This window comes from Corylus avellana, chromosome ca1 (genome assembly GCF_901000735.1).
Source record: "Corylus avellana chromosome ca1, CavTom2PMs-1.0".
NCBI lineage: Eukaryota > Viridiplantae > Streptophyta > Magnoliopsida > Fagales > Betulaceae > Corylus > Corylus avellana.
In genome coordinates this window covers 42,564,217-42,691,175 of record NC_081541.1, presented here as the reverse complement: position 1 = coordinate 42,691,175, position 126,959 = coordinate 42,564,217, and the positions used below count along the sequence as shown (strand labels likewise).

At 35.2% G+C, this 126,959-nt stretch overlaps 16 protein-coding genes across 25 annotated transcripts; 9 read left to right on the top strand and 7 right to left on the bottom strand.

The window, feature by feature from the left end:
- Nucleotides 1–2,115: 2,115 nt before the first annotated feature.
- Nucleotides 2,116–2,891, bottom strand: LOC132167063 (putative invertase inhibitor). The gene has a single exon (XM_059577957.1). It carries the CDS (start codon nucleotides 2,762–2,764, stop codon nucleotides 2,231–2,233), a length of 534 nt encoding a protein of 177 aa, XP_059433940.1. The 5' UTR covers nucleotides 2,765–2,891; the 3' UTR covers nucleotides 2,116–2,230.
- Nucleotides 2,892–5,681: 2,790 nt separating this feature from the next.
- LOC132167779 (protein TRIGALACTOSYLDIACYLGLYCEROL 4, chloroplastic) lies at nucleotides 5,682–10,734 on the top strand. The gene is made up of 5 exons (XM_059578804.1): nucleotides 5,682–6,218; nucleotides 7,702–7,951; nucleotides 8,243–8,624; nucleotides 9,848–10,164; nucleotides 10,402–10,734. The coding sequence occupies exons 1-5, from the start codon at nucleotides 5,947–5,949 to the stop codon at nucleotides 10,597–10,599; spliced, it is 1,419 nt and encodes a 472-aa protein (XP_059434787.1). The 5' UTR covers nucleotides 5,682–5,946; the 3' UTR covers nucleotides 10,600–10,734.
- Nucleotides 10,735–11,711: 977 nt separating this feature from the next.
- On the bottom strand, nucleotides 11,712–14,897 carry LOC132188474 (10 kDa chaperonin 1, chloroplastic). The gene is made up of 7 exons (XM_059602937.1): nucleotides 14,756–14,897; nucleotides 14,584–14,642; nucleotides 14,341–14,391; nucleotides 13,374–13,439; nucleotides 13,220–13,267; nucleotides 12,991–13,020; nucleotides 11,712–12,016 (listed from the first exon to the last, which is right to left on the bottom strand). The coding sequence occupies exons 1-7, from the start codon at nucleotides 14,835–14,837 to the stop codon at nucleotides 11,948–11,950; spliced, it is 405 nt and encodes a 134-aa protein (XP_059458920.1). The 5' UTR covers nucleotides 14,838–14,897; the 3' UTR covers nucleotides 11,712–11,947.
- Nucleotides 14,898–18,402: 3,505 nt separating this feature from the next.
- On the top strand, nucleotides 18,403–21,940 carry LOC132167344 (uncharacterized). The gene is made up of 2 exons (XM_059578289.1): nucleotides 18,403–18,662; nucleotides 21,200–21,940. Exons 1-2 carry the CDS (start codon nucleotides 18,581–18,583, stop codon nucleotides 21,787–21,789), a joined length of 672 nt encoding a protein of 223 aa, XP_059434272.1. The 5' UTR covers nucleotides 18,403–18,580; the 3' UTR covers nucleotides 21,790–21,940.
- Nucleotides 21,941–23,642: 1,702 nt separating this feature from the next.
- Nucleotides 23,643–25,570, bottom strand: LOC132167343 (E3 ubiquitin-protein ligase ATL4). Its single transcript, XM_059578288.1, has one exon. The coding sequence runs from the start codon at nucleotides 25,374–25,376 to the stop codon at nucleotides 24,369–24,371; it is 1,008 nt and encodes a 335-aa protein (XP_059434271.1). The 5' UTR covers nucleotides 25,377–25,570; the 3' UTR covers nucleotides 23,643–24,368.
- Nucleotides 25,571–28,963: 3,393 nt separating this feature from the next.
- LOC132185501 (small ribosomal subunit protein uS17) lies at nucleotides 28,964–31,865 on the bottom strand. The gene is made up of 6 exons (XM_059599270.1): nucleotides 31,757–31,865; nucleotides 31,398–31,438; nucleotides 31,190–31,290; nucleotides 29,731–29,875; nucleotides 29,428–29,517; nucleotides 28,964–29,290 (listed from the first exon to the last, which is right to left on the bottom strand). The coding sequence occupies exons 1-6, from the start codon at nucleotides 31,766–31,768 to the stop codon at nucleotides 29,200–29,202; spliced, it is 480 nt and encodes a 159-aa protein (XP_059455253.1). The 5' UTR covers nucleotides 31,769–31,865; the 3' UTR covers nucleotides 28,964–29,199.
- A 1,517-nt stretch (nucleotides 31,866–33,382) lies between these two features.
- On the bottom strand, nucleotides 33,383–38,725 carry LOC132166253 (probable dolichyl pyrophosphate Glc1Man9GlcNAc2 alpha-1,3-glucosyltransferase). Its single transcript, XM_059577042.1, has 4 exons — nucleotides 37,352–38,725; nucleotides 35,433–35,639; nucleotides 34,794–35,031; nucleotides 33,383–33,803 (listed from the first exon to the last, which is right to left on the bottom strand). Exons 1-4 carry the CDS (start codon nucleotides 38,051–38,053, stop codon nucleotides 33,403–33,405), a joined length of 1,548 nt encoding a protein of 515 aa, XP_059433025.1. The 5' UTR covers nucleotides 38,054–38,725; the 3' UTR covers nucleotides 33,383–33,402.
- A 962-nt stretch (nucleotides 38,726–39,687) lies between these two features.
- LOC132167725 (ATP synthase subunit delta', mitochondrial-like) lies at nucleotides 39,688–44,854 on the top strand. Its single transcript, XM_059578751.1, has 2 exons — nucleotides 39,688–40,071; nucleotides 44,279–44,854. The coding sequence occupies exons 1-2, from the start codon at nucleotides 39,805–39,807 to the stop codon at nucleotides 44,621–44,623; spliced, it is 612 nt and encodes a 203-aa protein (XP_059434734.1). The 5' UTR covers nucleotides 39,688–39,804; the 3' UTR covers nucleotides 44,624–44,854.
- A 4,461-nt stretch (nucleotides 44,855–49,315) lies between these two features.
- On the top strand, nucleotides 49,316–50,402 carry LOC132162540 (FCS-Like Zinc finger 3). Its single transcript, XM_059572786.1, is given in 3 exon segments — nucleotides 49,316–49,701; nucleotides 49,904–50,009; nucleotides 50,011–50,402. Coding segments are annotated over 3 exon segments (321 nt in total). The 5' UTR covers nucleotides 49,316–49,579; the 3' UTR covers nucleotides 50,104–50,402.
- Nucleotides 50,403–52,525: 2,123 nt separating this feature from the next.
- Nucleotides 52,526–56,850, top strand: LOC132176227 (pentatricopeptide repeat-containing protein At1g12620-like). 3 transcript variants are annotated; one of them, XM_059588389.1, is made up of 3 exons: nucleotides 52,526–55,949; nucleotides 56,030–56,097; nucleotides 56,308–56,850. In XM_059588389.1, the coding sequence occupies exon 1, from the start codon at nucleotides 52,644–52,646 to the stop codon at nucleotides 55,275–55,277; it is 2,634 nt and encodes an 877-aa protein (XP_059444372.1). In that variant the 5' UTR covers nucleotides 52,526–52,643; the 3' UTR covers nucleotides 55,278–55,949; nucleotides 56,030–56,097; nucleotides 56,308–56,850. The 3 variants fall into 3 exon arrangements, with proteins under 3 accessions (XP_059444372.1, XP_059444358.1, XP_059444366.1); XM_059588375.1 differs by having other exon boundaries at nucleotides 56,030–56,850; XM_059588383.1 differs by having other exon boundaries at nucleotides 52,526–56,097.
- Nucleotides 56,851–57,066: 216 nt separating this feature from the next.
- Nucleotides 57,067–63,891, bottom strand: LOC132176247 (probable serine/threonine-protein kinase PBL19). Of its 4 annotated transcripts, none has more exons than XM_059588401.1 (6): nucleotides 63,605–63,891; nucleotides 63,139–63,305; nucleotides 62,023–62,451; nucleotides 59,550–59,810; nucleotides 58,222–58,344; nucleotides 57,067–57,765 (listed from the first exon to the last, which is right to left on the bottom strand). In XM_059588401.1, the coding sequence occupies exons 3-6, from the start codon at nucleotides 62,371–62,373 to the stop codon at nucleotides 57,217–57,219; spliced, it is 1,284 nt and encodes a 427-aa protein (XP_059444384.1). In that variant the 5' UTR covers nucleotides 62,374–62,451; nucleotides 63,139–63,305; nucleotides 63,605–63,891; the 3' UTR covers nucleotides 57,067–57,216. The 4 variants fall into 4 exon arrangements, with proteins under 4 accessions (XP_059444384.1, XP_059444400.1, XP_059444392.1 ...); XM_059588417.1 differs by having other exon boundaries at nucleotides 63,147–63,305; XM_059588409.1 differs by lacking the exon at nucleotides 63,139–63,305.
- An 11,484-nt stretch (nucleotides 63,892–75,375) lies between these two features.
- On the top strand, nucleotides 75,376–85,090 carry LOC132167940 (eukaryotic translation initiation factor 4G). 2 transcript variants are annotated; one of them, XM_059578988.1, is made up of 10 exons: nucleotides 75,376–75,483; nucleotides 75,602–75,822; nucleotides 76,031–76,185; nucleotides 76,415–76,564; nucleotides 76,712–76,785; nucleotides 76,913–76,969; nucleotides 77,278–78,711; nucleotides 78,810–81,982; nucleotides 84,251–84,445; nucleotides 84,533–85,090. In XM_059578988.1, exons 2-10 carry the CDS (start codon nucleotides 75,659–75,661, stop codon nucleotides 84,861–84,863), a joined length of 5,733 nt encoding a protein of 1,910 aa, XP_059434971.1. In that variant the 5' UTR covers nucleotides 75,376–75,483; nucleotides 75,602–75,658; the 3' UTR covers nucleotides 84,864–85,090. The 2 variants fall into 2 exon arrangements, with proteins under 2 accessions (XP_059434971.1, XP_059434972.1); XM_059578989.1 differs by having other exon boundaries at nucleotides 75,377–75,501.
- Nucleotides 85,091–86,330: 1,240 nt separating this feature from the next.
- LOC132177718 (uncharacterized) lies at nucleotides 86,331–93,522 on the top strand. The gene is made up of 6 exons (XM_059590159.1): nucleotides 86,331–86,489; nucleotides 88,220–88,328; nucleotides 91,126–91,470; nucleotides 92,632–92,760; nucleotides 92,858–93,167; nucleotides 93,265–93,522. Exons 2-6 carry the CDS (start codon nucleotides 88,275–88,277, stop codon nucleotides 93,369–93,371), a joined length of 945 nt encoding a protein of 314 aa, XP_059446142.1. The 5' UTR covers nucleotides 86,331–86,489; nucleotides 88,220–88,274; the 3' UTR covers nucleotides 93,372–93,522.
- A 13,181-nt stretch (nucleotides 93,523–106,703) lies between these two features.
- Nucleotides 106,704–112,326, bottom strand: LOC132177711 (metacaspase-1-like). Its single transcript, XM_059590148.1, has 5 exons — nucleotides 111,766–112,326; nucleotides 108,215–108,545; nucleotides 107,544–107,664; nucleotides 107,175–107,387; nucleotides 106,704–106,998 (listed from the first exon to the last, which is right to left on the bottom strand). The coding sequence occupies exons 1-5, from the start codon at nucleotides 112,133–112,135 to the stop codon at nucleotides 106,939–106,941; spliced, it is 1,095 nt and encodes a 364-aa protein (XP_059446131.1). The 5' UTR covers nucleotides 112,136–112,326; the 3' UTR covers nucleotides 106,704–106,938.
- A 3,165-nt stretch (nucleotides 112,327–115,491) lies between these two features.
- LOC132183867 (large ribosomal subunit protein eL43z) lies at nucleotides 115,492–117,848 on the top strand. 2 transcript variants are annotated; one of them, XM_059597338.1, is made up of 5 exons: nucleotides 115,492–115,594; nucleotides 116,678–116,717; nucleotides 117,245–117,333; nucleotides 117,427–117,509; nucleotides 117,604–117,848. In XM_059597338.1, the coding sequence occupies exons 1-5, from the start codon at nucleotides 115,592–115,594 to the stop codon at nucleotides 117,665–117,667; spliced, it is 279 nt and encodes a 92-aa protein (XP_059453321.1). In that variant the 5' UTR covers nucleotides 115,492–115,591; the 3' UTR covers nucleotides 117,668–117,848. The 2 variants fall into 2 exon arrangements, with proteins under 2 accessions (XP_059453321.1, XP_059453313.1); XM_059597330.1 differs by lacking the exon at nucleotides 115,492–115,594 and having other exon boundaries at nucleotides 116,672–116,717.
- A 2,104-nt stretch (nucleotides 117,849–119,952) lies between these two features.
- LOC132185427 (uncharacterized) lies at nucleotides 119,953–124,701 on the top strand. Of its 3 annotated transcripts, none has more exons than XM_059600221.1 (4): nucleotides 119,953–120,082; nucleotides 120,219–121,223; nucleotides 122,068–124,062; nucleotides 124,193–124,701. In XM_059600221.1, the coding sequence occupies exons 1-4, from the start codon at nucleotides 120,070–120,072 to the stop codon at nucleotides 124,336–124,338; spliced, it is 3,159 nt and encodes a 1,052-aa protein (XP_059456204.1). In that variant the 5' UTR covers nucleotides 119,953–120,069; the 3' UTR covers nucleotides 124,339–124,701. The 3 variants fall into 3 exon arrangements, with proteins under 3 accessions (XP_059456204.1, XP_059455495.1, XP_059456955.1); XM_059599512.1 differs by having other exon boundaries at nucleotides 120,219–121,232; XM_059600972.1 differs by having other exon boundaries at nucleotides 120,196–121,232.
- The last annotated feature ends 2,258 nt before the right edge of the window (nucleotides 124,702–126,959 follow it).

The following is a 126,959-nucleotide window of genomic DNA, read 5'->3' as shown; positions in this document are numbered from 1 at the left end:
ATTCATTTCTTGGGCACTACATTTCTTTCGTTATCCCATCTTAATCACTGTTGTGAAGTCCACAGACAGTCAATTATTTTGTTATTGAATATGACTTTCTCCCAATTTTTTTTTTTTTAATTTTTTTTTTATTTATTTTTTATGGCATTCATTCGTTATCCCATCTTAATCTTAAGCTGTGCAGTACATTGGCTTTCAATTATTTTGATCTCGAATAAGACTTTTCCCCACTTTTGTTTTGGTCTATGTTAGTAAGGATTGTTAAGTCTATTTATTAGCAATCTTTCTGAGGATGGGTCTCCCCTTTGTATTTTGTCTTCATGTAATTTTTCTAGCGGAGAAACTTTACAAAACCCTCGTGCAACTTCCACTCGTTTTGACATTTTCCCTTAAAGTTTAAAAACTCTCAGTTAAAGATATCGAATTTTTAATTTTTTTCAATTATCCCCTTCCGTTAGGCTTTTCCATTAAATCTGATCAAAATTTCAAAAATACCCAATTTTTTTTATTAAAAAAATATACCTTTAATTGAGAGTTTTTGAACTTCAAAATACTGAAGATTCAAAAAATAAAAAAAGACAATTATATATATCGGTTACATATCTATTTATGTATTTTGATAGTGCTTTCGTATTACCAGTAAATTAGTTACTGTTTGCTCTTTCCTTATGCTTCACCATAGTCATCATGGAAATATTATGTTTTTCTTCACCTGCTTATATACAATTAAGCACTTTTTGTCTTCTAACAAAACAAAGCAAGAATAATTAAGTTCTTACGTCATCTTGTCATTATCTTGTCCTTAAATATTGCATCAATGAAAACGAAAGACTTCTTACAAAAATAAAAAATAAAAAAATAAAATAATCTTGGCACCACCATTTCTATTAAGAATATGATTTTTTTTAGTTCAAATGAATTAGATAATATTCAGTTAATTATGGTGGAAGGGTATTTTTGTCGTATCATTTTTTAAAATGACAAAAACATATATTCACTATAACTAATTGTATATTACCCAATTTAAATAAAATTGAGGAGGATCATAATTCTTTCCGTTAGGTTGAGCCATTTCAATAGCATAGACACAGTGTCTTCATCCTAGCCATTGGATTTGGATAAAGCACAAGGCCAAATCAATCATATTAGGTGCGATTGACTTGTCCTCTCACATTAGGCTGTTCATTAGCAGTAAGGCTGTTGCTAGTGATATTACAATTGCTAGGCATGAAAAGGACACGTGTGAAAATGATACTATAACTTTTATTATAAAGTTAGTGGAAACTTCATAAAATTCTCTTAAATTCTATTTGTTTTGATACTACTCCTACAAAGTTTAAATAACTCTCAATTAAGGCTTAAAAAAAAACGCCTCAATCTTTACAATTTTTTATATTTATTCTTTGTAATAAAAAGTTATGGGTATTTTAGAAATTTTGACAATATTTGATAGAATTGGGTAATTAAAAAAAATTCAAAGTTCAAAACCCTTAATTCAGAATTTTTGAACTTTTTCGAACGGTACTTTCAAAACAAGTGGAAGTTTATGGGGGTTTTTGTAAATTTTTCTCATAAAGTTATTTACAAATTGATATGACAATCTTCTTAATTTATCAATTATTTCACTAATTATAAATTATTAAATTAATTTTTAAATCAATTTATAATAAAAATTGTAGCACCCAAACAGTTCCCTTAGGAATAATATTAGGTGAATTTGGAGACAAAGAAACATGAACCTACTTTTTCTTTACTTGCATGACAGAAAAATGTGCTAATGGAACTTACTTTTTCTCTTTAAGGCATGAGGAGAAAAGGGGTTGGAAAGGGGGGGAGGGATCTAGAAGCTTATATTTTAATTACAAGATAAATATTTCATATAATTACAAGATTAATTAGAAGACACTCTTTCTTGAAGTTAGCTTCAAAACAAAACATTATACTTTCTTTCTTTCTTTCTTTTTTAATTTGATGAATAAGCTTTATTAAAAGAAGAATAAAAACACATGGAAGGGCTATACCAAAGCAATAAGTCCCCACCAGCCTTCAAAGGGAGGGAGAACAACTTGGCCATGGCCTACAACATAGAGTGGCAGCCTTAAAATAACCTCCTAATTAAGCATAAGAAAAATCACTTATATAATTTATATTATCAGAACAAACCTGACAACAAAAGAAAATTAATTAAAATCAACATGAAACAATATTTATGTGATCTACTAAAAGAATATCAACCTAGCATATTGATAATCGAAAGCGCGATAGCAGAGAGCTGAAAGGTGTCGTTATTACTCTTTGTTAACGGCGAAACGATGCCGTCCTGTTCACTGAATCCGTCCTCGCAAGTTGTGGCAGCGTCGATGACAGAACTCACAGCGATGTTGGCATCTTGATAGCGCCTACCCTTGTAAGCTTTCAAGGCCTTTTTCAGAGAAGGAATGGCGTCTGAATAAAGTTCAAAGCAGTCATTTAAGCACCCTTTAACAAAAGGGTCTAAATTTTTCTTCTCCAAGAGCTTCTTGATGCGGTGCCTCGTCGCTGTAACGTTCTGCTTCGTTAACCTGATCGAGATAGTGCCGAGATGGCGGAGATTGGCGCAGCCGCTCTTCGGAACCGCTTGGAGGGAGGTTACGCAGAAGTTGTAGCTGAGGTTCGGATCCTTCTGAGCGCACATCTTGCAGGTTTCATGGATGAGATTGTGGCCGTTGATGGCGTGGAAGAAGAAGAAGAAGAAGAAGAAAAAAGAGGTGCAAAGAGGCCTCATTATCTTGTTGTGGGGTATTTTCTTGGCCTTATTACTTAGGAGAATGAAGGATTTATAATTGTGGAGGTATGGGTAGTTGATGGCAGTTTGGATAAAGCTTTCAAAAGATGTGGGAAAGAAGTGACTTTGTGCTTCCACAAACTGCTTGAAATTTTGTATAAATATCATCGAGCGTAATCTAGTAGATCCAAATATCCAATGAGGAAGACGTTTACGACACATATAAACATGGGTCCCATGTATGGAAGAACCAAACATATCATCATGAATATGGTTCACGTTAATTGTTTTTTCTGGAATGAGTTTTTGGAAGCGGAAAACACAAGGGTTTGTTTGTGTATGGTAAGTTTTAAGAAAGGGTTTTGGAGATTTACCCATTTTAAACGAGGCTTTAAAAAGAAATTGAAAATCAACCTTTATATATCAAAATTTGTGAGAAGTTTTTCTCGGAGAAATTTTTTTCGACTTAATCTATAAAAGTGACATTTGTTCTCTGAACATGTAAAAAATACATGTTTTTTTTAATAACAGGGACAAAATTATAATTAATTTTATTAAAAACTCATGTACATCTCATATGTTATTAAAAAAAATGGACATATGTGACTTTTATAGACTATGTTGAAAAAAATTCCTCCAATCTAGTTTGGAGGAAAACTCTATCTTGGAGAGAGTTTTTCTCCAAACTGGGTTGAAGAAACTTCCTCCAACACAATCTATAAAAATGACTAGTGTCATTTGATCCTATGAGATGCACATATTTTTTTAATAGCATGGACAAAATTGAAATAAATAATATTAAAAACGCATATGCATCTCACATATTATTAAAAAAAGTGACATATATTATTTTTATAGACTGAGTTGAAGGAAAACTCTGTCCTATTTTAAGAGTCCTACTATTTAATAAACTGTTATAAAACTGTGATGATGTGACAGTGAAAATGATACTATGAAAATGATATAAACCTTGAATATAATTCACCCTTAAAAACCCGCTTGTAAAGAGGGAATAGGAGAGGAGCCCGTTAATGTTAAAAGACAGGCAAAATTATCTTAACATCAAAATTGAGACAATTTTGCTCCTCATATTATTTGCACTAACGGGCTACTCTAAATTCATATAAAATTGAGATGATCATTCTCTTGTAAAAAGAGGGCATCAAAAAACTTATATACACATAATTAAAATTGTATTTAAAGTATAGAGAACAATTATCGTATAACTGAAAGTATTCCTTTTTCTTTTTGGGATTACGAATTGTTCTGCACGAAACTATCCATTTCTTTTAGAGTAATATCTTCATCTCTCTATCGACAACAATCAACATACATCACACAATTGAACTAGTGTGTCCTATGTTTTTCTTTTTTTGTTTTTTTTTGGACAGCTTAGATTCGGACTTGAAAAGCATATTTGGAAGAGGACAAAGTTTTTTATTTATTTTATTTTTTTCCCTAAGCTGGTCGGATGAATTTTCTTTTAACTCAGGTCTATTCAACTGATATGAAATCAAAATACATGCCAGTATTTCGAGAAATGATTTTTTTTTTTTTTTTTCTCCCATTGATCATCTTCCCTCCAACAATTGTTAATTCACCATTAAATTTGTAAGACCTAGATGAATTTGATGAGGGTAGGAGGAGGACCAACAACATGTCTCGAGTATTTCTCACATGCATTTTTTTTAAACTCAACCTATTAAACTGACATAATAGTAGTCCTTGTTATCCTATAATACTGATGTGGTAATCCCAATTAACTTTTGAATCAGTCATTTTTTTATTAAAATAAAAAATAAAAAAAAAGCAAAAGTCAAAACAAAACATTGGTTGGAACTACCGCATTAACATTACATAATTGTGGGATAAACAAGTGGTTTCTAGTGTGTGTGTCTATATATATTCTAATTGAAAAGGAAAGAGGATATAAGAAGGATCTTTCCCATTCTTGATCCTAATGGAAGAAAGAATGGGAGATCATCCTATAGGAATGCAACAAACACTAGGTGGGTATAGCGGCCCATTTTGCTAAAGCATGTGCACGATAATTGGCACACCTAAAAATTTTTAAAGCATTTCAGCTTTAAAAGGAAGAGAGCTGAAGTCTCAAATCAGAAACAATACGAGCAAATTGTCAAGTAGCAAAAAGATGAAGCTGATTCACAGCTAAAATAACTAAGAGAGCATCCCCTTTAAGCATAAAAATCCTAAAACCGAAAGAAACTACTAGTCGGGAGGCAAGGAGGGCAACAGAAGCTTCTCCTTAAAGAATATCGGGGGAGAAAAGCTTTTGTGTAAAATAATAACCTTCCAAGAAGGGTAACTAATCATAGTTGCTGCCACAGCAAAATTTCCACAGATAGCTACATCAAAATTCCCTTTAACACTTCCTGGCTGAAGAGGAGACCCAAAGAGAGGGACGGGTTGAAACCTGCCAAGCCGAGATATGGTACTCATTAGTACGTAATCTAGTATTACTCTTTGAAATTGTGTCTAATAGAATGAGGATGCTACGTACCATATAATCATGTCACAAATAAGCACCAAGAGTTTGAGATATGGAGACTACTCAAAAGTTTAATAGGCTGGGTTTGAATGCGATATAATGATAGACAATTTTTTATATGACCCGTAAATCCCAACACGAACCCAATACAAAAGTAGAGGGTTAGGGTTGAGGTGTTTAACCCGTTTAATTAAATGTGTTAAGTTAAAGTTAACATATATAATCTTATATACATATCTCGACACAACTCAAATCTAACACGCAAATACGAATTGCGACCTCATCTCGAAACACAAAAGCCCATTTAAGTCTTATTTACGTTAGACTATTTTGTTGCAATAACATCAATTAAACAAAACCCCCCATAGAATCATCTTCTTCCCATTCCCCAAAATACCACCAAAGCAAAATGCCAAATCTTATAAACCCCTAAAACAAAAAGGCCACCAAGAAAGGCATAATTGATGATAACCCTAAAAAATGCAACAGATACAAAGGAAACAACCCAAAAACCCCAGCCAAAAACCTCACCAAAAACCCAAAACAACAAAGATAAAGGAAACAACACAAATCGTTTCAAAAAATGCAACACAGATAAGGAAACCCACTAAACACCAAAAGCCTCGCAACTCAAACAACCAAGCCAAACAGTAGAGCGAGAGAGATAGTCCAAATGGCGAACCTAAGGACGGCAATGGACTCAACATTCTGGGACCTGAACGTGTCCTCGCCGCGGACCCTGGAGGGCGCGGCCCGGACCGTTCCAGGCGAGCCGTTTCCGCTGGACGGGGCTCGAGCCAGCCGAGCCCTCCGGATTCAGCAGCTCTCGCTGCTGGGAAATGGGTTTCCTCTGGGGATTATTCCCTCCTATGGCCCCGCTGCTCACAAGGAGTTGGGCTCGTTTTCTCTCCAGACTCTCTTGCTCAAACACGCAACTTCTAGGTGGTAAGTGGTGTGATGAACCTCTTGTCTCTTGGGTTTTGTTTGGTTTCTGGGAAAATGTGGGGAATGAGAAAAGGTATTAAAGTTTTAATTTTTAGTTGAGTGGGTTCTTTTTTTCTTCCATTTATTATGATTTTTGAGAAAGAAAAGAGTGAAGAGATAAGAAGTGGAAAAGTTCTATTATTTTCGGCTGTTTACTCAGTAAAAACATTATCACTCTGCTTTCTTTGGAATTTGTTTTGATATTTTGGCTTAACTTGGCTTAGTTGAATTGGTTGTTTTAGGGGGAAAGAAAACATAATTCTCACAATGTTTTGAAATTGGATGAATAAGAAGTTTCATTCAACCAAACTGAAAAAGTACATGAAAGCTGTTGGAATTTGTTTTGATATTTTGGCTTAACTTGGCTTAGTTGAATTGGTTGTTTTAGGGGGAAAGAAAACATAATTCTCACAATGTTTTGACATTGGATGAATAAGAAGTTTCATTCAACCAAACTGAAAAAGTACATGAAAGCTGCTTCAGCTGTACAAATCACAAGCAGCTTAATGTGTGCAAATCATAAACATTGGACCAGAAATTCCATAAATCGCATAATACAGATGGTCCTGACTTTCCAACCTGCTTCATCATAAACTGCATAAAATCTCTCCAGTATAGCCGCTGTTTGCTTTAATATCCCTTGTTGTAAGTTTGGTTTTAGAAGCTAACCATCTAATAAAATGTATACTTAGGGATATTTTTTTCTTTTTCATACCAATGAAGTTTCATAGATTGACAATGGGCAATTGAGATGAAATTACCTCCTAATTCGTAGTGCAATTATGCTTCCCTGTAATCAAAGGACTCCAAATAACTGCATCATCTTGTCTTATCTGCACTTCATGGAGTTTGCTTTGAATCAACACTAAATCTTACAACCTTTCTGGAGGTAGAATCAGTTGCCATTCTAATTTTTTAACAAGAGTCTATTTGGATTCCAATCTCCCCTTATAATTAAATTCCGCAATAGTGTTACTTTTGTTTCCATTAAAATTGAAAAATATTTTCACCAATGACTGCTTTCAATTGATCCTTATCATTATGTTCACTGCAATTAATCGTCTTAGTTACAGTATATTGATGTTTGAAACGTATTTGAAAATTCAAAACGATCGAATTATCTCATGATCTTGTCTTGACCTTTTCCACTTTTTCAATTCATTGTTCTTTGCTCATAATTTCTTATGTTCACCTTGACACATTTTGTCTGCATTGTTTTTTAGAATTTATTTGTCAATGATGTAAGTTTTTGGAAATTGACATCCTCATTCCTTGATCATTTCTCCAAACCAAGAGATGCATCATGAGTTAGAAATGACGATCTGAACTTGTTAAAAAAATTATTATCTATCAATTTTGTCAACTAAGGATATCTCTCCGCTCCTTGAATTCCTACATTTATTGTATTACTAATAGGCACCTTACATAATAAATGTCTGCACAGGTGGCTTGGATTAATTGGGCAGTTCCGTCCAAAGAAATTAATTTCTTCTATTAAAGCTGAATTTTCTGATATTGATGATTTGGAGTTCCCGGGATTCAAGGATGTGGCAAAGCATTTCATTGACAAAGCACTCTATTCGTTTGGATTATGTTCACAGCTTTCCTTGACCCCTTCATCATCCTTATTGTTGAGCACAGAAGGACATGGTGAGAAAAATGGACGCCGGCACAAAATGATGCTCTTTCAAAAGGCACGAATAGCAGCCATCTTTTTATATTTATTTCTTAAATTTTATAAAATATCATACAGAATCGCTCAGTTTTCTCTTTCAGTATAATAGTCTAAGTTATTCCTCTACCTTGCTTCTAGTAGTCTGTGTCTTCTTTCTAAAATAGGTTTCCCTAATCAGGGATATATATATTAATATATACAGGAGCTATTGAGTATTTGGACATTGTATGGCCTCTGTATAGCAACCTGCTTTAAACATTCTTAAAAAACTTGTAACCATTTTTTCTAAACCTTTAATGTACATTTGCAGCTCCCTCTTCATGATCTTACCTTGGAGGCGGCATGGCCTGAGTTGTTCATTGACCATAAAGGACGATATTGGGATGTGCCTGAGTCCATATCATTAGATCTGTCATCACTTGTTTCTAAATCTGGATTGCGTTACCGCGTTGGTTTACACAAAAATAGTGGCCATCCCAAGGCACTTAATGCCACAGATGGTGAGGCACCTTTATCTCTAATGCCTGGATTATGTGCAAAGGCTGCATTTTCATATGAGAAGAGCCGGGACTTTTGGAGAGAGGAGGAGAAAGAGGAAGATGTCACAGTAGAGACAGACAAGGGTTCATTTTGGCGACCTTCATATGATGTGCGCCTCAGAGAGCCACATTCAGCTATATCTGGAATTATTGGTATGTTCTGCCCTAAGATGTTTCTATTTTTCGGGTAGCGATAAGTTTATAACTGGTTTTACTTGTTTTGCGATATAAAATGAGGTGCAACCTTTTATCTTTATGATGCTTTTGATTACCAAATATACACTCCAGTATCTTTTTTCTATTTATTTTTTTATCTAAGAAAGTAGCTTGGTAAACATTATAAATGGGAAAGAATTACTACATGTTATTGATAATGGAATTGTCATAAACAGAAGATAGAATGCACTATTCAATGATATGGTGAGAACTGTAAAAAATGTTTGGTTACTTAGTTAATCCAAGTAGATACATGTGCTTGTGTATTTGTTGCTTAAGATACAACTAATTTAATGCATGCAATTTGAAACGTGTAATCATTTACCACAGTCAAGTGGTCTCCAACCCCGCATGCACGGATTTCAATGTTTCTGAAATGCTATTGGGCATGATTAAACTATTTTGTCAATTCAATGTTGGAGATTATGAATTACTAGTCAGATCAGGAAAACTATCTTAGAAAAGAAACAAAAGTAACCACTTTCTTACCCATCAATCAATTTCTAAACACTGGGCTACCATTAGCCAAGAATTTATCTTGAATTAAGATCTTTTGGCTCAAATATTTCCTGGCTTTGCCAACCATGCCATCTTTTCACCCATATTTGATCAAAATACTTGGAGTTTCATGCTTTTGTATTAGATTTGGTAACTAAGGGACTATGGGTGATTGATATAAACGCATAGTCATTTAGATTGTCTGTGTTGTTGTCTAACTTAATTCCACATAACTCAAAATCACACAAAACATTTTACTTAAAGAAAGCCAGTTTCCCATTAATTAACTTTTATAGCACTACCCCATTGATTAAAAAGGAAAAAGAGAAAACTTTGCCCCTTTGCTTAGGTTTTTATTTTTATTCTTGCCCCTAACTGTCTAATAGGGACTTAAGTAAATATAATACTGATTGGATAATCATGGCCTCATGATATGGCTTAAAATCTGAATGAACAATTATATAATTAGACCCTTTTTTTTTTTTTAATTAAGCACGGTGCAGAATACGACAGAATCAAAAGTAAACAATAAAGTGCACGTAATTAATAGCAAGTATTAAACCATGGTGCTCAGATTACCATTTTTTTTTCTTTTATTGTTAGTAGAGAAGCTTTCTATGTAAACTTTTACTTGTTTTCTATCTACTATTAACACAACTTAGGTGGCGCCTGTGCGGCCTGGTTTGGGGGCAGAGAAAGCTCAGTGGTTGCTGCATCAAGGGGAGATGATGACATTTCTATAAATGCTAAGAAGAGAAGTCCATTGAGCGCAGATTTATTTGGTTCGGTTTGCTATACTTTCCAGCATGGAAATTTCAGAAATCTATATGGTGACCTGACCAGGGTAGATGCTCGCTTGGATATTTGTTCAGCATCAGCTTTTGCTTCAAGGGTTCTCAATGGCTTGAAGAGGTCTTCCGTTGATAGCGTAGAAAATCCGGCCTCTTCCCCGAGGCTCAATTTGATCTTTCAACAGCAGGTATCCCAACAATCCCAAATCCCAATATTTCCAATCCCACCCCTAATTGGTTAAACACACAACATCCGGATACCTTTGGCAAATTATTACTAACACATATGATTCATGGTAAAACATTGAAGCCAATTCTATCATTCTCAATAAGTAGCTCAGCTTGAAGCCAGTTTTCTATGCTAATTTTTGGTTGAACAGATTGAAGTCAATCAGACAATTCTCATTGAGACTATGTTTTTGCAGGTTTACGGGCCAATCGTCTATCGAGTAGATTCTAGGGTTTTGCTGGATTATTCATCTGGGAGGCGTGGCCCACATGTAGAGGATTTCATATGCAGCTTAAGTTACTCATTGAGGCTTCTAAATTCGGGAAAAGTTGTTGCTTGGTATTCTCCAAAGAGGAAAGAGGGGATGATTGAGTTGCGCCTATTTGAGTTTTAACTTGTATTTTTTTTCTTTGCTTAATGGCTCTGGCTGCTTGGCCTGAGAAACTAACATTTTCAGCCGGAAATTGACTGCAGAATTCTCAAGGAGATTTTCTTCCATCTATTTAATATTGCCTCTGCTTGTAGTGTCTCTGCATGCTTCTGCCCGTGCACGACAAACCAAAGCTTCCTTAAGGACACATTTTTTCTAAATCGGTTTTGAGAAAATTTTCTCCAATTTATTTCAATAAGCAACAACTGTCATTCAACATCTTTGAATTTCTCTCAAAAATTAATGTTTAGGTTCCAAAGTTAGTAGAATTGACTCTTTTATATATATATATATATATATATATATATATATATACTTGAAGTAAGTTGAAGAAAATTTCATTCAAATTGATTTGGAGGAAATTTTTTTCCTTTCCATGATTATGCATAACCACAAGTTTACGACTCTCACATGCACCTTTAATATTCATTTATCCTTCAACATCACTCACCCATAAATGCAAATTGTATTGGGAAGTAGAATTTTTAAGGTCAAATAAAGCTATTTAGAAGGAAAAAATAAGGGTAAAGTCCACTTAACCTCCTCAAACTACCACCTCAATAACAATCTACTCTCCAAACTATCAATTGCGACAATGCGATAATTTACTTCTCAAACTATTAAAACAATAACAATGTATCCCCAATTTTAAAAAAGTGACAAAATTACCCTTACTAAAATAAAAATAAAAATACTAAAAATTAATTTTTTTTCAAAATTTTAAGAGTATTTTTGTCTTATTAAAAATTATATAGGGGTAATTTCATCATTTTGCTAGCATTGAGGAGTACATTATCATTGTTTTGGTAATTTGGGGAATAAATTATCATAATTAATAGTTTTGGAAATAAATTGTCATTGACATGATAGTTTGTAGGAGTTAAGTTGACTTTACCCCAAAAAGAACTTCAATTTTAACATTTTTTTTTTTTTTTCAAAAGTAGGTTTTGATCAATTTTAGAATAAAAAAGTCCGAAAAAATATTTTTAAACTTTTTTTTACCAAATATTCCTTTTTTTTTTTTTTAATGGTCTAGCATAGCATTCTAAGTATTAAAAGCAACACAATCTCAAACATGCTTTAAAAGTTTGCTTCCAATCATGATCGTCTTTCATAGCACAATTATTTTCCCACTGCAAGGTAGAATTCTCATAAGAAGGCCAAATTTTGATTTCCACCCTGCATAAATTACAGTAGTACGAAATTCAACATGCCGGATAATTCTCTACTACAGGGTGTCAAAGAGATTGATATGCAAGAAGAAAGCATCAAACTTGAAAGAAAGTGCACAGGAGAGAAATCTTAGAGATTGCTACTCAACCACAGCCAACAAGTCACTTGATCTACAAAAGCAATGCTTAGCATCCGTTCCCAAATCCACCTGAAATAGCACCAAAGATTTTTTTTTTTTTAATTTATGATGATAACACTAATTTTTTGATTGGTAAATAACCACACATCCCATGATAATGCTAAAGGTGACAAAAACTTCAACAACAACAACAACAATAAAGGAAAACGGACTATTGGTATATGTAGGCAAGTTTGCCTATGCCTACACATGACACCATTAATAGATAAGCTGCAGATAACTGGACATCAATGTTGGCGAATATTCACGACATGGCTTATTACATAGTTATCTGACCAAAAAACACTACTGTGACTAAATGATCATGAGCAGTCAAAATTGGACAGGTTATCCAAATATCAAAGCCAAAGGATTAAGAGATGCTGTGATAGTTGATACCCAAATTTACTCTAAATCATGGAGATAAAGGCAAACAGATGATTTCGCCAGAAGGTAGCAAAAAGCAACCGCAGCATGTCATTTGTATTAGATTCTCAAAATAATTTCAGGCTAGACCAAAAGGCTTCCTGCATTGTTATTAAGAATATTTACTGTCTGACAAAATATGATCTAAAAAACTCTAATAATCACAACCCTTTTCCCCTAATCCTTAAAATCCATATAATTGGTAATCTCAGTCTTTAAGCTCCAAGTAGGGTAGAAGTAATAAAGTGCTTAAAACAAGGATTAAGAAATGTCATCAGTAAATGTCATGACAACTCATTGCAAAGCACCATGTTATACAGCAGAATCAGCACAATACGACTAGTCTCTACAACATCAATACTCTCCACATTTCGCCATCCTCAAAATGAGTAGGCAAGTAAGCCTAAAATTATTTGACAGCACAACACACTTCGAATTGAAAATCAATGACAATTATAAGGACTCCAGTTTTTGTTCAGAGCACGATCATAAGAAATAGTACAGTTGATGACAATTGTTTCCCATGTATATCATTTGCAAAGGGACATATGATAACTTCACATTAAAATAATACTAACCTCATAGGCATTTATATCTGAGAAAAGAACCTGCAACAAAATAAGCATCACCCCATTTAGATAATAAGGCAACCAACCAACCAAACATTTCTTAGAAATTATATAATTAAGCATCGGAAAAAGTTCATTCATCAGAAAGTTTAGGGCGCCAGAAGCATTAATGTTGTTTCTGGCAACAGCTGCTCGCTGCATAATCATTACCAAAACTGAACACGTTTTGATTGCTTACCTTCTTTCCAGCCTCCACTTCCCCAACCTCAGCACCAACAGAGAGAATCTGAAACATATATTATATTGCACGTCAAAACATCTAGAGAAACAACTTATTTTAAAAACAGAAAGAACAGTTTTCACAAGACAGCATGGGTTGGCATTTTGCTTACCTCTCCCATAAGATACCGCTCAAATTTAACAGCTGATTTGGGCAATAAAACTCCACCAGATGATTTCTGTAGCATAAGACATTTCATCCATCAACATGACAGCTTACAACAGATCATACATGAGTTGCTTATTTATACAATGCAGTACTCTTGGCAACCATTACTTACAAAGCCTATATGACAACCAATCAACTCACAACCCTGTACAAGTATTATGGTCACTATGTGAAATTTGTTTATTTTTTTCGTATACCCTAGTAAAATAAATATCATGGACTGAATGATCAAAACCCAAAAATTTGTTGTTTTTCCATTCCTCCCTTTCTCTACCGAAATAATACCAGCTCATACTGGGCTAATGGCCAAGAGATCATGTCCACATCAAATTTTTCAAAAGATGCTCTACATATCATATATTGGAATTTATCCATACATGCAAACCTAGCCAAGTCCATAATAGAGAGTTCAGTTTCACTGGGGAAATTAGATAGGAAATCAACCCATGCACCTCCATCCATAAAAGGATGACTTAAAGAGGTTGTTGCACACTACTTTTAAGTTAAATCAATCAGTTTCAAGTATAAACACTTGGGGGCCCATTTCAAGAAGCTTCTGTCAGCACCAAAAGTAAAATTTCTGTGCACTTACAACACACAGGAAAGTTCTTCAGTGCCAAAAGAGGCTGCCAAAATTACTAGAACTATCTATTAAATCCCACATTGCCCTAAATTACTGATTTTACCATCATATATTTTTCGATACAAAACAAGTATGGGACTTTTCAATAGTATTGTGGACATTAGGTGATGGATTTTTAGTAGTCTTGTCTCTTCTGTTTCTCATATAGAGGTGTTATCTTTGTGATGCTTTAGTTCTTTTTCCATATTAGTATCAAAGTCTCTCTTCTTGTGTTGAATCTGTACAATTATAATAAAACTTTTGCAGCGATAATCTCAACAGAAATCACCTCGGGCAGCTGCTCAAGACGAATTAGAACTCTATCAGCCTGTGGAACCACCTGCAACACAAGGTTACCACCACTAAGTATCAAATTAAAAACCCATATAATTTTTATGCAGCAATATACAAAACCCAGATAATTTATGACACAAATATACTAACTTTGAATTCAGCACAGAATATATATAAGCCTATTTGTGTATAAAAATTAAGCAAAAATAAATAAATAAATAAAATGAAAATAATAAACCTTGGTGGGCTCCCATTTCTTGGAAATTGCGTTGACTCTCAGAGAGCTTCTCTGCAGACCTGTTCATGACCCAGATGGAAAAACATTCAAAATGAATTCTAGAAAGGAAAATTCCCAAGAAAAATGGGAAAAAAAAAAAGGAAGTGAAATTTAAACGGATTTAACGTGGTACCTAGTAGTCTCTGGTTAGAGAGAGAGGGGCTGTTGGTTTTGTACACAAAGGGTTTTGGTACAGTGACGAAAGTGGAAGCCATGGATGATGGATAAGAAACGCAGAGAGAAATGGAGGCACGCAGGTCTGAAGTGTTGGTTTGGATACATGGGAGGGCGCAAGCGCAAATACTAAACCTTTAACTACGCACGTGTAGGCTCAACGTGCACGTGACAGTAAACTAATTGCTGGGTTAATTTTTAAAAAAACATTTTTGTATTATCACATAATAAATTAAATACAATAAGATTCGGAAACATTTGAACCATCAAAATATATTAGAACTATTATCCCAGTCGTCAAGAAGTAACTCAATCGGCTGGAACCACGCCTAATGAAGCGGAGGTCACTAGTTTGAATCTTATCCCCCTCTTATTTTTTTGTTATCAAAAAAATAAGAGGGGGATAAGATTCGACCTAGTGACCTATGCGGACATGTCAAAGAACTATTGTCCCAATTTAAAGAATTAATTGTTTAAATTTGAAAAATGTTATAAGATCATAATTGGATTGCCTATTGGATGAAGTTCACTCTCAGTTCTCACATGGTTTGAATATAAGAATTAGTTGCAATTCACTGACTTAGTTACAGTTAATTTGGTTAGTCCATAAAGTAGATGATGGATTTGGATCAAATTCATTGGGCCTTTACAAGAAACCATTCTTAAGGGTAGTTGATCCAGGACTAGCTAGGCTTTCTGGCCCATCCCAACCGCTAGGCACATGAATCTTCCTACTACCAAGAAAAGGAGAAAAGCAATTATCACATCCGTAGGATTTTTGAAAGTCCACGGGCCACGGCAATAAATAGACTCCTCACTCTCACCGTCATTTAGACCGACGAGTATTTAGTTAGTTATATTTATGACATGTTTGAAATTGAGTTGAAGAGGTCTAAAAGTGCTTTTAACACTAAAAAAAGTTTTTTTAACACTAAAAAAGTCCGATTGAAGAAAAAAGTATATGTTTGATAAAAAAAATTAAACGCACTTTTAATGGTAAAAAAAAGCCTAAAAATGGTCAAAAAGCACTTTGGCAAAAGCTTAAAAATGAAACTTTTGCCCAAAAACTCTTTTTAACTTAAAAACTTTATTTCTCAAACGCAATCTCAAACAGGTTCTTAAAGGTATTTTTATTTTTTCACTTTTTTAGAAGACAAAAATACCCTTCTAATACAACTAATTGAATGTATTCAGTTCTTTTGAACTTAAGAGGTCCTAATTCTTGTTAACAAAGTATGTGAAGCATTAAATGCATTTCTTGCATTCCTCGTCGAAGAAGCATGTCGAGGCATTTAATGCAGCCTAACTCATGGTAAAGAAAGAGACCAAGAACATCCTCTCGTTGAGCCGGTAAGCAATCCCCGAAGGGTAAAGATATGCACGCCGCGTGCAAAAAAAATTTTTTTTAAAAAAAAAAAAAAAAAAAAAAAATTTTTGCACTGTCGTGCGTGGGCGTGCCACGCACGACGCGTGCTGCTAATCATGGTTCATCCCCGAATAGCTGTTACAAGCAATCCAATCGAGGGATGGGCATCCGTCTGATTAGATAGGTGAGTAGAGATATAAGAAGGAAGGTAAACTCAAGTCCAATTTACAACACATATCTACATAACACTAAGGGCTACTAACTTAGGCATCGAAAGTATTTCCTACACCCTGAAAACCCTATGAACTTTTCTCATCTTTGTCTTTGCAAAAATAGCACACGTAGAGCAGCTTTGCAAATTTCGACACTATTAGAAGATAAGTGTGAGATCTGCTACCAAGACATATCGACTCTCTACTTGCCCAAATCGACTGCAATTTGGTTAACAAATTGCAACTGACATGATTTGGGAGATTAAAAGTCATGAGTTCGAGTCTTATTGTAGAAGGTCACAAGATCTCTTTCTTTTCTTCTTTTTTTTTTTTTTTTTAAAATGAATGAGTAACTTTTATTAACCAACAACTAAACAATTTACAAAGAAAAGCTAAAGCTGAAAACACCTAAACAAACAAAAAACCCCCACAAGATTAAATCAATATCCCATTTATACCCCAAGCATTACAAAGAATATCATTTCCTTTAGTCTTTTTAAATCTATCTTTTGTAGCAAACCGGATCCTCACCTCCCATCTAATACGTTGAATAAGCTTTTATTCAGTGCATGGATTATTGTTATGTCTCAAAGCATTATGATTCTTTCAAATATTATATATTGTAAAATCAAAAACTAGCCGACACAAATAAGTCTTTATAGTTTTGTCCCTCCACTTCTCCAACCCAAAAGAAACCACATCTTCCCAACAAGTAGGTGGGTTAAGCACGCTACATAAACTCATAACCTGCTGCCAAATTCTGCTACTGTAACCACAAGCAAAAAATAAATGATCTCTATCCTCAATTACATGTCTACAAAAAATGCAATTCACATCCCCTTGAAACCCCCATATCAACAACTTCTTCCTAGTGGTTAAAGCATCCCTCATTGTTAACCAAGTGATAAAAGCTTGTTTAGGAATTGAAAAAGGAAACCAAACCAACGCCCACCAATCTACAACATTTTCCTTAACTTGAATGGAATCTCAAGTATTTGAGCAAGAGAACTTACCAATTTTTTAAGCATTCCACTTCGGCTTATCCTCATCACCACTATGAATCATACACAACCTACTTTGAATATTAACAAAATGATCTGAACGAGCAACAGGCCAATACCATTGACCAATAAGTCACAAGACTCATGCCTATTATCAATATCCGTCGGTTTCTCACCGTTATACCTTCAACTGAACAGTAGTTAATTTATATAATGTTGATCTTGCCCTGGTTTTATGTATACCAAGGCATGAGAAGGAGAACGAAAGCAACTAATCCTTGAACAATAATTTACTACATGCTGCAAACGATAGTCTTGATTGGAAAGAATTCTTATTCACCTGTATTTGCGCTAATCAGATATATTTAACTTTAAACCCAAGGCTAAATGAAAGAAGATATGACCTCTAAAGGTGTTTTGAGAGTTGGGATCACTTTTTTTTTTTTTTTTTTTGGGTTGACATATTGAAACTATTTGTTAAGTAAATAAATTTTACTTTTGTTTTATGCGAGAATACAAGGGTTCTCATAATTTTTTGTGGGTGCAACTATTAAAAATGTTCTTATAATTAATCCAACAAAGTTTTTTAGTGGGTGTAATAATAATAAAAAAAAGTTCATAAATTTATAATACACATACCCAATTTATATTAGTTGATATATTGTGCTTTAAAAAATGACTAATATTTTTAATTTTTTAAGTGATAATTCGATATAAAATGAGTATAATAATTGGATTTGAAGATAAATGTTGTTTTCAAACCTCGACTTAAGCAAAAGGTGTAGATCACTGTAGATGTGGTGTGGCATCCATATTTTGCCTCATCATATACCAATATCTTCCAAGAAACACGCTCGTCTTGCCCTACCCAAGTTCTGTCAAAGCTGGGCCCATTAGAGTTCTATGTTTTGAAATCCGTTCAATTTCTTAAGAAAAAGAAATCCAACAACAGTACACACAAACGGCTACCTGGGACCACCGCTTGCCCAACTTTTGTCCTCAGCCTCTGCAACACTCAATCAGTACTCAGTAGTCACTCACTTTCCTCCCTACACTTTTTTTCCTGGGAAAAAAAAATTCACCCCATTTTCCATTCCCACCAAGCAAACACCTCCTATAGAAAAAGCATACCCTTTTGTTTTCCTTTCCATTCTCTCTCAGATACCTTGTAAAGCAAAACCCACTTTAGCTCACATTTAGTGATAATGGTGAAGAAGCTCTTTTACTGTGAGTTGATAGTTCTCTGCCATCTGCTGCTAGCAGCTGCTGTGGCCGCCAAGAACCATGGTAATGTAAATCTGCAATCGCCCTGTTTCTTTGTTTGGTGTCAAAGCATTTATCTGCCTTCTACTCTGTTTTTTTCTGGCTGTTGTTTCTGTTTTTGGCAATTTTAATTGTTCATGAGGAGGTGTAGCAATTAGCATCTAACAAGTAACTCTCTGTGCCTGTGTATTATGTTACTTTTCAAGTGTAATTAAGGTACTTGAAAGAATTATTTGAAATGGTGTTGGCTAATTGGAGTAGATTTTACTCCTTTTGAGGTTTTTTGCTCTGTTTTGTTGTCAAAAAATGTGTAGGGAAAGGATGGACATTTGTACTTTTGTCTCCTAGTTTTCAGCTATCTGTGACCTGTTAGGAAGAAAGCTCCTAGAGTCAGTTGACACACACAGAGGCAACATATTGGATTGTCCGGGTTCCATAACAAGATAAGAATACTATTCTTTTTAGGGAAAGTGAGTAGGATCCTTCAGGAGTACTACAAATTAGAGAGATGTGAGGCCTCGGTTAGATGTTGCAATGGATATGGCTACTTATACTAAGAGTCGTCATGGAGATGTGTCGCCTTAGTCCCACATTGGGAAGATGATTAGTCTGTATGAAGGAGCTCATGAGTGCTAATTGCTAAGTCTCACACTGGTGCTTTACTAGGTGAGAAGGGGCTTTGTAAGCGTTTTTAGGGAGCTCCAATTGCAACTTGATTAGCCCTTTCGGACTGATGCAAATGTTGCTTGTGCTTTAAACTGCTCTAGAGAGACCACACGACGTTCGGATGTCTTGGACTCTTGCCCCTCCCCTTACATTTCTCCAATTTAGCATAGGATACCTCTTTAAATAGGCTCTGCTACCTCATTACACAGCCTGACATGACAAATAAATGGAGATTTGATCCCTATGTACTTCACCTACAACTTCTTTAAATTTGGAGCAGAGACATGGCTGTTATTTTTGTGGGGTCAGAACATTTATATGGGGATCACCATACTGTTTCCATTTACTTTAAAGATCGAACCATCCACATTTTGTATAGAAATAGACAAGCCCTCCCTTGATTCAAAGTTTATGCAGAGTTATGGGTATGATTAAGTGACCCCTTTCTGTGGTAGCAGTGTCAATGTCAATGTCACTGCAATGTTCTTCGATATCAAATCAATCGAACAAACTTCTAACACTTGTTCCACTTTTGAAAGACCTTGTGTTATATCTCCAGATCTCGATTTTTCATATATAAATGTAACTAACGTATCTCCTGCGTAAAAGATTTCTCCATAATGGCAATCAAATACAACTTCACATCTCCAACTTATTTCCAGCCATGCTTCTTATACTAATAGTCTATGACCCTCAACCTTTACCATGCTAGTATAGTAAAAAGTACTTCAATCAATCTTCAATCAATCAATCTTCAACCTTTACCATGCTTTAATTTTTTTTTTTTTCCTGTGTTCTATATTTAGTCTTCTCATGGATGTAACCCATCTTTTTCTGTGATATTTGAGGACAATTCAATGTAGTAGACTAGTAGAGCCCATTGTATATTCCTTCTGAATGCTATTATAATCCTGAAAGGAAGCCTATATAGTAGCTACTACATTGTTCACAATGCTACAATGTTATGTTGCTTTATCTTTAAATTTTATGTAGTAATAATTCAAACCTACTTGAACCATTTTCTGTTTGTTTGATGAAGGAAATTAGTCATTTGAGGAGGCAAATAATATTAAGTTTTTGGGTCAGTTGTACTTTATACAGCTTTAATCTTGGGGATTATGATTTATTGATCAATTTTGATTCATCTATTAGGAACTTTTTAAATGCTTATTGTTAGAATAGTTTCTGGTACGGTGTGAACACGTCCTCCAACCTTGAAAAACACGAAGACTGTGTTGAGCGTAATCTCCCTTCGATGCTCAAGTAAGGTTTCTGGAAAGGTGTATGTAATCTCTCAGATAATTCAGCGTGTTGTTCATACCTGGGGTTCGGCCTATAAATAGACTAATAGATTCACCCGGATTACTCCTCTTCCTTTGATCTTATCTGAGCCTTGTGGTGATTTTATCCGAGTCTCGTAGTTGGTTTGGACTGAGAGTAGCAGCCGTATGCAAACTCTAACACAATCTTTATGATATTTGGATAATCATGAAAGGGAGTTTGTAACTCAATGAGACTCAATCCCTGAGTCTTAGAAGTTGGTTTGGCCACTGTATCCGAATATAGTGATGAGATAATCCCCGGGAAATCAGGGGATTGGCAGCCCCCGGAAATATATTCCCGGGTGACCGTGTTTTGGTGATATCTTTCTTCCTTTCACTGATGACTTGGGCCAGGCCTTCATCAACTTCGGGTTATGTTAGTCAGGGCTTAACCTACAGCTCTGTTATTGGACTATGATCTTAGAGCCCACCGGGCTCTAAGATTTTCTTTCTTAGAGCCCACCGGGCTCTAAGAAAGAAGGATATTTTCCCAACACTTATATCAATTATGCATGCTTATATTCACCCAAACATTTTCTTAGCTTACATTATTACTTGCTGTTTGTCACACAGGAAATCCTGCAAGCGATCTTGTGGACATCATCAACAACAATCGAACTGCACAAAAGCTTTCACACCTAAACGACAGCCCTGGTCTTGGGTGCATGGCCTTGCAATATGTTGAATTTTGCAAGGATAACTGCACCAGCAACAACACTGTAAACTGCAAACCCTCAGAAGACGACTTCACCGAAGTTTTTGCTCCCAATTGCGGGGTGGAGCTACCGACTTTCGATATCCTAACTGGCCACATTGTTGGTTGCCAATCAAAGTATCTTGAACCATTGGTAGCCTTTTCCAATGTTCTTGTCAAAGACAAGAAATCATTATCTCTTGTGAGGAATAAATCACATACTGAAGTGGGTGTGGGCATGGTTGGGGTCCATAAAGGGCACTTCTTTTGGTGTGTTTTGTTCAGCAGTGGACAGACAAACTCTACATTTGTTCTTGAAAATCATGGCCTAGGGATCAAGCAAAAGAAAGGGTGCTACAGTGGAAGCAGTATTCCTTGCAATGGGGGGCACAAGATCAGCTCTGTGTTTTTGATTCTGAACATCATATCCATGGGCTTTTTGTTTCTTTTCCTGTTGCAACATTGGTAACAATTTGTTTTGTGACCATGAAAATCTTCATCAGACAATGCTCGGAAGTTTTGTCACATATTGATTTCATTTAAGAGTAGTAGTAGTAGAAAAATTTCATCATCCAAGCCGAAAATTCTTTCCACTTTAATCCGATTATGATTTTTTAGGTTATTGGTTTAGTGTTTCTCTGTTGAGTTTGAGTTGATGCAAAGAATAAATCTATGTTTCTTGATTGGATGACATGACCTGTTAGGTTGACCAATTGTATTCACTGCGTAATTCAAGCAAGAAATCTTGGAAATCGTCATTTGGTAAGAGAGAAGGCCAAGCCAAAGCTGGAATTATTAAACGCTTGCAAGTATAAATACATACTGAAAAATTATGTATATAGGATTTGAAGTCTAATTATTTTGGGGAAACTTCACAAAGGGTTCATGAATTATCACGCGATTTAAAAAACCTTCTCAAATTTTAAAACCTCTTAATTTTACCCTCTGAACTCTCAATTTGATGCAATTTACCTTCCTCCGTGAGTTTTTGGATGTTAAAAGTAATGAAATGATTTTTATACCCCTAAAACTTTTTAGAAGTTTTCGTTTGGGTTTAACGAAAAAAATTGACGAAATTGGGTTAATTGCATCAAATTGAAAGTTCAGATGGTGAAATTGAGAGTTTTTTAAATTTGTAAGGATCTTTTCAAAACGTGTGGTAATTCAGAAGTTCTAAGTGAAGTTATTTTAATTATTTATCTCCCAAACACCCCCACAATCACAAATGACCCGATTGGACGCCCACAAACATTTGAGCAAAAGTAGATTCTAAAATCATGTGGAATATTAACACAAAAGTTGTGTATAAATATGATATGGAGACATCATACACCAACAAAGTTACAGGAAATGTAAAAATACTCCTGTGATCAGAACATCTTTTCTCAATTCTATCATTCTTTATTCAAAGGAATTCTCACTTTTTTAAATTTTAAAGGAAGAACCGAAGGAAAGAAAGGCAGGGAGGAAAACGTTTTGGAGTGAGAGGAAGGAGAGGGGCAGTTGAAACTTAATTTTTTTTTTTTAATCTTTAAGAAGCAATTTTACTAAAAATTTGATTTTGGCCAATTATATTTTCATCTTGTGGGGTTTATAATTGCTATGAAAAACATTTGGGTTGTCTTGGTCCTAAGCACACTAGCTGGGCTTGAGCATGGGTTGTAGCTTAGGGTAGCTCCACCCCAGACAAGCCCAATTTTTCATACCTCTAAAGTTACAATTTACATATTACCCTACTATTATCATAACAATAATAACAACTATTTTATTAGGTAAAGAGAAACCCACCTCATTCAAAGCCTTTACAATGTGACAAGACAACTAACTAAACACGTTACAGTAAAATGATTAAATTCATTCACTTTAGAAAAAGCGGTAAACACGACATCAAAACAGAAATCATAAATTCAAACCATTTGTATAATTCACCGCCTACTATATCAACTTAAGCTTATTTTGAGATGAATTTATACAACACCTCATAACTTGCCTCAAAACTCATACAAATGTGAGATAAAAACTGATTCAGACAGGATGCCGTAAAGTAATTGGATTAACAAACATCAGGCGCAAAAAGGAAAGGAAACCAAGAACAAAGTTTTAAAAGTTGCCCTAACCATTAACCAATATTAGAATCTTTGAAAGCTTTAATTCCAGGAATTCACTTTCTCTTTCTCAGGAAACAACTTCAGCAAGCTAGGAATCTCAAAAGAAACAGCAAAAGAAACGATCCGTACCCATAAATTTGTTTTGTGTCAGGATAAATAATCAGCAAAAAAGGGATCAAAGTCAACAAGATCAATTGTTTTTAGATTTTAAAAAAAAAATAATAAATAAAGATTTTAAGTTATTGATAATTAAGGTTCTAGAAGTATTTCCAGGCTTACGATAGAATCTGTGAGATTCTGAGTGACCAAATCAAGTCATCAAATTGGTAAGCTCCAAACTAGCGTTACCATTTAAGTTGGTTGGTGATGTTACTGATGTACCATAAATGAGTGCAGGAAACACCGTACGCCATCAACCACCAGATCATAAAAACCCACATAAATAGCACCGAAACTCACCGTTTTACCTTTCTCTTAAGACCACTGACAAAATCAAGGACGTCACCAAAAACAGCGCCAAAAGCCAAATTCCAAAATCATTTACTCACAAAATATGGATTTAAAACAGCGCCTCATGCTAAAATCACAGTGCTAATTAATATTTTGCTAGAATTTCGAACAGCCAATCACAACCGTGGACCTTACGAAAAACAGAAACGAAGACCGTCAGATTTTCTGAAGAATAATTTCCTAATATTCTGTGACAAAAATGGCATCTTCGTAATATAATGACAAATCCCGTTCAATACTGAAGATTTTCTTATTTTCACTCAATATTTTGCTACATCCACTCCAAATTTGTATTACCTCTGTCATAACTACGGAGCGGATATAGCAAAAAAAAGAGTGGAATTAACTGTTTAAAAAATCAAAAATTGTTTTTTAGATGAATAAGCAAAAACAAATCAGAATTGTCCTAAAAAAACGTTGTATTTACGATTCATACCCCTGAGAGCCATCGGAACATCTCACTGATCTCTTCGCCGACTCGATTGGCTTCGAGGTCTATTTCTCCGGCCCCGGTGATATTGCTCCGGCGACTGCTTCCGGAGAAGAACCTTCCGGAGCTGCGAAATGACAAGGCGCGCGACGAGAGAGAGAATGAGAGCCTATCGACGTACTCCTTGAGCCAGTTCCTTCCGCCGCCTACCTCAGAAGCCAGACTCGCCTCCATCGTCTCCGGCAAAGCTCCGCTCTCCTCCTTATCTGACACGCTCCACCGGTGCGCGTGGCTCATACTGATCTCTGAGTCTTCATCCACAAGGTACTCAAACGATCCGATGGAATAGGACCTCCGCGCTTCGCCGGATTCTCCTTCGGCTCTTCTCCTGCTCACATTTCCAATCTCTAGGCGGAAACTCTCGCCGGCAGCGGCTCCGTTAGACGAAGCGAGCGAGGCCTTCATGAGGTCGGACTCCGAAGCAAAAATGGCCGATCGGCAGAGCGGACAGCTCTGATTGGATTCGAGCCAGGCATCGATGCAGTGCGCGTGGAAGGCGTGGCAGCAGAGAGGGAGAAACCGCAGCTGGTCGGTCGGCTCGAACTTGGACAAACAAACCGCACAGTCCTTTGACGATGTACTTGACGAGCGTCGAGTGATGGAGGAGAAGGTGAAGAGAGGGAGGGAATCGGCGATGGAGGTTCTAGCGATTTCGGGGGACACGCGGCGAGCGGAGAGAGGGTGAGTGTCGGCGGTAGTACTGACAGTGGCGGTGGTGGTGGTGGATGAAGAGGACGCGTGGCGGAGGCACCGGCGGTTGAGGTGGCGGAGGAGGAGGCAGAGGGAGATACAAGCAACTATGGTGATGAAGAGGATCAGTACGATGATGAGTACGCTAGGGTTAACGGATGATGAAGACGATGCATGAGGCGGCGTGGAGGAGTCGGAGGGGATGTAGGTTGTGAGATCGCTCAGGAATGGAGGCGGTGGAGACGAAGAAAACGACATGGAGATTGGAGAGGATTTTCAGAGAGAGCTGAGAGAGAAATGGCGCCGAGGAGAGTAAAAATGCGGAGGGGGTGGGGGGTCATGTGAGAGGTCACGTGAGCGTGAGGAGGTCTACGGACCGTGAGGTTATGGTCCTTATGGAGGAGGTGAGGCTGGGTCCGGGTCCGGGTGGGTGAACAGAAACTCATTGATCAGTGTGGGTGGGTTGGCTATGGGGCTGTAAAAACTACTGCTGCTGCTGTTGGTTTAGTAACTGTTTGGGATTACGTTAGATAAATATAGTTTTTAAGTTAAAAAGAGTTTTTAAACAGAAATTTAAGAGTGTGTTTTGGTAATTTTTAGGTTTTTTTAACCCTTAAAAATATTTTTAATTTTTTTTACCAAATTAATATTTTTTTTAAAACAATTTTTTTAAGTGTTAAAAATATTTTTAAGCTCTTTAAATACAAATATGCTCTTAGCCGTGCTTAGGTGGAGGTTAGTAATGGGGTGGGTGGCCACTAGCTAGCACTGGAGGGTACCTTACTCTTAGCAAGGTGACTTTCTTTCTAACTGTTTCTTTGTGTTTTTCTTTCTTTGCATGGGAAAACTGAAGAGTTTGCTGCGTGCATGTCCTTCGCAAGCATGGACTAGTGTCAATCAAACATTTTGATTAATTAAAATGGATCTCTTTTTTTTTTTTAAATGGTTTTAAAAATGTGTTTTGATTTTGGGTCCAAAAAAATGTTTTGATATGATCAAGAAGTGTTTTAAATTGTTGGTATTCTTTTTTTTTTTTTTTTTCGGAAACTTCACTTTAAACCCTAAAATTATTGCGCGTTTTGAGAAGACCCTCAAAATTTAAAAACTCTCAAATTACACTCTTAAACTTTCAATTTCAATCAATTTACCCCATCTGTCAGATTTTAAACGTTAAAGGTAATAAAATGATGTTTATACCCCTTACTATTTTATAAAATTTCAAATTTACTCTTAATTTTCTTTTTTTAAAAAAATAAAAAATTGAAGGGTAATTTGGTATTTTTAGGCATTTCCGGCTAAAACTAATGGAGGGGGTAAATTGATTGAAATTAAAAGTTTAAGGATATAAATTGAGAGTTTTTAAATTTTTTGGATATTCTCAAAACGCGCAGTAGTTATAAAGTAAAGTTTCTCCTAATTTTTATTTATTTTTTACCGTACTTAAGTCAAATTCATGAAACAATGCATGTACCTATTCACAATAATTGAAACTAGACTATAGTTAAAATTGCCATTTTATTTCGGGTCGTTAAATAATTAATTTTACCTGTAATACTTTATAATTTTTTTTTTTCCTTTTATCTTATTTTACTATAAACATTGTGTGAGGTTAAAATGAAAAAACAAAAAAACATTTGACCTAGATATGTGAAACCTATTAAAATTTGAAAGTCAAAGAAATTCGATACACTAAGAAATAGAAAGTCAACATAATTGCTTGTATGAATGATAGGAGATCTGGCAAAGCCATATAATCTCTAACATTAAATTGAGTTTTTCGATAAACCGAGCCGCTAATCTATTTGTTATTATTAGTTGACCTACTAAATTATATATTTTCAATGCTACAAAGGACACATAAGCAATATTGGAACATTAAATAAATAATGTACAATTGGATAAGAGTTAGGTGGTATACTAAATGGAGACGCAAACCAACAAGATAGGCGGTCCAATATTATTCCATAATAATATAATATAAGCATGTAACTCTCATTATCCCCCTATTAAGGGTAAAACAAAGTGGCATGACCATGTCATTATTCTCTTCCATTATGTTAATATTATTATCTTGTCGCATGATCATCATCTCTCTCTCTCTCATGCATGCATGATGCATGTGTGCCGGGGTACTTGCTTTCTTGACAATCTTGGTATGCTCCGAAGACAAAGAATCCTTTTTTGTGCCAAAAAATAGCAATGGTTGTTGAGTTTACAAGTGGTGTTCCTAATCCTCAGAGAAGAAAGAAAAGGGGAATAATTAGAAATGCTTTGAAATATAGAGCGAAAAGCGGCCCATTTAACAATTAAGTGTTCTCGAGAATTGGCACATCTTGAAACCTTTGAAACGGTCCAAAAAGAAAAAGAGAGCCGGAGGTGATTCTCTAAAGTATAAGTAAATTTGTAATCATAACCTTGAAGTTAAAAATTTTGTCGTGTCGGCATCTCAAGTTTTGGCCTCTTTTAATTTTAACAATTTATGTTAAAATGTTCAAAATGCCCTTTTAAAAAATAATAACAAAGTAAAAATTCACAAAAAGAAAACCAAAGCGTTTCTATTTTTATCCAACTTAATGCTGTTCTTATAGAGATGATCTAACAAAAGTAGTGAGAATTCCATATATAAAAAGGGCAAGGTGGCACAATATTTATTCCAAAAAAAAAAAAAAACAAGAAGAAAGCCCCCAGAAGACTTTCAAAAGGACAACTCCAATTTATGAATGTATATAAACAGTGAAAAACTTGAATGCTAAGATCAGTAGTTCAGAGAGAGAGGTGGGTGAAGGGTTTAATTGAATCAGGTGAGCTGCAGCCACTGCCCCAAACAAAGCATTAAACTTTGGGGGATTGAGAAACTGCATCAAAGGTGAGGAATGGGCCACCTGGCATGGTCATTAAAAAATGCAAGTTTCTTTCTGTTGAACATGAACATGATAAGATGGTATTCAATGCAAGTCATCCACCTCTTCCCACTTTCTTCAAACTTATAATTATTGAAAAAGCTGTAAATACACAACCCAATACCATGTAATATAATAATAACACCCCCATGATTTAAAAACAAAAATAAATAAATAAATAAAAGTAACAGCCCTTCTCTTCTCTGTCCCTCTGTCTTTGCTTCCTTTGGACTCCTGGCATGCTTTCCAAAGCTATGAATGTTGGTCTTGTTTTTGTGAATGAAAACTGAAAAGCTCTCCTTCTTCTCTTTGTTTTTTCAGTACATGTTTATTGTACTTGGGATCGAAAGATCCCCAGAGACAAGGGGTGACACAGGCACCCTTTTCTGTGTTTTTTATTTTTTTAATGTGGTTTGGTCGACTTCACTGCTAAGTCATGGTTATAAAAAGTTTACTGCAGTGTGCTCAATTAGGAAAGAGGCATGCCAAATGCCAAATGCCAATGCAATCATGGTACTAGATTTTTGAGTTTGGCTTCCTTCCACTGAAAAATCACCGAGTGTTCCGGTAAAAGAAAAATAAAGGGTAGAGATTGTTCCAGTAAGTCTTCCTTAATCATCTTATTTCCAACGTTAATTTAATAATTTTGTAGTGGAAACAAGCCAAACTCTTTTCTTTTATGCATTTACTCACTTAACCAGCAGCAAAGACTTCATCTTGTACTAATTGTTTTTTTCCCTCTCCTCAAAAACATTAAAAAAGAATTGATATTTGGATTTGGTTTTTCTAACGTTAAAAAATTACAGAAGATCTCGTTTTTTTTTTACGGCACCTAAACCAAATCCATAAAACCAAACCAATATCAAGTATCAGACGAGCATAGCAAGTATCAATTTATTGTGTTCCACATTCTAGAAACGTCAAAGGCAACTTGCTAACCAAAACAATCATTGCAAAAGAAAATATTATTATTTTTAATCCCCCTAAACATGTAATCAAGAAAATACATCTTATCCATAAAAAATCACTCAACCAAGAAGTTTCAGGAAAAGTAACATAAGATAGACTTCTAATCCATCCATCAAAAGTACTGAGAACTACCAAAGATATAGAAATCGATGGAAAAAAAAAAAAATCGAGCAAATTCCTACAAAAATTTAATCCTCTAAGGACCAAACTCTTCACAATCCCGTGAATGCCTTCTTCCCACCACCAGAAGAGCCAGCTGGAATGACTTTCAACACATTGAACCTCACTGTCTTTGACAATGGCCTGTAAAATGAATGAACATTTTAAAATATTAAGTTATAATAAGTACAGCCTGACCGGAAAAGTGTAATATTGGAACACTAGAAACCAGTGGAATCATTTTAAAGGGGGGAAGAATAGGATCAGCGGTTAATTTAAACCTGCATTGGCCGACAGTAACATGATCTCCTTCTTTCACACGGAAGCATGGAGAAATATGTGCTGGAATGTTCGAGTGCCTTTTTTCATATCTGAAAAGCAATACCAGAAGATGGATAATGTAACTTATAGAAAGAAATTGAGAATGGAAGATAGGGCCACGAATCCAATATTACGATCATGCATTAAGAAAACTTCTTTTTGCAAGCACAGATTTATCACTAGTCTGTTAGAACAGAAAACGAAGAAATGGATTTTGAAGATGAGAGACCATGGTATATATATGTAAGAAGTTATGTTCATGCCTTTGATATTTCTTGACAAAGTGAAGGTAGTTCCTTCGAACAATGATGGTCCTCATCATCTTGGCACTGTTGCAAGTGCCAGCAAGAATACGTCCTCTGATAGAAACATTGCCAGTGAACGGGCACTTCTTGTCTATATATGTTCCTGCAAACAAGCGATGCCATCGGTTGCAAAAATCATTCTTCAAATGGGAATTTGAGAAAAATCATGAATTCTTAATCAGTAGCAAATTGGCATATAAGAATATGGAAATACATGCATGTGTATCGGATGCTAATGAGAAAATTACAGAGATTTAAATATTGCAAAAAATAAAAAATAAAGTAAAAAAATAACGACTGCTTTTTTGTGCGAGCAATGGTCATGTGTGTAAATTAGCTATAATGAGACAAGTTCAGCTCAAGTTTTCAATTTATAGATTATGAGTGAAGAACAGGATGGAGCCATCAAATCTGTAAGAATCTTAGCTCACATTTGATCTCATAGAAAAATCCATTAGGCTAGGCCCATCAGTAGTTCTCCAAAATTATATTGTGCTAATGCTTAAATTAAGTCATTGATTACATATGAAGCTGCGAACTTAATTAGATATGAAGAGAACATCCAATTTGGAAGCCTAAGACTACAGGCACTACAACAACAACGAAGAACTTTAATGTCTGGAAACAAATACCTTTGCTGGTTGATTAAGTTGTTCAGTATCTTATATTGGTTTATGACACTTGTATCATTGCACACATAAGTGTTAGGGCCGGTAATTTAGACACAACCTGAAAACTCGACATGAACCCAACATGAAATCAGCAAGTTAGGGCTAAGAGATATGACATGTTTAATTAAATAGGTCAGGTTAGGATTGACCTATATTGTCTTATACCCATGCCTTGACACAACCCAAACCCGACACACGATATAAAGGTTTGCAATTTTTTATACAACCCACGAACCCAACATGAAATTAGCGAGTTAGGGTTGAAGGGTCTGACCTATTTAGTTAAATGGGTTGGATTAAAATTGACCTATATAATTTTATACTCATACCTCAACACAACTCGAACCCGATATGCAACGAATTGTCACCCTAAGTGGACTTTAAGATAGCATAACTAGTCAACCAATTAGTTTAACAGGAACAGTTTTAGGATGTGGATTTACCTCTTTTTTTTTTTGATAAGTAGGGTGTGGATGTGGATTTACATCTTAGGTTCTAAGAGTAAAAATTATGTTACCATCAACTGCTCAGAATAAACCTTAGATACCAACGAGTGTGGACTTTGGCCTATGCATGTGCAGGTGTTCATACAAGCAGATAATGGAGTTTGATCTATCTAAGAGGAAGCATTGGAAAAGGCAATCTAAAAAAATTTAATCAAGTTCTTTCACATTTGGAATTAGTTTGCCCACAAACAGAGACTTATAGAGAACAAACATAAACCAAATCTGACAAAGCAAGCAAACCTTCAATTGCCTCTCTGGGTGTCTTGAAACCCAACCCAACGCTCTTCCAAAAGCGGTTCCCACCCTTTCCAGGCCTCTTACCCTTCCCAGATTTCTTTGAGCTAAAACCAAACACATTCCCAACAAAATCAAAAACCACCTCACAAAAAATAAGACAAATAAACAAATAAATGCAAGGTAATGAAACCTAAATCCATTTTTTCAGTACCATAGAAACACCTTGGGCTGCTTCAGAAATGCCTTCTCAGTCTGCACCAGTAACACATAAAATAAGCATCAAAGCAACACTTTCACTTAAAAGCTTGGGAAATTGTAATATCTTAGCCTCAGCCTATAAATATATTCTCAGTTAGATACCAAGACTCAATATATATATATATATATTACATTTTCTAGCCAACCAAACAGTGCATAAACACCCAATATTCAGTCTATTACAACAGTACATGAATAACGCCGCAAAACCTAACATGCCATAAGAACAGCAATACACACACGGATATATATATATATATATATATATAGAGAGAGAGAGAGAGAGAGAGAGAGAGAGATTGAGATCTGAACCTGTTCAGCCATGGTTGAGAAGACTGGGAGAAAGTGCGAGGAAGAGTCGACTCCAGAAGCAGAAACCCTAAAGGAAGCCAAAGGAAGAGACAGCAGCTTGTTTAGGAGCTTTATAAGTGGTCTCTTATGTGGCACTTTAGTTGGACGGTGGCCAAATGAGTTGGGCTGTGACATGGGATTTTTTTTTTTTAATGGTTTATAGATTTTCTAGTTAATTAGGGTTCTTAAAATCTTAATTATTATATTTAATTAAATACTTTGAATTTTACATTTTTAAATATAATAAAAAAACATTTAATGAATTACAAAACTTGTAGGATTCATCTGGTACATTAGAATGATGATTACCTAAATACGTATACAACAAACTAGAATGTAATGACGATTTATATTTATTTGTTTGACAACAATACAAATTTTAACCAAAAATAAATAAAAATACTGTTACTTTAAAAAATAACTTAGTGTCCTAGTAATAATGACGCAACCAGATAACAAAATAGCTATTTTTGGGTCTATTATTGCCTACGTACAAATAAATGTGAATCATTTACTTAAAAGTAATAACTATAATATTAATATATTATAATCTGACTTAATAATATTTGTTTGTGATTGACCTACTAGGGGTTCTTGTTGATACCTTTTTTTTCTTACAAAAAAAAAAAACGTGTAGGGTTTGGACTTTGATGCCCTAATTAGTTTTATATTATATTTGAGTATGTTTAATATGGTGAAGAACACACAAAGGCAGTCATTACTGTCCCAAGTATGATCATAGTAATTTCATTTTGGACAAGGTTATTTATTTTAATTATTTTCTTCTGTAATTTCGTTGAGTAGACCAACTTCCATACTTATATGCCCAATTGCCCATGGGCTTCATGTTTCCTGAATAACGTAGGATTCGTAGCATGTCAAGTTCTAAAAAAAGTTCTTCGCTATGCAATGAACAAAGCCTTCTTGTGGGCGTTATTCCAAATAAAGAGAATCAAAACACAGTATTAGCATATATGGTCAGAATGCTATAAATTTTACCAAATTTAGTGATTAAATACAACACCATAAATGGGAATAGGATCCTCTTTGGTTCAAATAAACTGGATAATGTCCAATTAATTATAGTGGATAAATAATTTTGTCTTTTCACTTTTTAAGGAAACAAAAATATTCTTCCACTATAACTAATTGGATATTCTCCAGTTCAAATGAAGTAGAGATGATCATAATTCCTGTAAATGATAGTCAAGAATTTATGGACAAGACAGTAATTCATTGATGAACCTCCAAATAAGAAGATGATTTCCAATTATAGAACCCAAATATGCAAGACATTTGACAATATCATATTGCAAGATAATCTTCCAGTGTCATAACTGCCAATGATATGTTGACATGCCATAGACTAATGTATAGTGCTTTACTTTTGTCATTATATATATATATATATATATATATATATATATTGTGAATCAGAATGGTAATAAGTAACATGAGACCCAATAAAATGGTGGAGGAACTTGTATTTCTTCCAAATTTGAGTATGAGTTGTGTTTCCTAAATGTGACTTTATCATCATCAATCCATTCAACATGGAAAATGCACCTTTTTGAATGTCATATTACAAGCAATCCAAACACAAGAAATTATATATTGGGGGATCTTATGATCCATCTCAATTGCCAAATCCAAGAGTACATGATCCCTAATCCAGAATATATAGAAATCAACATAAGGGGTACAAAAGAAAGCTTATCACCAAAAAGTAAGGGATGCAAAAGCTGGCCCCATATCTCGACCGCCAAAAGACCTACCAAGTAACTCTTCTCAACCCCTCCTATAACAAACCCTTCTCCTCTCTTGGCAGTCGCGTTGGAACTTCTCTTCTCCAATTGATCAACTTTTTTCTTTATAGGTGCAGTTTCTTCCTTAGTGAATTGTGCAGAAAATGCAAGCCACATTATAATGGAGTGTAGCAGCAGCAAGAGGACTTTTATTGGGTATTCTTGGGCTTCAAACAGAAGAGGGAACAAGGAGTAGCAAGAAACTGCAAAATAGCATAAACACATTCCACAAATTAGCGTACACGTTTGGAACCCCGCCCCCCACGAAAAAATGCTGAAGGAAAGGAAAAAGTGAATGCAGGAAAGCTATTTAGGGAGGACAAGTATATTAATCCATGCCATACAATGTCCTAAATTATGAATAGTGCATCTATTTAATTGTTTCCAAGGTTCTAAGTTAAGTCATTCAGAAAAGCTTCACCGCATCAAAATGTGTATTATTTAGACACTCCCATCCATAAAACTTATACAATTACCTAAAAAAAGGAATTTTCAGGATTTTGCTTTGGCCTGATATAAGATTCAAAATACTGTCTTTTTCTTGCCAAATCTATTTGGTAATTAAGCTCAACTCAACAAAGCCCAAGCAAAGAACCATACCATTACTTGTTCATGATTCCCACTCAATTCCGTGCTTTAATTTGCAAGACTCAATATTTGACTGAAATTTTAGACTTTAAGTAAGGGTAATAAGAATAACAAGTGATGATTCACCAAAAAAAAAAGAATGACAAGTGATGAGAAACTATGCAGTTGGAAATTTATCCATAACAGCAAACAGTAAAGGAGTTTATGGACAAGGCAACATGGTGAGAGCAAAACATAAGTAATGTGCCCATGAAGGTAGTCTGGGGTTAAGGAGACAAAAGCCCAAAAACAGAACTCATATATGATGCTAGTTCTACCATTTTTAGTACACACAAGAATCACGCTAAGAGGTTATGATTGTTCAGAGAATTACGTAAATCCCAAGAGCGGTGCACAACCAAATTTCAAACTAAAGACAATTTCTAAAATCAGAAAGACAAAAGAGACAGCAGAAAGCAAACACTGAAATAAAACTGCAGCATCTAGCAAAATCCCAGGTCAATGCAAATGCATCTTAAAGCATAATAACCTAAACAGAAACAAAAGGACCCACAAGTAACCCCCAGTAGCTAATAAAGAGATGGCACAAGCAGGAAGAAGCTTACCTATTGATAGCAAGAAATAATGCCTTGCATTGTCCAAATTTTGCACCGCAACAGTGGCAAGGGGAATCACAAAGTGGAGAGATGCTTTCTCATGAACATGCCATCCAAATAAGAAACCACATGTGTAAGCATAGGCTACCCATCTAGTAATCATCCCTGGCCGGGGATCTCTCCAAGCCTTAATAAGACAAGGAGATAAGGCAAGCAGGACCATTGTAAAGGTTGTCAAGGGGGTGATCTGCCATTTCATTCATTCAGATATAGAAATGAAGTCTCACTGGCATTTAGAAATTAATTTAGATAAAAAGCAAAACCAAATTTCATCAACCGACCTCCATGCTGAAAGAACAAAAGGTCAAATCCTCAATCAATAATCTCTTACAAAGTAACCAGCTCACTAAATGGAGATGGTTAATAATTAATTAATGAGCTTCCCTCCTATGGCTAGCTTATATTGTCAATAAACTAGAACAAGTAACACCTGGCAGTAGAGCCAAGGAAATTTTTTTCTAAACACCAAATAACCAATGCCAATGAATTTAACCATCTTTGATCAGTTTGGTAGATTTACAGCATCAGGTTCAGTCTGATTACTTCCCAATTATGTGCATCTTAGTCAAGCTTGCCTTATAGAATTACCTGAGGTAGTATAGCGAAAGGTGAGGAATCCCCCACTAGCCCACCAGTGAATGAAGCTGCTGGTATCTGAATGGCAAACCCAAGCTTTTTAAGGAAAAAGGCAAGTCCTTTATCTAAAATAATATAAAATGTCCAAAAATTTGGAGCCCAATATGCATGGCAAAGTCCTCTGCCGAAAGGAAACATACGGTGAAGGACTTGTTGTATCTGCAAGGAAAGAATTAAATTATCAACACATATTTAAGAATAATACAAAGTAAGGAGTGATGGCTTTCAGCTGTTAGTTGTTAGGCTAATCTGCTAAAACATAAGCTTTAGGCAAATTGTTCCAAATGCCATTATCATTAATTGTCCAAAGGGCAGCATACTTGCGTTACATAGATCCCATAGTAACTCTTTCAACAAACTTCATTTGTTTCTCATAACTTGACTAGAGATGTCATAGGCTTGATGAGTTCCACATTATACGATTAAGATGTGGGTAAACGTGAGAAACTGATGCAATGTTCAACAGGAACTTAGAAGTCCATCAAGCTATCCCTTAGTGAAGACTGCCCTAAATTATGTGAGCTCATGCATTTCCTTTCATACTCCACCTTTATTTATTCTTTAACCATCTAAACTAATGATTGTTCAAATCCAATTCATATTCGCATAAATCAAGGGTAATTCAAGAAAAATATTGAAGAAAAGATGCATTCAATCCTATTGAAAACCATTTCATGTGATAAGTACATAATGTGTCAAAAATACGATGTGCAAAGTTAAAAATAAGATTGGCTCATAAAATATATATATATGATGTGGCAAGTACCCAATACTACTTTGAACTAGATGAGATTAATACGCATTAAGATCCTTGCAAGTGAAAAAAAAGAAACCCACTAAAACAGAGATATTTATTCTGAACAGTGTTCCAACTGCATCAGTTAGGTTTCTTATGTTGTGGAATAAGCCTTCCCAAACCCAATCAAACATGTTAGAATTGTATAAAACATATATCCATGTGTAATTATTAGCGCAAACAATGATTGGTTATAAACTCAAAACTTCATACGAAAATTTGTTATTTGTACACTTTAACACTATAAACAAGTGCGTTTTCTTTTGCTTGCCTACAAAAAAATAACTTTACTTGAACAATAACAAAGAGAAGCTTCAGTTAGTTTCAATCTAAAATTCAAAACATAATTAATAAATAAACAAATATAAGACAAAGAAACCTGAATTTCTGTCATAGAGGTTCAAGATCAATGTTGACTATTTGGAACAGAATACTCTAAAATATTAAAAAACCATGAAAGAGATGGAATATTTTGTTCCTCAAATTCTTCATAAACGCATTCATTACTGAATCTTGAACTTGTTCTACTTGCACCTTCAGGTTCTTAAAGCATTTTATGTGCAATGAAGATTCCTTTACATGATTTCCGTAGTTTATTTCTCTGAACTAGAACACAGTAGAATAGGAATTCAAAATGTAGTTAAGAGACAAACTATTACTTAAACTTACTTAACCACGCTGCATTTAGACCTACCTACAGTCACCTTATGGGAAATGTTTTTGTTCAAAAATCATGACTTCAGCTCTTTCCTCAAGATAATTTCTTAACTGAGAACTTCCAAGCCAACTCCTTGGATTCACATTAACAAAAGGAAAAAATAACTTATTTCTCATCTAAAAAGGAAAAAATTACCAGAATAACACAGTACATTAAACAAAATTACACACCTATACATCATTTTGCAAGGTTTCACAAATATAAACTCAAGTCCAAGGATTGAATAACTAGCCACAAGCAAGGGTTGCTATGATACAAGTTTTTCCCACAATGGCAAAGATAAGAGAATGGCACATAAGAGCAACATTACCACCTAAAACAAAAGCAGCATAAAAAAAAAAATGGGAGTTCATTCACCTGCCCATGATAGACAAACGGTGCATACGCCGCTGCAAAAACCGCTACAACCACCGCCCCCAAAACCGAAAGCCGCCTGAAGCCCCTCACAAATCCGCCCCAACAGTAATGCCGCAACAAGTACACAAAATAAACGGGCGCCGCCACCGCAAACAAGTGCTTGAAGCACAACAGAACCGCAAAAACAAACCCGCCCATCAAGTCTCTCCCTTCCTCCAAATACGAAAGCGACATCAGTAAGAGCCCCAACAGAAACCCATTGTACTGGAAATGCATATGGTCCACAATCACAAGCATCGGGGACCAAATGATCAATACCCAGATCGAAATTCGCCTCCTTGAATCCAAATCCTTGGTCAATCTATAAACCCCATATAACAAGCACAAATCAGACAAGATCACAGTGATTCTTTGGAACAAAACCACAGTGTCGGAGCTATAGTTGAGGCCCTCTTGGAGATGAACGATTTGGGTGTCGATGAGGTTGGCGAAAATGGAAAGAACGCGCTCGAAGTAGGCGAAGAAGGGAGGGTAGTCGAGGGTCCAGGGGCTGGTCTCGTCGGAGTACCATTTGGAGAGAGGGAGGGAGTGGGTGAGAGCGAGCCAGTGGCGGTGGACCTCGAAGTCTGTGCTATGGTAGGATGGGATGAGGAGGAGCTTTACGCAGGCTGCCACCCCGAAGAACCATAAAAGCTCTGACATAGATGCAGGTTTGTGAAAACCCCAGGAACTCTGCGTTTAACGAAGCCAAGTAGCCAAGTTTCATTCAAGCATCCCATCCATCAAACACCTTGAGAGCGTGCGAAAAGTTGCAGCTCCATGTATACCTTAACTTCTCAAAGCAAACTCCATTCTTTAACTACTAAAGGCCCCTCTTTTTTATTTTGCCTGCTCAATTTTAAATTTTAATGTAAACTCAGCAGATTATTTATTTTAATTTCTACTTTTTATTTATTTCTTTTTTCTTTTAACACCACAAAAATCTTCATCTATGGTCTCTCTCCATTGTTTTGGGGATGAAACCTCCGCAAAAGAACCGGCAATGTTGAAAGAGCAACCCAACAAAATCAACCAACACAACTCAAGAATACTCTAAACCGAAACCCAACCCTGAAATTTCAATACAATCAATCACCTATTCAGTCTAAATCTATAGGACGAAGGGGGATAGAGAGGGAGGAGAGAAAGGAGCGTTTGAGGAGAGAAGCACTGGATGGTGGGCGAAGGCACTGTTGGTCGTCGTCCTAGGGTGGCGTCTCCGATCTGGGTGGACGTGGCGTCGCCGGAATCCGAAGGCGTGGGGGTGGGGGAGAGAGAGCAGAGATGTGTATGATTTTGGGGAGAGAAATTTTTTTCCTTTGGAGGCCGAAGGAGATAACGTGTAGGCCTCACCAAATTCACCGCGTACCGATTTTTGACCTCCTATCGACCGATAGCCGATCAATTTCTACTGACACCGATTAACTAATAGGCGGTAGGTGAAACATTTTTTTTTTTTTTTTTTCGACAAATTTGGTTCAGTAAACTAAATAAAATTTGTTAATTTAACCGACTTTACCGACTAACTTCTCCAATAATTTTCAATTTTTTCACATACCAACTTTACCGGCCGCCTATCAGTGGTCGGGACAAAAATTTGACGAAATAAGTCCGTGAAATTTTCGACTTTACCAACATTTTGGCGAAACAAAATTTTTTTTACCGACGCCTAACCCTAATAACGTGGGTCTATGTGTGAAGAAGCTAGTGCAGATTTTGGTGAAAAGACAAAACAAATCGAAATAAAATCATTTATTCCTCACCAATTGAATGGACCGGTCAAATAATGAAGGGTAGAATTGTAATTGAACACTTCTCAAATAAAAGTTACTGCTGAGAGGGCTTTGCCACTTTTTATCTATCTTTAGCTAAAGATATCCAACAAATTGCAAGGCTAAATCGACACTACAACCATTGAGAGGGTAGTGATTTAATGGCCTAAGAAAATTCTCAAATGGTCGAAACATGTATTAGGGCATTGGTTCGAATTTTTACAATAAAGAATCATCTCATATGCCTAATTAGTATTAGTCGTCTTGAATTCTTATTAATGTCCTGATGAGGCTAGATATGATTCAATCGGACTTGAGGAAGCGCCTGCAGTTTTGACCGTTTAAGCCCCTCTTGTGTAGCTCCCAGCAAGTAGGTGATAATATGGTCACACCCAACTATAATATCCACAATTAATCTCTCTTGGCTTACCCTTTTTTCTCTAAAACAAAAAAAAATCCACACTCCACCCCCACACAAAAAAGGCCAACATCTGCAGACTGCAGCTGCCAAACAGCCCAAGCCCACAACTACAAAGCCTAACCAACCAAGCCATCCCTTTCCCCATTTCCACAAGGCACCCCATAGCACCCAAACCCCTCTCTCCGACACTGCGAGACCCGAGCGAGCCCCCCGAGCCCACCATGTTCCGCCGAGCCACCGGCCTCCTGGCCCGACCCCTTCTCTCCTCCGCCAGAGCTAGGGCTCGACCCTTCTCCACCGATCTCCCGGTGGCTCCAACCGCGGACGAGAACTTCGTGGAGGCGTGGAAGAAAGTGGTACCCAACTTGGAACCTCCCAAGACCCCCCTCTCCTTCATGCAGCCTCGCCCTCCCACTCCCTCTTCCATCCCTTCCAAGCTCACTGTCAATTTCGTGCTCCCCTATGCCTCTGAGCTATCAACCAAGGAGGTCAGTCTCGCCCGATTTTGCTTCCTGGGTTTGGTTTATTTTGATTTGAACTTTCCTGATTCTATTTCCTGGGGTTGGTTTAATTTAGCGTAAATTTATGTGGGTCGGGTTTATTTTGATGTGAATTCAAGTGAGTTTCGTTTTAATTTTGATTCTGACGTCGATAGTACGCTTTTTTTGTCAATGTGAGGGATTGTCTTTTGTGGTTTGGTTTTTTTTGTGAGATTTCAAATGGGTTTGCAATAATTTTGATTTAAAACGTTTAGTATCTCACATTTGTTTGTCTATAAGTCGCAAGCTCATTCACTTAATCTAATAAAGTGATCATTGTGGGAAATTGGGTTTCTGCTAGTTTTGACTTTGAGTTTAGATTACACATTGTGCTCTATATGAAACACGGTCAATTTCTCGCTTTTAATAAAGTGACAATGTTGAAAAATTGACATGCGCCTAGTTTGATTTTGAGGTTGGATTACCATTTCGATTCTCTTAGGGCTTATCCCGAGAGAAAATGGTAGTGGGTTGGGACTTATCCAAGCCAAAGAATGAAAGACATAAGATAAAGAAAAGAAGGTAGTAGCTTTGGTGTGAGCACCTGCATTCCTGCATGCCATAACGTTTTCTATACCTGTTTGGCATTGGGGTCATTGGGGTTCAATACTTATATAGAATTATCTGGAAATGTTTTTTGTTGGCCACCTTTAGCTGAAGAACTACATTGTTTCTCATGTATGGATTTTGGTGGTCATTGTATTATCAACCATTTGTTTTTGTTTTTTGGATGAATAACATTTGTTTTCTTCTCTCTATGAATGCTCCTTTCAGGAATCTTCTTGGTTGAGATATTTGGGATCAAAAAATACATAACTGTTAAAATCAAATCAGTTGTCCTTTATCACGATGGCAGTCTGTACGAGTCAGTAGAGTTGCCTAAGCATACAACCAATTTTGATAATTTTGAAGTCCTTAATTATAGAAACAAAATGGGCACAATATGCTGATACCATTTGGCACCATTACTTGCTGCCCCCATAACTTGGTTGGGATAGAGCTCTTGTACAATATGGTCCTGCTTACCATAGTGCTTCTATTTTGTAAAGATGCAAGCAGTATCTGATATAGGTTCAAAGGGTGTTGCATTGAAGAGAAGATTTTGAAATGATCAAGAATGTATCAGTTATTTTTCAATCAAAAGTCAGAGAGAAAACTTTCATTTAGAGACTGAAGTATGCAAATGATGTCTGAAGTGAGTTTCAAAGAATAATTTTGTTGAAAAATTATGCTGCTATAGCTGGTGACTGTCTAGGTTTAAGGTTTTAAGTTATGTTTCTTAAACTTTTTTGTTTTTTGTTCTCAAAACAAAAACATTAACAAACAACCCAATACACAAAAACTCCTATAAACACAAAAAAAACTCACCTTTAAAGTCGCATCAAAATCCGTTTCAAACCCAAAACAAAAAGCAACCCCCAAAACACATTAACAAACATCTATTGGAAAGAGGACTTTTTAATTTCTTAGACTTGGAGCAGAATCATAGCTCCAGTAAAATCTGGCAGAAGGCTAGGCTGAATGTAAAGTCATCTGTTTTTGTTTTTGTTTTTTTTAAAAAACTTCTGTATTGCTTAGACATGACAATGTTATTGGCTAGATTTCCCTTAGAACAAAAATCAAGTTCTCTTACCACTGGTTGTTGTGCTTTATCAGTCTGGATACCAAGAAAAGCCAGCTGTGAACTTCTCCCTCCAGTTACAAAGAAGTTCATTATAAATCAATACTAAAAGCGATCTCAGGCTAGCTATTTACACCAGTAATTATAGTAAACTAAAAAAGAAATGTACTATCTAGCCACACACACAAAAGAAGAGGAAATTTATCCTTGATTATCGTGTGGTTTTCATCATTTTTTTTCTTCCTATAAGTTAGAACTTGCTAGGTGTCTACACTCTAGATTATTGTCTTCTGATACTAATGTCAATGTGTTATTTTGGTATTTTGTTTGGTAAGGCTCACGAATTGTGGAATAAGCACTCCAAAGTGAATTGTGGCTTAAATTAGTAAATTAACTAAGCTTACCCTTTTTTTCGTTTATAGCACATAACACTAAAATTTATTGAAAACATGGTTTTGACCATCAGCTTAACGCATTTCGGTTTTGGTGGGTTCGATAGAAAATGAAATGAGATGAAAAGCTACCTTAGCCTCTTTGATTTGTCCAATGAATATGGATTTAATCTGCTCTCAGTTGATCTTACTGAGTTTGGGCTACAGATATTGGTTTTGGTGAGGCATCTTCTGCAAGAAGAAATCAAATTTTAGGTTCTTTTTTTTTTCTTCTATATATATATAACTTTTGAATCTGGTGAAAAGGATCTACTTTTGGTTTATGTAGATTGTACCTTGGTAAGAATCAAGGTTTAAGCCTCTGTTGGCAGTCATGATCAGGTGGCTGCCAGTCACTACAGGCAGGTGGAATTGGATGAGTGGGCATTAGATAGACGAGAAAGATTTAAGAAATTTTGTGGCAATAGATAGTTGTTGCCCACAAATCCATAGTTACCTATCATTACAAAGATTGTTTACACTTTTCTATTGTAATTCTACCATTTCTTTCTATTTTAAAAGAGAGTCCTTTATATAGTTATCAACAGGGAACCGCATATTCCTAGTATTTCCTTTAAGAAATGGTATTCAGAAAGTGGGACTGTGAGTAACTTTCTTGTGGGTTCTGTTGGATGTATTGAAATTCCTTTGTCTTCCATGCAAGTCGTGATTCTACAAATTTTCCCCATGAGACAAACATTCTGTGTGTTTTCTGCTTTCCTCTGTTGAGGGTTAAATAATCTGCAGCTAGGTGTTAAAGATATTTTGGTACAAAATTTCCTCTATTAATTTCTCTTAATAAGTAAATTGCTAAAGTATGTTGTAACTATAATGTTATACAAATCCTTGTTCGTATTAACACTATGAATCTTGGTAGAACTAGTCCTAGCATATTATTTAGGCTTAGGATTTTCACATTAATTTCTTGGGACCCCTGAATTTTATATCTCTACCTTACTTACATATAGAAAAATGTGGTCTTCCCACTCCTATTTTGCTCATCTTCCACCGTCTATAAAAGGGATGTTGATGATACTTATAGTGCAATTTACTTCCCTTGTGCCTTAATTTCAGTAGTTTTTAGCAAACCATGGAGGTGAAGAAAGAAGTTTGTTTGAAAATGTAGGTCAATGAACTCAACTCAATGAATCCTCTTCCCCCAGAAGAGTTAATTGGAGGGTGTGTCATAAGTTTCAAATCCATTGGGTGCATGTCTAACATACCAATCAGGGAAAAGAGAAGGAGAAGACGAAAAGAAAGTGTGCTTGGAAGATGTAGGATTTAATGAGGGAAGGATCATGTTATGAAAGAGTTATATTGGCATCAACCTTCCTTTTTTTTTAATTCTCCTCTCTCTTCTCTCCTCCCATACTCTTAACTATAGTCGAAAAGACCTTTGCCATTCTTGTGTAGATGCTTTGAGGAATGTTTTTTTCTATTTGTTGTATATTATACATGTATATATATCCTTTTAGTACGAGTGACCACAAAATGTTCTTTATTCATGCATGCATTTCTTAAATAGTTCACTAGGATGTTGTGTCTCCCATTGTTTGGTTCTCTTCTAATTGAAAGGAACTTGTATTGAACTTGTTTGGATTTGTAACTTGTGAAATTAAATCTATTTTAATTTTTCCGCTTGAAGCTCTTTTGGCTAAATCGCATTTGAATTATGATGCACGCCTATTGATTACACTTACTATTTTGTTCTTTGGAGAGCAAAGACTGCGTACACCTTTATCTCCTATCACATAAGTCGAGAATTTCCAACTAGCATTTTGGAATTTTACTTAGGATTCAAGTGGTTGCTTAAAAGTGAAATAAATTTGTGGGGGCTTTTAATAATGAACAGTTCAATAACCATAGCTAATGATCGGCCAGTATAATTATATTGTTCATGGTGTAGAATCATGTTAAATGCTTTGAACAGCAACATGACCCATTTCGAATGCCATTAAACTCTGACCAGAATACATGCATTTCAACATGTTTAAGTGGATGAAGTATACATTAACACTTTCGTGGAGTGCATAATACTTTTATAATGCACCTGAAGGAAGCTTTCTTTCCCCTCATTATAACTTTTCATGATTTTTGTGTACAGGTCGACATGGTCATAATACCAGCAACAACTGGTCAAATGGGTGTTCTTCCTGGACATGTAGCAACAATTGCAGAGTTGAAACCTGGTGTCCTGTCAGTTCATGAAGGGAATGACGTGGCAAAGTATTTCGTCAGCAGTGGCTTTGCTTTCATCCATGCAAACTCATATGCAGATATTATTGCCATTGAGGCCGTGCCGATTGACCGAATTGACCCGAGCCTTGTCCAGAAGGGGCTTGCAGAGTTCACTCAGAAGCTGAGCTCTGCCTCAACTGACTTGGAGAAAGCTGAAGCTCAAATTGGAGTTGATGTGCATAGTGCTCTCAACGCTGCTCTCACAGGCTAGTGTTGCTGATCTAGCCATTTTCTCACTTTTTGCTTCTTTAAGGCTGCCCAGTGACACTTTGATTTGTCTCCTGGAGCCAATGTTACTCAAAACATTTTGTTCTTGTATTTCTGTGTTGAATGTGAAATTGGTGGAAATAATCTCTGAAATATTTATTCTGGCATTCAGAAAGTTGGAGCAGAACTTCCATGGAACAAGAGATTTTACCTCTATTCTTTTGTTTTGTTCTCATTTTGTGGGCAACTCATTGATTAATTAACCTGTAGAAGTATCATCCTTATCTTTTTTCGTCCTTGCTTCTATTTTATCTCTCCTAAAGTTGATGTGGCTTATCAATAATCAATCTCAGATCAAATAGTGATTTTTAAAATTACATCAACTTTGAAGGATAAAATGATGATTATATAGCATTACTGATAAATTAAACTTCATGACACGCGATTTGCTACCACTATCCTTTCAAACTACCCTACAATTTCAATTTAAAGTGTAATTGCCATTTAATATTGTCAACTACTCAATTCAACAGTAGCTCATGTAAAATCTGATCGATTAATTCCAAATCTGTCACTTTCAGGTGGTTGTGTTTTCTTTTTTTTTCCTTCCTTTTGGCCAACCGTCCAAGTTTGAGTTCCTTGTTGCCAACAAAAACTTGAAACAATCAAGTATTAACACGTTTAAACAGGACACAACATGACATGATGCTTTCTAATTCTAAATTATGTGTTTGTTATGATTTTACACTTGTTTATGTAAATAAATAACATAAAAGAAATTTACAAGCTCACATAAGTCTCAGCTGTTACTGTCATTAGGCGTTTCATACAAGGGAGATGATAGTTATAGTTTGATTAAATATTACAAGAAAAATAATATTACTATATTCACAAAATAAAATATGAGGAGATTATTTTACAAAGGATATAGTTTTCTTTTGAGTTATAAGTCTAATAAAAATGATTTAACAGAGTATGTTGCATCTGTTCTTAGAACACGTGATTCTCATATACATTGTATCTGCTCTAGTGACAAATGTCAATTTAATAAATTAATTTATAAATTTTTTTTTTTTTTTTTGGTTGTCATTTTACACATCCAGATTAAGATATAGGGTAAAATATTTAACAATGAAATCATGATGATATGTAATATACCAGAATCCTAAAAGAATTTAAAGAAATCTTATGCACATGTCTAAATTGATTTCCTTTGATTAAATAGAGGAAAGGAAAACCACTAACTTTAAAAACCATTGACTAATTTTTAGTAAAACAATTAGGGGGCCATCTCACTAAAATAAATACCATCAACATGTAATTATAATATAAATAGAAAATTAGTAGTAAAAAAATAATATTAATATTAATATTAATTTTCCCATTGCATTATTATTAAAATAAGACCATCACAACCGGTCTACCGTGGCAAAATCTCAACTGTAGATGCCACTAACCTCGTAGGGTGTGCCAGCTCCAACAACATAGATCAAGGAATTTCGTCTCTCTTTTTTTATTATTATTATTATCAAACAGTTGCCACGTCGCACGTGCAATAATTGTGTGTGCTGCGCTGGCGCAGGCAGACAGAACGCACGTGTGGCACGCACTGAGGAAGAGACACGTTAGAAGCTGACCGGGCGACACGGGCATTGGCCGTGGGTCCGCAAGACAAGGACCTATAATGGGCCCACTGTCAAAGTAAGAGCCAGCACGACCGTGCGTCAGGTGGGTCCTACTTTGGTGGTTTCTGAGTGTTGTGGGTCCCGAACCTACTCAGCTCCAAGGTTGTTTTTGGAATTTTAGTTTGTTTTTCTTTTGTTTATATTGGGGTTGTGGGGCCTACGGATTAGTTGGACACTGAATTGGGGAAAGTAAGGGCTATGATGTGGTCCGGGGACCGGGACGTTGAGTTGTGGAGAGATCAGATGTGAGTGGGTGTAATTAATATTTTTGTTAATATCAAATTTATTATTTTTAGTAAGTGATAAATATATAATAAAAATATTTAAATGATAAATATTATGTTACTGAAAGTATTATAAATTTTAATAAGGGACAATATAAATATTTAATAATCGTCTTATTATGAAAATAAGATATAAATAATTTTAAAATATCTTAAATTTTTTAAAATATCCCAGATTATTTTTCATTTTATCTGGAATCTTCAAGAGTAATATATTATTCTCATGAAAAAGTAAAATTCAAAATTATTATATTAAACTTAACAATTGAATTATCGATTTTTATTTATTTTTTTCCCATTTTGTTGTGGGTACTATTGTGATTTTTTCTTCTTTTCATAGATATCCCGGAGGATTTGATAAAACTCATTTCCTGCCCACAATGTTTATCGTATTTCAGTTTTTGACACGTGTTTTCATGTTTATTGTTTAACAGCTTCGGTTGGGTTACCTTTCTTAAAGTAGCCGAAGATGTAATGGAAGCACATGTCTCTCCTAGATTCTCCACTCGTGTTACTTTAAAAGTATTACTTGGGACTTGCGTTTGTTTCCTCAATTTTTCTTTGTAAGATAGATAACATTAAAGGGTCGATTTGTTTAACATCTTAGACAAAGTAATATAAGTTGACACGTGTTGAAGCAGAATGAGGACGGTGAGGTCGATGATGGAACTCCTTATGCAAAACAAGTGAGAAGTCGTCAAAAAGCCCTAGGTCTCGAAGGATCGGGAGCACTCCAACATTCAAATTAATAAGGGCTCTTTTTTATAAAGTAAAGCTAAATAAAAATGGGTAAGTATATTTTTGTGAGTACTTGGTAAGGAGCCTTCCCTCCTTTTTAGATTTGTCGCTTCCATCATTACTCTCTAGAGTTTTAAGAATTCCCACCAATAGTTTGTTACCGACATGAATATCCCTTCGTGATAATATTAGGGATGTGTACTTGGTGTGAGTAGGAAGTTGAATAAGCTAGCAATGTGGGAATTGATTATAAAGTGTTGCACCTGAGTGAGGGTGTACTCAAGTCTGAAGCTGCTAGACCGGTCAATCAGTTTTTGTTTTAAATTTGTTGGTATGGGCATTTTTTAAGGGTTCTCTGAACTTCTTAACAGTCAGGCCTTAAGGGGTTTATCCACGTTTATTTAAAAATACAGTTAAACGTTTAGTAAAAACAAGGTTCAACCTTTAAAATTTTGTGTTTTTAAAAATATTTTTTATTACTTATCTCACAAAAATGTGAACTTTTTTTTTTACGTTTTCAAACTATTATTTTTTTAAAAATGCACTTTCAAATAGAATACTTTATACGATTTTGTTTAAAAATATGTGTTTGATAGTGAGATTGTGGAATCAAACAAACTCTAAGACAACTCAAAAGACCACTAGAAACGCATTGACAAGTTAATAATTATAGTTTGATTATTAAGAGTGGAGATAAAAGGTGAATACAAGAAGATTCAATGAAGTTTCCAATACATCCAAATGGGCATGACAAAGAGGCTTGCTACAATCTCTATGCTCTAGCCACATCCCACATGCTAACTAGGTTTAGGGTAAACATGCCTAGGAAAAGGAAAAGATTCCCCCTCTATTATTCTTTTCTCCTTTGAAATTAAAGAATGCTTAGTCCTTTAATCTACATTAATCTATGTAAAAGAGCCTAGAACAAACAAAGGAATCTTGTGAAAAGAAAAGGTTTTACCATCTTTCAAGAGAATCTTGTAGTTACAAAATCCCATTCATCGAACAAGGAAATGGTTGTAGGGAAAACCTTTCCTAATTCCTAGACATTGTACATAATTTTGCCGACAATCGAACTGCCGAGAGATTTAGTAATTCCAACAATAAATATAAAATAATTAATAAAAATAAATATACTTTAGTCTCCTCAACTAATATTCATTTTTTATTTTGCCCTATAAACGGACCGATGTGATACTTACATATATCAAATTATAATTTTGTTGCAATTAAGTAATTTTTTTTGTCATCCTTTCAAAAATACCCTAATTTTCTTAAAAAATAAAATAAAATATTAATTAAAAAACTAATATCAAAAATCAAAATTTCATGTAAATTCTTTCTATACTAATCGAACTTTACTTTATGTATTTTAATATTTAATCAAAAAATTTAAAGAAAATTAAGGGTACTTTGGAAGAATGACAAAAAAGTGGTTAATTGCAACAAAATGGTAGTTCTATGTACCTAAGTGTCACACTTGTTAGATCATAAGACCTTTTTTTTTTTTTTTTTTAAGTAACTGATAGTTCAAGAGAGTTAAGTATATATAACCCTAACTAATATGAGTCTATATGTCCAAACAAATTTTACGTTACAGGTTAACCCTATATGGCTATATGGCTACAATGACTTTCTTGCTATCCAAACAATAAATTTACTGAAAATCCTAATCTAAACTAGAAAGTAGTCCAGATGAAGCCAACCCAATTAATATATAGAGACCATAAAAGGAAATGCCAAAGTTCATGGATGTACAACAAATACCCAACACAAAAGGGACCAATTCTGAAAATCACTGCAGAAAAGGGAAAAAGACAAAGACAAAAAAGCTTTTTTAAAAGAGAGATGCATGTACTTGAGCCAATAGATTCAATCCCACTGGATACTAAAACCACTAGTGGGCTTCAAAAAAAAAAAAAAAAAATCCTTTGTTAATGCTCATAATTGTAGTAAGAGCTTTTTCAGGAACTCCCATGAACCACAGATTCAACCAATCAAATTATAATATCAAGAAAAATGCTTGCATTTAATTGGAGCAGCCCACAATTCCACAGTAACCCAAGAAGCACCTGATTCTGCCAAGTCAAGAGAGCCAAGTCTTTTTATATATATGCCTCCTCTGCTTCTTCACTCTCCTCCCTCCTACACATTAACGTTCAACTCATCTCTTGGAAATTAAGCCTCTTCGTCCGTCTCAGAGCTGCTCTGGAATCTTCATCCCTGTAGTTTTTTTTCTTTTTTTTTTTCATTATGAGATCAAGCATGATCCATTATGTGGGATGTGAAGATCATTTCAACGAGCCCCACTTTCTTGAATCTTGTTTTCTTTGCCGGAAACCGCTTGGAAAAAACAGTGACATCTTCATGTACAGGTGAGCTTCTATGTTTCTTGTTTGTTTGATTGTGATTTTCCTACTGTTCTTGATGAGAATCAATGGTATCAGATCCATTTAAAGATATCTATTATTATAGAAGTATGAAGATCTAGAAAATGGTAATCCTAAATATATATAGATTCGATTTTGGATGCTGAGATTACTTGGATTCTGATGGGTTTTATGGGAAATTTTGCAGAGGGAACACACCTTTCTGTAGCAAAGAGTGCAGGCAAGAACAGATAGAGATTGATGAGTCAAAGGAGAAGAAAAGCTGGAAACTTTCTTCCTTCTTCTTCATCATCTTCTTCTTCTTCCAATAGAGCCAGCAGAAAACAAGACACCAAGGATTCTACACCAAGCAAGACTGTACGGTCGGGTGCTGTTGTAGTGGCCTAGTTTCTACAAGGTGGCTGCAGAGGATTAATTAATAGTGATCTTTCCATTTTTAAACAGGAAGAAAAGAACTTTCATGTAAAAAAAAAAAAAAACAAAACAAATATGGGGGAAAAAGTGGGATGGATCTTGTAAAGGGATGAAATGAAGATGGTGGATGGTGGTGGGCATGCATGAGTGTGTGAAAAAGAAGCCCATCTGTAGAGAGTTTTGTTTTGTTCCCCTTGGTGGATGAAGAGCATCCAAGTGGGGGGTGTAGGCTGGTTTTGTGTAATGAGAGATCTTTGTTTACTTTTTCCTCTTTTCCTAATAGTTTTTGGCCAATGATGCATCAAATAGATTTTGCATGATTAATGATCTTAATCTGAAATTCTGTGTTTCTTTTTTTACTTTTTTTTCCCCCTTGATTCCCCCATTTATAGCATAAAAAATTAAGATCGGGATTGGTTGCAATTCAGATCATAGTCAAGGCAGCGCTCGGACAATTCGAGACCTATTCGAACATAAGATTTTGTTGTGGCATACGAACAATTTGAAATTTATTGTCGGAGTCTTGATTGATTTCCTTTTGTTTCTTGCTTCAATAATTAGTATTAGAGTATATGATTAGCTATCGTTGTTAATACGAATGTCTTAATTTGACACGTTTGGTTTAATTTTATCGCTTACGAAAAATTCAACTTAAAAGAAAACGACACACATGGATTATCTTTTGAGTTACTTTTATGTGAACATCATTATTCAACTCAAAAAGGGTTGGCAAGAAAGAAGAAAGAAATGGAAAAATAAATAGAGAGCAAAAAGTCTTTTTCTTTTTTTCTTTTTTTGGTTGAGTGGGGGAATAAAGGTAGGCTACTTCTTCAAGCGATGGAGCTTTGTACAATTGTACTGCATACCCACTTTTGGACGTATTGACGACGTGTCGTACTTTTCTTTCTTACAACCTCGATACGATAATCAATGATAGATAAGCAGCCGCAGTAGACCTAAAAGTCTCATTTTTCAATGCACTTGCCCACCTAACCAACGTCACTTTTGCTCTACTTTGGCTGCTTCTGCCGTTGAGAAATGATTTTCTTTTACTTTTTCTTAATTTTTAAAATTATTATTAAATTTGTGCGACTAAAATTCATCTCCACATATTCAATAATAATTTTAAAAATTAGAAGGATAAGAAAAAGACTAAAGAAAGATATATACACGTCGTAGTTGCCGTAGTAAAATTGAGGTATGTTGTACTAGGTCTGGTGGCACAACCTTGGATAATTGCCCTCATCAAAATTATAGGGGGGTTGCGTACGTTAAAAAGTGTGATTTTAAATAAAATTATAAAATGGGTGTTTGTATTTTTTAAAAATTATGATTTGAAAATGTAAAAAATTATGCGTTTTTCAATCGCAAGCAATTGGGTGAGTCTTTAAAAACACATGATTTTAATGGTCAAATTACAATTTTAAAGACTAAATCGTTGTTTTACCATGCACTTTAATTGTGTTTTTAAAAATTGTATTTTGAAATTACAAATCCAAACAGACTTTTGGAGGCCGAATATGGCCTTTAAGTAACCATTAAGGGTGATGGTTTAATGGCCTAAGAAAATTTTCAAGTGGTCAGGTACTAGGATGTGGGTTTGAATCTCCGCAATGGAGAATTTCCACATATGCCTAATTAGTATTAGCCACCTTTGATTTTCATTGATGTCCTGATGGACCTGGCTCCGGCTATGGCTTAATTAGACTTGAGGTAGCGCATGTGTTTCTCACCGTCTAGGTCCCTCCTTTTGGTTATGATAGCCATAATTGGTCTCTCAGGCCTACCATTTAAAAAAAAAAAAAAAAAAGGTTTGGGTTTGGTTGCTTATAGACTTAGGGTCTATTTAGGATTACGTTTGAAGGGTCTAAATGTGCTTTTAACACTCAAATAGCATGTTTGAAGAAAAAAAAAATTCGTTTGGTAAAAAAATTAAAAGCTATTTTAAGAGTTCAAAAAGCCTATAAAAATGGTTAAAAAATACTTTTAGCAAAAGCTTAAAAACTAAAGCTTAATTTTTCAAACTCAATCTCAAATAGGCTCTTATAGTGGTGGAAGATTGATACCAGAATTCTTTAGGGGAAGTCAAAATATGAATGAAGGGATAAGTATATAATTTTAATAAGGATTAAGTCTAATTTTAGGTTTAAAAATATAATATATTTAGCTATATATAAGTATTAAACAAAAAAAAAAAATCAAAACTAAAGGGGCTATGAAGTTTAACAAACTTACCCTTAAGCTTTTTTTTTTTTTTTTTTTTTTTTAATCTGTTTTTTAAGTCATGAAGCTCGAGTAGTTAAACACCAACCCATTTAACTGTCTGAAGAGGCCCAATTCCAGCCCATTTAACTGCCCAACTCCCTCCCAGCATTTTCAAAAAGAAAAAGAAAACTCTGCAACTCTCCCCGGCTATGCACGGTGCTACAATGCGCCGCCGAGTCCACCGCTCCCATTTCCCTGAAAAAGCATAGAAAAAAAAAACATCTGCGACCGCACTCTGGCACCTTGGGATGCCTGCTAAAATACGCCGCGTGGTGCGCTACACTCTACAGGTACATTGTCCCTCTCAAACCCTAAACCCTAAGCCCTCACTCTCTGCCCCCTTTGCTTCTTCATCTAAACCCTATAACTCTCAGAAATTTGATTTTCTCGAACAATTTTTGCCGCTTAGCACTTCGAGTTCCAGTAGTTTTAGCAGAATTAATTCAAATGAGCGGCGAAGAATCGTCGTAGGGTTGTCGAAGATGATCAAAGAGCGAAAAGGCTATGTATTGAAGGGCTTTTCGCGGAATTTTTGCCCATTTTTCTTAGTACAGATAATGAAACTGTTTGGAACCCGAGAAACCGCGTATGCGTTCTTTAAACTCGCGTTTAGGGACGGTTCCGAGGGGACCGTCCGGTCGTGTTGTGTTGCCGCGCATGTTTTAGCGGCGGAGGAGCTTCGGTTTCTCGCACAAGACGTGGTTTCGAGGGTAATTGGGAGGATTGGGGTGGGTAGGAGTGAGGAATTGGTAGAATTTATGTGGAGGGGTCACCATGAATACGAGTCTGATTTCTCGGTTCTCGACACGTTGATGCGTGGTTTTGTGAATGTGGAAATGGGGAAGGAGGCATTGGGGGTTTGGGGTAGGATGAGGAAGGTTGGACTGAGCCCAAGTTCGTCGGCGATTACGATTCTTTTCAAGTTGTTGCTTAGAGTTGGTGATTATGGTAGTGTGTGGAAGTTGTTTAGGGATATGGTTCGCATAGGGCCTCGCCCTTCTAATTGTACATTTAACATTATGATTCTTGGGTTTTGTAGAAAAGGCTTGGTTAGAATTGGGGAGAGTTTGTTACATGTTATGTGGAAATTTCAGTGTGAACCGGATGTCATTTCGTATAACATTGTGATCAAAGCATACTGCATTAGGGGATGGACATCTGATGCACTTAGGTGGGTGTATTTGATGATTGAAAGGGGTTGTAAGCCTAGTGCTATAACATTTAACACAGTGCTAAATGCCTTGTGCAAGGATGGAAATGTGGTGGAAGCCAGGAAGCTCTTTGATGGAATTCAAGATGTAGGTGTTTCTCCTAATACCATAATCTATAACACTTTGATGGATGGGTATGTTAAGGCAAGGGACATTGTTCAGGCAAACATGCTTTATGAAGAAATGAGGAAAAATAGTATACCTCTTGATGGGGTAACCTTTAATATTTTGGTCGCTGGGCATTACAAGTATGGAAGGGAAGAGGATGGTGACAGGTTATTGAGGGATATATCTCTATCGGGATTGCTTCCGGATCGTTCACTGTATGATATTTCGGTTGCAGGGCTGTGCTGGGCAGGTCGGTTGGATGAAGGCATGGAGCTTTTAGAGGATATGCTTGAAAAAGGAATAACTCCAAGTGTGGTTGCTTTTAACTCAATTATTGCAGCTTACAGCAGGGCAGGGTTAGAAGAAAAGGCCTATGAGACCTATAAAATTATGGTTGAATTTGATTTAACTCCTTCATCTTCAACATGTAGTTCTTTGCTTATGGGTTTGTCCCAGAAGGGGAGCCTACAAGAAGCCAGAGAGCTTTTGTGTAAGATGATAGAAAAGGGTTTGCCTATCAATAAAGTGGCTTACACGGTGCTTATGGATGGATATTTCAAGATAGGGGATCTGGAAGGGGCTCAAAGTCTGTGGAATGAGATGGCACAAAAAGGGGTATCTCCAGATGCTGTTGCCTTTTCAGCCTTTATAGATGGACTTTCTAAGGCAGGTCTGGTGGAGGAGGCATATGGTGCGTTTCTAGAAATGTCGAGGAAAGGGTGTGTGCCAAATAATTTTGCATATAATTCTTTGATTCATGGATTTTGTAACCAAGGGAAGGTGAATGAAGCATTGAAATTAGAGAGAGAGATGAGGCAGAAGGGACTTCTTCCAGATATATTTACCACCAATATTATCATTAGTGGGTTATGTAAACAGGGTAGAGTGAAGTCAGCGATTGATGCCTTTATAGATATGCAGCGGACTGGGTTGAGCCCGGATATTGTCACATATAACACTTTGATTGGTGGTTTCTGTAAAAATTTTGACTTGGTTAGTGCAGATGATTTTGTGAATAAAATGTATGCCAGTGGTTGGGACCCAGATATTACAACTTACAATATTCGCATTCATGGTTTCTGCTCCAGTCGAAAAATGAATCAAGCTGTGATGATGTTGAATGAGCTTGTTTCAGCGGGTATTGTTCCAAATACAGTGACATACAACACTATGATTAATGGCGTTTGTAGTGATATGCTGGATCGTGCTATGATTTTAACTGCAAAACTGCTGAAGATAGCTTTTATTCCGAATGTGGTTACAACCAATGTGTTGTTGTCTCACTTTTGCAAGCAGGGGATGCCTGAGAAGACCTTAATGTGGTGTCAGAAGTTGAGTGAGATCTCCTTTGATTTTGATGAAATTACCTATAGAATAATGGACAAAGCCTACCATAATATACAACAAGAAGATGCGGAACTTTTTAGAGGAACATCTGCAAAGAGCCTGTTTCTGGATTTCCTCATGTACATTACATATGATTATTTGCATAGAAATAATCCTCACAAAGAAACAATCCAGAATCCTCTTAAACTAATTGAAAGTGGTTTTGGTGGGCCCTGAAAGTTGGCTTAAAGATAGCAGTTCAATTCTTGTGATCATAATCTTATGCAATCATGAGTGTGGTACATGCATTCTCAAGGAACTAGGGCTTTTTTATGAATTTTGTGGTGATGAGAAGTTAGAAGCAGCGTCAATTAGGGAAAAACATTGGGTTTAGATGGTTTCAGTGGAGAGTAACTCCACTACAACTGGTTGCACTACAGGGAGAAAGGAATTGCCACTAAAGATGGGGTAAAGACAATGAAAAAGACGGTGGCTGGTGATTTACAGATGAATTGGCCCTAGATAGAGTAGAGCAATTGAAAAGAATTTATCTGACCAGCAAAAATGTTGAAGGATAACGTCTTGTTCAGTTGAGTTGTTTTGGTCTATTGAAGTACTAGCTGGTGCTTACCTTTTCCTGTTTTGGTATTGGCCTTTTGTCTGGTACTCTCTCCATTGTGCTTTTTGGCCGGTATCCCAGCCTGAATTTCTTATGGTTGAATGCAAAGGGGAGTTCACTAGTCTAGTTTGAATGGGAAGCAAGAAAGTTCAATCAACATGGAACCACAAATGAATTACAAAGTCTTAGCAGGCCCTCGGAGCTGATAAACAACAATGGGTTAAAGTGTTTTTTTTAGCAAATGGCCGACTTTACAGCAATGAACATTGCTGCTGAATTATTCCTCTTAGGTAAAATGGTGGTATATTTTTGGAACTAGCAAACAGTCAATTAACATTGCACTTACATTTCTTTGCCTGATTTACTGTAGTTGTTTTTCGGCATGGAGGGGGTTATTATGGGAAGTTTGTTGTCAAAGTGGTGCAGAGGTTTTGCGTGGTAAGTAGCTTATATGACTGATAGAACTTCAACATGACCTTTTGTCCAGCCAAAAGAAGCTGACATATTACTAACATTTTGACTTGGCAGAGTATGATACACTTTATAGTTTGTGACATTGATTTTTTTTTTCATGGTTCAAACTTCAAATTGCTTGGGAAATAAGTGTTTTGACATCCTTGTCTTCAAATGACTTTGTGTATTGAATAGGAATCTGAATATTGAACACCTTTCCCTGAAGTGCACCAGCTATAAGCTTACAAGCTTCAGATCATGATTAAACTTAAATTTTGAATTTGCAACCACCCATTTCCTTTGTGCAATGGCTTGAGAACTTCCTACTTTCTTCTTAACCCCAAGATTGAAAGTGACCATGATTTCAATTGTCGTTTACTCAATTGAAATGATAATTGGGAGGACTTATGTGGCTTCTGAATATTAAGAATTGCACTGTGGACCATCATCTCCTTCATTGCGTTGTAGCAGAGAATTATGGTCATCGGATTTATACTTATTTGGTGCACATTGGGCGATGCCTCAAGATTGTGATAGTTGGGGGGTTCCTCTGCGCATTATTTGAACAATTTGATGAAAGAGAAGCATCCTACTTTCAACGGATGCAGAGCTGAATGGAGTCTCCCGCAATACCATTTTCTTATGTTATGCTCTTTGGAAAGCATAGAGTATCATTCTTTCTTAGATTTCAATTCTCTTTCGAAATTTATTGTAATTTGTTGAGAGGATGTATTTCAATCATCTTGTGCACAAATTCTTTTTTCTTCTAATAAATTTTGTTACTTATCAGAAAAGGACAAATGTAGCACAAAGGCAATGTTCTTTCACTTTGATAATTGGATCTTCAGGCACTATTTTCATTCATATTAGTTTTTTCTTTCTTTTTACTAATTCTCGCAAAACAATTCATTAATAATGATTCAGAAAAGCATATCATATGCCGAAGAAGCTATGGAAGAAGAAAAGGAAACATAAGCCTGTCATAAAAATGTCTCAATACAAAACCTGTACAAAAAAAAAAAAAAAAAATTTCTACCTTACTAGCAGTGTCTCCCTATGACTTTGCACACCTTCATAAATGAAACATTGCAAGGCGTACAGCTATTAATTCACTACGGCCCTCTGCATGATCATAAATCTTCTTCTATTTGCACCCTCCACATTCTCACCCAGTTTTTCCAGTTGGTTCATCCGCCTTTTCCACGACTCTGCAGGCTCTATCTTTTTCGTCGTCTTATCCGAGTCAACCGTCTCGTTTTCGAAGGACTCCGGACTTCTCTCAGACGGGTTATCTTCTTCGGATGGTTGGATTATCTGCTTCAATCTCTCTACCACCTTACTCATCGTTGGCCGTTCTTTTGCGCTCTTTAGTAAACAATTCTCAGCTAACAGGGCAATTTTTCGAGCTGCACCGCTAGAATACTGGTTTTCCAGTCGAGGGTCCATCATCAAGTTGAACTTTTTACCCTCAGCAGGGTACTGTTTCACCCATTCCAAAAGCTTCTGTTCTCCCTTTGGGCGGTTTCTTTCTAATGATCTCCTGCCTGTAAGAACCTCATACAATACCACACCAAAACTCCACACATCACTCTTACTTGTCAGATGACCCGTCTCGATGTAATCTGGAGCAGCATACCCGTATGTTCCGACCACCTGATCACCAAAAATTTCCTAATGAGCACCACAACAATCTCCCATTTTTTTAGTTCAGTTGTTCCAATGGAACCTGAATTTTCTTCTAAAACCATTAGTATCTTCAAAATACATAAAAAGTTTTGTGCTTAAAACAAATCCAACATGACAAGATAGGTTTCTATAAGGTATTTTTAATTCTCTCAAACACACCTTGCTGGTCTCACACAAATTCATTCTTGAATTTTACACGATCATTTCCACTTCAATTACAGAAATTTTAATCCTTTCCTGTATTAAAAGGATATATAACATGATTTGTAGTATTATCTACTAGGTTTTTTCTCCCCTTTTTTTCCTGTTTGTCTGAGCATAGTGTGCCCTGATTAAAGAAACAATTCTATGAAGTGATTTTTTTCCTTGTTATTAGTGATGCTACCTAAAATGCTAACAAAAACAAGTGCACACAACACTTACAGCTGTTGAAACATGAGTTCTCCCATCCACTGGTCCCTCCCTAGCAAGCCCAAAGTCCGAAAGCTTTGGTTTGAAATTCTCATCCAACAAGATATTGGATGCCTTGAAATCTCGAAATATTACCTTCAGCATGAGCATAATGCATGTTAGGTTGACAATGATGAAGAGCAAAGTTGAATCTTGAACACGGCATGTTGTGAAGGTGTAATAGAAGGCATGAAGTAGAATTGATTGGGCAACAATGCTTGCCACATACCATCTTTGAATGCTCCTTCATGACTGAGCTCTTTATCAAATATTTTGAAATTTCTATTGCAATAAATGATAACATCATCAAAAGGCAGTGAGGGATGTAAAAGCTGCTAGCTTTTGCAATCGACCAGAAAAAGTAACCTGTATCAGTCATCAAGTTTTCACTCACATCCACCAAGGGTAATTATTATATAGATATGGGTTCAGAGATCTAAAAGCTAATTGGTCAAGATCTTCTCTTAGAGTATCTCCAGTAATGTTATGCATTTTAGCTAATAGAAAAGCATCATTTTCTACTTTATCTGCTACGCATCATTTTCTACTTTATCTGCTACTTTTCAATACAAACTCCAACAGAATTTCTATTACATTCTCTATATTTTCTTGAAATATTATTTTCCATTATTTATTTTTTTATTGTTTTTTTAAGCCACCAAGAGAGAACAGAGAGAAATTATTGTAGCAAAGAGAGAGAGAGCAAAGAGAGAAATGATTAAAAGAAGAATACATAAGCTATAGTGCTTGCCTAATCAAAAAGCAAAATATGCTTTTTAGATAAGGAAAAGACAAGTTGATGGACGTGATTTTCATATTAACTCAATATGGAGGTTTGAGAAAGCAAACTATAATTTAAATGTATACAATAACATTCTATTAAAAGGCATGTATTTCCAAAAACTCAAAAGGATAAGAAGCTAATAAAGGAGGTCCAATCAACCAGTAAGGGAGCACCATACTGCAAGTGTCTCTATGAAGTGATTTTCTCCTTTTAGCTAGGTGTTTCTCTTGTATACTTCTTATTGCGCTTTTCGCTTTTAATTTCGATTACTTAAAAAAAAAAAAAAAAAAAACTGCTTGATTGGAAACAGAAAAAAACATACAGTTGACAAGAATGGTAAACTAAGGTGATACTGAAACCATCAAAATGCCAAGAAGCTGCAGCACCTATAACATCAGGCTAACAGGTTGGGGAGTGCAAAGAACCAAGGTTATGTTTCAGAGGAAAAAAATTGTATCACTATAGACATTTGTATGGAATAACTAAAACAATAAGTGGAATTTTTTCAGAGCAGAACCTGAACTTCCAATCCTTCATGCAGATAAAGTAGTCCTTGAGCTGCTTCCAGTACTATCTGTAATCTCGTTTTCCAAGAAAGAGCTGGATATGCCTTGTTGAAAAGATGATCGTCTAAGCTTTTGTTCAGCATATATTCATATACAAGCAATCGCTGGATCCCTCTTTCACCATCAACAGCACAGTATCCTATGAGTTTAACGAGATTTGGGTGCTCCACAACACCAAGAAATTGAACTTCTGACACCCATTGTTTGTGGCCCTATATTGGCAAAGAGAGAATTATAGAACATTATCCATTCAGGAAATCAAAATCCTTATAATCACAGTTAAAATCAAGGAAAAATAACTGCGATTATAGAAAGAAACAAGAAGAATAAGAGAGAGGAAATAAGATCTTTCATCAAGTTCAAGCACAAACAGGCTTTTTTTGAAGTGTGTTTGCGTGCGGACAAATAGATGGTTCTTTTTTCCTTTTTCTTTTATTTTAAATTTTGAGGTATGGCGTCTTGAGAAGGAAAATTAAGGAAAAAGGCTTGCTAATCACACATCTCATTCATCTCATCACATAATTTTTCACCCTTTAGTATTGTTAAAATATTGATTAAATAATGAAATTTACTTCTTCCAATTAGTTTAAACTTTTGGGACAAGCGGTGATTTAACATGGTATGAGAGTCAAATGTCTTGAGTTTGAACCTTGACTCCATCATTCACCCCCCATTTAATTAAAGTATTCCATGTGTTGAGCCTCACCTATTAAAAGGAAGTTCGAGCCCACATGTAAGGGGAGTGTTGAAGTATTGATTAAATAATTAAATTTACTTCTTCCTATCAGCTTAAGCTTTTGTGACAAGTTATAATATAAAAAGTATAATTAGTAAGTAAACACAACAGTCTATGGTTCTAAAACCTTTTCTGCTAGCTGAATACTGTGTTTCCGAAGATGTACAAAATGATAAAATCTGAAATAATCTGCTTTACCATGTGATTAGAGCTACTTAAATACATATAGAATCCTAATTCCAAATCCTTCATTCTATACACCAATCAAATTTTGAAACCTGTATATGTACCAGTTGTCCAAAAAGAGACAATCGTTGGACTTCAGGAAACCTTCCTCTTGGAAAATAATTCAGGCTTCAGTTCAGTAGATCAAGAAGCAGCATTATTGCCTGAAAAGGAATCCTACAGGCCTTACTAGAATAGAAGCACTAACTGATAATGAGTTGTGTCTCTGACTCTCTGGGACTCAAATTGAACCAGTTTTATAAGATTTTTTTTTTCAATAAGTAATCGAAATTTCAATGTAGGGGAGTCTTAAAGTGGGAAGAAAAAGAAAGCAATAAGCCTTCTAAGTTACACAGTTGCAGGATCAATGGAGAAACATTTACAGTGGCAACAATGCTGACAAACCATTTGGACAACCAGCAAAAGAGTGGATCAGTGGTAAGGACAACAGACAAAGAGCAGCGATGGATGTTATTTAGATACGGTACGATATTGAAGTTCGTGGTCATGGAGTGCTGCTATGTATCACTTATGGAGACAAAGAAATGACATTCGGCATGGCAATCAACCAAAAACATAGGAAAGGCTGATACAGAGGATTGTCTGGGATGTGAGGTGAGAAGCCGAATTAGAGGTAACGGGAAGTTTAGGAAAAATGATTTGAATGTAGAGATTTGTAGTAAATGGGGGTATAGTAAAAGAATTTATAATGCGGAAATAATAAGACACAGAGATATGTGTAGTTCGGTCTATGACCTACATCCACAAGATCAAGCCCTAAGGCTGCATTAAGCTCTTATTTCTCTGGATAATATTTACAATATAACATGCTCCTATTTATAAGATAATCATGTTGAATACAAATAGACTTCTACTCTAGCTTGGTTAGCTGTGATATTTTTCAACTGTAAGTCAATAATAGTCTTATACTGTGACTATTATTCTTGAACTCCATGGTATACTCTAACATATAGTACATAATGTTTTGTATTGATAGGGAAGTTAGGTTGGGTTTGTTGCTCTATTTTGATAGTTTACTGTCATTGTTTTGTTAAAGTTCTCACATTGCTGAGGAAGATAGAATGTGGTTAGGTTGATTTAGTTGTTGTTGTTGTTTTGGTTTGTAAAGCTTTTATTGTTCCAGTTGGCTACTGGAGTGTCGTGTAATCCGAGGTTTTGTGGTGATACAATATTCATTCATCCAATATATATATATATATATATATATATACACATTGAAGTTCATGTTATCCACTACTGCCCTTAGGTCTATGAAAAAACAATCAAAACACATCCCTATAGAATGTGTAAAACCAAGTCAACAATATTTCAACATTATTCTATAGACCATTTGATCATTTATATTGAGCATGAACTCAACAGTCAACACTATTCTTACACACATTAAAAGAATATACCTCATCATATTGTCAAACAATATTCTTAGAAGTCCAATCTCATACCTGTAAGCCATCTTTATTGAGCTTTTTAATGGCAACCATAATTGGATCGCCATTCCCCTCAGCAGGCTTGATTGAACCTTTATACACATTCCCAAATCCACCTTCACCAATCTTAAGCAGCCTATTGAAATTATTTGTCGCCTGTCTGAGCTCTGAGTATGAGAAAACGCGCAAATTATGAGCCTTCTCCTCATACAGTTCCGGTATACTACGCGTGGAAGAGACAGACCATGAAGACTTAGTGACCCTATCAGCTCCAGAATAATCAGATTTTCCTTGCTCTTTCAACTGTGGTGCTGATCTTCGTTCCCTGCCTCTGGATTTGTCCTTAAAGTAGTAGAAACACTTCATCTTATGGAATTTAACAGCAAGTTCCTAAATTTAAATGTTAACTTTTTTTACTGCCATTGGATCAACCGTGAAAAAGGACTGCAATTGAATAGACAAATATAATCACAAAATATCAGCATCCTGGGCTAATTTAAACATCATAAGAGAGAGAGAGAGAGAGAGAACTAGAACAGGGAAATTTTTGATAAATAAATGAAAAACCAGGGAAAGTTGGGAGATTTGGTGAATAATCTAGAAAGAGGGGGGGGGGGGGGGGAGCAATGGAATCAAAGAGAGAAAATCAAATCCAAAGAGATGGCTATTCAGCAGGAAGAAATCAAAACCAAGGCAGGGAAGGGAAGCCAAGGTATAAAGGAACTGTAAAATGGAAGCAAACACGTAAATGCAAAAGGAAGACTACGAATGGTACAAAAAATGAAGCAATCAAGAAGGACAAAGAACAGCGAGATAGGCAAATTGAAGATGCCTGAGAGAAGAAGGATACCAAAACTGAGAAAACCCAGATGGGGAACCCAGTAAAACAATAAACTTTACAAAGATTACGATAGATGATGCAAATGTAAATTGAAGTTCAAGGAAGTCAAAGGGTGACCCAGATGAGAAAACATAAGCAAAATCAAGCAAGCATAAGAAACACAAGCAAAACATGATAAATAAGAGAGACAAAAAGTCCAGAAACTGCAGTATTTTTGTATGAGATGAATGAAAGAAAGAAAAAACACACTACAAATGCAAATAAAGAGAGATGGTGATCATGTAGTTTACCTATGTACCTATGGTGTCGAGGCAGAGTTCCATAGATTTCTTCTCTTGCTTTGCTTCTCTCTCTGACTCTCTCTCTCTCTCTCTCTCTCTCTCTAGACTACGAATGGTACAACAAATGAAGCAATCAAGAAGGACAAAGAACAGCCAGATAGGCAAATTGAAGTTGCCTGAGAGAAGAAGGATACCAAAACTGAGAAAACCCAGATGGGGAACCCAGTAAAACAATAAACTTTACAAAGATTACGATAGAATATGCAAATGTAAATTGAAGTTCAAGGAAGTCAAAGGGTGACCCAGATGAGAAAACATAAGCAAAATCAAGCAAGCATAAGAAACACAAGCAAAACATGATAAATAAGAGAGACAAAAAGTCCAGAAACTGCAGTATCTTTGTATAAGATGACTGAAAGAAAGAAAAAACACACTACAAATGCAAATAAAGAGAGATGGTGATCATGTAGTTTACCTATGTACCTATGGTGTCGAGGCAGAGTTCCACAGATTTCTTCTCTCGCTTTGCTTCTCTCTCTCTCTCTCTCTCTCTATCTCTATCTCTATCTCTATCTCTCTCTGAAAACTGAATTACTGCTCTCTCTGGGTTCTGTTCGGCTTGCAAATAAAGATTGGTGGAGGAACTACTGTAGAGATATTTATTCAGACCCTTTTTTATTCTGACACTTTTATCGAAGAATTCAACGAAGGAATAGAAAATCAACGCAAAAGTTTGGTTCTTTCAGCTCAACGTGCCACAATGTTTCAGAGGAAGCTCGCTCCTGTTGGAGAAGTCCTTAGAAAATTGGACTTTTTTACTATTATTTATTTATTCATTTTTTATTCCCCGAATGAGATAACTCTCTCTCTATCCCCAGGTGGGGAATGGCAAGGACATTTGCAAGTGAAGCTTGTTTGTTCAATTTCAACCAAAATTAAAAATTAAAAAGAAAAGTGACTTGTTCCATAGGAGTAAGAGTACCAAAATTCCACGCGGCATTGTAAATTTATTATTGATTTTTTCTTTTAACTGATTAATCTAAAAGTTCATCGAGTTAATAGGGAAATAATGGTGTAATATATAACTCTACTTTACGAGTAATGTAACTATTTATATGTATTTATTACACTCATTTCACACAAATTGAAGTGACATGTTTTAACTTTTAAGTAGTGTATCTCATGTTATTCACTTAAAAAAACACAAAAAGAAAATCACTTAAAATACGCTATGTTAGACAGTATAAAATAAATGTAAATAACAGCATTACTCCTTCCATATAGATAGACAATATTGTGTTTTCTACTTGCATCAATACAGATAGACATATACATGTAGGGTTCATGTTCATGTTTCTGAGTAGGCGTGAAATTAAAAATTTAGAATAATATTACTCTTTACACTAAATTTTGACGTCAACTTCAAATCAGGTTTTAAGTTGTTAACATTTTTTTTTAAAAAAAAAGGTAGTAAACATGGAAGCATATTAAAATTCGCCACATCGATCAGTGTAAACCCACCCCTGCCACCCTTTGTCTAGCACTGCTTCTAGTTCTAGGAGAAAGAAAATCTAAATTGCTCCTTACCATAAGACAAATACTTTTCTTACAAAAAGCTAAACGTTTGTGAAATTGGTTTTAAAATAAAAATATTAACAAATAATTAGAACACAAAAATTAAAAAATAATTAGAAGTACAAAAACATTTTTTTAAAAAAAAAATTGTTAAATTATAACACTTATTTAATTAAAAAAAAAAAACTTTCCAAAATAAATTAACAAATAGAACTTTCTACAAATATTTGTGGTCCAACTTCCACGTGATCTTATCTTGTGCATTTAAGGCATGAAACCTAACCTTCATTATTATATATCTATATATATTAGAATTAATGAATTAGAAACTTTGGAAAATATTAATTATTCAGAATAATAGGAAAAAAAAAACTAAAATTATGGGCGAAAGGTAAAACCAAAACAAAATAGATCTAAAAAAAGTCACTTTAGATCTATGAACTACCACGAATTTTAAGAAAATTTATTCAAATTTCAAAAACTTTCAATTTAATCATCTTAACTTTCGGTTTGATTCAATGCTCCTTTTGTCAGATTCAACTGTTAACCCTAACGGACATGACTAAAAAGATCAAATTACACTTCAATTTTAGTTTTTAATTTTAATTTTTAATTTGAAATTAAAAGTAAATTTGTAATTTTACTAAAAAAAAAAAAAAAAAAAAGTTATGGGTATAAAATGTCATTTTATCATGTTTAACATTTAAAATATAACAGAGAGTATATTACATCAAATTAAAAGTTTATGAGATAAAATTAAGAGTTTTTAATTATCATGCATCAAATTAAAATGTGTAATAATTAAAAATAAAAATATAATAAAAAAATCATAATAAAAAAAAGGATCAAGGGCATTGACTTGACCCGTGATAAAATTGGAAAGAAACAGTTGAGAAGGCAGGAAGCTTCTAAAAAGATTGAATAAGACAAAGGAGGTGTCAATGTTTGACGATTCCTTCCCATGCAAAATTGACAGAACATGGCTGGGTGGACTTTTGGCATTAACAATGAAGACAGACACACATGAAAATTGGAGTTATATATGTTACTCCTCTCAACATTAAAATCATCAACTCTTTTTACACAAAGTCAATGAAATGTTGGTATGGGACTCACCAGGTCAATTAAAATGTCGGGAAAATTTGACCTACCCTTTTTATTTTATTAAAAGGTTAGGAAATTGGTTTTGTCGGTTTTTTATTTTTCGGAGAATGTTAGGTGTTATTTTGTTATTTTTCTAGCAATTTTTTGGTCCTAAGTAGATATTATTTTCTATAAAATAAAATTAAAAAAAAAATTAAAAAAAAAAAGTGATCATTATTTCTCTCACCATTTTTGTTTACAAAATAATATACACTTGGGATTATGAGAACATAAAGAGAACACCTAGAATTTCTCTTATTTCTCTCACTCGTTTTTAGAAAATAATATCTACTTAGGATCAGAAGAACACATTCCTTTAAAGTTTATAAACTTGTAATTTAGTGTATCGAACTTTTAAGTTTTTATAATGTCACTATTCTATTAGGTGTTTTCGTTAAATCCTAATGGAAATGTGTCAAAATTACTAAAACACCCTCTCTTTTTTTAATTTTATTAATTCTCATATGCTTAAAAACACATAACACTCTTAAAAACTGAATTAAATTTTCTTTCTACGACTCAATTTCTATTTGATGGAGTCAAGTTGGTCAAGTTGTGTACCCTTTGCCACGAATTGAACACAGTCATGAGAAGGAAAAATGGCAAAATCCTGTCCCCTATAAAACAGTGTAAGTTTCAGCATCAAACAGGATTCTCCAAGACCTTTAATTTGGCCATTTCTATCAATATTTCCTTATTTTATAATGAATTAATTATCATCATCAAGTAACTTACAGAAAAATAAATTATCATCATCCAATTTTGTTGCTTGTGGCCAAAGACAAGTCCCCATCTACATTTGAACTTTGAAGACTTGTGATCAAAGTCATTCCTGCTATAACCTAATCCTCAATTCTTTGACTATACCAATCCCATCCCCCCAAGTAATCCTATATACCATTGTTAACACGGTAATCCTGCTTTGCACGCTAACCCTATTTTTGAGTAATATTATAAATAGAACCTTCTTTTTTTTAATCGTCTCAAAGTTACGTGGCTTTTAAAATCACTATTCTCCAATGTTAACGCATGAATAGTGAACAATGCCTCTTGGTGTCGTCTTCACAAAACGACACCTTTTTAGGGCATCATTAATAATCCATTTTTTTTGTAGTGACATCACTTTTGAGGATATAATAAAGTCATACTTATAGCATGATTCCCTATTATGACCAACGGTCGAGGGGCAATTAAAAATGGCTTGATTATAGACTCATTTAGTGTTATGAAATTTATCATTTTTTATCAGCTTAAACTTTTGAGATAATTTATGATATCATAACATGATATCAGAGTAAATGTATGATCCGAATATTGCCTTAGTAATTTACCTCACATTTTAATTAATATTCCATGTGTTGAGTCTTAATTATTAAGAAAAAATGTTAAAATATTAATTAAATTATTAGAATCATTATTATTTTTTTATTAATTTAAGCTTTTGAGATAATTAATAATTTAATACTTAGTATAATTATTGGATTACAAGTACATCCATTTCCAGATTCCATATAGGAAGAGCCTCAATGAGGGACAACACTTATATATATAGATATCCAAACAATTAATTTTCAATGTTTTCTAGCATAAGTCAAACCCTACCATAAACAATGGAATTAATAAATTAATAAAAACAAGATATAAGCATTTGAAGAATCCAACCAAAACAAAAAAAAAAAAAAGGGTAATTAATACTTACCCACAAAAAAGAAAAAAGAAAAGAAAAAGGTGTATAAAGAAGTATTATGTGCAGCAGAACTGTTATTACTTGTCACATATTGCTTATATTATCAATTTAGTTTTGATTAGTGTATTTCAATTGGCTTAAGCTTCTTTTCCAATCACATGCCTCTTTAACAACCTCCACATGGTTAGTGAGCTGCCAATCTTGAAGGCTTCTCCTTACTCCGTGCGTATTAACAGTTCAAGTGCATTCTTTATGGAGGTGTTGATGTCATACACTTGATGTCATCCTCTTGATTTTTTTTTTTAATGTAAAATTATAGTATTTCAAGTGGTATTATATTAGTTATCACCAAAAGAGTTAGAATAACTTTTCGATTAATGTTAGGATAAAGTCCACTTAACCCCCTCAAACTACCACTCCAATGACAATCTACCCCCCAAACTATCAATTGCAACAATTTACCCCACAAACTACCAAAACAATGACAATCTACCCCCAATTTTAACAAAATGACAAAATTACACTTACTAAAACAAAAACAAAAATACTAAAATTTATTTTTATTTTTTCAAAATTTTAAGGGTATTTTTGTCTTATTAAAAATTTTATAGGGGTAATTTCATCATTTTGCTAACATTGGGGGGGTACATTGTCATTGTTTTGGTAATTTGAGGAGTAAATTGTCGTAATTGATAGTTTGGGAGGTAGATTATCATTAAAATGATAGTGTGAGGGGGTTAAATAGACTTTTCATACTCATTTATCACACTTATTTTATATTGATTGACGTTACGTATTCTAAGCAATTTTTCATATCAGTCATTTAAAAAAAAACCATTCAAAACACGTTAAGTCGATATAAAATGGGGTACAATAACTCTTTTTCACTTAACTGAAGTATAGGAGAGATTCAAAAAGTTTGTTAACTTTTTTTTTGACAGTTATTAAATCTATTAAATCATTAACTATTTCAAAAACTCAAGTTAATAAAAATTAATGAATTTCATCATTTAATTACCATTCTAACATTAAAGCTTGCAAATAATTATATAAATAAAGAGGTGATATTTTCAAGTTTAGAATTAAATATTTATTTATTTTCCTAGGAGAATTTGTACACAATCAACATAAAAATTAATTGAACCAAGAACACATGAACCCACAAATTTTGTTGGGGTTGCACACTACTCTTCAAGACCAGAATTTCTTTAATTTTTTTTTTTTTTAATTTTTTGAAAAAAGGCCAGCTTAGTTCTTAATTAAATAATTGCCTCTTGTGTTAATAAAAAGAAAATGACATATTCTTCACTATTCAATCTTATCTTCCATATGGCATGAGTTAACAATTCAATTTTATAGGTGGAAATTGCACTTATTATTATTATTAAATGATTAGGACGAATATGATAAAAATTTGAAACTCTTTTTTTTATTGATACTACCTTTGTCACGTCTCTAATTTCCGGCCTACATTCAGAGAGCCCAATGATGTCAACCGCCTCTCACCATCTTTGCACTAATGAATAATTTTATTCATCAACCTCTCTTTTAATCCTCTCTTGATTTTTTTAATTAAAAAAATTAATCTCTATACACTAAAGTTCCGTTTGTTTTGGCGTAAAATATTTTTCGTATTTTTCGGTACACCGTCATGACTTCACCAGGACCCAGTCAGGACAATATCATAATTTAAAGTTATATATATATATATAATTTGTAACTTTCCTTACGCATCAAAGGCCAAAAATGTTTTCAGGGAAATCATTTTTCAATAAAATGCTTTATGCTGAAATATTTTTCAATGGAAAACATTTTACATTGGAACGAACGGAGCCTAAATTCTATAAGAGACCACGACACATGGGTTTTGTAAGAATGAGAGGAGAATAAAAGAGAATGATGTATATGATAACTCCATAATTATGCAGACGAGGAGTAGCAAGAAATTTAAAACGTGTTGCATATAATATCAAATATTTGGAATATGATCCTCTCAAGTTTATTTGAATTGGAGAGTATTTCGTTAGTTATATTTAAAGAGTATTTTTTAAAATAATAAAGTTAATCTTTAAATATAACTAACTGGAGAGAATCCTAATTCCAAATGTTTTTTTTAAAAAAAAACTGAATTGATGAATTTTATTGATAAGAAATCGAGGTGGAGCATAAGAACTCCAACAACAATCATCAAGATAGAGCTAATTGCTCCATCAAAATATTATCACTAATACAATTAGGAATGGTACCCCTCCAAATTCTATCACTGACATCAGTGAAGGCCGCTTTCGCCATCCTATGAGCTGCCTCATTTACTTCGTGAGGAACAAAGACACAATTCCAGTTTGATAGAGTGCCTAGTATACGCCTTGTGTCTTCTATTAGATGCCCAAAACGACTCCATGTTTCCTTATCTGAATTGATAGCCTCCACAATTTGTTTTGCATCTCCTCCAAAATTGCATTGTGCACTCCCATATCTCGGCAAAAAACCGCTGCATGATAGGCGGCGTATGCTTCCCCCATTGCTGGCTCCAGTACACCCATCCGCTTTTTACACATAGCTGCGATCACATGTCCTTTTTCATCCCTGAGCACAACTCCAATCCCCACCCTTTCATTTAATTTATCTATGGCCACATCCCTGTTTTGGAGTGCTTGTTGGTAAGATATTAATTGAATAATAAATAATGTTAGTTGAGAACTAGAGCCTAGTAGTTGAGGATGTCATAAGTTCAGTTGGTCCCCGCCTGTATTGTTGCATGCAACAAAAGAAAGCTTTCCAGTCAAGTCCAAGACATCAAAATACGTACCTTCAACAGACTACTATAGTGCTCATTCAGCTTCAATCAATTTTTAATAGTTGTTGCTGGTTCCTAGAGGGGATTCAGACATAGTCTAGACCTCTTTTGCTTTTGTAACAGCCTTGAGCGGCTTTTGAGAAGACCGAGTCACTTGTTTGACTAATTTCCTACTTTATGTAATTATTGTCGCACTATTTTAATTTGTTTTGTGTTTGTTGTTAAGGAGCTCACTCCATTTTCGTTATTTGGATCTCTCACTTCTTCTTCCTTTTAGATGATGAGTGGTAAGGATCCTTCCTGTAATTCTTTCCTTATTCAATTCGAAAAAAAAAATATAAAAAAACCTTTTCAAATTTAAAATAAAAAATACCCTTCAAAGCATATTAATAAATAAAAATTTTGCCACGGACAAAACTTTTCCAAATTTAGCTTTGTATATATATATATATATATATATATATTGTCAGAGTATTTGGAATAATTCAATAACCTTTATGGTCCAACTCGGTCTTCAAATTTCGGCCCAAACCCACACTGGACTCAAACGGGCAGAGGAAAAAGACAATAGGCCCAACCACATTGTTGGATTCTTTTTTTGTTTTTGTTTGTTTGAGGTAACCATATATTTTGGATTTGCTTGAAGAATCTGATCGTCCAAAATTAGCCCTTTTAATATTCTCGCCAAAAAGTTATGCTTCCATTGCCACAACCGACGAATCTTTGATGAATTTCTTGAAAAAATATGATATTTAGGGGACTGCTATATAACTGAAATGATATGACAGTAAAAGTTAATCTTTAAATTAACAAGGGCTTGTAAAAAGAATAATTCAAAGGCTAATTTTCACTACTACGTTATTTCAATCGTATAGCAATATACTAAAATACCATTTCACTTTTTTAAATTAATACAATGATCCACAATTATGAGATGAAATAAACCGAAAAAAGGATTAGTGTTACTTAGTCGACCATTATTCGATTGTTATATAACTGAGATAATGTGGCAGTAAAAATTAACTATTATTTTTTTGTTTTGTTTTTACAAAGTGTTAATCTAATGACAGATTTTTACTTCTACAACACCAAGTTATAATAGTCTACCAAATAATATTACTAAAAAAAAAAAATTATATCATCTTTTACTGCTTGGTTTTAAAGAATAAAGATGACATTTCTCTACAAATTTCATTCATTTTGAAGAACATGTTAGCAGACTGCCGAAGTTACTGCCCCAAAAGCTTAAATTAATTAAAAAATTATAAATTTAATTATTTAAATTAAAATCTGAACTAAAACGAGCTTACACATTGAAGTGTTTTAGACAAGGGAAAAAAAAACAAATAAAGTTGATGTTACTTGCTTTGGTTAGCAAATGGGTTATACTTAATCCCGCCTCTAATCAACCATGTTCACACAAGGGAATATGAATAAAAACAAACAAAGAGTAGCCTGATGTGCATAGCCAGATAATGTAAACTTTGTTGGCATAATAATATGATAATGGATGTAAACTTTAAAACTTCTTAGAGTTTCTTATGAGGTCTTAATTATTGTCTTCGGTGATTTATTCCTGACCTCCTAAAATTGAAGCCTCAATCCCTCCTCCACCGCTTTGGAACTCCCTTGGTTTTCATATTCGGTTTTTTCAAATCTTCATTTGTTATCCTCCATTAGCTTCTCCCACCAACTTCACTAGCCTCTTGGCCCCTCGTTGCCGCCTTTGCTTAGCTTTCACGCGCCCGCTCGTTCCTGCCGTCTTTGTCGCTGGTGTTGCACAATTATGGGATTGATGATTTATTTATGTTATTTTCTTTATATTTCTGTGGTGTGTTGTTGTAATACCCACAATTTGAAAACTTTTGTGGTGTATTGGCATAATAATATGATAATGAATGTAAACTTGAAAACTTCTTAGTGAAGTTTTCTCTCCAACTAAGACTTATCTCGCAAGTCGCCTATTTTTGCTTTGTTTGGAAAATAGGAATAACTTACCCCCCTTTTTTGTTTTTAATTAAGATTTATCTAAAGGTGGATTGAACATGCCAGTAAATAATGCAAAATAACATTTTTCTTATGCAATTTTGTTTAAGATAAATGTCATTTAATGGACTATTATACAACAACCATATAATTGAAATGACTTGATAGTGAAAATTAGCTTTTTATTTTTTAAACAAATTGATCAAAATACCGCATTGACAGTCATATAACAATCTAATAAATATAATTTTTATTTATTTTAAAATATATATTTTGCTTTGTAAAATCGCATTGCCAAACGCACTACTGCTCTCCTTTGTAAACAAAGTAGTTCTTCTACTACTTTTTGGAAAGGTATGCTTGACTTTTGCCTGACACAATTTAGGCCAAGGTTTTATTTTATTTTATTCTATTCTATTCTATTCTATATATGTTTATTCATTTGATGTGAACTTTAGACTTATTTCTCCCTAAACAAAATAAATAAATAAAGCCACGCCAAGAATCATCTCCATTTATACATATGGATATGATACATTTAAACCTAAACTCAATTTCAATCTTAATTGACACCAACCCACCAATACAAAAAGAAAAGAATCCAAATATAATTTAATATTGGTTGACTCTCACCTCTATTTTAATGATAAAAAGGAGAATTATGATTAGATTATAATAAGTATCTATAGTGGACTTAATCATTTTACTTCAAATAAAAACAAGGAATACAAGTAGTTAGTTAAATTGGATTAATCTATGTTAATCTAAAATTAAATATTGATAAATATGATAAAAGTGGAATAACATATCAAAAATAATAATAATGGGTGCTTTTGTAATTGTAACACAATACAATTTTCGTAAGCCTGATTGCTTATGTGATAATAACTATACTCCAATTAAGAACCCAAAATAAGAATTTAGTAGGGAGATGTGTTTTTATGATATAATAATGGGAGCAAATATGGTCATATAGTAGATAGATTTAAGAAGATAATGTGTCTTTTGAGATTTCGCATAATTGAACATGTTTTAGCTAAATAAGCTATTATTTATATCATATTGATAGTGTTTGGATCGAATACATTTTCTATTGATCATTAATTTATCAATAAAGTACATCTTATGTTCAAAAATAGAAAAAAATAATAATTAAGAACCCAAAAATGAATTTTGTTAGAACAATTTTATGTCTAACAGTTTTCGGTATGATGTGAATTGCGCATTATTTGGGGAATCGGGGCGTTCTTGATCTTTAATACGTCATTCGCGTTCCCACAATCGCTTCAAAATAACAAGAGCGTCAAAAGATCCACCAACGTCAGCCTAAGTGAGTTTATGAGGGAAATAGTTCAGTTTGCCCAATGTACAATAATTGAGCCATATTCTGTATTATTGAGTATGAGAGTTTGAGACAGTGAAAATGTATTTTTATACCTTGTGTGAGTTAATTTGGAAGTTCTAAGAGCTAGAATTGGACATGGTCTCTTACTCCAATTAAAACCTTGAATAAACTTCTGTAGCTAGATTCTCTCAATAGAACCCCACTTGAATTATATCTTCTGCTATTTAATTAATAGCTCTGAGCCTATCAATGACCTCGAGGCCCAAAATCTAATGGGCTTATAGTGCAATTTATTCCCAACAAATTTCAACCTAATATAAGTTGTAAACCTTGTAAATAGCTACACATGTTAATTTTCATAGAGACAATTTTTTATTTTTTTTTTATTATTATTATTATTATTATTTAAGTTGGGTTAAAAAAATTCTTTAAACTCAGTCAATTAAACTGATATATGCCTTTAAAATCAGTTAATTTATTAAAAATACATGCCATAATCACATGCCCTAACGACATATATGAATTGAATAAAGTAAGTTAAAATAAAGTATTCCAACTCAATTAAAAATAAAACTTTATCTTTTTCACATATCTAGTTGCTTTTAAGGTAAGAGGAACCAGTTAAATACTAGTGAGTATTAGAAACCCAAATGACTTTATGGATCCAACTGCCTTACAACTTTGATTGCTTATCAAGAAGGAAAAACCTAACTTTTTAAAAGCTATTTCTTTTGGTTGGGTAATAACCAAGTGTGCCATCCTTGGAAATTGGTCCATGTGTTCAACGGATATATAGTTCTTATTGAGTTGTACCTTGACTTTTGCCTAATCACAATTCTGGTTTTATCACATTTTATTAGGTTTAATGCTGTTGAGGTATTTGTGGTAAAGTCCATTATCAAACGATGGCATTGGTTTCAAAAAGTATCAGTAATGGTATTTGTATAAATTCAAGAAACATAAATGATATTTTCGTCTATAAAATTTACAATATATCCCATATAACTTATTAACATCATTAAAGAGGCACCTCCACTGCCTTTGGCCTACGAGTATCTTAGCCATCTCTGGGGTCTCTCTCAGGCCATTCTCAGCTTTTAAGGGTGGTCTGTGAGCTACTCTCAGCCACCTGTGAAATGGTTAGCCAATCATAAATGAGTCATAGGAGGTAGCTGAAAGCTTGAAACCACCCCTAAATGGCATGAGAGTAAACCCTTGGTGGATATATAATATTTTTTTGAAATCAAGGCTAATACTAAAAAAGTTATTAACCTTATTTTATTTAATGACCTTTTTTTTTTTTCTTTTTTTTTTTTTTGGGATGAAAATGGAGAAGAGGGGAACTAAAAAGGGGGTCTTTTCCTATTCTAATGCAAGTTTAATTGTGTGATTTGAACTCTAATCAAACTCATAATTTATTTACATAATACATAATTGTACAATTTAGTTTCCCAATCAATCTCTTATTCGGAATAATATTCCAATACAAGAAGTACCATAATTAGGTGGGCGACGCAGTAAAAAAAAAAAAAAGCATATAAAAGAGCGAGAAGAGCTCTGCGATCTCCTAAAAAACCTGGTCAGTTTGTTACCACATCACACCCCCACAAAGCTCTCTCTCTCTGGCAGTAAAAACAAAATTCCATTTAGTTTTCTTTATTTATTACCAAATCACCCTCACCCAATTTCCCTTATTGCTCTCCAATTCCCTCTTTTCTCTTTTATCTCTCTCTTTCTTTCTGTGTCTCTCAGTTTCCGTTTTTCACCTTCTCTGATGAGCGTCCAATAAACCCTAACTTACGCTACACTCTCACTCAGCAGGTGCTTCACTCTCTCTCTGTATGTGTGCGTGTGTGTGTGTTTGTGTTTGTGGGAGATTGTGTTTTGGTTTGGTTTGTTGTGGCGGGTTTTGATGTGGTTGGATCTTGTTTGGCTGCAGAGAAAGTTGGTAAGGGAAAGAGAAAGCAAAGGCAAGGGAATCTAAGGGCTAGGATATATGTCCTACAATCAATCAAGGTCGGACAAGAACGATTCGACACAGTACCGGAAATCCGATAGGCGATCCACGAGCTCCAACCAGCAGCGGGGCTCCTCAGGCGGTTACGTTAAGGGCGGCGGGCCCGCCCCTTCTCCGTCATACGGGTTATCCTCCAGCCGCGGGTAAGGATTCCTGGGGTTTCGGATTTCCAATCTTTTTGGTATGTTTTTGGATTGTGAGGGTTTGTTAGAAGTTAGGGTTTTGATGGCTGTTTTGCGGTCGATAGGGGAATTAGGGTTTGGTTTTTTGTTTGTTTTGGTGGTTTGTGATTTGGGTTTTTTTTTTTTTTTTTAATTAATTAATTAATTTTTTTATGTGTGCTTGTTTCAGTTTTAAGAGGAATAACAATAATGCACAAGGAGGAGGGCAGTCTAGGGCAAGCGTGCCCACTGTGAATAATTCCTCTTCGTTGGAGTCTAGTAATGTGTCGACGCCACGTAGTGCTGCTGTACAGAATGGTTCCCATGTGCAGCCCCAATTTCATGGTAAGATTGTTTTTCTAAAAGAGTTTAATCAAAAGAGAAAAAAATTGTCTTTTAGAGTTATGGTTTGTTGCTTTGTGAATTTTGTTTGAGAATGTTGATCCATTTTTTTTGTAATTGAAGGAAGCGAGTTTTATGATGGATATTGCCTGTTTGATTGGGATGTAATTTGTTCCTTTTTTGTTTTGTTTTTTTGTTTTTATATGGCGTTTGTTTTTATGGTGTGTGGTAGGAGCCTCTGATATGCCGATTACAAGCCCAGCTGCCAAGCCAGCTGAGTTGCCGGCTCCTCAGAGAAGCAACCGGACTGTTCCGAAGGTTCCAACTCCTCAACCTAGCTCCATGAACTCTGACTCGGCAGCTCCCAGAACACCTATAAAGGGTATGACTAGAAACTTTGGATATATTTCCACTATGCATGAATTATAAGAATTTTGTTATAATGTGGGAGACTATTTATCTTGACATTGACTTGCAGTAGTAGAATAATATAACTAATGATATGCTTTTAATGGTTTCTACGGATCAGCCACTGGAGATGCGTCTAAGGCGTTCTCCTTTCAGTTTGGGTCCATAAGTCCTGGTTTCATGAATGGGATGCAGGTATGCTTATGGTCTCACATTCACTAAATGCAAATTGTTAATTTTTTTTTTCTCTATAGAATGGCGATATACATTTTTCTAACCTTATTCAAAGATTCAATTGGTTGTGTGATTTTCGTGTTTGTAGGTTCCTGCTCGAACTAGCTCAGCGCCCCCAAATTTGGATGAGCAAAAACGGGACCAGGTCTGTACTTAGTTTTTTTTGTGTCTCGTCTTCTGGTCTGCTTGTTTATTAAAAGTCTGTCACTTAATGGTAGCACCCTCTGTCCTCCCTCCTTTTCGTCTATTGTTTCAGGTACTATGGAACTTTGCATGATGTACTTTTCAAACTTGGCATATTTTTTTTGTATTTTTTTTGTACCGTTTCCTTTGTGCTTGGTCAGATGGTGTTAGGATAATTCAACTACTCAGTTTGGGATGTTGGAAATTTATGGCGCTTGGCATTTATATTTTAATAATATAAGAAACCTTTGGGTGATTTTTGATCTGCAGGCACGCCATGATTCTTTTAGATCTGCTCCTCCATTGCCAACTCCTTCTGCTCCCAAGCAGCCGTTATTGAGGAAGGATGCAGGTGCTGTTAATCAACCTAATACTGGGGAGGCATATCCAGTGCCCAAAGCCAAAAAGGATGCACAAGTCTCACCTGCACCACCAGTGAGCCAACAACAGAAGCCTCCTGGTCTTCCTATGACTGGGATGTCCATGTCAATGCCGTTTCACCAGTCACAGGTATCTGTGCAATATGGTGGCCCCAACCAACAGCTTCAATCCCAGGGTATGACAGCCGCCCCTTCGCTTCAAATGCCGATGCATATGCCTTTAGCGATGGGAAATCCGTCCCAAGTGCAACCATCTGTGTTTGTTCCAGGTCTCCAACCCCATCCTATGCAGACTCAAGGAATTATTCATCAAGGCCAGGGCATGAGTTTCACCACTCAAATGGGTCCACCTCAGTTGCCCCCTCAGTTGAGCAGTATGGGAATCACCATGTCCCCACAGTACCCCCCTCAGCAGGGAGGAAAATTTGGTGGTCAGCGTAAAACTACTGTCAAGATTACTCATCCAGACACACATGAAGAGTTGAGGCTTGATAAACGGGCAGATTCTTATTCTGATGGTGGGTCATCTGCTCCTCGGTCTCACCCTAATGTGGCTCCTCAATCCCAGCCTATTCCATCATATGCACCTCCTCATTCTCTGAGCTTTTATCCTTCCAATTCTTACAATGCCAGTCCTATATATTACCCACCTCAGAGTTCGGTTCCTTTAACAAGTAGCCAGATGGCACCCAGTTCCCAAGCGCCAAGATTTAATTATCAAGTTGGCCAGGGTCCCCAAAACATGACGTTCATGAATCCTGCTCTTAGTTCCCTACCTGTTAATAAGACTGGGACCCAAATGCATGGTGTGGCTGACCTAACAAACTTGGAACATTCCCGTGATGTACATACTATAATCTCCTCTGCTCCATCAACAACGATACCAGTTACAGTTAAGCCAAGTGCTGGTTCTATTGGAGAAAAGGTTGCAGACTCAATGCGGCCAAGTAGCTCACATGGTGTTGAAAAGGGTGAATCTCCTAAACATGTGAGGCCATCTGGTGAAGCTAGCTCAACACATCCTCAAAGGGATTCGGAGATTTGTTCAGAAAGCTCTTTGCAGCAGTCTAAACATGGCACTGAATCATTGGTGTCCAAGTTGTTGCCGGTGGTTACTAAACAGTCAGCAGTGTCTGCGGTTGTTTCTTCTGAGGGCCTGGTATCCAATCCATTATCCTCTGCTTCAGTTTCTCCATCTGAGGAATCTACAGTAGTTGTGCCTAATAATGAGGGCAGAAGAAGGGAAATCCTTGGTAGATCAAACTCTATGAAAGATCATCAAAAGAAGACAGGCAAGAAAGGACACATCCAATTACAGCATCAGGTACTTTTGTGCTGTATTACCCTTTCTTTTAATTATTTTCCAATTTAGTTTAGCCCTTTTTCTTTAATCTTTATGCAAAAATTTACACTTTTCTACAGGTTGGCTCTCAATCTACTTCATCCTCACATTTGCATTCTCGGGCTCTAGAGCACAGTATATCTTCTAACAGTGGAGTTCCTGGAGCTGTAGAAGCTAAACCAGCTCTTGCTACACCTACAACTAGTGAAGGTGTTTCATTATCCGGGCAATCACTGTTAACAGTTGGTGGTGCTACTGATGCTTCTGAATTAAAGGTTGAAAGTGTTGGAGAAGGCTCCACCAGTGTCTCATCTGAAATTCCTGGTCCTGGAATCATTGTTGATACCTTTGAGACTGCTCACCATGCTAAGCTAGATGAATCATCATTGCAAAATGAAGAATTACTACATGAAACTGTGGGAAAGGATGAACAAGGAGAAAGCAGATTGCCTGAAGTGGGTTTGAAACAAGATGTTAAGAGTAGTGAGATATCATTGGATCCTATTTCGTTAAAATCCTTGGAACATATTAAACATACTGAGGGCAAACAATCTGGACAGGATTCGGATCTGAAGGCAATAACTATAAGTGATGAGGTCCTAACTTTAGAGACTGCACAGATAGAGATCACTGAACTTGTGGACTGTCATGCAGAGATGGATGGGACAACTGATTTCACAGATGTTGGAAGTTCTATTGGTGAGAAGACCTCAACTTCAGATGTTCCTTCAAGGAGTGATAGCATAGACAGTAAAGATGTTGTTACAATGTCTGGTATATCAGATCAGCAGTCTGCTCCTATTTCGACTCCTGATCTTCTGGAAGCAACTTTAAAACACGAAGGGGAAGGTGCAGAGAACTTTGGCGGTGATTTGGTCTCTTTTGCAGCATCAGTTTCGAAGGATAAGCCAAGCCTTGATCTTAGTAAGGCAAAGAGTAGTACTAAAGGAGGAAAGAAGAAGAGAAAAGAAATTCTTCAGAAAGCCGATGCTGCTGGGACCACTTCTGATCTTTATAATGCATATAAGGGCCCGGAGGAAAAGAAGGAAACTGTTGTGTCTACGGATAGTACTGAGAGCACTTCTAATAGTGCCGATGTGAAGCAGGCATCTGCTGATGCTGTCGAAGTAGATGCTATAGAAAGTGAAAAGGGTGGGATGAGCAAAGCTGAGCCTGATGATTGGGAAGATGCCGCTGACGTATCTACACCAAAATTAGAAGTTTCAGATAATGGACAACAGGTTATTGGAAGACTGGATAATCATGACAAAGATGAAGAAGTGATTACAGCCAAAAAATATTCCAGAGATTTCCTCTTGAAATTTGCAGAGCAATATAATGACCTTCCGAAAGGTTTTGAGATTACATCTGATATAGAGGCCTTGATGAGTGCTAATTTCAATATCTCTCATCATGTTGAACGTGATTCATACCCTAGTCCTGGGAGAATAGTAGACAGGCCAAGTGGGGGATCTCGAATTGACCGTCGTGGTAGTGGCGTGGTTGAAGAAGACAGGTGGAGTAAAGTATCTGGTAATTTTAGTTCGGGGAGGGATCCACGTCCAGATCTTGTTTATGGAGGTAATGCAGTAGGGTTTCGACCTGGACCAGGAGGCAATTATGGTGTTCTCAGGAACCCACGTGTACAGACACCCATGCAGTATCCAATACTGTTGGGGCCATCCATGGGTTCTCAGGGAGGAATGCCAAGAAATAACCCTGATTCTGAAAGGTGGCTGCGTGCTACCAATATTCAAAAGGGTTTAATTCCTTCTCCTCATACTCCATTACTGGTGATGCACAAAGCTGAGAAGAAATATGAAGTGGGTAAAGTGACAGATGAGGAACAGTCAAAGCAAAGGCAATTGAAAGCTATTCTAAATAAGCTTACTCCACAGAACTTTGAGAAACTTTTTGAGCAAGTGAAAGCAGTTAACATTGACAATGCTGCCACTCTAAATGGTGTCATCTCACAGATCTTTGACAAAGCTTTAATGGAGCCGACTTTCTGTGAGATGTATGCTGATTTCTGTTGTCATCTGGCTGGGGAGTTGCCTGATTTCAATGAAGATAATGAAAAGGTAACTTTCAAGAGAGTGCTTCTGAACAAGTGCCAGGAGGAATTTGAGAGAGGGGAAAGAGAGCAAGAAGAAGCTAATAAAGTTGATGAAGAGGGTGAGATCAAACAGTCTGCAGAGGAAAGAGAAGAGAAGAGAGTCAAGGCTAGAAGACGAATGTTGGGTAACATTCGATTAATTGGGGAGTTGTACAAGAAGAAAATGTTGACTGAGCGAATAATGCATGCATGTATACAGAAATTGCTGGGTCAGTTGCAGGATCCTGATGAAGAAGATCTTGAAGCTTTGTGCAAATTGATGAGTACTATTGGGGAGATGATCGACCATCAAAAAGCTAAGGAGCATATGGATGCATATTTTGATAGAATGAAGACATTATCCAATAACATGAATTTATCTTCTAGGGTCAGGTTCATGTTGAAGGATGCAATTGATTTGAGAAAGAATAAATGGCAGCAGAGGAGGAAAGTTGAAGGGCCGAAAAAGATTGAGGAAGTGCACAGAGATGCTGCTCAAGAGCGGGCTCAAGTTAGCAGGATGGGTCGTACTTCGAGCATAAACCAATCGGCAAGAAGGGTACCTATGGAGTTTGCTCCAAGAGGGTCAACAATGTTGTCTTCCCCAAACGCTCAGACAGGTGGTTACCGTGGACTGCCTACTCGTGGTTATGGTGCTCAGGATGTTCGGACAGAGGAAAGACCGTCTGGCCCCTTGCCGCAAAGACCTATTGGTGATGATTCTATTACTCTGGGACCTCAAGGTGGTCTTGGGAGAGGAATGTCAATTAGAGGATCGCCAGCAATGTCAAGTGCACCTGTGGCTGATATACCTTCCGTGGCTGCAGACTCCAGAAGAACGGCAGCTGGTTTGAATGGTTATGGTACTGTGTCAGAGAGGACAACTTATGGCACAAGGGAGGATCTCAACCCAAGGTATATTCCGGATAGATTTGCAGCTCCAGCTGCATATGATCAAATAAGTCCTCAAGAGCGAAATGTGACTTTGGGTAACAGAGACTTAAAGAATGCAGATCGAAGTTTTGATAGATCTCTTGCAACTTCATCACCTGCACGAGGACAGGGAACATCTTGTCCTCAAAATGTTCCTTTGGAAAAGGCGTGGCCTGAAGAGCGCCTTCGGGAAATGTCCATGGCAGCAATTAAAGAATTCTACAGGTATCATCTTGTTTTGTGCATGCATTAATCATCCTGTTATTCTTGTCATTTTTACATTTTAGTTTAGAAAATTTTGCATCATCTACATTCTAGTGTATGGGTGCTTACATTAAAACCTCTGTGCATTTATCTAGTACTGATGTATCCAAAGAATATTAGCTTAAAATGGAAAGTAAGGCTGAACAGTGAATCTTCAATAAAATTTGATGTGTGATTTTCAACTTCCATAATCTTAGATTGCTTGATTTAAGTACAGAGTAGTCTGCGTATTATATTTTGCAACTGATGTCCCTAATGCTGCATGTTGTCAAATAAAATAATCGAGCAGACTATGGGTCTTTTTGCTTCTTTGCTTTGAATAGTCAATTTTTCTTGGAGTGGAATTAGACAAAGACGGGCTAAAATGTTAAATTATGCCCATGTTATTTATTTTGAGGCATTTGTTGATGAAAGTGGTGGCGAGTGTGTTTATGGCTTATTTATCTGGTACTGTGTTGGTGCATGCTTGTCACATTTGGACCTCAGGAGTGTGGAGTAACAGATTAATAGCTTTCTTAAAAGTTGTAGGTGTGCTTCCCATTTTTTGGTCTTCCATTTTATTGTTTTTGGAACAGTGCATTTCCTTGGATTATTTAGACTTGGAAATAACTAATTGTTCTGACTTGTACTACTAGTTATTCTAAGAGGGTTTTTTTTTTCCGACTTCATAACAAATTATGGGATGTAGTACTCAATCAGAAGATGGGCCTTAAGAAGTCTATGATTTAGGGTAATTTACTTCTTCTGTGAATTGTATTGTGGAATTCATACTTTGCTGCTTGTGTCACCAGCATTTTTTTTTTTTGTTAATTAGTTTTAGAAGAATAAGAGAACTCTTAGCCTGCTTTTAGGGAAAGTAACTTTCAACATGTAGATGTAGGAAATATTAATTAGAGGGTATTTTATGCTTTTGGTTTAAAAAAGTGTTATGACATGACATAAAAGTTAAAACTGTTTTTGTGCTTTTTTTTTGTTGTATTTTTAATTGTTTGTTCATGTATTTTTCTTGAGAACATAAAATAAAAGACAAAAAACAAAATTTTAATAAACATGGCCTTAGTTTCTTTCGGTGTCTTTGGGTCGAGGGAATTGGGTGAAACTTGTTAAATCATTAATTGTCCCTAAAGCTTAAGTTGATAAAAATTATAAATTTAATTATTTAATTAATATTTTATAATACACTTTCTTACATGTGAGCTTAAACTCCTTAACAAATGAAAACACAACACGTGAAATATTTAATTAAAATAGGTCTAAACAATAGAGTTAGGGTCTGATTTAAGACCTTTGCTCTGATACTGTATTAAATTACTACTTATCCCAATAGTTTGGGTGAATTAATTAGTGTTCTAACAAAACTCCAATTTGAACAAGCCGAATTAGATTTTATTAGGTATGCCCAAGGTTTTGGGAATCAACCTGGTTAATAGTCTATATATATTTTTTTCTATTATTTTGTGTTTAGTATTTTCACCCTTTAATTAGTGGTGCCATAGTTCAGTGACTTGATGAAGGTTTTATTCTGATACTATTGTGGTAATGATTTCTCATCTTGTTGGATTTTTTGAAATGATCTAGATGAGACTCGTTAACAATGTGCTTAATTCATATTATCTGTGGTGTGGTCTCCAAGGGTTTCAGTGTGTCATTTTTGAAGCATTTGTTGCTTTCAAATTAGAAAGAATGAATAAATAATAGATAGTAGTTGTTCAAGAATTAGGTTGGTGGCAAAAGGTGAAGGTCATTTATTACTTTCAAGGAAGACATTTGATGTACAAGAGTGAACAGCACAAACTGTGTTTCATGAAGGGGTGTATTTAATAATGCTTAGGCAACAACCAAGCAACATGATGCTAGGCCTTTTCAGCTTGTTTTTGAGAACTCTCTTTCTTTTGGCTGTATAATAGGACTCTTGTCATTTAAACTGCTTTGTGAGATAATGATGTGGGGGTTAGTACCTCTTGCACCTCAGCCAAGGCACATCGCAGAAGGTTTAAGGTGCTTGCCTAATCCAATTGAACTGTGATTGTGTTGATTTATTGGCTGAGGAATATACTTGAATTCATCTGTGTATTTGTTTCTTGGTATCTACCTGCATACGTGTAGTTTTTGCTGTTGGGATAGTTGTGATATATGGCTGTCAATAATAATATAGAGATTCCATACTTGTTTATCAACAATACTTGATGGAAGTTCAACAATACTTGATGGAAGTTATTTAATTTTCAGTGCCAGAGATGAGAAAGAAGTCGAATTGTGCATTAAAGAGTTGAATTCCCCAAGCTTCCATGCATTGATGGTATCCCTATGGGTCACAGACTCTTTTGAGAGGAAGGACATGGAACGGGATGTTTTGGCGAAGCTTCTGGTCAATCTTACAAAATCTCGGGATGGTGTCTTGAGTCAAGCCCATCTCATCAAAGGGTAAAAGACATTTAACAATAATATCCATTGTTGTATTGGCACACTAAAAATTTATTTACATTCTGCTGCTTTCCTCCATCTGGGCAGGTTTGAATCTGTTCTGACTAATTTGGAGGATGCTGTAAATGACGCCCCAAGAGCTCCGGAGTTTCTTGGTCGTATATTTGCCAAAGTCGTTACAGAAAATGTGATCCCTTTGAGAGAGATTGGGATGTTAATACATGATGGAGGAGAGGAGCCAGGTCGTCTTCGAGACTTGGGGCTTGCAGGAGATGTTCTTGGAAGCATTTTGGAGATGATAAAATCAGAGAAAGGGGATTCTGTCTTGAGTGAAATCCGTACAAGCTCCAATTTGCGTTTGGAGGATTTTAGGCCTCTAGATCCTAACAGATCAAGAAAGTTAGAAAATTTTATTTAGAGGAGGGATATTGGTGCTCATTGGATCTTCCTAGGAAGAAGAAAAAAAAAAAAAAAGGAAGAGATAATTCGCTAGTGTTCTTAGGGTACTTATTAATTAATTTGCAAATGAATTATTTTTCTTTGGGTGGGTGGGGATTTATATATTTGGGTTGTCCTCCTCCTTGTCTTAATATTATTCTTCAAATGTTAACTGCAATTATGAAAGGTTCAATTGAGCATCAGAAATTTTAGGTCTCCCAACTTAAATTTTCTTGGTCTTGTTGCGTGAGAATGAGATTGTCAGTTCAGAGTCATATCAGTTCTCATTATTTTATGAATAATGTTAATATCAAGCTTGTTTCCATTTTTCATGTTAGGGATGACACTAGCTCTTCCAAACCCCAACTTGTTATTAACAATTCATGTGATATCAAATAATATATTATGGATTTTTTTAAAAAAAATTGTTTTAATATTAAGAGATATAGTGGTATTTTTCACTACTTTAGATTCGTGAGTCAGATCATCAATTTCTCTGAAGATGTTAATTAGTTTGATGAAGAGAAGGATTTTGATATTCAAAATGACCTTTTCTTGGGACAAAGATGAAACCTGCCAAAATTAGTGACATTATTAGTTCGACGAATGAAAATGACTGTCGTTGAGAAATTTAAAACGACTTTTGACATTCACTAGACTTTTAACAAACGAATTTTTTTTTTTTTCAAACAGATTTTTTGAGTGTTAAAATCACTTTTAAGCCTCTCAAATATAATTCTAAACAGGTCTTAGTATTCTAGAAATTGCTGTATTGCCTCTCACATATTGAACTACTTATTTGTGGCACTTTCCTGTGAGATATTCTCTGTTGCCTAAAGTTAGCATACAAAAACACAAATCTCCCCCAAAATCCCAAGCAGTAAGAAATTTTAATTTGCTTTTTCTGGTTCTTGTTCCCTGAACATGAGAACAACTTTTTTCAATCAGTCAAGACCTTCTTTTCCTTTCCCAATTCCCACCACAACTGCAAAAATATCAGCTAAAATTGAAACTTATGACTAGATAACCAGCCAGCAAGATTACCATTTTTATCAACTCTCAGTTAAACAACAAATGGTCATGCCTTATCTTGCAGATGCAGCTCTCAGTAGAACATGCATCTAAAAGCCGAAAGGAAATCACATTAATTTTCTTGCCATTCTCAAAAAAATCCAAAACCCATATCACAAAACAAACAAACAAACTACAACTGGAATTTTCAAAAAACAACAAACATGAAAACTGGAATAATAGTTAAGAAATAAAGACGGAAGGTGAAACATAGAGATGCGGGGTATCGATCCCCGGGCTAGAAAATGAGTATCCAACAAAATTGAAAAAAGAAAAAAGAAATTCCTACTTTTATTACGCTTATGCCATTGCCAGGTCACATCACCAGATAACTCATCGAAAACATCTTCCCCCTATTCTGTTTCGCCAAAAACTCTTTCCCCCCATTTTGTTCCGCCAAAAAACTCCTTCCCAAGTCGTGCGACGCCTCACTCGCCGACAACCACCGTACGCCACATTCGCTGTACGGCGCCGCCAACATCTACTTCCAAATCGTACGACGCCAAACATCCACAGCCACCATACGCCCCCTTCTGTAAGTGTGATTTCTCATATTTCTCAGATTTTTCCTAACCTACCTCTCTTTCAACTTTGCAACAAAAGTCGTAGAAGCCTTATTCGGCAGTGAAAATTTTCTAGGCGGTTAGCTGTGATTTTTTTTTTTGTGTGTGTGTGTGTGTGTGGGTTTGCAGCGTTTGCTTTAATTTTTATTGTGAAATTTTCCTACGCGCTGGTTTGTGACATGATTAGAGTGATTGATCGTTGAAAAATCTAATGAAAGTTCATATGAATCTTGGGTTTGTTGATATTTTTTGTGGGCTATCTCTGTTAGTCTGTAGTGCTTTTTATTGTGATCTGAGATGCTGAGAAATGAGAGACTATGAAAATGACTGTTTTATGGTTCATTTCCTAAGATCGACATGCCACTACACCTCAAAATGTGAATGTGAATTATTGCCTCAATTGATGGTCCTAATTACTACAGTAAACAGTGTGTGCCAGAACTTGAAGTTGCCATTTCATGCATCTTAGTAGAGTAAGAATCTCGAAGGCTTGTATATATACTAATGCTTCTTGAGGTATCAAGGTCCTATTTTTACCCTCTTTGGTCTACCCCTAATAAGACTTGCCAAAAGATAATCCAAAATAAATGTAAGGAGGATGAAAAACAAAAAAATGGTCAGCTGAAAAAACATGTATGACCGTTGCATTTAATGAATGCATAACATGCATAAGTTTTAGCATGTGGCAAACTGTTAGGAGGGACAGAGGCAGAGCCAGCTTGTGTTTGCGAATGCATATTTCTCCATGAGCGTGCATATCAGGAAATAATATCATATTACCATGTTTTATCCAACATTTAAGAGCACTTTATGACATTTGTTAGATGTTTGTTGTCTTTTATATCTAAGATGGGGAAAACATGCATAGTGTTGCCACATATCTTACTTTACTTTTGGTAAAGGCTTCATTTACTTTATAAGCTTTTTTGTTTGACATATTGGAGTTGGAACCAAAATTTGGTATCACATAATAAAGAATTTGAGAATGCAATATGTAAAGTTTCATGTTCGCATCAATGATTAATCTTTTAAGAAGCAATATCTGTATATGATTCTTTTGTGAGGAAGAGAAAGTCAGGAAGTTTAGTTTATTTAGTATTCAAATTAGTGTTGTCTATGCACAAGAAGCTGCAAGGAGTTAAAAAAATGGGACTAAAAACCATGTATGTATAATATATGTACTTCTGAATTCCTATCGATGTTATGTTAAAAGGTTTTTTTTTTTTTTTTTTACGTATTTTACGATGAAGACAAACCAACTAGTTGTTTATGTATTGTTGATGTACAAGTATGGGTATAATATTTGTGCATGCATTTCCTAGATCTATATCATTTCCCTATGATTAGTGAGGGTTCCTTTTCATTAACTGGATACGGTAATTTATTTTACAACAATGTTAGATTGGTGTTCTAAGATGTTGTTTTGATTAGACATTGTGATCGATATGGATGCTTAGAAAATGTTCAGAGGGGAAAGGAACTTAAATTTTTATATTTCATTATTTGGGGCATGAGAGGATAAACATTTTTAAGTTTTCACAATTCAAGGATAAATATTTTTATATTTCATTATTCGCTCTTATTGTGACTTCATAAAGATGCTGCTGCTTATGCTCATGACAGCCAGCCCCTGTTCATTTATTATATATGCTATGGATATCATTTTAAATAATGATTTTTGATGGATACATTTTTCTTTCAGTGGTTCCTCCAGCACATAACCTGTTGTTACCCATCCAGTGGACCCACAAGAAACCATGTCTGAAGAAAGCGATGCATCTACTGGATGTTCATATTGTGTAAACTTCAAGGTAATTTGTGAATTTTATCTATCATCTTTTTTTTCTTTTTTTCATTGGTAATTTGTTTTTTGTTTTTTAAATTTATTTATTTTAAATTGTGACTTATTAGAATAGGTGTGAAGCTGCAGCATAATCATTCTTTTTTTTTTTTTTTTTTTGGATTGGATTGATCTCCCTATATAGGGCTGGCAATTTTTAACAGACCAGTAAACTCGACATGAACCATCATAAATTAGCGGGTTAGGGTTTTGTATAATAAGGTTTGATCAATTTTGGGTTAACTAGAATTAAATTGTTTAATATATGGGTCAATTCCAGATCAACATGCTTAACCCATGGTTGATCCCCATAACCCTTATAAAATATAATTTAAATTAGATTTTATTTATATTTATATTTATATTTATATTTATATTTATTTTATTATTATTATTTTTTTTTACAATTAAAAAACAAAACCTTAATTAAAAGAGTAAAATGCTAAAAGTTGCAATGCTTTCGAGTTCTCACCTCTGATTCTCAATCTCATTCTCTCTTCTTTGAGTTCTCTCCCACTCTATTCAAGTGAAGGCTAAAGTAACACCAACTGTCCAACACCTACCGACCACCGTGACCACTCAGAAGAAAAGAACAGCCACCCTAAGTTCGTGACAGTGAAACCCATATATTTCTGTATAGTCCACGAGGTCTAATTATCATTCTCTTTTTTCTAATCTTTTTTGTTCGTTAATTTTTGTGTTTGATAGCTAAGGGGACAATGTTCTCATTCTATGTTTTTTCTAATCTTTTTTTGGTTATGTAATTTTTGTGTTTGAGAGCTAAGGGGACGGTGACGATTCTTTGTGATTAAGGTCTCTGCGTTTTTTATTGATAGGCTTGCATTACTTGTCCTTGTGCTCTAGTGTTTGCTCTATTTGGATCTAGCGTGATTGGCTTCAAGCTAACAGTATGTCCTCATTTCTTTTTCACCACGTCCCTTCCCTAAGCTTTTCTAGATTTAGTAGTACTCTTCGTCAGCAAAGCTTTGGAGTTGTTTGCTGTTGTTGAAAAGTGCCCATGGGTTTAGAGGTCCCACTACAAAAAACCTTTGTGTTAGGGACGTTTTGGAATGGGGTCGTTTTAACAAAACAACCCCACGAAGGGTTATTTTAATAGTAAAATGAACCCTCTTAGTAGGGCTAGCAATTTTGACACGACCCGCGAACCTGATACGAATTTAACAGGTATTGGGTTTGGGCTTATCGGGTTGACCCGATTAAGACCTGGTTAACAATTGTGTCTGGCATGTCGATCTGACGGGTAAACAGGGTGACCCGCCAGACTCCTTTTCTTTTTAAAAGAAGAAAAAACCCTAAAAACTAAAGCCCCTAAGTTCCTAACCCTAAACATTCACTGCACCAGGCTCCCCCCCCCCCACCAAAACCCATAGCCACTCTCTCTCTCTCTCTCTCTCTCATCTCTGAAATTCTCTTCACCGTCTTCTGCGCCTCTCTCTGTGCACTCTATCTCTGAGTCTTCGTCTTCGATATCACGATTCACGCCTTCATGGTATGTCTCTCTCTCTTAAACTGGAGTTCTTAATAGCTTGATCTACGTTTAGAGGCCTTGGTCTTGGGGTTTGCTCCCTTGAAGATCCAAGATTCAACACCTCATGGGTGCAAATAATTCCTTGGAGTCACACCCCCTGGTGAAAAGCCAGCGATTTAACCAGTTCCGTGTAGCGAAACTTTCGAAGGCGCAGTGCAAGGGACCAAGATTTACTTTGCATGTGTGGGTCCGAAGAACCCTGCCTTGGAGAGGTTCCCCGACATCAAAAAGTAAGACCCAATTAACAAACTGGAGCCACGTTTATCATGATTCATGCCTTCACCACCGTCTATTTGAATCAATTAGTTCCTATTAATTTTGGAGTTCTTTTGTGCTATTTGTGAAGTATTGGTTGGTTGGGAACTAGTTGCTTTGTCTTGCCATGATTTTTTGTATTAATTAGGTTTCTCAAATCTAATTGGACATTTTTATGTGAAGGCAGCATACATCTGGGTCGTTATTTTTTCAATCTTATGATTTCCACTTTGCTTGTATGATTGAATGCTAGAATAATATTAATAGCTTTCATAAATCTATTTTGAAATTTTTTCTTCCACACTCCGTTTTCTTTATAACCAAATGGAGTGTGTTTGGCTGCAGTGCCTAAGATTTTGGTTTGTGATAGAATTTTCTATGTGGTTCCCTATAGGTTAAAATGTTAATTTATTCAAATTATTATGTTTCAAGTATTACATTTTGTTTTTGTTTGGAATTAAGGTAAGATAAAAATTTCTGGCATGCCCAATAATGCAACAAATCATTTTTGTTAAATTTTTCGTACTAATTGGTTGGTTATCAAATGGATAGAGTTGAATATACAACTTTGAAGCCAATATGCTGTATATTCCCATGGATTATTCAATCATTTAGATATGAACGATTGTGTTGCTGGGGGAAAACCTGCCAATATAACTTTTGCCTCCAGCTATTGGCACTTGTAAGTAAGCCATTATTGTTGTATACTTATGGAAAGAAGTTAGTTAATGGGGAAGAAAACAGTATATATCTGTGCTGTTTATTTGCTCCAGATTATATCTCACTTTGTAACAAATTACATTTACCTTTAAGTGCATTTTGGTTTGTCTTTCCTGAAGCTTTCTTGACTTATTTGATTGCATCATTTTTAAATCTTGCAACCTGAATGTTGTATAGTCATTGAATCTCATTAAACTAGTTGATACTTGATAGCATATATTTTAACTAATGATTATGTGTGTAGATGAATAATGAAGATCTTGTTGAAGATGCATTTGAGTCATTCGAAATTGACGATGATGTGGTTGAATTAAATTCACTAGAAGATGACTCTATTTCTATGGGGAATAGGAAAAAGACAAAGAAGCGTAGGAAGACTTCAATTGTTTGGCAATATTATGATATTGTTCCTAATATTGATCCGAATGACTCAGAGGTATGGGTAAAATGCAAGACGTGTGGTAATAAATATAGGGCTCGAAGTTCATATGGAACTGGAAATTTAAGAAAGCACAGTAAAGTTTGCGGGGGGAGAAACACTCATGATGTTGGGCAAATGCTCTTAGCTGGAAAAGCAGAATCTCTGTCAGTAAGTGACTCTAAATTTGATCTTAAAAGATATAGAGAATTGTTGGTTGCTTCAGTTATTAAGCATGATTTGCCTTTTTCATATGTTGAATATGATGGTGTAAGAGAAACACATCAGTACTTGCGTGGTGATGTACCATTTATCTCTAGCAATACTGTTAAGGCTGATTTGGTTCAGATGCATCTGAGGGAGAAACAAATGGTTAAATCTATGTTGAATGTTTGTCCTGGGAGAATTTGTTTAACATCTGATTGGTGGACTTCTTTGACAACTGATGGGTATATGTGCCTTACTGCACATTTTATTACCAAAGATTGGGTATTAACTAAAAGGGTGTTAAACTTTTCATTTATGCCCCCACCACATACTGGTATATCTTTGTCTGAAAATATATATAATTTGTTACAAGAGTGGGGGATTGAGAACAAGATTTTCACTATAACATTGGATAATGTTTATTCCAATGATCTTTGTGTTGGGTTATTAAAACAAAAATTGAACATTAAGAAACCCCTTCCTTGTGAAGGTGAGTTCTTTCATCTGCGTTGTTGTGCCCATATTGTTAATTTGATAGTGCAAGATGGATTGAAAGAGATCAATGATGCTATCCAAAAGGTTCGAGATAGCGTGAAGTATGTTAAGGGATCACAAGTGCGAAAAAAAATTTTTCTTCAGGCTGTGAATCAAACGTCATTGGACAGTCATAAGGAGTTAAAACAAGATGTGCCAACCAGATGGAATTCTACATATCTTATGCTTGAGAGTGCTATTCACTATCGGCGTGCTTTTAGTTATTTGGAGATGACTGATAAAAACTATAAGCATTGTCCTACTGCACTTGAGTGGGAAAAGGTAGATAATATCAGTAGTTTCTTAGCTTGCTTTTACGAAGCTACATGTGCTTTTTCTGGTACAAAGTATCCCACTGCCAACTTATACTTTCCCGTAATTGCCATGATTTATGTGACCTTGAAGCAAAACCTTGTGAGTGAAGATGAGCATAAGAGCTTAATGGCAACTCAAATGATCTCTAAATTTGAGAAATATTGGTTAGAATTCAGTGAAGTGTTGGCCATAGCAGTTATCTTAGATCCTCGTTACAAGCTTCACCTTGTAAATTATTATTATACGAAGATTTATGGAGTTATGAATTCTGTACAGTTTGTGAATGTTCGTGATAAATTAAGGAACCTTTTTATGGAGTATAATGCTTCTTCTATAACTTCAAGTTCAAGCTCCATAGCTGTTCAGCGGCCCCAAGTACCTCGAGTAACACAAGCTTGGGAAAAGGTGAATAATATCATTAATTTCTTATCTTATTAGTAACTTAGTATATAATATATATACTCTTAATTATTTATGTTTATATTCTCTCTTTTTTATGTAGGAATATTTAGCATTTTGTGCAGTTGATGTTAATTCACAAAAGAATCAATTGGAAATTTATTTGGAGGAACCTAGGTCTATGGATATGGATGATTCATTTGACATCCTTTCATTTTGGAAAGGAAATGAATTTCGCTATCCTAAAGTAGCTGCTATGGCTCGTGATGTTTTGAGTATTCCTATTTCTACTGTTGCTTCAGAATCCACTTTTAGTATTGATGGACGTGTGATTGATCAATATAAGAGCTCACTCAAGCCTGATATTGTTGAGGCATTAGTTTGCACTAAAGATTGGTTATATGGAGATCAAGGTAATATTAGTTATTTGCATATTTAATTTATTCATTTACTTATATTATTTTTTTACTACACTATAATAGTACTAATTCTTTTTATTTTTTGATATAGAACTCACACAAATGAAGTTGGATAGCAAAGAAGATGTTTTGACAACTGATGTTAATTTTTGTGACATTCCAAATTCAGCTGGAGCACAATCTATTAATATTTTTTAAAATAAGCATATTTGTAGTGTTTTATAATTCATATATTTGATTGCATGGGATGGATTATGGATCCTTCAAGTGGACAACACTAGGCATAATGGCCCATGGGAACCTAATTTGGAATGAATCTAATGATGATAGAGTTTTGCTCTTTTTTTTTTATTATTTTGTTTTTGTTAGCTCTTTTTTCTCTCTTTTTTTATTTTTTTTTATTTTATTATTATTATTTTTTTAATAATTTTCTTTATTGCTATGATGGAAATAGATTATCTAATATGTATAGAGTTGAAAATTGCTAATCTTTGTGAATGTTTTTATTCAATGGCAATTTGTTATTACATTATTTTTTCTATTTTTCATTTAGGGTTTTTTAAACGAATTGTGTCGGGTCGTGTTACTTGCTAAGAACACGGGTTATGTCGGATTATGTCTACTTGATATGACTCGGTTATTTTAAACAGGTCGTGTTTGTGTATAAGTTTATCGTGTCTACTCGTTTACTCGTTTTGCCAGCCTTACCTCTTTAGAGCATTTCTAGCAAGAGTAACTATTTTAGCTTTTCAAAATACCACTTTTTTTTCATTTTAGCTGTTACTTTTTCAATTAAAACTTTAACAGATTATTTATTCTGGCTATTCTCAATGTTTTTTTATTGATTTTTATCCCAACCGTTTTTCTTCCCTTCTCATCTCTCTTGTCTTTCTCTCTCTACCAGCAATGGAATACTGAACCAAACCATCAAATGATGAAGAACCCAAATGAAGAAAAACACAGCATCTCCAAAAAAGAAAAAAACAGATCGTGAAGAACCCATATGAAAAACCCACACCAGGCGAAGAACCAATATGAAAAAAAATAAAAATAAATAACAGATTGTGTGAATCCATATTCATTAGATGAGTTTTCCCTCCAACCAGATCTAACCCAAACCCATCCTTTGTTTCCACCAAGCCACCGGACTTCATAGCCAAACACCCCCTTTTACCAATCGACCAAAAAAAACCAGAAAATCAACCCTCCAAAATCACCTTTTCCGATGAGTTTTGAAATTTTAAAAACGAAAAAAAAAATCAAACAGTAGGCGAAATTTCAATGAGAAGAGCAAGAGGGAGGGAGAGTATCAGAGGGAGAGAGAAAAGGGCTGGGTTGTTGGTATTGGAGCGAGTGAGAGAGAACAGCGAAAGGGATGGAGAAAAAAATGATTACAAAATTTTGTAGTTGTGAACAGTGAATAGGCTCTTTTGCCTATTTACTGTTTATGTTTGAAGAAAGAAAAAAAAGGCTGAGTTGGCTACTCTTCTGGAGGTGAAAAATCACTCAAAATAGGAAAATTTAGCTATTATCACCCATTTGCCTATATAGTTAGAGATGCTCTTATTGTTGAAACAACCCCTTTTAGAAGGAGGGGTCGCTTCAACAGTGACGTGTGTCACTGATCTGCTCGAAACCCTCCCCTCCCTCAATCGAAACCTTCCCTCGTCTACACTCTCCCTCGCCCTCCCTCTTTCACTCAGCTCTCTCTCTCTCTCTCTCTCTCTCTCTCTCTATGTATATATAATATGTTTGTTTAGTTACAAATTTATATGTGCCTTATTTAAATTGATATACATATAAAATGATTTAAAGGACTTATTAAATTGATTAGGATTTTTTGTTTTTTTTTTATATGCATTTAATATAGGCTAGAAGGACTTACTAAATTGATATGCAATTAAATTTAAATGCATTTGTAATATGTTAATTAGATTTTATACTAGATTATTAGATTTGTAATTGCATGCAATTAAATTATTATTAAGTTTTCTTTTTGTTTTTTATGTTATTCTTTTCTAATTAACCTTTATTTCATGTCATGAGCTGCTTGAAATTTTAGAGAAAACTATCCATTTTGTCTCATTTTTTCTAATTTGGTAATTAATAATAGTATAGGGTTTTAGTTTTTCAATCATGTTATTTTGTCCCATTTTCTATCAATTTAATTTATATAAAAAACCATGTAAAATTAGGGCTGTCAATTTTGACACGACCCGCGAACACAACACGAAGTTATCGGATTTGTGTTTGATCTAAACGGGTTTCACGGTTATTTTTGGGTCTGGTGGGTCAACCTGTGGGTTAAGCAGGTTGACCTGTCAGACTCGTTTAAAAAAAAAAAAAAAAAAAAACCCTAAACTAAAGAGTAAAGCCTAACCCTAACGTGTATCACATCCCTTTCTCTTCACTCTTCAGCCGTTTTTCAGACATCTACACCTCTCTCTCTCTCATCTCTAATTCTCTGCGCCTCTTGTTCCCTCTCTTCTCTTCACTAGTTCACTCTCCTCTTTCTCTCGCATCTTTGATTCTCTGCGTCTCTGCTCCCTCCCTCTCTTTTTCTCTCTCTCGGACCCTTGGCATGTACAAATCGCTACACTCTCTGTCTCCAATATGTCTTTCTATCTCTTGCTCTGAATTTGTTTTTCATTTTTTGTAATTTTTTTTTTCATTTGAAATCATTGGCAATTGCTTGTGGAACGAAAATGAAGTTGTGACATGTTTTTATAATTATCAAGCGTATTTTTGTCATTTATTTGCACAAAAGGACCCCAATAGTAATTTGAGAGAACATTGCAATAATTAAAAAGTCTAGAAATAATTGCAAATTGTTAGAGAGGATAAATGTGCTTTTCCCAAAATTTAAGGAACCTAAGAACTAAGAAGAAAGGTGGAAGAAAGGATAATCAGATTAATCAGTGGTTAGTGGGAAGTAGGAGATGTGGCAAGGTAGGAAAAAAGTGAAATTGAGGTGAAGACTGAAGACTCGAAGAGTTCACTAGGCCTTTAAATAAATAAATTATTTTTTCTTCTCTATTTAAATAAACCTCATATTAAAGCCCTTTTTACATTAAAATAATGTTAAGAAGAACAAAAAAATGCTACCCCAAATTTAGAATAACATTTTTAATTTCCTAGCTATTCTCTTTGATTAAAGAACACCAGTTGGGAATCATTTGGCTGAGACCTTCGTAAACATAATGAAGGCAGAGAATTTTTTCATCCATGAAGTCAACCCCTATTTTAAAATGTATACACATGCCTCGCACTATATCCTTCTTTTAGAAATGGAGCCATCATTAAAATATTAAATATGATATCTTCTACAATAATTATATTTTTTATGACATTTCATTTTGATTTGATTATCCAAAATAAGTAGCTTTATGGAAGTATATACTTTAACTAATGATTATGTGTGTAAATGAATAAAAAAGTACTTAGGAGAGATTCGATTGAAGATGCATTCGACGACGATGTCATTGAATTAAATACACTAGAAGAAGATGTTTCTATTTCTATGGGGAATAAGAAAAAGGTAAAGAATTTGATATCGTTCCTAATATCGATCCAAAGGACATGGAGGTACAGGCAAAATGCAAGTTGTGTGGTAATCAATATAAGGCTCAAAGTTCATACGGAACTAGAAATCTAAAGCGGCACATTGAAGTGTGCGGGTGGAACAACACTCTTGATGTTGGGCAAATGCTTTTAGTTGGAAGTAAAGGGTCTCTGTCAGTAAACGCCTCTAAATTTGATCCTAAAAGATATAAAGAATTGTTGGGTGCTGCAGTTATTAAGCATGATTTGCCTTTTTCATGCGTTGAATATGATGGTGTAAGAGAAACACATCAATACTTGTATAGTGATGTACCATTTGTCTCTAGAAATACTGTTAAGGTTGATTTAGTTAAGATGCATCTGAGGGAGAAACAAAGGGTTAAATCTATTTTGAATGTTTTTTCTGCGAGAATTTGTTTAACATCTGATTTGTGGACTTCTTTGACAACTGATGGGTATATGTGCCTTACTGCACATTTTATTAACAAAGATTGTGTATTAACTAAAATAGCGTTAAACTTTTCATTTATGCCCTCATCACATAATGATATATTTTTGTCTGAAAATATATATAATTTGCTACAAGAGTGGGGGGTTGAGAACAAGATTTTCACTATAACATTGGATAATGCTTATTCCAATGATGTTTGTATTGGGTTATTAAAACAAACATTGAACATTAAGAAAGTCCTTTGTGAAGGTGAGTTCTTTCATTTGCGTTGTTGTGCCCATATTCTTAATTTGATAGTGTAAGATGAATTGAAAGAGATCAATAATGTTATCCAAAAGATTCAAGATAGTGTGAAGTATGTTAGATGATCATAAGTGCGAAAACAAAATTTTCTTTAAGCTGTGAATCAAATGTCATTGGATAGTAATAAGGGATTAAGACAAGATGTGCCAACCAGATGAAGTTCTACATATCTTGTGCTTGAGAGTGCTATTCACTATCAGGGTGCTTTTACTTATTTAGAGATGATTGATTTAAGCTATAAGCATTGTCCTACTGCACTTGTGTGGGAATATGTGAATAATATCAGTAGTTTCTTAGCATGCTTTTACCAAACTACATGTACTTTTTCTGGTACCAAGTATCCCACTATCAACTTATACTTTCTCATAATTGCCATGATTTATATGACCTTGAAGCAACACCTTGTGAGTGAAGATGAGTATAAGAGCTTAATGGCAACTCAAATAATCTCAAAATTTGAGAAATATTGGTCAGAATTCAGTGTAGTGTAGTGTTAGCCATAGCAGTTATCTTAGATCCTTGTTACAAGGCTCAATTTGTAAATTACTACTATACTAAGATTTATGGAGTTATGGATTCTGTAGAATTTGTGAATGTTCGTGATAAATTAGTCCAACTTTTTATGGAGCATAGTACTTCTTCTAGAGCTTCAAGCTCCATAGTTGTTCAGCCCCAAGAACATCGCAAAAAACTAGATTGGGAAAAGATGAATAATATTATTAATTTCTTAGCTTGTTAATAACTTAGTATATAATATATATACTCTTAACTACTTAATTATTTATGTTTATACTCTCTATTTTTCATGTATGAATATTTAGCATTTTGTGGAGTTGATGTTAATTCACAAAAGAATCAATTAGAAATTTATTTTGAGGAACCTAGGTCTTTGGACAAGAATGCAACATTTGACATCCTTTCATTTTGGAAAGGAAATGAATTTCGCTATTTTGAAGTAGTTGCTATGGTTCGTGATATTTTGAATATTCATGTTTCTACTGTTCATTTATAATCCACTTTTAGTATTGGTGGACGTGTGATTGATCAATATAAGAGCCCACTCAAGCTTGATATTGTTGAGGCATTAGTTTACAATAGAGATTGGTTATATGGATAACAATGTAATATTAGTTATTTGCATATTTAATTTCTTCATTTATTTGTATTGTTTTTTGACTACACTATAATAACACTAATTCCTCTTATTTTTTGATATAGGGCACACACAAATGAAGTTGGACAACAAAGAAAAGGATATTTTGACAATGGATGTCAATTCCTATGACATTCCAAGTTCACCTGGAGCACATTTCTGTGTTTCATAACTTTGATTGCATGTGATGGATCATGAATCCTTCAAGTGGACAACATCGGACATAATGGCTCATGAAAACCTAATTTGTAATGAATCTAATGATGATGGAGTTTTGTTTCTTTTTTCTTTTTTCTTTTGTTTTTGCTAGCTTTTATATATATATATATATATCCTTTTCTTAATATGATTTTACCTTGGTAAGTGATTTGTTGTTTTATGGGTTTAATTTCAAGAGATGTAATTGTTATTTGAATAAACAATAGATACATAGCCATAGGTACATACCAGCGACCATTCAGGATTTGAACGGCCATGGTAATGGCGGTAAAATATGCAATTTATAAAGGTGCAACAAATGAACAAGAAGAAAAATAAGCCATCTAGAGGCAATTTCAACGTGAAAAATGTTATATATCACGTTTTTATCTATATTGACCAAACAATACTGATATGATACTCTTATTTGATTATTGTTTTATTTAACCATGATTAATCTAATGAATTATTGGGAGCATCACATCAGTATTGAAAGATGAATGTTTGATATAAATATTATCTAACATTACTATTAATTTAAAGGTTAGTTGAGACAGCCACATAACTACATCAGTATAGCATTACTCAAAACAAAATCATGAAAGAATAAATATATTATTCACTCATTTTATTACGAGTAATACTAAATACTTATATTTCATCTCACTTTTATACCATTGAGTCGATATGATATTGTTCAATAACCTTTAAACAAAAAAATAAAAAACAAAAAAATTGATCAATGAGTTGATGGACACCGTCACATTAGGCCCGACGCATTATAGTGAGATAGAAAATGAGTAATGGAACAAAATTGAAAGAAGTCGAGAACACTTGGAAAAAAAAAAAAAAAAAAAAATCCTAGTTTTATTACGCTTATGCCATTGCCAGGTCACATCACCAGATTACTCGTCCGAAAACATCTTCCCCCTATTTTGTTCCGCCAAAAACTCTTTCCCCCCATTTTGTTCCGCCAAAAACTCCTTCCCAAGTCGTGCGACGCCTCCCTCGCCGACAACCACCGCACGCCACATTCGCTGTACGGCGCCGCCAACATCTACTTCCAAATCGTACGACGCCAAACATCCACAACCACCATACGCCCCCTTCTGTAAGTGTGATTTTCTCAGATTTTTCGTAACCTCTCTTTCAACTTTGCAACAAAAGTCGTAGAAGCCTTATTTGGCAGTGAAAATTTTCCTACGCGCTGGTTTGTGACATGATTAGAGTGATTGATCGTTGAAAAATCTACTGGAAGTGCATATGAATCTTGGGTTTGTTGATATTTTTTGTGTGCTATCTCTGTTATTCTGTAGTGCTTTTTATTGTGATCTGAAATGGTGGGGAATGAGAGACTATGAAAATGACTGTTTTATGATTCATGCCACTACATCTTAAAACATGAATGTGAATTATTGCCTCAACTGATGGTCCTAATTACTACAGTAAACAGTGTGTGCCAGAACTTAAAGTTGCCATTTCATGTATCTTAGTAGAATAAGAATCTCGAAGGCCCCTTTTTTTTTTTTTATTGACTTTACTTGTGCTTGAAACAACGCCATCCCCAAATAGAAAAACTAGTTAATTGAAATGCTTGTATATATACTAATGCTTCTTGCGGTATCAAGGTCCTTTTTTTACCCTCTTTGGTCAAAAGATAATCCAAAATAAATGTAAGGAGAATGAAAAACAAAGAAATGGTCAGCTGAAAAAACATGTATGACCGTTGCACTTAATGAATGTGGCAAACTGTAAGGAGGGACACAGGCAGGGCCAGCCTGTGTTTGCGAATGCATATTTCGCCATGAGCGTGCATATCAGGAAATAATATCATATTACCATGTTTTATCCAACATTTAAGAGAACTTTATGACATTTGTTAGATGTTTGTTGTCTTTTATATCTAAGATGGGGAAAACTTGCATTAGTGTTGCCACATATCTTACTTTACTTTTCGTAAAGGCTTCATTTACTTTATGGGCTTTTTTGTTTGACATATTGGAGTTGGAACCAAAATTTGGTATCACATAATAAAGAATTTGAGAATGCAATATGTAAAGTTTCATGTTCGCACCAATGATTAATCTTTTAAGAAGCAATCTCTGTATATGATTCTTTTGTGAGGAAGAGAATGTCAGGAAGTTTAGTTTATTTAGTATTCAAATTAGTGTTGGCTATGCACAAGAAGCTTCAAGGAGTTAAAAAAATGGGACTAAAAACCATGTATTTATATATGTACTTCTGAATTCCTATTGATGTTATGTTAAAGGCTATTTTTTTACGTATTTTAGGATGAAGACAAACCAACTAGTTGTTATGAGGCTGTTGATGTACAAGTATGGGTATAATACTTGTGCATGCATTTCCTATATCTATATCATTTCCCCTATGATTAGTGAGGGTTCCTTTTCATTAACTGGATACGTTAATTTATTTTACAACAATGTTGGATTGGAGTTCTAAGATGTTGTTTTGATTAGACATTGTGATCTATATGGATGCTTAGAAAATGTTCAGAGGGGAAAGGAACTTAAATTTGTATATTTCATTAATTGGGGCATGAGAGGACAAAGATTTTTAAGTTTTCACAATACAAGGATAAATACTTTTATACATTTCATTATTCTCTCTTATTGTGACTTCATAAAGATGCTGCTGCTTATGCTCATGGCAGCCAGCCCTTGTTCATTTATTATATATGCTATGGATAAACTTTTAAATAACGATTGGATAAATAATGATTTTTTATGGATAAATTTTTCTTTCAGTGGTTCCTCCAGCACATAACCTGTTGTTACCCATCCAGTGGACCCAAAACCATGTCTGAAAAAAGCGATGCATCTACTGGACGTTCATATTGTGTAAACTTCAAGGTAATTTGTGAATTTTATCTATCATTTTTTTCATTGGTAATTTGTGGTTTTTTTTAAAAAAAATTGTGACTTATTGGAATGGGTGTGAAGCTGCAGCGTACTCATTCTTGTGTTTTTTTTTATTGGATTGATCTCCCTATTTAGGGCTGGCAATTTCTAACATGACTAGTCAACTCGACATGAACCAACAAGAAATTAGCGGATTAGGGTTTTGTATAATCGGGTTCGATCAATTTCGGGTTAACTCGAATTAAATTGTTTAATAGGGTCAATTCTAGATCAACACGCTTAACCCATGGGTGATCCCCATAACTCGTATAAAATATAAATTAAATTAGAATTTTATTTTTTTTTACAATTAAAAAACAAAGCCTTAATTAAAAGAGTAAAAGGCTAAAAGTAGCAATGCTTCCCAGGTCTCACCTCTGATTCTCAATCGCATTCTCTCTTCTCTGAGTTCTCTCCCACTCTATTCAAGTGAAGGCTGAAGCAACACCAACGGTCCAGCACCTACTGATCACCGTGACCACTTAGAAGAAAAGAACAGCCACCCTAAGTTCGTGACGGTGAAACCCGTATATTTCTGTATAGTCCACAAGGTCTAATTCTCATTCTCTTTTTTCTAATCTTTTTTGTTCTTTAGTTTTTGTGTTTGATAGCTAAGGGGACAGTGTTCTCATTCTCTGTTTTTTCTAATCTTTTTTTGGTTCTGTAATTTTTGTGTTTGAGAGCTAAGGGGATGGTGACGATTCTTTTGTGATTAAGGTCTCTCTGCGTTTTTTATTGATAGGCTTGCATTACTTGTCCTTGTGCTCTATTGTTTGCTCTATTTGGATCTGGCGTGATTGGCTTCAAGCTAATAGTATGTCCTCATTTCTTTTTCACCACGTCCCTTCCCAAAGCTTTTCTAGATTTAGTACTACTCTTCATCAGCAAAACTTTGGAGTTGTTCGCTGTTGTTGAAAGTGCCCATGGGTTTAGAGGTCCACTCATTCAGTTCAAGTCGAGAAAAGGCCAGAAGCTGGGGGGTGTAAACTTAACTTGGAGTCTCAGATCTACCTTGACTCTTGAAGACTCAGGGAGTCTGAGAGTGGGAGATAGCAGAGTGCTTGATCATTTGGGCTAATGGGTTTGCGTTTTTTCTAGATGATATGATAGAAGTGTGTGCTGTTAGAGCTGGGTTATTGCTAGTTGAGGCAATGGGTATTGTGTATCGATTCCCTTAGTGGTGGAATGGATGTCAAAATAGTGGGTTCACTTGATTACTAGAACTAAAAAGCAAAATAAAAGTTATTTCAATCTCAGCCTGTGTTGGGTTTCCTGGTTGTGGATCAGTCAAAAATTGTTTAGCAGACCATGCATACCTGAAGCATAATTTCCTTCACCAGCTGGCCTAATCTAATAGGTAATGACCTTAACAATAAATCCAATGGAGTACTGTTGTATGAAAGTCTATGTTGTTCTCAACCTGAAATAACTCTTCTTTTTCATTTGGTTAGAAGTTATTGAAGGTTACACATTCTTTATCACCCTTATCTTTAGTAAATGTCTTCCATGCGTGCTTGTTTCAGTCATGAAGGTTGCTTGATTTTCATATATGTTTCAAAACCATTAAAACCTACTTGTTTGGTATTAATTGTCGTGCTTAAAATGTTTGCAAAGTGTCACCAATTATACCTTTTTGACAAAAATGGCTTTCGGCTGCAAAGTGTCACCAAGGAAACCATGCTTCACACATTCTGCCGTTAAGGTTTCCTTCTTGGGAAACCAAGGGTTTCTCATTCTGCCTCTCATGTTTGTGATTCTCTCTTCCATTAACTTCTCTTCAAAAAATGGTGAAGAATCCTTGGCTACAGTGCCCTTTGACAGGGTGGTTGAACAAGTCTTTTTTTTTTAAGAAATGATGTTTCATTTTGGTTAGCTTCCTTTACTTCCCCTCCGCTCTTCACTCTTTCCATATTGTTATGTTATTGTAGTCCTTCACAATTTGTTGATGTATATGCTTCTCCTTTTCTTCATATTATTGTGTATAAAATTCATTTTTGTTATGTAATGAATGTTATATCATCAATTGTAGCTGAATTTAAACATGTCACCACATTGTTGGTTCAAATTTTACTTATTATGTTTTTCTCCTTTTTCTCCTATTGTATTCTATTTGTTTCTGTTGAATGGATCAATCAGCTGTTTCTTTTCTTTTTTATTTATTTGGGGGTTTGGGGTGGGTGCCAGGTCATTTTAATGTTGTTGATCTAAATAGGGATGATGAGTTTAGATCTTTTCATGGTTACGTATTGATGTGTGCAGATGAGTAAAAAGAAGGCAAAGCGTAAGAAGACCTCAGATGTTTGGACCTTTTTTGAGCCCCTTCCTATGGGTCCAAATGACGACAAGCCATGGGCCAAATGCGAGTATTGTGATGCTACATTCTTGAAAACTTGCACGAGGAGAGACACACATGATGTTGGGCCGTTGCACTTATCTCAAAATAATGGATCTTTGTCAGTATGTGCCTCTAAATTTGATGCTGAAAAATTTAGAGAATTGTTGATTGCAGCGGTTATTAAGCATGACTTGCCTTTTCCATTGGTTGAGTGTGCTGGTCTAAGAGAAATATTGCAATACTTACGTAGTGATGTACCACTTATCTCTAGAAATATAGTTGAGGCTGATTTGGTTAAGATGCATCAAAGGGAAAAACAAAGAGTTAAATTTATGTTGAATGCATCTCTTGGGAGAATTTGCTTAACATCTAATTTGTGGACTTCTATGATGACTAACACGTATATGTGTATCACAGCACATTTTCTTGACAATAATTGGGTCTTACAGAAAAGGGTATTGAACTTTTCTTTCATTCCCCCACCACATAATGATATATCTTTGTGTGAAAAAATTTATAGTTTGCTATGTGAGTGGGGGATTGAGTACAAGGTTTTCTCTATAACCTCAGACAATGCTTCATCCCTTGATGTTTCTGTGGACTTGTTGAGAACCCGATTGAACATTAAGAAAGCCCTTCCTTGTGATGGTGAGTTCTTTCACCTTCATTGTTATACATATATTCTTAATTTGATAGTACAAGATGGGTTGAAAGAGATTGATAGTGCTATCCAAAAGGTTCGCGATAGCATTAAATATGTTAAAGGATCACAAGAGAGTAAACAAAGGTTTCTTGATTCTATGAATGAAATGTCTTTGGATAGCAAAAAGGGGTTGACACAAGATGTCCCAACTAGATGGAATTCCACCTTTAGTATGCTTGAGAGTGCTCTTTATTATCGGCGTGCTTTTTGTCATTTAGAGTTTATTGATTCTAACTTTAAGCATTGCCCTACTGCATTTGAGTGGGATAAGGTGGAGAAGATCATAACTTTGTTGGCTTGTTTTTATGATGCTACATGTTGCTTTTCTAATACTAAGTATCCCACATCCAACTTATACTTTCCAGCAGTTTTTCTGATTTATGTGACCTTGAAGCAACAAAATGCGAGCGAAGATGAGTATAAGAGATCAATAGCAAATCAAATGCTCTCTAAATTTGAGAAATATTGGTCAGAATTCAATGTAGCGTTGGCCATAGCAGTTATCTTGGACCCTCGTTACAAGCTTCAATTTATAGATTATTGCTTTAAGAAACTTTATGGCGTTGATGGTGCCATAAAGTATTTGCATGTTCGTGCGAAATTATTCTCTATTTTTATGGAATATAAAGATACTTCTACAATTTCAAGCGACATTGTTGTTGAAAAACATGTTGATAGCCAAAAATATCCCGATTGGATGGAGGTAAAATTATATGTTTATTTAGTGAATTTTGTGATATTTTTATTCTTTTAATTAGTAAACTATGTTTATATTCTCTCTTTTTCATGCAGGAGTTTGCTACATTTGAAATGAATGATCTTGGTCCACAAAAGAGTCAATTGGAAGTTTATTTGGATGAACCTAAGCTGAAGAGTAATATGGATTTGGACATTCTTGCATTTTGGGAAGCAAGTAAATTTCGTTATCCTGAAGTAGCTTGTATGGCTCGTGATATTTTGAGTATTCCTGTTTCTACAGTTGCCTCAGAATCCACGTTTAATGTTGGTGGGCGTGTGATTGATCAATTTCGGAGTTCACTCAAGTCTAATATTCTTGAGGCATTAGTTTGCACTAAAGATTGGTTATATGGAAAGGAAGGTAATATTATTTTTATTATTAGTTATTTGCATATTTTGTCTTCATTGACTTGTATAATTTTTTGACTATGCTATATAATAACACTAACGCCTCGTATTTTTTGATATAGAACACACACAAATGAAGTTGGATGAACTACCAGAAGATATTATAGCAATGGATATCCACTCCAATTCCAAGGACATTCCAATTTCACTTGGAGCCAAAGCCAATTCTGTTAATATTCTTGAACATGATTAACTTGAATACTTGATGCAACTTGAAGTGTAACTTAATGTATTAAACTTGAAGTGCTACCTTAAATTCAGGATTTGAAATATTCCATAACAATTCCAAATGCCAGAATCCAATTCCATAAAGATTGGATAGCTTTCTTCCAGTGCTCGAGTGGGTGATGTAATTCATGGCTGATGCTGACTAAAGTTTCTAAAGATTCTCTTTAAAGTGGCCACATTTCTTCTTTTTTGTTCGATCAACATCCTCCATTGGGGGAAAGAATTCTTATGCACTGAGAAATCCCTTCAGGAGGAAGACAATGCTCGACAGAAATTCGTTTGCAGAAGAGAAGTTTTCTTGTACTTAACCCATTGGGAGTTCCAAATCTTAGGCATGCAATGGAAGGTACCAGTTATGCTGCAGCTTTTTGATGTTTAAGAAGATGAAGGCCAAAGTTATGCTCAGGATTTACAGGTAGAAGTGGGTGTGTTTTATATGATTGTTCTTTTTGTGGACTATTTTCTGTTTTTGGGCATATTTCTGTCGGGGAAAATAAGGTGCATCCTATGTATTTAACCATCTGGGCTCAATGACTAGCAATTTGCCAAATCTGCTTCAAGCAATCTAGCCATGTCTTTTGTTGACTGTATAAACCATGAATGTCATGTAGTGAATATGGGGTTTGGAGATACAAAACTTGTTCCACACCAATGCAATCCATCACATATTCATATCCAATGGGGTTTCAACAATAAAGAGAATCCCTTTCTTCAATATAATTATTTATTTCTAACTCTAATTAATCCGTAAATAGAATATTAAAAATCATAGGGAGAAAGGTCTTGAATACACATCAAATGGCTGGAAGGCAGTCAACTGTGGTTCCTGTTAACAAACACAACAAATGAATGGAATCAGTCCAACTACTAAGGCAGTAAACTGTGGTTCCTGTTAACAGGGTCATTTTTTTTTTTAATTGAAGAAAAATTCCCAAGGGAACAGGCCGGAATCATAGAGTAGAAATCATATACAGAACTTATAAAATACCATGGAGCAAATACCTGTCTTAGTCCACCACTAAGAGTACTGCCTCCTGTCAAAAGCATGGTGAGGAGAGATGTCACAACACCACCACCAAGGTCATTACTACCCGTGCTTCGAAGGACAGAACGCATCGAATTTAGCATGCTCCCATATGTAGACGCATGTCCACGTTCAATGGCTTGGATAAAGCAGTAAGTCATGGCACCTGTTGATGTGATCTTTGATAAAGCCTGTCCCCATAAAAGCATCACATTTCATAACTATTACAGTTGTTGTTGTGGTTGATGTTGGTGTCATTTCTTTTATCATCATGTATTCTAAACTCTTAAGAATACTAGTGCTGTAGAACTGTACCAAAAATTCTACTTAAATTTTCAGAAACTTACAGAAGTATCAGCGGAGGTCTGATCGTCGTCACAACCGCTAAATGAAATAGCTTCTCCACCATTTGTACCTTTCCATACACCTGATCGAGGGCGATGATCCTCCCATACATATTGTCCAGCCCTATTACCAAGAAGTAAAGTATAAGTGCAGCAAAAAATAAAAAGGGAACTCTGGGTACTTAAGAAGAACCAACTGCAAAGAGGAATAATTTGGTCATCGAGATATATCAGAGTGATATTGCTAAAACACAAATAAGAAGGGGAAAAAATCACGAAACCAATGGAACTACAGAATAATTAAGGAAATGTTTACAAAATTTAGGTTGAGAAAAGAAAACTGAACTCAATGAAAATATTAAATATGTACGCAATCACTTATATTTAGATCCTACATGATACCACAATAAATTCAGATAACCCATAGTGAAAGACTGCATGTTAATATAGTTTTTCTTTCAATACTTCAGAAACCATTATCAGTGCTCCACCAAGGTTCAAGCAGTTGGTAAAAAGCAAAACTGGATGTCCCTCTCATTGGAAGTTCAAGATTTCTGATCAGTCTTTGGCCCTCCCATACGCCATTACCCCATGCTAAGTGCCAACAATATAGTTAAACCGCAAAGAAAAACAAAAACTGTTTATTTATAGACACGAATTTAATAAAAACTAACCTGTTCATCCGGCAAAGGAATGGCAAATCTAGTACAGTGCCACTATGACAAGCATCTATTATTGCATGAAGCTTAACACCCTGAGGAAGAGGTCTGACAATTGTTGCATTAATCTCATCATCAACAATCATACCCTGAGTTTCATAGTCCAAGGGACATAAAGTTTCATCATATCCATCAACTTCATCACCGTTGTAGTTCCTCTGTTGTGAACCATGGCCAGAATAGTGAAACAGCAAAGAATCTCCGGGTTGACAACCTTGTACAAGCCAATATAATGCCATCCTCATGTTGTGTTTAGTTGGAATTCTGTATGGATCAGTTTCTTCTTCTGCATTTTGTATTTCAGGTAAGAATTTCAACTAAACAAGTTTTACAATAAAGAATAAAACATACTCTGCCTAATGGCTCCAAAAAGAGGCAACAGGCATGTGTCATTCCATGATTTCTATTGAAAAGGCAAATGACATTTTAGCAAATTCATTTATGAACCTTGATTTCTAGTTTGCTTCAGTCTCATTTGATTGCCAGGAAAACTTGAAATAAAACCATTTACAAATTACTTTTACTTTTAGTGAAGACATTGGGGATTGTACATCAGCTGCAACCCCTCCTTTCTGCTCCTTTTGGTGATAGAGAGCACGAAGTAACAACAGGAAAACTATTTCTGATGATTCAGTGTTTGAATTGATGAATAGTAATCCTAGGAAAAAAGAAAAGCAATCCTGATAATGAAGCCACCCACCAATCTTAGGTTGCAGTTCATGACTATTTGAAAAGCATATTGCAAAAATTGAATCATAGCAGGACAACACCTATTTGCAAAGTCCCTGCCAATGTGTACTGAGCCATGCTTTATACCAGGTTAATTGTTCATACAGCCTTGTTGGCTAGGGAGAATATAAACATGGTGTTTTCTCTTTAACCTAAATGTATGGGATACCTTTGGGGAGATTCTCAAAGGTTCTTCAAAAAAGATAAAAACAGTCGTGCAACCATATTCAGTTAAAATGCTACTAGCGTGAGTCACAATTAGAGACAACAATAGTAATTGGTTTAACTTGTATCCTATGTTCATTTAAAACAAACATTCGCACAAGATCAACCTGGAAACTAACACCTTCACATGGAAAACTAAATGCCCGAACACCCTCCATATATAGCAGATATGAACCTCAGTAATAACTTTCAAACTCCAATAACATGTATAGGATTTATTCATTAGATTGATGATAAGTGAGACCATGATACAGTGATGATTTGTATTAAGTATTAATACAGCTGACTTGATTGCCTCTCAGATTTTGAACCAGTTATTTGTAGTACTATGCAGTGAGATATCCATGGATATTCCCTCCTGAGGCCTAAAGTAAGCATAAAAACCCTGCAACTCATGCCATAAGTAAAACTCCAAGAAAATTTACCATTTTCTGCTTTCATTGCCAAAACATTTTATGTGGCATAAATACATGCAAGTGCACTTTGATAATTAAAGAATATAATGAATTCTGAATTGCAAAAGGCTAACGACAACATAATCATATCATATATGGAAAGAGAGCTAACTAGTGGTTCCTATCACATTTTTGTGTTTTGTTTAAATAGGGAAATTGAATGGACAATGAAAGACAGTACATTATTGTATTTTTATTATGTGGATTTTGCACCAAATGTGATGATAAAACATAGCTACAAGCAAATCATAATTTACACATGCATCTGGTGGGCCATGAACCGATAACCTCACCACCTGTCCCATTCTTATTGGGAAAGGAGGTGCCATTAGAGTTAGAGCTTATTGGAAAATATAAGATGATGATAATGATGGATGGAAAAACCTTGGTCTTATCAAAAAAAAAAAAATTATTGAAGACTATACGTGCATACTATTGGTTTATAACTAAACACCCTAGTAGTTATTACTGCAATTCTTCAAACATTTGATACTAAAAACTAGGAAAACTTTATATATACACAATCTAGCACGAAGTCCTAGGTGACATGTGTTCAGACGGTTAGGATCCAGGCAAGCGGGTAGTGGACAAACCTACATCATAATGAAGGAAAAAGGGAACCAGATCAAAACACAAGTCTTTCACTCAACTACTGTTCCCTCAGGTTTAGACATTTCAAACTGTTGGAGCATGGAAGCAGACTGCTATTGGGACTTCTCCAAACAGAGCATAAGCAACACTACTCTAACTTCAAAAACTATACACACTTCATAAAGACATCATTTAAGGGGGTAATCCATCCAATTTAGACTACAGAAGAACTAAATAGCAGTCAGTACTTTTCTTTCCTTAATTAGGACTTCGATTTGATAAGACCTCTATTCTCTTGCTTATAGAATATTTGCCTTCCCCATCTCATAGAATAGATACTTCAATGGCTCTACTGCATTTCAGTTCTCTCATTGATACCCATTCATAAAAGGGAGAAACTTAAGCCTGGCATCTGCACAAGGCTTACAATTCGATCGATAATACAAACACAATTTCCTGTTGTTACCCCAAGTAGTCAGTCATTTTTATTACCTATTTTCCGGATCTTCTTCACTGAGCAAGAGTATAAAACTTTTTTAAATCAGTCAAGACTTTCTTTTCCTCAAAACAACTCCCAAGCACAACCTTGCAGATGCAGCTCTCTTTAAAACTTACATCTAAAGCTGAAATCTCAGAGGAAACTTTTTTAAAACTTTTTTCGTGAAACTTCTTGCTTGTCCAGCAGATGTAAAAGGAAAACACATTAATCAACATCATACCGATCTGAAAAACATCCAAAACCCATATCACAAATGGTAGAAACTACATTTGGAATTTGCTAACAACAATGACAACAACTATAACCTAAAATAACTAAATCTGGACACATACAAAGTGATCTTGAAATCAAACAAAAATATTTCCTCAAAACAAAACCTAAAAAGCAAGCAAATTCAAAATTCATATACATTCATACATATACACATACACATCCATATTATACATATAACAAAAGAGGTCTTGTAAATAAACCAAACAACCCCTCAAACACAACTTAAAAAGTAATCACATTTACACATGCACATGGATCAGGATGCTCTAATTTTCTTAAATAACTCCACTGCAGAGCTCTTAATACCTCAACTAGTTCAATTTTTACATCTCAGTAATTTACCGTTAAACTGGACATAATAAATAAAGAAACAAAAAAAAAAAAGAATCTTTTAAAGACAGTAAATGATCAATTCAATTTAAAAATAATGATTATAATTTTAAGAACTTCGGCCTAAGATTTTAATTCTGAGTTAATGCGTCGATTAGGTATTTCAGTAAGTACATTTTTTCAAATTAAATCATAAAAAAATTTGTAAAATTTATCATATTTATCTCTTTCTTATCGTTGTTATAGTAAAAAAACGACATGATCAATGATGATAAATATAGTAAATAACGAAGTGCTAATATAATATGACAAAATCACGGCCATTTAATTCGAAAGCAACGATCGAGACGCGAACAAATCTAATCTTGATCCGCGCAAATACAATTACCCACAAACGAACGTACCGGTGAGCATGAGAATGGAATCCGGTGGAAACTGGTACTTGTTGATGAGGAGATACTTCATGCACTTGGCGTCATTGATGCACCCTTTGAGCTCGTGCCGCGAGTACTTGTACGATATCCCGCATATCACAGCCTTCTTCCTCCCGTGCACGTTCGGCGGCGGCCCCGGCGGCGCGTGGCTGTACGGAGACGGGGCGAGGGGCGCCGGCGGCGCGGGTGAGTGCGACGGCGCTTGAGAAGGCGGATGAGGGACACTGCGCGGGTCTGCCACGTTGGTGACGGCGTGGCAGATGGCGCAGCGGATGGACTGCGCGCCATGCGGGAGCTGCAACTGGGTGCGGCAGCTGGAGCAGTTGATGAGCATCAACATGGCTGGATTGGCAAACTTGGTGGAGGGTTTAAAGGGTGGAATTGGGATAACGAATTTGTGATCTAGGGGAATGGAATGGGTTGGGTGGGGTGTTCCTCCGGATAGCCGGTTGGACTTTCGAAGATGTCTACGGCCGAAAACGAGATTGGAGAAAGGAGAGAGGAGAAAGCGTGTTTTGCTTAATTTTTGTATGACGTGGAACCAATATCTGTATAATATATTAATATTTACTCATTTTCTAAACTTTAATAATTCATTTTTAGGCTTATCTAATTTTTAATTTTTTAATTTTTTATATAATTTTTTATCATATGCCGACGCGGTCTCTGCAAAGTATCATAAATGTATATGGGGTGGGGTCCATTAATTATTGGACATCTCTCCTACTACCCACTATGGGAGATCTTCCATGTGTGTAGGTCACTAGGTAACCTCCCGGATGGGATCTCCCTCGTGTTATTATTATTATTATTTTTTTTTTTTGTATTTTTCATTAATATCTGATGTGGTACCGTGTGCTTTTTTTTTTTTGTTTTATCATGTCCACATAAGAGAAGGGAGAGAGAGATTCGAACTAGTGACCTCCGCTTCATAAAGCGTATAGTCGATTGAGCTATTCCTTGGAAACGTACCGTGTGCTAATTCAATGGTCATGGATGGTCCTCGGCAAGGCCCTTCTAAGTTCTATCTATCATGAAATTTCTTTGATTTTTGTTTGAGATTAAAATAATAACTTCATATAATTCTTCAACTATCGATTAATTTGATATATATATTTTCAAATATTTTTTACATTGCTTTTAAATCATATATAATGATATTAGGTGAGATTAGGTGAAAAGTGAGAGAGGCTAGTTCGAGGTAATTGTCTTTTTTTTTTTTCTTTGTAATTAAGCAATGTAATTAAATTACTTTTTTTAAAAAATACTATTATTGGACAATCTTTTTAAAAAAACTGTAATAGAAATAAGTAATGTTATGGACCATCTTTTTATCCTTCTAAAGTTGATGTGGCTTTCAAAATCATCATTTGATCAAAATTCAAGTATGATTCATCTAAAATTTAATGGCGATTTTAAAAGTCATATCAACTTTAGGAGGATAAAAATAAGATAAAAATATGATATCTAGCATTATTCAATAGAAAGTGTCCCTCTCGGAGAAGGAGCTTCGAATTTCCATGTCCTTGTCCGATTTATTATATTGAATTTAATATTTTGTCTTAATAAGACCCACAACTTTGGAAAGTTCTGCTTTGTCTAAGGGTGTCAACGGCGGTTTCTAACCGCTAACTGCTATAATCACTAATTGCTTAATTGCATAATTGTATTAATCGCTAACCGTCTAACGGTTAGCAATAATCACTAACATAATTGTATTAATCGCTAACTGCCTAACCGCTATAACTGCTTAGCAGTCAGCAGTTAGAGGTTATTGAGTTTAGTAACCGTAACCGTAACCACTAACCGCCTTTTTATATAATATATTTTTATAATTATAATAATATTTATACATATAACATAATCATTTAATCATTAAATCACACCTTTTTTAAAAAATATATAGGGCTCAGTAGTTACGGTTAGAGGTTTTTGCCAATAACCGCTAACCGTAACTACCTTGACACCCCTAGTTTTGTCCAATAATCCAATATGTAAAGTTCTATATGCGCCGTAGAAATGAGTAATGTTAGAAAGAGAATTAGAGAATTCTACTAAATGTGACGTAATTTTTAAAATTATCTTTAAATGTGAAATTATTATTATTAAATTTTGATGTATTGATGATTTTTAAAAGTTACGCCATATTTAAAAAGATACAAAAAGCACCAAAGCCTTCCTCTTGGCATTATTCGGAAAATAGTGGTGGCATAAGTCTTTTTCATCCATTTTGGGAGGGGAGGGATCATCCATTTGTTCTTCACTAATAGGCCCTTAAAATTGTTCTCTATATAAGGACAAATTTAAAAGGGTGTTTTTTTGTTAATGGGTTTTAGAAAATGTTTTTTTGTTTTTGTTTGAAAAAATATTTTAATATGACATAAAAGCGTTTTGTGTTTTAGAGTATTTGTTAATATTTTTATTTCGAAAAGACAAAACAAAAATCAAACGAAACCCTTATCTTTTATTTCTGTCTTTTTTTTAAAAAAATCTTAAATACTCTTGGGCAAAGTCATGGAATTGTTGTGTTGCATTTGAAAAAAAAAAAAAAAAAGTGATAAAAAATTGATTTTTTTTTTTTTTGTTTATTAAAACATTTTGAAAAGTTGAAAAATCCAGGAGAGAAAAACATACTTAAGAAGTCAACCATTTTAGTGAGCCACCACATCGTCTTTATGATATTTAAACAAATTCAGAAAATACTTGTCAATGTTATCATTCTTTTCTAAAATATTTGGACGATTTTTTTATTTTTTATTTTTATTTTTTATATATATATATATTTAATTTATTTGATTTAATATAACACACGAATCAAGGAAAAAGGGAAATAACAAGAACCAATTAATACGTGTGTTGGTTATAAATTTGGTGCAATATTTTTGTCTTAAGAAATTGCTACACTTTTTAAATTTTTTATTAAAAAGTTGATTTTTAAATGATGTATCACCATCACATAAAATTTATTATTCTGAAAAATTTATCACCAACTCATAAGATGCTGACACATCATTTAAATAAAAAAAAATAGCATTTCTCTTTTGTCCTATTGTAGGTAGAGACTTGCAAGTGTTGGAGAGGGCCTTACCTATTTGGACAAGTACCTGAACAACTCGAACAAGTGAAACTTGAAATGGCTCAGTACCTACTCACGTACTCCTACTTCATTGCAATGTAACAAGGTAAGGGCCTAGTGGTATTGCCTTTGCACCGGGATCTTAATCGTGTTGATGCATATTTACTTGAAATTTTTGAATGAGTAATATTAAAAATTACATTTTTATTTCACAATTATTTAAAAATATTGAGATAACAATCCCAAGTCCCAACTAACCTTTGAACTTTTTTTTTTTTTTGGTTATTTTTTTAACAATATCTAATTCAACGGTTAATTAGAACTACTACGTCAATATTGTAAAATAAAAATATAATTTATAGCGTAGCTTTTTCTCGAAGAGCCTCGAGTCTAGGAATTGAAATCTTGATACAAGGGAGAATTCTGGCCTGTCTGTGCATGCTTATGGGCTTGTGAACCTAGTTGAACTCACAGGCCTAGGATCCACAAACCCAACCTTTAAAGGCCCATTAATCAGATCATATCGGGCCTGAACACCCATTTCATGGTCCATGATCCGAAACTCATAAACCCTAGGGCAACAAATGGCATTCATCTCGGCCTTCCTTTCTATATATATATATATAACAGCAATCAACGAAACGAGACGCTTCGCTTGGCCGCTCGATCAGGAACACTCAAAGAGAGCTTGAGCTTTCTAGGGTTTTCTGCTCCTCCAAAATGGTACTCTCTCTCTCTCTCTCTCTCTCTCTGTGTTTTTGATATAGAAGTTTGATATTGAATGTGAAGGTAAATACCCTTTGTGGAAATGGGATCTGAGTTTTACGGTGTAGGGTTTGAGAAAATGGTTAGATTGGAGTGTTGAACATGTTTGGTTGCTGAGAAAACTGTAGGAACCTTGAGAAAACAATAAATAAGGAAGAAAGTCTTCTATTTTGGTGATAAATTATCAGTTTTACTACGTTATGCGTGGTTCGATGTTAATCTGATGGTTTTCCACTGTTTCGGTGTTGTGTCGTTTTAGATTTGATTGAAAATCATCTTTAAGGAGGTTAATTGAAGTAGATGGCTAGCTGGTTAAGAGGCTTATTGCAATCAGATAGTCTACTGGGTCGTTTAAATTTGGCCAGTTAGCTAATTGATTTTCGTATAGCTCTAAATGTTCGTATATATTTTTGAATTTGTTCATCTTGGGATGATGCTTTAAGGTTGTATGGTGTGATATTCCGTTATATCTCTGTGATGTAAAGGGTGGTTCTGTATGTATGGTCTATGGGCTTTTATATTGTCGATCATGCCTTACTAGGTGGTAGCTAATTATTTCAATTACTGTGGGGTTTGCGTGTATGGGTTGTGTCTTGAGCTGCTGAGCACTTGTTTTACAACTTTTATACTTTTCTTTTGAAAATTTCAGTGCAGCTTAACTTGTGCAAGGTCAAATCGGTTTGATTTCTAATTTGATATCCTCAGTGGCTGTTTGATTATAATGTTCTTGTAATTTGTTCAATAATTAGGCCATCAATTTTTGAAAGTCTGCCAGGTATATGTGATTTCAGAACAATTTTAGATTTGTTTGTTAGTAGTGACATCATTTTTTGTCATTTTTTTGACTTATGTTTTCTTATAAGAGGTATGGCAGTGCCATATTTTTTTGTTGAGCCTCGAGTACTTTTATTGTTGTTTTGATCCTTGAGACCAGCACTGGATGAGCTTCATGTGAAATTTACTATTTTTGTTTTTTTCATGTTATCTATTCAGCTTTCTTTATTCCTTACCTTCCATCTCAATCTTTCTTGTGTTATGCAGACAAAGAGAACCAAGAAGGCTGGTATTGTTGGGAAGTATGGTAAGTTCGATTAACAAATTTGCCCCTTGCTATAAAGTTTTTGAGACATGCAGAGTAATGGGAAGATGATTTCTCTCTTCTCTACTTTTGTACCGCTGGGTGAATAATGTTAGATTATATAAAAAGGAAGTGGAGTTGTGGTTAGCATGATATTTTGGCTGTCCATCATCTAAGAGGCTGGTTTGAAGTGAATTGAGACAAATAATATTTCTTGCTCATGAATTCTTGCATATGATCCTGGATTTTGATTTTATAGGATATACCTTTTTGGTGTTCTGTACTGATGCATCTAAGTCCTTGCATTGGGGTGGTAATCTTTGTCAGATTGAGGGCCATATAACCCTTTATCTGTGTGGGATAACATGTTCATATCATTTACCCATTTCCCATTTTCCATTTTCCATTTTCTGTTAGTCTGTCTCCTTGTGCACCCATGTTCTTTTTGATTAGGAATGTGTAGGACATGTTTATACACTGCACATATACGCAGTTAGAAAGGTGCTGATATTTATCTTCTTTCATTTCAGGCACCCGTTATGGTGCTAGTCTGAGGAAGCAGATTAAGAAGATGGAAGTCAGCCAGCACAGCAAATACTTCTGCGAGTTTTGTGGGAAGGTATTACCCTTTATCTCCCCGTACTGCATTGTGGCATTAGAGTTTACTGGGGTTTCAATGTAAGTTAGGTAATGAACGGGTGTATTCTTGCAGTTTGCAGTGAAGAGGAAGGCTGTTGGAATCTGGGGTTGCAAGGATTGTGGAAAAGTGAAAGCAGGAGGTGCTTACACATTGAAGTAAGGATTTTCTTAAGCTTGATTGTGTTAGTCATTTACCAGTACGTCTTTAGTTGAAGGTTTCTAATTGTTGTTTTCTGCGTGAATTTGACAGCACCGCAAGTGCTGTGACGGTTCGGAGCACCATCCGGAGGCTGAGGGAGCAGACGGAGAACTGAAATCATATGTTTTTGTCTTTAATTTTGACATTAGCAATCAGAATGTAGTTCTTGGTGAAAGATTTTGTGACACAGTTTGTGGCTATTGTTTTTATTTTCATAATTCGTTACATGCCTTGATGCAGACTAAGCAGGATTCCGCTGGTTATTGTGTTTAATCATTGCAGTTTTGATTTTCTTCTCTGGCTGGTATTCCGTAGTATGTAAAATCAAGGTTGGCACGCTATCACAAAGTGTGCCCTTTTTTTCAATGGAAAATGTGCAATCAGGGTCATTGAGAACGGAATTAACGTTTATGGGATTCTATTATCTTTATCCCCCAGTCGTTTAGGCCTGGTTTGGTCTCTTACATGGTTATTCGTGGCTGTTTCTATGTTGTGATGTTTTATTTACAACCTTAATTCCTATTTTTATTAAGGTTTTGGAGTTGCTCGTTCGCCAATCTTTTGGTAATAGTAGTATGAATCCGTGGGCGAAAGAGAAGTTGAGAATAAAAACATTGATAAAGAGATTTATGGGTATAGCTCAATAAAGAATTATAATCATTAGATCAACTAGGAATGGGAGATTCATGTTAGGAATTTAGAAAATTTGGATACAAAATGTCCCGTCGAATCGACAAAATGTCAGAGTGTCATTTAGGCCGGAGAACAAATGATTGGTTTGGAGCAAATCTAAATTGATAGCATTCGGTGCCACATCCAATTTGAACAGAACATCTCCACATTCGATTAGAAAAGCATCTATGATATATATATATATATATATATATATATATTATTTTTATTTGGCGTAATTATCTTTTCACGTTTAGGTTTCAATTCGTATCGTAGATGGTACTTGATTTATGGCTAAATACCAGTTTAGTACATCCGTCACTATTTTATCAGCCAAACTAACAAACTGTCATGTGCCCTAACATATACATGTCACATGTTCTTAAAAATGTTCTAATAAATAAATAAATATATATGAGGTGGCCTGGTCACCCCCATTTTGACCATTAGGAGTTGCTTAGCGACTCCTAAGGCCATATTAGGGTGGCTGAACAACCCCTAAGGCCATTGGAGGTGGTTTTACCACCTCTTGTGGTCAATCTAGGGGTGGTTTCGACTATTCCTTTTTGACCACCTCAAACCGGCTATAGGGGGTGGCTGAAGTCACCCACATGACTTCTGGGGGTGGCCAATAGCCAAAATGAGGTGGCCGCCTAATATATATTTTTTAAAGGGTTTAGTATTTTTAATTATTTTATTTATTGGTTTTAGGACATGTGGCATGTTTATGTTAGGACACGTGACAGTCGGTTAGTTTGGCAGAGGTATTAAACTGCTTTTTGTCTATAAGTTAAGTATCATATGTGATACGAATTGAAACCTAAGTAAAAAAAAAAAAAATGTTAAAACCTAAGTACTCTACATGAGATTCGGGATAATGTATAGCATTATTGTATCTTACGGTAATAACTTCGTAGTCCCAATCAACCCATGGCTCACTCCTTATTAAAATAATAATAATAATAAAATTAATTAAAATTGTCACGTCAACATTATAGGGTAATTATAAAATAAAAACTAATCTTTCATGTACCAAATGCTTCATAAAACACGCCATTTAAGGTTTTGCTTAATGAAAGATAATAGGATAAATTATGTTTCTTCTGAAAGAATCAATGAAGCAAGCACCATGTCCCAGATGCTGGTTTGTTATTTTATTTTATTTATTTACTTTTTCTCAGCAGGCTGGTTTGTTAATTAATAATATCGAGAGAAAAAGTTTCATGTGTGAAAAATAGTTGATATATGATACACAAACTTTCTTTTTTTATACTCTTTTGTATCTTAAAGTAATATACTAACTCTCTTTTTCACTCTTAACTGCTTACCTATTAAGGTATCAGTTGAAGAAAGAAAATAAGATGAGATTAAAAAATATTGTAGTAAAAAGTTGACCTGACAAATCTCACATAAGGGAAGTAAGCACTTGACTTGACAAATTTTATATTTACTTCTAAGTGCTTACTACTTTGATGTGACAATCAACATGTAATTCTAAGTGTTTATTCACAGTAAAAAAACACTATTAAATTTTAGATAGATTAATTTACATAATTTCAAATCATTAGTGATTTTCAAAAACAATAAACACTTCAAAATGATTATAGCATTTCTCTGTATTCTTAACCATGACATTTGGCAATTATTGTACTTTTTCCTACCTTTAAGACTTTATTGTACCAAGTGTGCCGTCTGCTTTAAGGAAAGAAAAGAAGGAAGAAGGGAATCTCTTAGTTTGTGTTACCCAATACCCTCTTAAAGCCTCGCTCTCATTTTCTCATGGAATCTTAATGGTTATCTTTGCAGGGCCCAAATCTTGCTTTACTCCCAGGAACTCTAAGCACCATGCCATTGCCAGGTCTCTCTCTCTCTCTCTTGATTTACTGTTCTAGGATTGATCACTTCAAGTTATCATGAATTTTGTGGATTGATGAAACCCATGTTATAATGAGGATGCTAAACCTTGCTTAGACTTGCTTAATATCCAATTACAGATAATAAGGAACTGATGATGCACAAAGCTGAGAAGAAGTATGAAGTGGGTAAATTGGTGGATGAGGAAGAGGCAAAGCAAAGGCAATTAAGAGCTATTTTAAACAAACTTACTCCAACGAAGTTTGAGAAACTTTTTGAGCAAGTGAAAGCAGTTAACATTGACAATGTTGCCACTCTAACTGGTGTTGTGTCACAGATTGTTGACAGAGCTTCAATGGAGCCTATTTACTGTGAAATGTATGTAAATTTCTGTTGTCATCTGGCCGGGGAGTTGCCTGATTTCAATGAAGACAATGAAAAGATAACTTTTAAGAGAGTGCTTCTGAACAAGTGCCAGTGGGAATTTGAGAGGGGGGAAAGAGAAAGAGAGCAAGAAGAAGAAGCTAATAAAGCTGATGAAGAGGGTGAGATCCACCAGTCTGCAGAGGAAAGAGAAGAGAAGAGAGTTAAGGCTAGAAGACGAATGTTGGGTAACATTAGATTAACTGGGGAGTTGTACAAGAAGAAAATGTTGACTGAGCGAGTAATGCACGCATGTATACAGAAATTGCTGGGTCAGTTTCAGGATCCTGATGAAGAAGATCTTGAAGCTTTGTGCAAATTGATGGGTACTATTGGGGAGATGATCGACCATGAAAAAGCTAAGGAGCATATGGATAGATATTTTGAGAGAATGAAGACATTATCCAATAATATGAATTTATCTTCTAGAGTCAGGTTCATGTTGAAGGATGGAATTGATTTGAGAAAGAATAAATGGCAGCAGAGGAGGAAAGTTGAAGGGCCGAAAAAGATTGAGGAAGTGCACAGAGATACTGCTAAAGAACGACATGTGCAATTTAGCAGCTTGGGTCGTGGTTCGAGCAAAAACCAGTCAGCAAGAAGGGCACCTATGGATTTTGGTCCAAGAGGGTCAATGAAGTTATCTTCCCCAAATGCTCAGATGGGTGATTACCGTGGAGTGCCGCCTACTCAGGATATTCGGTCGGAGCAAAGACTGTCTGGTGAGGCTGGTCTCTTTCTGTCTCTCTCTCTTAAATTTTAGTTATATTAATTAATCATCAAATTTCAATGATTAGAATTCCATACAAGTTACAGCAGCCTTAGTGTTGTTTGTTTTTCACCTCTTATTGACCAGACTCTTCTTTGTTTGAGCTGCTCCCATTGATAGCACATATAAATATAGTGTACCCCCTTATTATCTTATTTCCTCTATGAGGGAGAAAGAAAATTACATGCCTTTTGGAATCTAAATATGCGTGTATGAAGCAAATACTTCCCTCTAGTTTTCTTGGATTATAAGGGCTAACGAAAGCTTCTCTGCCTTCCTTTGGAGTTCTTTACTTTGGCTAAGCCATCATTTTACTCTAGGCTATCTTTTAGTATCATATATACATGTGATATAGACAAAAATCTCTATTTTTGACACTAGATATGTTTTCTAGAGATTATTGGAAGAGTGTACATCCCCACAATATGAAGTAAAGGAGCATCTTACATATTTTGATCATTTCTACACTAGAGAACCATGTATTTGATCTCATATTGCCACATAAGTATTCTTACTAGACCTTGTTTAAGGCCTTCTGCATATCAAACCATTTTGATAAGTGACTAATAATTTCAATATATGGTGGTTTTTAGCTATGCAGCTGGTGGGTGTATCAGGAAACTCAAATTGTAGAGAAAGAGTCTTTATAAATGTTGCTGTACTTGATGTACTGTTCTAGGATTGATCGCTTTTAAGTTTAAATACTACTCCAATCTGTGAATTTTTTGGATTGATGAAACCCGTCTTTTAATAAGGATACTAAACCTGGTTTAGACATGCTTAATATCCAATTACAGGTAATCAGGAACTCATGATCAAAGATCTAACCTTGACCAACCAGTTATTACTGAGAAAACTCGAGCGGTGGCAATGGTGGTTTTTTGTGGCACTCAACATTTTCTTCCTCGCTGTGGGTCAATCTACTGTTGTTCTTAATGGAAGATTTTATCATGACCAGGGTGGAAATGGTAAATGGATGGCTACTCTTGTTCAAACTGCTGCCTTCCCAATCCTTTTCATCCCCCTCTTTCTTATTCCTTCCTCTCAGCAGCCTTCAACTTCATTGGCTCCACCCTCTATTAAAATTCTTGCCTTGATCTACTTCTCTCTTGGAGTGCTGATATCTGGTGACAACATGATGTATTCTGTTGGACTCTTGTACCTTCCTGCCTCTACTTACTCCCTCATATGTGTATCCCAATTAGCTTTTAATGTGGTTTTCTCTTACTTCATCAATTCTCAGAGGTTCACTGCTTCAGTTGTTAACTCTGTGGTTGTCCTCTCATTATCTGCTGCCCTGATTGCAGTCAATGACGACTCTGAAGGACCATCAGGAATTTCTAGGTGGAAATATATCATTGGCCTCCTTTGTACCCTAGGAGGTTCTGCACTTTACTCTCTTTTGCATTCCCTGATGCAGCTTTCCTTCCAAAAGATCCTGAAAAGGGAAACATTTTCTGTGGTTTTGGAAATGCAAATCTATACATCACTTGTTGCCACTTGTGTTTCGATTGTGGGTCTTTTTGCAAGTGGGGAGTGGAAGAGTTTGCATGGGGAAATGGAGAGTTTTGGTGCAGGAAGAGTTCCTTATGTAATGACTTTGGTTTCGACAGCTGTGGCTTGGCAGATTTACTCTGTTGGGGTTGTGGGGTTGATTTTTGTGGCTTCATCTCTCTTCTCCAACGTAATCAGTACTGTCTCTTTTGCTGTTACTCCTATTGCTTTTGTGATAGTTTTCCATGACAAGATGAACAGCATCAAGGTAATTGCTATGCTTTTGGCTCTTTGGAGTTCTGTATCTTATATTTACCAGAATTATCCTGATGATTCTAAGACAAGTAGAACGCTAAATGATGTCATTGAATCTCATAATGACTATCACAAGGCAAGGAGAACACAAAATGATGTTAGTGCTACCAATATTCAACACAAGGGTTCAATTCCTTCTCCTCAAACTCCATTACTGATGATGCACAAAGCTAAGAAGAAGTATGAAGTGGGTAAAGTAGTGGATGAGGAAGAGGCAAAGCAAAGGCAATTAAGAGCTATTTTAAACAAACTTACTCCAACGAAGTTTGAGAAACTTTTTGAGCAAGTGAAAGCAGTTAACATTGATAATGTTGCCACTCTAGCTGGTGTTGTGTCACAGATCTTTGACAGAGGTTTAATGGAGCCTATGTACTGTGAGATGTATGTAAATTTCTTTTGTCGTCTGGCCGGGGAGTTGCCTGATTTCAATGAAGACAATGAAAAGATAACTTTTAAGAGAGTGCTTCTGAACAAGTGCCAGGAGGAATTTGAGAGAGGGGAAAGAGAGCAAGAAGAAGCTAATAAAGTTGATGAAGAGGGTGAGATCAAACAGTCTGCAGAGGAAAGAGAAGAGAAGAGAGTTAAGGCTAGAAGACGAATGTTGGGTAACATTCGATTAATTGGGGAGTTGTACAAGAAGAAAATGTTGACTGAGCGAATAATGCATGCATGTATACAGAAATTGCTGGGTCAGTTTCAGGATCCTGATGAAGAAGATCTTGAAGCTTTGTGCAAATTGATGAGTACTATTGGGGAGATGATCGACCACCAAAAAGCTAAGGAGCATATGGATGCATATTTTGATAGAATGAAGACATTATCCAATAACATGAATTTATCTTCTAGGGTCAGGTTCATGTTGAAGGATGCAATTGATTTGAGAAAGAATAAATGGCAGCAGAGGAGGACAGTCGAGGGGCCGAAAAAGATTGAGGACGTGCACAAAGATGCTGCTCAAGAACGACAGGCGAAAAAATTAGCAGGTGAATGACGACGGATACAGGGTTCTAACTCAGGACCTTTGCTTTGATACCATGTTAAATCACCACTTATCTCAAAAACTTAAGTGTATAAGATATCGTTGATTTAATCTTTTAATTTATATTTTAATAGGTGATTACCGTGAAATACTGCCTACTCCTGATGTTTGGTCGGAGGAAAGTGAAAGACAGTCCTATGAGGTTGGGACCTTGTCAATTCCCTTGCTGCAAAGACCTATTGGTGATGATTCTACTTCTCTGGGACCTCAAGTTGGCTAGTAAGAACAAAAACATTTCTAATGTCTATTCGGACATCTTGTTTCATGTTAGGATTATGGTCAATTTCTTCTTTGGCTTTAAGCCTTTTTTTTTGTTAATGGATGGTTGGTTAGTTCTTAGGATCTTGCTGATGGTGTTTTACTACTACTTGTATGCACGAGGAAAATGATATCTTGCCTCTAAATTTGGTGCTAAATCGAGACGGCGAGTGAGATTTGTGATTAATTTTTTGTTTGTTTTCGGCACATTTAAGCACCGTTTGTTTCGATGTTTAGCTGAAAATACTTTTCAGAAAAACGTGGCATAAAAATAGTTCTCTTTGCTGCTTGAGCTTCTTTTGTCTTTGTTTGTTTCCTAAGGAAAATGAGACTTGAAATGGCTTTTGCCAATTCACTGTAAAATGAGAAACACAATGGAAAGTGTTTGTCTTAGATTGGTTTCCTCCAGTTTCTCTGCAACCAAACCCTAATTTATACTGTATAGTTCAATGAGATATCAGACTCTGCAATTTTAGAAGGAATTTTTAATTGATTTGTTAATGGGGAATTAGTAGTTTATACCCTAACTCTCACCTTTTAATTTAGAAACTCCTTCATCAAGTTTATCTATCATGTTATTATCAGAAATGCTAGGTGTTCTTCTAATATTCTTCTAACTATTATGTGACTTTTAAAATTACCGTTAAATCATTATTGACTTTTAATCTATTGGTGATTTTAAAAGTCACATCACAGTTAGAAGAATACTAGAAGAACACTAGAAGAACATCAAACATTTTCCTGTTATTATTCATCTAAAATAATTGAAATGTTTTGTTATTTTTCTTAACCTCGATTCGAACAATTGGAAGGCATTTCCAAGAAAATCTTACAACAAATAAACAACTTTTTTTCTTTCTTTTTTTTAACGATGAGTTTTGTATGCGTAGTGCAATTCATTGAATTCAATGAGAAAAACAAAAAAAAAAAAAAAATTCCAAAAAAAGAGAGAAGGAAGTATAAGTAAAATTCAATGAGAAATAAATTTGAAAATTAATTGAATTTTGTAAGTAATCTATGGACCTACTTTGGTCATGTGGGTCTATGGCTAGTGATAATGGATAATAATTCCTTAAAAGATAAAATTGTCATAATTTCTCAACATTTTATATTATTAAACCTTGTATCCCTGTTTCCAACTGCCAAAAATAATGGTTTAGAAATTAATAATTGACAAGATGCTAAATAATACCATATTCCTTAAAAGTATCGAATTGGGATTTTTATCATTAAAGATGGGCCTGGCCTAGAAGATTCAAAGAAAGAGAAGCCTATGATTGCAAATAATTGACTAATTTAGGCCATCTGAAATGTTGACTAATTTCTTTAGAGTAACTTGGTTCCTAAATGTGTATTTGCAAAGATACTCTTACATTCATTTCACGACAGTTGATGTTATATATTTTAAATTACTCGAAACACCTCACATCAATCGATATGAAATAAATATGATGAGTGGTATTACTATTTGACAAATTAGAAAATGCAAAAGAAAGTTTTGAAATGAGTAGTGAAAAGAGTTTGAGGTTATGATGTATTATGTAGCTTTTCACTTGTTTATTATTTATGAACAAAGTTTTCCTCCAAAATATTTTCTCCAGATATCTTTAGAGCATGTGAGACTATATACTCCAAAAAGTAACATGATTCTCTCAATTTCTCTTGAAATGGGAAAGAATCATTTCATGGTCCGGATTAGATTTCGCAGTATCTAACTATATATACGTTGGTATGTTATACTGCAAAATCTAATATGAATCATGACATAAAAATGGTCATATTCATTCTAAAGACAAATATCAGTTTAATAAACTGGACCGAAAAAAACTTTGGCCATCATTTGTGGCACATTCACTCTCCTTTTGAGACTTGGAAAAGAGCAAGGTAAAGCAACAAAGGAATGGTGAAAATGCATGAGAAATGAAGCTGACTCTAAATTTGATTTTTCTAATGAAGATTGTCAACTTATTTCAAAAAAAGAAAAGAAAAAGTAAAGCACTATAATGATTTTTTTTTTTTTTTTTCCCTTCCTTGTGACATCAAAGATTGCAGTGGAGAGACAAGTAAGCAGGCCTTTTGTCCTTTACTATGCTTTCATATGACAACTAAATTTAGCGAATAATAGGCAATTTGTATGATGATATCTATGTGAATGGGTTGCGACAATCATGGGTCAAATGGGTGCACACCACCCATTTCAACACCCTCCGATAATTGTTCCTCGGATTACATTATTTTGCCTTTTAAGGTAACAAACTCGCTTTGCCACACATTCTCTCATTTAGTAAAAAATAATTTTTTTTAATACTTGTAATGATTGATTTTTACAGTCAGATCATCTATTTGTATGACAATCGTATAACGGTATACTAAATAGCGTTTCTCTCGAACAATTTTTCTTCGGATAGCACATTTTGCTTTGTTAATAAGAGGTGTGTTGGTAAGAATATTACAATTTTTACTACAAACGGAATATAATCCTTTTTGTCTCCGCTCTAAGTGAAATGGAGATGAATCATTTTATGATCCAAATTTTATTTTGTTTCATTTAACCGTGTACATATTATTACATCATTTAAGAAA

What these genes read in the sequence shown, in the direction of transcription:
- LOC132167063 (XM_059577957.1), bottom strand. Translation starts at nt 2,764, where the DNA reads ATGAGGCCTCTTTGCACCTCTTTTTTCTTCTTCTTCTTCTTCTTCTTC.
- LOC132167779 (XM_059578804.1), top strand. Translation starts at nt 5,947, where the DNA reads ATGGCGAACCTAAGGACGGCAATGGACTCAACATTCTGGGACCTGAAC. An exon ending in AAATGATGCTCTTTCAAAAG is followed by an intron (nt 7,952 to 8,242) that starts GCACGAATAGCA and finishes GTACATTTGCAG; the next exon opens with CTCCCTCTTCATGATCTTAC. An exon ending in ATTTGATCTTTCAACAGCAG is followed by an intron (nt 10,165 to 10,401) that starts GTATCCCAACAA and finishes ATGTTTTTGCAG; the next exon opens with GTTTACGGGCCAATCGTCTA.
- LOC132188474 (XM_059602937.1), bottom strand. Translation starts at nt 14,837, where the DNA reads ATGGCTTCCACTTTCGTCACTGTACCAAAACCCTTTGTGTACAAAACC. An exon ending in CTCTAACCAGAGACTACTAG is followed by an intron (nt 14,643 to 14,755) that starts GTACCACGTTAA and finishes GGTCATGAACAG; the next exon opens with GTCTGCAGAGAAGCTCTCTG. An exon ending in GTCTTGAGCAGCTGCCCGAG is followed by an intron (nt 13,440 to 14,340) that starts GTGATTTCTGTT and finishes CTTATGCTACAG; the next exon opens with AAATCATCTGGTGGAGTTTT.
- LOC132167344 (XM_059578289.1), top strand. Translation starts at nt 18,581, where the DNA reads ATGGTGAAGAAGCTCTTTTACTGTGAGTTGATAGTTCTCTGCCATCTG. An exon ending in TGTGGCCGCCAAGAACCATG is followed by an intron (nt 18,663 to 21,199) that starts GTAATGTAAATC and finishes TTTGTCACACAG; the next exon opens with GAAATCCTGCAAGCGATCTT.
- LOC132167343 (XM_059578288.1), bottom strand. Translation starts at nt 25,376, where the DNA reads ATGTCGTTTTCTTCGTCTCCACCGCCTCCATTCCTGAGCGATCTCACA.
- LOC132185501 (XM_059599270.1), bottom strand. An exon ending in CAGCCCAAGGTGTTTCTATG is followed by an intron (nt 31,291 to 31,397) that starts GTACTGAAAAAA and finishes GTTTGGTTTTAG; the next exon opens with CTCAAAGAAATCTGGGAAGG. An exon ending in GTTACTGTCGGCCAATGCAG is followed by an intron (nt 29,291 to 29,427) that starts GTTTAAATTAAC and finishes TTCATTTTACAG; the next exon opens with GCCATTGTCAAAGACAGTGA.
- LOC132166253 (XM_059577042.1), bottom strand. Translation starts at nt 38,053, where the DNA reads ATGTCAGAGCTTTTATGGTTCTTCGGGGTGGCAGCCTGCGTAAAGCTC. An exon ending in CGTTTGTCTATCATGGGCAG is followed by an intron (nt 35,640 to 37,351) that starts GTGAATGAACTC and finishes CTTTCCTTGCAG; the next exon opens with ATACAACAAGTCCTTCACCG. An exon ending in CTTTCGCTATACTACCTCAG is followed by an intron (nt 35,032 to 35,432) that starts GTAATTCTATAA and finishes ATGAAATGGCAG; the next exon opens with ATCACCCCCTTGACAACCTT.
- LOC132167725 (XM_059578751.1), top strand. Translation starts at nt 39,805, where the DNA reads ATGTTCCGCCGAGCCACCGGCCTCCTGGCCCGACCCCTTCTCTCCTCC. An exon ending in CTGAGCTATCAACCAAGGAG is followed by an intron (nt 40,072 to 44,278) that starts GTCAGTCTCGCC and finishes TTTTGTGTACAG; the next exon opens with GTCGACATGGTCATAATACC.
- LOC132176227 (XM_059588389.1), top strand. Translation starts at nt 52,644, where the DNA reads ATGCCTGCTAAAATACGCCGCGTGGTGCGCTACACTCTACAGGTACAT.
- LOC132176247 (XM_059588401.1), bottom strand. Translation starts at nt 62,373, where the DNA reads ATGAAGTGTTTCTACTACTTTAAGGACAAATCCAGAGGCAGGGAACGA. An exon ending in TCAATAAAGATGGCTTACAG is followed by an intron (nt 59,811 to 62,022) that starts GTATGAGATTGG and finishes TTGCCAATATAG; the next exon opens with GGCCACAAACAATGGGTGTC. An exon ending in GAACTCATGTTTCAACAGCT is followed by an intron (nt 57,766 to 58,221) that starts GTAAGTGTTGTG and finishes TTTGGTGATCAG; the next exon opens with GTGGTCGGAACATACGGGTA.
- LOC132167940 (XM_059578988.1), top strand. Translation starts at nt 75,659, where the DNA reads ATGTCCTACAATCAATCAAGGTCGGACAAGAACGATTCGACACAGTAC. An exon ending in GTTTCATGAATGGGATGCAG is followed by an intron (nt 76,786 to 76,912) that starts GTATGCTTATGG and finishes TCGTGTTTGTAG; the next exon opens with GTTCCTGCTCGAACTAGCTC. An exon ending in ACATCCAATTACAGCATCAG is followed by an intron (nt 78,712 to 78,809) that starts GTACTTTTGTGC and finishes ACTTTTCTACAG; the next exon opens with GTTGGCTCTCAATCTACTTC.
- LOC132177718 (XM_059590159.1), top strand. Translation starts at nt 88,275, where the DNA reads ATGTCTGAAGAAAGCGATGCATCTACTGGATGTTCATATTGTGTAAAC. An exon ending in GAAAAGCAGAATCTCTGTCA is followed by an intron (nt 91,471 to 92,631) that starts GTAAGTGACTCT and finishes AATTCTGTACAG; the next exon opens with TTTGTGAATGTTCGTGATAA. An exon ending in TTGGTTATATGGAGATCAAG is followed by an intron (nt 93,168 to 93,264) that starts GTAATATTAGTT and finishes TTTTTGATATAG; the next exon opens with AACTCACACAAATGAAGTTG.
- LOC132177711 (XM_059590148.1), bottom strand. Translation starts at nt 112,135, where the DNA reads ATGTTGATGCTCATCAACTGCTCCAGCTGCCGCACCCAGTTGCAGCTC. An exon ending in AGACCTCCGCTGATACTTCT is followed by an intron (nt 107,388 to 107,543) that starts GTAAGTTTCTGA and finishes TTATGGGGACAG; the next exon opens with GCTTTATCAAAGATCACATC. An exon ending in TTAGTGGTGGACTAAGACAG is followed by an intron (nt 106,999 to 107,174) that starts GTATTTGCTCCA and finishes GTTTGTTAACAG; the next exon opens with GAACCACAGTTGACTGCCTT.
- LOC132183867 (XM_059597330.1), top strand. Translation starts at nt 116,672, where the DNA reads ATGCAGACAAAGAGAACCAAGAAGGCTGGTATTGTTGGGAAGTATG. An exon ending in TGGTATTGTTGGGAAGTATG is followed by an intron (nt 116,718 to 117,244) that starts GTAAGTTCGATT and finishes CTTTCATTTCAG; the next exon opens with GCACCCGTTATGGTGCTAGT. An exon ending in GGAGGTGCTTACACATTGAA is followed by an intron (nt 117,510 to 117,603) that starts GTAAGGATTTTC and finishes TGAATTTGACAG; the next exon opens with CACCGCAAGTGCTGTGACGG.
- LOC132185427 (XM_059599512.1), top strand. An exon ending in AAGACTGTCTGGTGAGGCTG is followed by an intron (nt 121,233 to 122,067) that starts GTCTCTTTCTGT and finishes ATCCAATTACAG; the next exon opens with GTAATCAGGAACTCATGATC. An exon ending in ACAGGCGAAAAAATTAGCAG is followed by an intron (nt 124,063 to 124,192) that starts GTGAATGACGAC and finishes ATATTTTAATAG; the next exon opens with GTGATTACCGTGAAATACTG.